This window comes from Pecten maximus, chromosome 6 (genome assembly GCF_902652985.1).
Source record: "Pecten maximus chromosome 6, xPecMax1.1, whole genome shotgun sequence".
Lineage (NCBI taxonomy): Eukaryota > Metazoa > Mollusca > Bivalvia > Pectinida > Pectinidae > Pecten > Pecten maximus.
The window spans coordinates 12,269,831-12,394,248 of record NC_047020.1 but is presented as its reverse complement, the minus strand read 5'-3'; the positions used below and the strand labels follow the sequence as shown (position 1 = coordinate 12,394,248).

General features: G+C 36.1%; 5 protein-coding genes across 9 annotated transcripts; 3 read left to right on the top strand and 2 right to left on the bottom strand.

Annotated features, from left to right (window-relative positions):
• Positions 1–40,743: 40,743 nt before the first annotated feature.
• Positions 40,744–51,799, bottom strand: LOC117328994 (alpha-galactosidase A-like). Of its 2 annotated transcripts, none has more exons than XM_033886655.1 (8): positions 51,745–51,799; positions 49,868–50,080; positions 49,391–49,565; positions 48,738–48,912; positions 48,532–48,626; positions 47,362–47,523; positions 46,322–46,519; positions 40,744–45,452 (listed from the first exon to the last, which is right to left on the bottom strand). In XM_033886655.1, exons 2-8 carry the CDS (start codon positions 50,041–50,043, stop codon positions 45,195–45,197), a joined length of 1,239 nt encoding a protein of 412 aa, XP_033742546.1. In that variant the 5' UTR covers positions 50,044–50,080; positions 51,745–51,799; the 3' UTR covers positions 40,744–45,194. The 2 variants fall into 2 exon arrangements, with proteins under 2 accessions (XP_033742546.1, XP_033742545.1); XM_033886654.1 differs by having other exon boundaries at positions 51,720–51,783.
• Positions 51,800–71,272: 19,473 nt separating this feature from the next.
• LOC117328990 (alpha-N-acetylgalactosaminidase-like) lies at positions 71,273–91,478 on the top strand. Of its 2 annotated transcripts, none has more exons than XM_033886648.1 (8): positions 71,273–71,303; positions 80,133–80,300; positions 80,538–80,712; positions 81,428–81,599; positions 83,791–83,876; positions 84,383–84,547; positions 87,755–87,967; positions 88,593–91,478. In XM_033886648.1, the coding sequence occupies exons 2-8, from the start codon at positions 80,146–80,148 to the stop codon at positions 88,848–88,850; spliced, it is 1,224 nt and encodes a 407-aa protein (XP_033742539.1). In that variant the 5' UTR covers positions 71,273–71,303; positions 80,133–80,145; the 3' UTR covers positions 88,851–91,478. The 2 variants fall into 2 exon arrangements, with proteins under 2 accessions (XP_033742539.1, XP_033742540.1); XM_033886649.1 differs by lacking the exon at positions 71,273–71,303 and adding an exon at positions 71,886–71,935.
• Positions 91,479–91,634: 156 nt separating this feature from the next.
• On the bottom strand, positions 91,635–113,667 carry LOC117328989 (transmembrane protein 232-like). Of its 3 annotated transcripts, none has more exons than XM_033886644.1 (16): positions 113,577–113,667; positions 111,329–111,489; positions 110,952–111,066; positions 109,968–110,073; positions 109,409–109,566; positions 108,932–109,031; positions 108,247–108,419; positions 107,369–107,598; positions 105,214–105,362; positions 102,733–102,747; positions 100,113–100,555; positions 99,328–99,565; positions 96,222–96,403; positions 94,869–95,089; positions 94,504–94,597; positions 91,635–94,039 (listed from the first exon to the last, which is right to left on the bottom strand). In XM_033886644.1, exons 2-16 carry the CDS (start codon positions 111,463–111,465, stop codon positions 93,866–93,868), a joined length of 2,535 nt encoding a protein of 844 aa, XP_033742535.1. In that variant the 5' UTR covers positions 111,466–111,489; positions 113,577–113,667; the 3' UTR covers positions 91,635–93,865. The 3 variants fall into 3 exon arrangements, with proteins under 3 accessions (XP_033742535.1, XP_033742537.1, XP_033742538.1); XM_033886646.1 differs by having other exon boundaries at positions 113,568–113,661; XM_033886647.1 differs by lacking the exon at positions 102,733–102,747.
• LOC117328993 lies at positions 97,168–98,893 on the top strand. The gene is made up of 2 exons (XM_033886652.1): positions 97,168–97,805; positions 98,089–98,893. Exons 1-2 carry the CDS (start codon positions 97,715–97,717, stop codon positions 98,394–98,396), a joined length of 399 nt encoding a protein of 132 aa, XP_033742543.1. The 5' UTR covers positions 97,168–97,714; the 3' UTR covers positions 98,397–98,893.
• Positions 113,668–113,671: 4 nt separating the features above from the next.
• Positions 113,672–124,211, top strand: LOC117328992 (complex III assembly factor LYRM7-like). Its single transcript, XM_033886651.1, has 5 exons — positions 113,672–113,759; positions 114,222–114,294; positions 119,849–119,919; positions 120,551–120,632; positions 123,434–124,211. Exons 1-5 carry the CDS (start codon positions 113,736–113,738, stop codon positions 123,601–123,603), a joined length of 420 nt encoding a protein of 139 aa, XP_033742542.1. The 5' UTR covers positions 113,672–113,735; the 3' UTR covers positions 123,604–124,211.
• The last annotated feature ends 207 nt before the right edge of the window (positions 124,212–124,418 follow it).

The window sequence follows — 124,418 nt, the reverse complement described above, 5'->3', positions numbered from 1 at the left end:
AGTTTCACCAAGGTTGATATATTAGTTTTTCCAAGGTTGATATATTAGTTTCTCCAAGGTTGATATATTAGTTTCTCCAAGGTTGATATATTAGTTTCTCCAAGGTTGATATATTAGTTTTTCCAAGGTTGATATATTAGTTTCTCCAAGGTTGATATATTAGTTTTTCCAAGGTTGATATATTAGTTTTTCCAAGGTTGATATATTAGTTTCTCCAAGGTTTTATAAGGAAAAGATGCCGAGATTATGATTTTATCAAGGTTAATACATAAAGGAGGCCGAGGTCGTGGTTTCTCAAAGATTGATTAAGAAAGAAGGCCGAGGTCGTGGCCTCTCCAAAATTGATGAAGAAAAGAAGTCGAGATCATTGTTTCTCCAAGGTTAGCAAGGCATCTCAAGCGAAACTAATCCCCTCGCTATTCTACATTAAACAAATACGAAACAAAAAATGGTTAGAATTGTACAATCACCTTGTTTCTCAGAATGTTCACGTCTATACAGACAAATCTCTATTAGTTACCAATGACAGAATGTTCACGTCTATACAGACAAGTCTCTATTAGTTACCAATGACAGAATGTTCACGTCTATACAGACACATCTCTATTAGTTACCAATGACAGAATGATCACGTCTATACAGACAAGTCTCTATTAGTTACCAATGACAGAATGTTCACGTCTATACAGACAAATCTCTATTAGTTACCAATGACAGAATGTTCACGTCTATACAGACAAGTCTCTATTAGTTACCAATCACAGAATGTTCACGTCTATACAGACACATCTCTATTAGTTACCAATGACAGAATGTTCACGTATGTACAGACAAATCTCTATTAGTTACCAATGACAGAATGATCACGTCTATACAGACAAGTCTCTATTAGTTACCAATGACAGAATGTTCACGTCTATACAGACACATCTCTATTAGTTACCAATGACAGAATGTTCACGTCTATACAGACAAGTCTCTATTAGTTACCAATGACAGAATGTTCACGTCTATACAGACACGTCTCTATTAGTTACCAATGACAGAATGTTCACGTCTATACAGACAAATATCTATTAGTCAACAATGACAGAATGTTCACGTCTATACAAACAGATCTCTATTAGTTACCAATGACAGAATGTTCACGTCTATACAGACAAATATCTATTAGTCAACAATGACAGAATGTTCACGTCTATACAAACAGATCTCTATTAGTTACCAATGACAGAATGTTCACGTCTATACAGACAAGTCTCTATTAGTTACCAATGACAGAATGATCACGTCTATACAGACAAATCTCTATTAGTTACCAATGACAGAATGTTCACGTCTATACAGACAAGTCTCTATTAGTTACCAATGACAGAATGTTCACGTCTATACAGACAAATCTCTATTAGTTACCAATGACAGAATGTTCACGTCTATACAGACAAATCTCTATTAGTTACCAATGACAGAATGTTCACGTCTATACAGACAAGTCTCTATTAGTTACCAATGACAGAATGTTCACGTCTCTACAGACAAATCTCTATTATTTACCAATCACAGAATGTTCACGTCTATACAGACAAATCTCTATTAGTTACCAATGACAGAATGTTCACGTCTATACAGACAAATCTCTATTAGTTACCAATGACAGAATGTTCGCGTCTATACAGACAAGTCTCTATTAGTCAACAATGACAGAATGTTCACGTCTATACAGACAAGTCTCTATTAGTTACCAATGACAGAATGTTCACGTCTATACAGACAAATCTCTATTAGTTACCAATCACAGAATGTTCACGTCTATACAGACAAATCTCTATTAGTTACCAATGACAGAATGTTCACGTCTATACAGACAAATCTCTATTAGTTACCAATGACAGAATGTTCACGGCTATACAGACAAGTCTCTATTAGTTACCAATGACAGAATGTTCACGTCTATACAGACAAGTCTCTATTAGTTACCAATGACAGAATGTTCACGTCTATACAGACAAGTCCCTATTAGTTACCAATGACAGAATGTTCACGTCTATACAGACAAGTCCCTATTAGTTACCAATGACAGAATGTTCACGTCTATACAAACAGATCTCTATTAGTTACCAATGACAGAATGTTCACGTCTATACAGACAAATATCTATTAGTCAACAATGACAGAATGTTCACGTCTATACAAACAGATCTCTATTAGTTACCAATGACAGAATGTTCACGTCTATACAGACAAGTCTCTATTAGTTACCAATGACAGAATGATCACGTCTATACAGACAAATCTCTATTAGTTACCAATGACAGAATGTTCACGTCTATACAGACAAGTCTCTATTAGTTACCAATGACAGAATGTTCACGTCTATACAGACAAATCTCTATTAGTTACCAATGACAGAATGTTCACGTCTATACAGACAAATCTCTATTAGTTACCAATGACAGAATGTTCACGTCTATACAGACAAGTCTCTATTAGTTACCAATGACAGAATGTTCACGTCTCTACAGACAAATCTCTATTATTTACCAATCACAGAATGTTCACGTCTATACAGACAAATCTCTATTAGTTACCAATGACAGAATGTTCACGTCTATACAGACAAATCTCTATTAGTTACCAATGACAGAATGTTCGCGTCTATACAGACAAGTCTCTATTAGTCAACAATGACAGAATGTTCACGTCTATACAGACAAGTCTCTATTAGTTACCAATGACAGAATGTTCACGTCTATACAGACAAATCTCTATTAGTTACCAATCACAGAATGTTCACGTCTATACAGACAAATCTCTATTAGTTACCAATGACAGAATGTTCACGTCTATACAGACAAATCTCTATTAGTTACCAATGACAGAATGTTCACGGCTATACAGACAAGTATCTATTAGTTACCAATGACAGAATGTTCACGTCTATACAGACAAGTCCCTATTAGTTACCAATGACAGAATGTTCACGTCTATACAGACAAGTCCCTATTAGTTACCAATGACAGAATGTTCACGTCTATACAGACAAATCTCTATTAGTCAACAATGACAGAATGTTCACGTCTATACAGACAAATCTCTATTAGTCAACAATGACAGAATGTTCACGTCTATACAGACAAGTCTCTATTAGTTACCGATGACAGAATGTTCACATCTATACAGACAAATCTCTATTAGTTACCAATGACAGAATGTTCACGTCTATACAGACAAATCTCTATTAGTTACCAATGACAGAATGTTCACGTCTATACAGACAAGTCTCTATTAGTTACCAATGACAGAATGTTCACGTCTATACAGACAAATCTCTATTAGTTACCAATGATAGAAAGTTTATGGCTTTTAGAGATGTCTCCTTTAGTAACAAACCACGAATATTCAAAGATTTTCTTTATACTTTGTCATATTTTTGCCGATAGTTTTGTATAATTTCTCCATTGTAAAAACTGATCTGGACGGGGCTGTGAGAATGTGATAAATAACAACTCCAACACAACATATTGACTGATTTCTGTTTGTTCATATAAACTGCAATGCTGTCAGTCTTAGGCTTAAGCTTTAAAAGCAGAAAACAAAACCCAAACTCTGAAAAGAGGTTAGAGACTGATGTAAATCTTCAATGCAGTATAATCTGTATTACCATATAGTCATATCCTAGAACTAGAATGTGTGGTGTAGCTCGGTGATCACGCGCCATGTTTATGTCGGGCCAGACAATGTCGTATAAATCAAACTGCTGTAAGAATGTCATCTCCAAGACATCCGAACAAACCCAAGACGTCCGCATTACAGCTGGCGGAGTAATTGTCATTCCGGGGAAAATCACGTTATTATGGAAATATATACAGACACAAAATAACGGATCATTCCGCATCTGTCAGCGTTGTCTTGTTTATAAACCAATTCAACCAGGAGGCAGTTAAGAGCCAAGGTATCCTATTGTTGCGTCAGTGTTTTGTAGGCGTATAGTGTTGTAACCCATTGGGGATTGACCTTTGTTGATGTAGCTATATGAGCAATTAAATCTTAGTTTATACTTTAATGTGCAATAAACGTGGTGAATATTAACTCTTAAGATATATACGTGGCGTTCATATAAAAATAAATTGGGTTGATATCGTTTTATGTCGGGCAAGGTAATTGCGTGTTTGTAGCTGCGTCCAGCATTTCTTTCATCACTTTTTCCTGGCGGCGATCCCAAAGCAGAATTACAGTAGATCTTTTTTTCCAGTGAAATAGTAATCTAATGATATGTCATATATACATTAACTTTAGGTCCGTGTCATTTCATTTGAAACTCTCACGTGCATTTAAGATATGTCTGTAGCGATTTTCACGCCATCATTCCTGAAAAAAATTTACAAAAAAATGTCTTTACGTTTATACATCAAAGTTCTCCAATTTACATACAAGGATTTTAGTAGGCCTACGTATAACCTCTCAAAGAGATAACTAAACTTGCCAGCACACATTAAGGCAGTATCCATGACAAACGGGAAACATTTCCTCTATATCACCAAGGCGTTTTCTGAGAGCTGTACGAGATAACCTGCACGCAACACAGAACAATACTCTATTGGGCTAACAATGTGTAATGGCCGTGTAGTCGGTGTCATATGGACGTTTGGCACCGGCCATTAACTCGTCAGCAGCGCCGTCTATCTGAGAAGGGTAAAAGCACCTGTGACTGGCTTCAGTGTCTGGGGAACAATGGTCGTGTCTGGTATTGGTAAGTGTTACACTTTCCTGGTAACATACAGACAGACCAACTGACGTGATTTATCGGCATTTAGAACATAGACACAGTCAACCTGCGTTAACGTCAAAAAGGTAGGCTTTTACGCCTCGACTCTCCTGAAATGGTGTGTTAAATTCTTGGAACTTCCCCAACCCCAGACTGTCCTCTCCTTAAAACCGATTATGGCTTTTTAGAGTCCTTCGTATTATATGAAATACCAGGTGTTATAGATAATGATGACCGTTTTGAGAAGATAAATGAATAGAACATCTACTGAGGCATTGTGGAACATATCAACTCAGAAAATACTATCTACAGACTAACACATGGAGCTGTGTAAGTGCTCTGCAGATGATACATAATATGTTTATCAACGCAGATACATTTTCGCCCCGAAAAGGCGAAAATTAACAAACCTGAATTTTCGTCTTTTCGGGGCGAAAATTAAGTTTTTATAAATATCGTCTTTTCGGGACGAAGATTAAGCTTTGTTAATTTTCGTCATTTCGGGACGAAAAGACGAACATTAAGGTTTGTTAATGAAATGGCACAAATCAGCCACCGTAGACGTGCGACGCTCTCAAGCTGTTATCTTGAGGAAGCTTTCACAAATTGATATAGTTTTCATTCATTGATATAACACACCCATTGATTCAGAGTGCACCCAAAGACTCAATGAAAGACCTTTCACCCGATGATACAGTTCACCCATTGATACAGTTCACCAATTGATACAGTTCAACCATTGATACAGTTCACCCATTGACACAGTTCACCCATTGATAAAGTTCAACCATTGATACAGTTCACCCATTGATACAGTTCACTCATTGATACAGTTCACCCATTGATACAGTTCACCCATTGATACAGTACACCCATTGATACAGTTCACCCATTGATACAGTTAACCCATTGATACAGTTCACCATTGATACAGTTCACCATTGATACAGTTCACCAATTGATACAGTTCACCCATTGATACAGTACATCCATTGATACAGTTCACCAATTGATACAGTTCACCCATTGATACAGTACATCCATTGATACAGTACATCCATTGATACAGTTCATCCATTGATACAGTTCAACCATTGATACAGTTTACCATTGATACAGTTCACCCGATTATACAGTTCACCAATTGATACAGTTCAACCATTGATACAGTTCACCCATTGACACAGTTCACCCATTGATAAAGTTCAACCATTGATACAGTTCACCCATTGATACAGTTCACTCATTGATACAGTTCAACCATTGATACAGTTCACCCATTGATACAGTACACCGATTGATACAGTTCACCCATTGATACAGTTAACCCATTGATACAGTTCACCAATTGATACAGTTCACTCATTGATACAGTTCACCCATTCATACAGTTCAGTTCACCCATTCATACAGTTCATTTATTGATACAGTTCAGTTCACCCATTGATACAGTTCACTCATTGATACACCATTGATACAGTTCACCCATTGATACAGTTCACCCATTGATACAGTTCACCCGTTGATACAGTTCACTCATCGATACAGTTCACTCATTGATACAGTTCACCCATTGATACCGTTCACCCATTGATACAGTTCACCCATTGATACAGTTCACCCATTGATACAGTTCACCCATTGATAAAGTTCAACCATTGATACAGTTCACCCATTGACACAGTTCACCCATTGATAAAGTTCAACCATTGATACAGTTCACCCATTGATACAGTTCACTCATTGATACAGTTCACCCAGTGATACAGTTAACCCATTGATACAGTTCACCAATTGATATAGTTCACTCATTGATACAGTTCACCCATTGATACAGTTCACCCATTGATAAAGTTCAACCATTGATACAATTCACCCATTGATACCGTTCACCCATTGATACAGTTCACCCATTGATACAGTTCACCCCTTGATACAGTTCACCCGTTGATACAGTTCACTCATCGATTCAGTTCACTCATTGATACAGTTCACCCATTGATACAGTTCACCCGTTGATACAGTTCACCCATTGATACAGTTCAGTTCACCCATTGATACAGTTCACTTATTGACACAGTTCACCCATTGATACAGTTCACTTATTGATACAGTTCACCCATTGATACAGTTCACCCATTGATACAGTTCACACATTGACACAGTTCACCCATTGATACAGTTCACTCATTGATACACCATTGATACAGTTCACCCATTGATACAGTTCACCGATTGATACAGTTCACCCATTAATACAGTTCACCCATTGATACAGTTCACCCATTGATACAGTTCACCTATTGATACAGTTCACCCATTGAGACAGTACACCCATTCATCCAGCTCATCCAGTGATACAACGTACCATAGATGCAGAACTTTATTGCGTTAACACTTTCCCTCCAGCAATAAGTTACACACATCAGCTGTTTATTTCCTGTTAATGTTGCTAACGAAATATACGATCGGAAACGTGTCCAATGCCTGTCTAGTATGTAGAGTTATAGAATGTTAATGGGTCCCATTTACCATGGTATAGGGAGTGACGTTATATCCGCTAACGTATACACAGACACTCCCGAAAAGTCCAAGTCAGCAAAAACGATCTACAGAGACACGAAACCCGGATATTTTATAACCGTCAAACTGCTTAAGAAGTCAGTTCCACAATATAAACTAAGACTGTTAAGTTTTACTAAATAAAGAAACATTTCAGAATGTCAGTGTTTATGGTGTGATGTATCCATTTTTTCACTGATATATGACTTGTCCATCGAGAGCTTACTCAAAAAGAGTTTGAAATGAAATGTCCACTTAATTCCAAATCAATACGAACAATATACATACTCAATATTAAAATTTCTACACAACGAGTGATGTTAAGGGGATAACGTCAGTAATTAGTCAGTCAACACTTACTACAGAGCCTGTTTCTAGGTCAGTAATTAGTCAGTCAACACTTACTACAGAGCCTGTTTCTAGGTCAGTAATTAGCCAGTCAACACTTACTACAGAGCCTGTTTCTAGGTCAGTAATTAGTCAGTCAACACTTACTAAAGAACCTGTTTCTAGGTCAGTAATTAGTCGGTCAACACTTACTACAGAGCCTGTTTCTAGGTCAGTAATTAGCCAGTCAACACTTACTACAGAGCCTGTTTCTAGGTCAGTAATTAGTCGGTCAACACTTACTACAGAGCCTGTTTCTAGGTCAGTAATTAGTCAGTCAACACTTACTACAGAGCCTGTTTCTAGGTCAGTAATTAGTCAGTCAAAACTTACTACAGAGCCTGTTTCTAGGTCAGTAATTAGTCGGTCAACACTTACTACAGAGCCTGTTTCTAGGTCAGTAATTAGTCGGTCAACACTTACTACAGAGCCTGTTTCTAGGTCAGTAATTAGCCAGTCAACACTTACTACAGAGCGCAAAACTAAATTTGAACAGATTAACTTGGTAATTAATATGCACATCCACAAGACTTACCGTATGACACAGAAACTTTGATTAGCGCAACCATTATTATATTTTAGCAGAAAGCTTTAAGCGCGAAAATAATATTGCTACCAAAACCATTTCTTTTACAGTATCACAATTTGATCAAGAGGGAGCAGTGAACGTTCGAAACATAAAGGAATCAACATAAATGGATACCTGATACAATTACAACTGTGGTCCGGGAACAAATAAACAGAACAAATAATGGACAAGGTATGCGCTTTACTTAATGCTACGTTAACTTTATCTTTATTTACAACAATTGCGAAACAAGTTACATCAACTTATATTAATCACGATTGTTGGCCCGAATGGAAGCGCGCGAGGGGTCTTACTGTGGGAGGAAACCGGTGTTTATGAGAAAACCCATGTGGTCGGGCATGTGACCGTATATTTTTTCACGTCCAATCGGGGAATCAAACCCCAGCCGCCTAGGTGAAAGGCAAGTGTGTTACCACTGTGCCACCCGACCAACTAAAGTGGGAACTTAAAGTTCCTTCCACAATCTATGTGTCTTCTGAAATCGTCGGTTATAAATATGACAAACACGTCAACCAATATAAAAGGGATGCTGACTTAAAAATGATTAAGTTTGTCTGGTTAGTTGTACTCTGTTGTTAGATTGTGTTTATCTTTGTACTTTTCTACAACACAGTTGGAAATTTAACGTGCTGGATGGTCGTTAATAGCCCGGTTCTCATATAGCGAATGTGGGGTAAACTGGATTTGACCTGTAGTTAGATCGTGGGAGTGGTCTATAACATTGACCTGTAGTTAGATCGTGGGAGTGGTCTATGACGTTGATCTGTAGTTAGATTGTGGGAGTGGTCGATGACGTTTACCTGTAGTTAGATTGTGGGAGTGGTCGATGACGTTGACCTGTAGTTAGATTGTGGGAGTGGTCTATGACGTTGACCTGTAGTTAGATTGAGGGAGTGGTCGATGACGTTGACCTGTAGTTAGATTGTGGGAGTGGTCGATGACGTTGACCTGTAGTTAGATTGTGGGAGTGGTATATGACGTTTACCTGTTGTTAGATTGTGGGAGTGGTCGATGACCTTGACCTGTAGTTAGATTGTGGGAGTGGTCTATGACGTTGACCTGTAGTTAGATCGTGGGAGTGGTCGATGACCTTGATGTAGTTAGATCGTGGGAGTGGTCGATGACCTTGACCTGTAGTTAGATCGTGGGAGTGGTCGATGACCTTGACCTGTAGTTAGATCGTGGGAGTGGTCGACGACGTTGACCTGTAGTTAGATTGTGGGAGTGGTCGATGACGTTTACCTGTAGTTAGATTGTGGGAGTGGTCTATGACGTTGACCTGTAGTTAGATTGTGGGAGTGGTCGACGACGTTGACCTGTTGTTAGATTGTGGGAGTTGTCGATGACGTTGACCTGTAGTTAGATTGTGGGAGTGGTCGATGACCTTGACCTGTAGTTAGATTGTGGGAGTGGTCTATGACGTTGACATGCAGTTAGATTGTGGGAGTGGTCTATGACGTTGACCTGTTGTTAGATTGTGGGAGTTGTCGATGACGTTCACCTGTAGTTAGATTGTGGGAGTGGTCGATGACCTTGACCTGTAGTTAGATTGTGGGAGTGGTCGACGACGTTGACCTGTAGTTAGATTGTGGGAGTGGTCGATGACGTTGATCTGTAGTTAGATTGTGGGAGTGGTCGATGACGTTGACCTGTAGTTAGATCGTGGGAGTGGTCGATGACATTGACCTGTAGTTAGATCGTGGGAGTGGTCTATGACCTTGACCTGTAGTTAGATTGTGGGAGTGGTCGATGACATTGACCTGTAGTTAGATCGTGGGAGTGGTCGATGACGTTGACCTGTAGTTAGATGGTGGGAGTGGTCGATGACGTTGACCTGTAGTTAGATCGTGGGAGTGGTCGATGACGTTGACCTGTAGTTATATCGTGGGAGTGGTCGATGACGTTGACCTGTAGTTTTTTCGTGGGAGTGGTCGATGACGTTGACCTGTAGTTATATCGTGGGAGTGGTCGATGACGTTGACCTGTAGTTATATCGTGGGAGTGGTCGATGACGTTGACCTGTAGTTTTTTCGTGGGAGTGGTCGATGACGTTGACCTGTAGTTATATCGTGGGAGTGGTCGATGACGTTGACCTGTTGTTAGATTGTGGGAGTGGTCGATGACGTTGACCTGTAGTTAGATTGTGGGAGTGGTCGATGACGTTGACCTGTAGTTAGATCGTGGGAGTGGTCGATGACGTTGACCTGTAGTTAGATTGTGGGAGTGGTCGATGACGTTTACCTGTAGTTAGATTGTGGGAGTGGTCTGTGACATTGATCTGTAGTTAGATCGTGGGAGTGGTCGATGACGTTTTGAGAGTGGTCTATGACGTTGATCTGTAGTTAGATTGTGGGAGTGGTCGATGACATTGACCTGTAGTTAGATTGTGGGAGTGGTCGATGACGTTGACCTGTAGTTAGATCGTGGGAGTGGCCGATGACGTTGACCTGTAGTTAGATTGTGGGAGTGGTCGATGACGTTGACCTGTAGTTAGATTGTGGGAGTGGTCGATGACGTTGATCTGTAGTTAGATTGTGGGAGTGGTCTATGACGTTGACCTGTAGTTAGATCGTGGGAGTGGTCGATGACGTTGACCTGTAGTTAGATTGTGGGAGTGGTCGATGACGTTGATCTGTAGTTAGATTGTGGGAGTGGTCGATGACGTTGACCTGTAGTTAGATTATGGGAGTGGTCTATGACGTTGACCTGTAGTTAGATCGTGGGAGTGGTCTATGGCGTTGACCTGTAGTTAGATTGTGAGAGTGGTCGATGACGTTGACCTGTAGTTAGATTGTGGGAGTGGTCGATGACGTTGACCTGTAGTTAGATTGTGAGAGTGGTGGATGACGTTGACCTGTAGTTAGATTGTGGGAGTGGTCTATGACGTTGACCTGTAGTTAGATCGTGGGAGTGGTCGATGACGTTGACCTGTAGTTATATCGTGGGAGTGGTCGATGACGTTGACCTGTAGTTATATGGTGGGAGTGGTCGATGACGTTGACCTGTAGTTAGATTGTGGGAGTGGTCGATGACGTTGACCTGTAGTTAGATTATGGGAGTTGTCGATGACGTTGACCTGTAGTTAGATTGTGGGAGTGGTCGATGACGTTGACCTGTAGTTAGATTATGGGAGTTGTCGATGACGTTGACCTGTAGTTAGTTCGTGGGAGTGGTCGATGACGTTTACCTGTAGTTAGTTCGTGGGAGTGGTCGATGACGTTGACACGTAGTTAGATTGTGGGAGTGGTCGATGACGTTGACCTGTAGTTAGATCGTGGGAGTGGTCGATGACGTTGACACGTAGTTACATTGTGGGAGTGGTCGACGACGTTCACCTGTAGTTAGATTGTGGGAGTGGTCGATGACGTTCACCTGTAGTTAGATTGTGGGAGTGGTCGATGACGTTGACCTGTAGTTAGATTGTGGGAGTGGTCGATGACGTTTACCTGCAGTTAGATTGTGGGAGTGGTCGATGACGTTCACCTGTAGTTAGATTGTGGGAGTGGTCGATGACGTTGACCTGTAGTTAGATCGTGGGAGTGGTCGATGACGTTGACCTGTAGTTAGATCGTGGGAGTGGTCGATGACGTTGACACGTAGTTACATTGTGGGAGTGGTCGACGACGTTCACCTGTAGTTAGATTGTGGGAGTGGTCGATGACGTTCACCTGTAGTTAGATTGTGGGAGTGGTCGATGACGTCGACCTGTAGTTAGATTGTGGGAGTGGTCGATGACGTTGATCTGTTGTTAGATTGTGGGAGTGGTCGTAGACGTTTACCTGTAGTTAGATTGTGGGAGTGGTCTATGACGTTGACCTGTAGTTAGATTGTGGGAGTGGTCGATGACGTCGACCTGTAGTTAGATTGTGGGAGTGGTCGATGACGTGGATCTGTTGTTAGATTGTGGGAGTGGTCGTAGACGTTTACCTGTAGTTAGATCGTGGGAGTGGTCGATGACGTTGACACGTAGTTACATTGTGGGAGTGGTCGACGACGTTCACCTGTAGTTAGATTGTGGGAGTGGTCGATGACGTTCACCTGTAGTTAGATTGTGGGAGTGGTCGATGACGTCGACCTGTAGTTAGATTGTGGGAGTGGTCGATGACCTTGACCTGTAGTTAGATCGTGGGAGTGGTCTATGACGTTGACCTGTAGTTAGATTGTGGGAGTGGCCGATGACGTTGACCTGTAGTTAGATTGTGGGAGTGGTCGATGACGTTGACCTGTAGTTAGATTGAGGGAGTGGCCGATGACGTTGACCTGTAGTTAGATTGAGGGAGTGGTCGATGACGTTGACCTGTAGTTAGATTGTGGGAGTGGTCGATGACGTTGACCTGTAGTTAGATTATGGGAGTTGTCGATGACGTTGACCTGTAGTTAGATTGTGGGAGTTGTCGATGACGTTGACCTGTAGTTAGATTGTGGGAGTGGTCGATGACGTTGACCTGTAGTTAGATTATGTGAGTGGTCTATGACATTGATCTGTAGTTAGATTGTGGGAGTGGTCGATGACGTTGACCTGTAGTTAGATTGTGGGAGTGGTCGACGACGTTGACCTGTAGTTAGATTGTGGGAGTGGTCGATGACGTTGATCTGTAGTTAGATTGTGGGAGTGGTCGATGACGTTGACCTGTAGTTAGATCGTGGGAGTGGTCGATGACATTGACCTGTAGTTAGATCGTGGGAGTGGTCTATGACCTTGACCTGTAGTTAGATTGTGGGAGTGGTCGATGACATTGACCTGTAGTTAGATCGTGGGAGTGGTCGATGACGTTGACCTGTAGTTAGATGGTGGGAGTGGTCGATGACGTTGACCTGTAGTTAGATCGTGGGAGTGGTCGATGACGTTGACCTGTAGTTATATCGTGGGAGTGGTCGATGACGTTGACCTGTAGTTTTTTCGTGGGAGTGGTCGATGACGTTGACCTGTAGTTATATCGTGGGAGTGGTCGATGACGTTGACCTGTAGTTATATCGTGGGAGTGGTCGATGACGTTGACCTGTAGTTTTTTCGTGGGAGTGGTCGATGACGTTGACCTGTAGTTATATCGTGGGAGTGGTCGATGACGTTGACCTGTTGTTAGATTGTGGGAGTGGTCGATGACGTTGACCTGTAGTTAGATTGTGGGAGTGGTCGATGACGTTGACCTGTAGTTAGTTCGTGGGAGTGGTCGATGACGTTGACCTGTAGTTAGATTGTGGGAGTGGTCGATGACGTTTACCTGTAGTTAGATTGTGGGAGTGGTCTGTGACATTGATCTGTAGTTAGATCGTGGGAGTGGTCGATGACGTTTTGAGAGTGGTCTATGACGTTGATCTGTAGTTAGATTGTGGGAGTGGTCGATGACATTGACCTGTAGTTAGATTGTGGGAGTGGTCGATGACGTTGACCTGTAGTTAGATCGTGGGAGTGGCCGATGACGTTGACCTGTAGTTAGATTGTGGGAGTGGTCGATGACGTTGACCTGTAGTTAGATTGTGGGAGTGGTCGATGACGTTGACCTGTAGTTAGATTGTGGGAGTGGTCTATGACGTTGACCTGTAGTTAGATCGTGGGAGTGGTCGATGACGTTGACCTGTAGTTAGATTGTGGGAGTGGTCGATGACGTTGATCTGTAGTTAGATTGTGGGAGTGGTCGATGACGTTGACCTGTAGTTAGATTATGGGAGTGGTCTATGACGTTGACCTGTAGTTAGATCGTGGGAGTGGTCTATGGCGTTGACCTGTAGTTAGATTGTGAGAGTGGTCGATGACGTTGACCTGTAGTTAGATTGTGGGAGTGGTCGATGACGTTGACCTGTAGTTAGATTGTGAGAGTGGTGGATGACGTTGACCTGTAGTTAGATTGTGGGAGTGGTCTATGACGTTGACCTGTAGTTAGATCGTGGGAGTGGTCGATGACGTTGACCTGTAGTTATATCGTGGGAGTGGTCGATGACGTTGACCTGTAGTTATATGGTGGGAGTGGTCGATGACGTTGACCTGTAGTTAGATTGTGGGAGTGGTCTATGACGTTGACCTGTAGTTAGATTATGGGAGTTGTCGATGACGTTGACCTGTAGTTAGATTGTGGGAGTGGTCGATGACGTTGACCTGTAGTTAGATTATGGGAGTTGTCGATGACGTTGACCTGTAGTTAGTTCGTGGGAGTGGTCGATGACGTTTACCTGTAGTTAGTTCGTGGGAGTGGTCGATGACGTTGACACGTAGTTAGATTGTGGGAGTGGTCGATGACGTTGACCTGTAGTTAGATCGTGGGAGTGGTCGATGACGTTGACACGTAGTTACATTGTGGGAGTGGTCGACGACGTTCACCTGTAGTTAGATTGTGGGAGTGGTCGATGACGTTCACCTGTAGTTAGATTGTGGGAGTGGTCGATGACGTTGACCTGTAGTTAGATTGTGGGAGTGGTCGATGACGTTTACCTGTAGTTAGATTGTGGGAGTGGTCGATGACGTTCACCTGTAGTTAGATTGTGGGAGTGGTCGATGACGTTGACCTGTAGTTAGATCGTGGGAGTGGTCGATGACGTTGACCTGTAGTTAGATCGTGGGAGTGGTCGATGACGTTGACACGTAGTTACATTGTGGGAGTGGTCGACGACGTTCACCTGTAGTTAGATTGTGGGAGTGGTCGATGACGTTCACCTGTAGTTAGATTGTGGGAGTGGTCGATGACGTCGACCTGTAGTTAGATTGTGGGAGTGGTCGATGACGTTGATCTGTTGTTAGATTGTGGGAGTGGTCGTAGACGTTTACCTGTAGTTAGATTGTGGGAGTGGTCTATGACGTTGACCTGTAGTTAGATTGTGGGAGTGGTCGATGACGTCGACCTGTAGTTAGATTGTGGGAGTGGTCGATGACGTTGATCTGTTGTTAGATTGTGGGAGTGGTCGTAGACGTTTACCTGTAGTTAGATCGTGGGAGTGGTCGATGACGTTGACACGTAGTTACATTGTGGGAGTGGTCGACGACGTTCACCTGTAGTTAGATTGTGGGAGTGGTCGATGACGTTCACCTGTAGTTAGATTGTGGGAGTGGTCGATGACGTCGACCTGTAGTTAGATTGTGGGAGTGGTCGATGACCTTGACCTGTAGTTAGATCGTGGGAGTGGTCTATGACGTTGACCTGTAGTTAGATTGTGGGAGTGGCCGATGACGTTGACCTGTAGTTAGATTGTGGGAGTGGTCGATGACGTTGACCTGTAGTTAGATTGAGGGAGTGGCCGATGACGTTGACCTGTAGTTAGATTGAGGGAGTGGTCGATGACGTTGACCTGTAGTTAGATTGTGGGAGTGGTCGATGACGTTGACCTGTAGTTAGATTATGGGAGTTGTCGATGACGTTGACCTGTAGTTAGATTGTGGGAGTTGTCGATGACGTTGACCTGTAGTTAGATTGTGGGAGTGGTCGATGACGTTGACCTGTAGTTAGATTATGTGAGTGGTCTATGACATTGATCTGTAGTTAGATTGTGGGAGTGGTCGATGACGTTGACCTGTAGTTAGATTGTGGGAGTGGTCGATGACGTTTACCTGTAGTTAGATTGTGGGAGTGGTCGATGACGTTCACCTGTAGTTAGATTGTGGGAGTGGTCGATGACGTTGACCTGTAGTTAGATCGTGGGAGTGGTCGATGACGTTGACCTGTAGTTAGATCGTGGGAGTGGTCGATGACGTTGACACGTAGTTACATTGTGGGAGTGGTCGACGACGTTCACCTGTAGTTAGATTGTGGGAGTGGTCGATGACGTTCACCTGTAGTTAGATTGTGGGAGTGGTCGATGACGTCGACCTGTAGTTAGATTGTGGGAGTGGTCGATGACGTTGATCTGTTGTTAGATTGTGGGAGTGGTCGTAGACGTTTACCTGTAGTTAGATTGTGGGAGTGGTCTATGACGTTGACCTGTAGTTAGATTGTGGGAGTGGTCGATGACGTCGACCTGTAGTTAGATTGTGGGAGTGGTCGATGACGTTGATCTGTTGTTAGATTGTGGGAGTGGTCGTAGACGTTGACCTGTAGTTAGATCGTGGGAGTGGTCGATGACGTTGACACGTAGTTACATTGTGGGAGTGGTCGACGACGTTCACCTGTAGTTAGATTGTGGGAGTGGTCGATGACGTTCACCTGTAGTTAGATTGTGGGAGTGGTCGATGACGTCGACCTGTAGTTAGATTGTGGGAGTGGTCGATGACCTTGACCTGTAGTTAGATCGTGGGAGTGGTCTATGACGTTGACCTGTAGTTAGATTGTGGGAGTGGCCGATGACGTTGACCTGTAGTTAGATTGTGGGAGTGGTCGATGACGTTGACCTGTAGTTAGATTGAGGGAGTGGTCGATGACGTTGACCTGTAGTTAGATTGAGGGAGTGGTCGATGACGTTGACCTGTAGTTAGATTGTGGGAGTGGTCGATGACGTTGACCTGTAGTTAGATTATGGGAGTTGTCGATGACGTTGACCTGTAGTTAGATTGTGGGAGTTGTCGATGACGTTGACCTGTAGTTAGATTGTGGGAGTGGTCGATGACGTTGACCTGTAGTTAGATTATGTGAGTGGTCTATGACATTGATCTGTAGTTAGATTGTGGGAGTGGTCGATGACGTTGACCTGTAGTTAGATCGTGGGAGTGGTCTATGGCGTTGACCTGTACTTAGATTGTGGGAGTGGTCTATGACATTGACCTGTAGTTAGATTGTGGGAGTGGTCTATGACGTTGACCTGTAGTTAGATTGTGGGAGTGGTTGATGACGTTGACCTGTAGTTAGATTGTGGGAGTGGTCTATAACATTGACCTGTAGTTAGATTGTGGGAGTGGTCGATGACGTTTACCTGTAGTTAGATCGTGGGAGTGGTCGATGACGTTTACCTGTAGTTAGATCGTGGGAGTGGTCGATGACGTATAATATACTTACCTTTCCGGAACACTTCTGTTTTTGTCCTCGTTCTTCCACATTTCCGTCTGTATGTTGTCCATATCTTGCCCTCCATTTCTCGATTTTTAGTTAAGACCAGGATAAAACGCATCAACAGCTTGGCACACATTTAAAATTACTCCTTCTTTCGATTAGAGAACCGTCTTCTATCACGGAAAGATGCACGAAAAACACATGTTTATTAGCAAATAAAAGCACACAAAGGAGAGCTTGATGGACTCTTCCTATCGTCTCTTCATTACAACATGTTATCTTTTTACTATTCATTGAGGTGTCGCTACGATACACATCCGAACTTTTAAGTATTCAGCATTTTACTTTTTAAAACGAGAGATTCTACCTTTCTATTCTGAAGTTGAGTTTGTTCTATAGTGGAGTTGTTTTTCTTTGTATTTGAGAGAAGAATGACAGACGTCGCGTGCAATTGTTTTCAGAATCCATTTAGTTTACACGAAGGGCATTGTTGACGTGCATTTTGAATTTTAATCTTCGAAACACATCAGCACTGAGGAATATTGAAATGTTCCTTATTTATCAAACATTATTTCACCATCACCTTCACCAGACGCGTTTATGCCCAACTGGATGTAAATATGGTGTGTAGCGACAACCATCTACTCACACTGTGCGTAGTAATTATATTGCTATGTCATGGTTGATATTAGTTTTGTAAACTACAGTTTGATACATCAACACGCAATACTTCAATTACAACTCACTTTGATACATTGTCAATGAAATACCTTTCAGCAATAAACTCTGAAAATTATACTTTTCTTTTGTGTAAGGATTGAAAAAGTTCGACTTCTTTAAAATAGCAATTATCTATACAAAGTGTTTCGTTTAATCTCCCCCCCATGATGTACGGAAGACCGGAAGAGTATTACAATACATCACCTAAACACGCAACAAAGGACACTAGTGCTGCTGCATTCAACTGACAAAAGATTCATGGTTTCCTGATTTCAAATATATTTTCATTTTTTCTATCCTTTGTCGTTACTTTTATACGTTAGACGCTGATGAAGCCATACGTTCAAACAGCAAGATATACGTTAAAATGCTGTCGATATGAAGTGTTTACTACGGAACAAATGTTTAATGAACGAATATTCTCCTAGCAAATCTTTCTTTTGCTCATAGTTTTATCGCAAAGTTTTCTAAAAGTTCATAACGAGATCAAGTTCAAGTGATATTGGAATCAAAGGATGATAAACAAGGACCGGAGTAGTGACAGTGGAACCAAAGGATTATAAACAAGGACCGGAATAGTGACAGTGGAACCAAAGGATGATAAACAAGGACCGGAGTAGTGACAGTGGAACCAAAGGATGATAAACAAGGACCGGAGTAGTGACAGTGGAACCAAAGGATGATACACAAGGACTGGGGTAGTGACAGTGGAACCAAAGGATTATAAACAAGGATTGGAGTAGTGACAGTGGAACCAAAGGATTATAAACAAGGACTGGAGTAGTGACAGTGGAACCAAAGGATTATAAACAAGGACCGGAGTAGTGACAGTGGAACCAAAGGATGATAAACAAGGACTGGAGTAGTGACATTGGAACCAAAGGGTGATAAACAAGGGTCGGAGTAATGACAGTGGAACCAAAGGATGATAAACAAGGATCGGAGTAATGACAGTGGAACCAAAGGATGATAAACAAGGACCGGAGTAGTGACAGTGGAACCAAAGGATGATAAACAAGGACCGGAGTAGTGACAGTGGAACCAAAGGATTATAAACAAGGACCGGAGTAGTGACAGTGGAACCAAAGGATGATAAACAATGACCGGAGTAGTGACAGTGGAACCAAAGGATTATAAACAAGGACCGGAGTAGTGACAGTGGAACCAAAGGATTATAAACAAGGACTGGAGTAGTGACAGTGGAACCAAAGGATGATAAACAAGGACCGGAGTAGTGACAGTGGAACCAAAGGATGATAAACAATGACCGGAGTAGTGACAGTGGAACCAAAGGAGTATAAACAAGGACTGGGGTAGTGACAGTGGAACCAAAGGATGATAAACAAGGACCGGAGTAGTGACAGTTGAGCCAAAGAATTATAAGCAAGGACCGGAGTAGTGACAGTGGAACCAAAGGAGTATAAACAAGGACCGGAGTAGTGACAGTTGAGCCAAAGAATTATAAACAAGGACCGGAGTAGTGACAGTGGAACCAAAGGAGTATAAACAAGGACCGGAGTAGTGACAGTTGAGCCAAAGGATTATAAACAAGGACCGGAGTAGTGACAGTTGAGCCAAAGGATTATAAAGAAGGACCGGAGTAGTGACAGTGGAACCAAAGGATTATAAACAAGGACCGGAGTAGTGACAGTGGAACCAAAGGATTATAAACAAGGACCGGAGTAGTGACAGTTGAGCCAAAGGATTATAAACAAGGACCGGAGTAGTGACAGTTGAGCCAAAGGATTATAAACAAGGACCGGAGTAGTGACAGTGGAACCAAAGATTGATAAACAAGGACTGGAGTAGTGACAGTGGAACCAAAGGTTGACAAACAAGGACCGGAGTAGTGACAGTGGAACCAAAGGATTATCAACAAGGACCGGAGTAGTGGCAGTGGAACCAAAGGATGATAAACAAGGACTGGAGTAGTGACAGTGGAACCAAAGGATGATAAACAAGGACCGGAGTAGTGACAGTGGAACCAAAGGATTATAAACAAGGACTGGAGTATTGACAGTGGAGCCAAAGGATGATACACAAGGACTGGAGTAGTGACAGTGGAACCAAAGGATTATAAACAATGACCGGAGTAGTGACAGTGGCACCAAAGGATTATAAACAAGGACCGGAGTAGTGACAGTGGAACCAAAGGATGATAAACAATGACTGGAGTAGTGACAGTGGAACCAAAGGATGATAAACAAGGACTGGAGTAGTGACAGGGGAGCCAAAGGATTATAAACAAGGACCGGAGTAGTGGCAGTGGAACCAACGGATTATAAACAAGGACCAGGGTAGTGACAGTGGAACCAAAGGATGATAAACAAGGACCGGAGTAGTGGCAGTGGAACCAAAGGATTAAAAACAAGGACCGGAGTAGTGACAGTGGAACCAAAGGATTATAAACAAGGACCGGAGTAGTGACAGTGGAACCAAAGGATTATAAACAAGGACTGGAGTAGTGACAGTGGAACCAAAGGATGATAAACAAGGACCGGAGTAGTGACAGTGGAGCCAAAGGATTATAAACAAGAACCGGAGTAGTGACAGTGGAAACAAAAGATTATAAACAAGGAAGGGAGTAGTGACAGTGGAACCAAAGGATGATAAACAAGGACCGGAGTAGTGACAGTGAAACCAAAGGATTATAAACAAGGACTGGAGTAGTGACAGTGGAACCAAAGGATGATAAACAAGGACTGGAGTAGTGACAGTGGAACCAAAGGATTATAAACAAGGACCGGAGTAGTGACAGTGGAACCAAAGGATGATAAACAAGGACCGGAGTAGTGACATTGGAACCAAAGGAGTATAAACAAGGACCGGAGTAGTGACAGTGGAACCAAAGGATGATAAACAAGGACCGGAGTAGTGACAGTGGAACCAAAGGATTATAAACAAGGACCGGAGTAGTGACAGTGGAACCAAAGGATGATAAACAAGGACTGGAGTAGTGACAGTGGAACCAAAGGATGATAAACAAGGACTGGAGTAGTGACAGTGGAACCAAAGGATGATAAACAAGGACTGGAGTAGTGACAGTGGAACCAAAGGATTAAAAACATAGACTGGAGTAGTGACAGTGGAACCAAAGAATTATAAACAAGGACTGGAGTAAAAGTGGAACAAAAGGATTATAAACAAGGACCGGAGTAGTGACAGTGGAACCAAAGGATTATAAACAAGGACCGGAGTAGTGACAGTGGAACCAAAGGATGATAAACAAGGACCGGAGTAGTGACAGTGGAACCAAAGGATGATAAACAAGGACTGGAGTAGTGACAGTGAAACCAAAGGATTATAAACAAGGACTGGAGTAGTGACAGTGTAACCAAAGGATGATAAACAAGGACCGGAGTAGTGACAGTGGAACCAAAGGATTATAAACAAGGACCGGAGTAGTGACAGTGGAACCAAAGGATTATAAACAAGGACCGGAGTAGTGACAGTGAAACCAAAGGATGATAAACATGGACCGGAGTAGTGACAGTGGAACCAAAGGATTATAAACAAGGACCGGAGTAGTGACAGTGGAACCAAAGGATGATAAACAAGGACTGGAGTGACAGTGGAACCAAAGGATTATAAACAAGGACCGGAGTAGTGACAGTGGAACCAAAGGATGATAAACAAGGACCGGAGTAGTGACAGTGGAACCAAAGGATTATAAACAAGGACCGGAGTAGTGACAGTGGAACCAAAGGATTATAAACAAGGACCGGAGTAGTGACAGTGGAACCAAAGGATGATAAACAAGGACCGGAGTAGTGACAGTGGAACCAAAGGATGATAAACAAGGGCTGGAGTGACAGTGGAACCAAAGGATTATAAACAAGGACCGGAGTAGTGACAGTGGAACCAAAGGATTATAAACAAGGACCGGAGTAGTGACAGTGGAACCAAAGGATTATAAACAAGGACTGGAGTAGTGACAGTGGAACCAAAGGATGATAAACAAGGACCGGAGTAGTGACAGTGGAACCAAAGGATGATAAACAAGGACCGGAGTAGTGACAGTGGAACCAAAGGATGATAAACAAGGACCGGAGTAGTGACAGTGGAACCAAAGGATGATAAACAAGGACCGGAGTAGTGACAGTGGAACCAAAGGATGATAAACAAGGACCGGAGTAGTGACAGTGGAGCCAAAGGATGATAAACAAGGATCGGAGTAGTGACAGTGGAACCAAAGGATGATAAACAAGGACTGGAGTAGTGACAGTGGAACCAAAGGATGATAAACAAGGACCGGAGTAGTGACATTGGAACCAAAGGATGATAAACAAGGACCGGAGTAGTGACAGTGGAACCAAAGGATTATAAACAAGGACTGGGGTAGTGACAGTGGAACCAAAGGAGTATAAACAAGGATCGGAGTAGTGAAAGTGGAACCAAAGGATTATAAACAAGGACCGGAGTAGTGACATTGGAACCAAAGGATTATAAACAAGGACCAGGGTAGTGACAGTGGAACCAAAGGATGATAAAAAAGGACTGGAGTAGGTACAGTGGAACCAAAGGATGATAAACAAGGACCGGAGTAGTGACAGTGGAACCAAAGGATTATAAACATGGACCGGAGTAGTGACAGTGGAACCAAAGGATTATAAACAAGGACCGGAGTAGTGACAGTGGAACCAAAGGATTATAAACAAGGACCGGAGTAGTGACAGTGGAACCAAAGGATTATAAACCAGGACCGGAGTAGTGACAGTGGAACCAAAGGATGATAAACAAGGACTGGAGTAGTGACAGTGGAACCAAAGGAGTATAAACAAGGATCGGAGTAGTGACAGTGGAACCAAAGGATGATAAACAAGGATCGGAGTAGTGACAGTGGAACCAAAGGATGATAAACAAGGACCGGAGTAGTGACAGTGGAACAAAAGGATTATAAACATGGACCGGAGTAGTGACAGTGGAACCAAAGGATGATAAACAAGGACAGGAGTAGTGACAGTGGAACCAAAGGATGATAAACAAGGACCGGAGTAGCGACAGTGGAACCAAAGGATTATAAACAAGGACTGGAGTAGTGACAGTGGAACCAAAGGATGATAAACAAGGACCGGAGTAGTGACAGTGGAACCAAAGGATGATAAACAAGGACCGGAGTAGTGACAGTGGAACCAAAGGATTATAAACAAGGACTGGGGTAGTGACAGTGGAACCAAAGGAGTATAAACAAGGATCGGAGTAGTGAAAGTGGAACCAAAGGATTATAAACAAGGACCGGAGTAGTGACATTGGAACCAAAGGATTATAAACAAGGACCAGGGTAGTGACAGTGGAACCAAAGGATGATAAAAAAGGACTGGAGTAGGTACAGTGGAACCAATGGATGATAAACAAGGACCGGAGTAGTGACAGTGGAACCAAAGGATTATAAACATGGACCGGAGTAGTGACAGTGGAACCAAAGGATTATAAACAAGGACCCGAGTAGTGACAGTGGAACCAAAGGATTATAAACAAGGACCGGAGTAGTGACAGTGGAACCAAAGGATTATAAACAAGGACCGGAGTAGTGACAGTGGAACCAAAGGATGATAAACAAGGACCGGAGTAGTAACATTGGAACGAAAGGATGATAAACACGGACCGGAGTAGTGACATTGGACAATGAATGCATAGATACGGAAATGTCAATGATCCCTCTAGGTTGCTTTCCTTGTGTTCTTTAGTTTGTCAGTTCCTCTCCTTCTTGGTTGTTGTTTCTGTGGTTACTTTGGTGTCTCGTTAGTTCCTTAAATTCTTATTTTGGTCGATTTGATGTGATTATTTCCTTCCTATTCCACCATATATCTTCTTTGCCAGTCTGTTTCTTTCGTATATTATATAAATCTGTATTCATCAAATTTAATGATGCCTTTGTTGCGAATATGAATATAAACATTACTCGCCATTTAGATTATGGAGAACATATTAAATTCCGACAAGATGACACATGCCTAACGTTTTCTATAATCATCTATTTTATCTTTCGCTATCTTAGCTGTCATTATACATACCAACACAAAACGTATAATCCCGATATTTCACAAACATTGAAGCTAAATAAAATGTGATATAGTGTGGGTTTATGGAGAACCCTATAATAACGGTATTCTGTACGGGACCATGGTGTTAATATTAACGCCTTTCACAATGTATCCAGCCTGATACATTAACGTCGGGAACCAGACACTATTTATCGTGGAGGAGGTATATTTTGATTATATGGGTAAACGCAAGAAAAATCTGACGACACAAAACAAACTTTCTAACAAGGAACAAATACATCCGATAATTGATTTACAGTACTACTTCAACTTTAATGATATATTTAGTCTGTTTAACCTAACATAAATGAAGAAGAGATGTAACCAGTATCAGAAGTGTCGAAGAAATCACGTTCCCTGTTTCTGTTTTACAAAGAGCAAAACCACGAATGTACGCACGCTAACATATACTGCATCATAGAATACAAAAGGGGTCACATGGCGAATATAATACACTTGATCAATGGTTTCTACTGTAGGTACATGTTCAATATCAGACGTTGTTATGGGGTATTTGCTAACACTTTGTGGAGAGTAGATATTTTAATACCTTCCTGTTGGGAAATTTCATGTTCTGATGTCCACCTTTTCGTCAGTTGGTATGTATAAAATTCTAAACATCGTCATCTGATCAGATTTTTTTTTAATGGCATCATATATTCACGTAAACAACCACTTGTTTTGAAAGTTTCATTTAGAAAAGAAAAACAAAAGATAAACAATAACAATGGAAAGGTGTAAAATAACAATGGTAAGGTATAAAACAACAATGGTAAGGTGTACAATAACAATGGTAAGGTATACAATAACAATGGTAAGGTATACAATAACAATGGTAAGGTGTACAATAACAATGGTAAGGTGTACAATAACAATGGTAAGGTGTACAATAACAATGGTAAGGTGTACAATAACAATGGTAAGGTATACAATAACAATGGTAAGGTGTACAATAACAATGGTAAGGTATACAATAACAATGGTAAGGTATACAATAACAATGGTAAGGTAAACAATAACAATGGTAAGGTATACAATAACAATGGTAAGGTATACAATAACAATGGTAAGGTGTACAATAACAATGGTAAGGTATACAATAACAATGGTAAGGTGTACAATAACAATGGTAAGGTGTACAATAACAATGGTAAGGTATACAATAACAATGGTAAGGTACACAGTAACAATGGTAAGGTATACAATAACAATGGTAAGGTATACAATAACAATGGTAAGGTATACAATAACAATGGTAAGGTGTACAATAACAATGGTAAGGTGTACAATAACAATGGTAAGGTATACAATAACAATGGTAAGGTGTACAATAACAATGGTAAGGTACACAATAACAATGGTAAGGTGTACAATGGTAAGGTGTACAATAACAATGGTAAGGTATACAATAACAATGGTAAGGTATACAATAACAATGGTAAGGTATACAATAACAATGGTAAGGTATACAATAACAATGGTAAGGTATACAATAACAATGGTAAGGTATACAATAACAATGGTAAGGTGTACAATAACAATGGTAAGGTGTACAATAACAATGGTAAGGTGTACAATAACAATGGTAAGGTATACAATAACAATGGTAAGGTGTACAATAACAATGGTAAGGTGTACAATAACAATGGTAAAGTGTACAATAACAATGATAAGGTGTACAATAACAATGGTTAGGTGTACAATAACAATGGTAAGGTATACAATAACAATGGTAAGGTGTACAATAACAATGGTAAGGTATACAATAACAATGGTAAGGTATACAATAACAATGGTAAGGTATACAATAACAATGGTAAGGTATACAATAACAATGGTAAGGTGTACAATAACAATGGTAAGGTATACAATAACAATGGTAAGGTATACAATGGTAAGGTATACACAATAACAATGGTAAGGTATACAATAACAATGGTAAGGTGTACAATGGTAAGGTATACACAATAACAATGGTAAGGTATACAATAACAATGGTAAGGTGTACAATAACAATGGTAAGGTACACAATAACAATGGTAAGGTATACAATAACAATGGTAAGGTATACAATAACAATGGTAAGGTATAAAACAACAATGGTAAGGTATAAAACAACAATGGTAAGGTGTACAATAACAATGGTAAGGTATACAATAACAATGGTAAGGTATACAATAACAATGGTAAGGTATACAATAACAATGGTAAGGTGTACAATAACAATGGTAAGGTGTACAATAACAATGGTAAGATATACAATAACAATGGTAAGGTGTACAATAACAATGGTAAGGTGTACAATAACAATGGTAAGGTGTACAATAACAATGGTAAGGTATACAATAACAATGGTAAGGTATACAATAACAATGGTAAGGTACACAATAACAATGGTAAGGTACACAATAACAATGGTAAGGTATACAATAACAATGGTAAGGTACACAACAACAATGGTAAGGTACACAACAACAATGGTAAGGTACAAAATAACAATGGTAAGGTATACAATAACAATGGTAAGGTGTACAATAACAATGGTAAGGTATACAATAACAATGGTAAGGTACACAACAACAATGGTAAGGTACAAAATAACAATGGTAAGGTATACAATAACAATGGTAAGGTACACAATAACAATGGTAAGGTATACAATAACAATGGTAAGGTATACAATAACAATGGTAAAGTATACAATAACAATGGTAAGGTACACAATAACAATGGTAAGGTATACAATAACAATGGTAAGGTATACAATAACAATGGTAAAGTATACAATGACAATGGTAAGGTATACAATAAAAAATGGTAAGGTGTACAATAACAATGGTAAGGTGTACAATAACAATGGTAAGGTATACAATAACAATGGTAAGGTGTACAATAACAATGGTAAGGTGTACAATAACAATGGTAAGGTATACAATAACAATGGTAAGGTATACAATAACAATGTAAGGTATACAATAACAATGGTAAGGTATACAATAACAATGGTAAGGTGTACAATAACAATGGTAAGGTATACAATAACAATGGTAAGGTATACAATAACAATGGTGTACAATAACAATGGTAAGGTATACAATAACAATGGTAAGGTATACAATAACAATGGTAAGGTATACAATAACAATGGTAAGGTATACAATAACAATGGTAAGGTATACAATAACAATGGTAAGGTATACAATAACAATGGTAAGGTATACAATAACAATGGTAAGGTGTACAATAACAATGGTAAGGTGTACAATAACAATGGTAAGGTATACAATAACAATGGTAAGGTATACAATAACAATGGTAAGGTATACAATAACAATGGTAAGGTATACAATAACAATGGTAAGGTATACAATAACAATGGTAAGGTATACAATAACAATGGTAAGGTATACAATAACAATGGTAAGGTATACAATAACAATGGTAAGGTATACAATAACAATGGTAAGGTGTACAATAACAATGGTAAGGTGTACAATAACAATGGTAAGGTGTACAATAACAATGGTAAGGTGTACAATAACAATGGTAAGGTGTACAATAACAATGGTGTACAATAACAATGGTAAGGTATACAATAACAATGGTAAGGTATACAATAACAATGGTAAGGTATACAATAACAATGGTAAGGTACACAATAACAATGGTAAGGTATACAATAACAATGGTGTACAATAACAATGGTAAGGTGTACAATAACAATGGTAAGGTATACAATAACAATGGTGTACAATAACAATTGTAAGGTATACAATAACAATGGTGTACAATAACAATGGTAAGGTATACAATAACAATGGTAAGGTATACAATAACAATGGTAAGGTATACAATAACAATGGTAAGGTGTACAATAACAATGGTAAGGTATACAATAACAATGGTAAGGTATACAATAACAATGTAAGGTATACAATAACAATGGTAAGGTATACAATAACAATGGTAAGGTGTACAATAACAATGGTAAGGTATACAATAACAATGGTAAGGTATACAATAACAATGGTGTACAATAACAATGGTAAGGTATACAATAACAATGGTAAGGTATACAATAACAATGGTAAGGTGTACAATAACAATGGTAAGGTGTACAATAACAATGGTAAGGTGTACAATAACAATGGTAAGGTGTACAATAACAATGGTGTACAATAACAATTGTAAGGTATACAATAACAATGGTGTACAATAACAATGGTAAGGTATACAATAACAATGGTAAGGTGTACAATAACAATGGTAAGGTGTACAATAACAATGGTAAGGTGTACAATAACAATTGTAAGGTGTACAATAACAATGGTAAGGTATACAATAACAATGGTAAAGTGTATAATAACAATGGTAAGGTGTACAATAACAATGGTAAGGTATACAATAACAATGGTAAGGTGCACAATAACAATGGTAAGGTGTACAATAACAATGGTAAGGTATACAATAACAATGGTAAGGTACACAATAACAATGGTAAGGTATACAATAACAATGGTAAGGTGTACAATAACAATGGTAAGGTGTACAATAACAATGGTAAGGTGTACAATAACAATGGTAAGGTATACAATAACAATGGTAAGGTGTACAATAACAATGGTAAGGTGTACAATAACAATGCTAAGGTATACAATAACAATGATAATTTTACAATAGTAATGGTATGGTATATAATATGATAACGAGATATATCATTAACAAACATGATCACTGCTATTTATTGCAGGAATATTTGACACGCCAATGCGGTACTATTTATATCCATTACAAAATTCCCCGACGCCACAGAGTCGTCTTTGTTGATTTTTTTTTTTACAAATATATCATACAATGAAGACGGTCTTCATATTTACGATAAAACTGCCAAATGATTAATATATTATGAATTCCAACATCTTATTTCTGTAATAAATAGCCATGTATCCACGACAATTAGTTATTCCTCTGTATGATGGGGTACATTGTATATAACATATCGTACACTGTTTACACAACGACGCCAAACATCCTTGTGCATTACCGACCTAACTAGAATTTGACAGAGAAATATGGAATCAGAAACCGGTACGCAAAGCAGAAATAAATCTTGTATTGAAGTTTGTGGAAGAAGATATGTATTTGTGATATTAGGAGCGGGTGATTGATTGACAAGTTCGGAACAGTGCCAGGAGTCCGACAGCCTAAACAAACAATGCAGACTTGGGAGGGACACGATACCATACAATAAAGATATTGGGTGCGTATATCAAATGTATGTATCAATTGTTTTTATTTACGAGGGGATTTTACGTCAGATTTTCTGTGATAGCTAGAGCGGAGTTTTCTGATGATCATTGGGTTCGGTGACCACTGGTCACGCTATGGTGTATATCATACCTAGTGTGTTTACCGGGTACTCAGTGGCTACTTGTCTGTATCCGTAAAGGACAATGTGGCCAACAGATGATAGATTTACTCCATGCTCTGGTCCACAGCAATATATTCCGTTTAGAAAGAGTTGCCTTTTGATGATACCCACAATGATGCAAACAACATACCACTCAAATAGTGATGTATGCTCCAGATATCTAGGACATTCTACCATTTACATTTTGCTGTTCAAAGGCACATAAATTGACAGGCAAAAGTTGACCTAAATTTCCAATATCTTTAAACACAATAGATCTTGACAATACGCTTCAAACACCATTGAAATGATCAAGTCATGGCGTACCGCTCTGTAATAGTTTGCCAATGCCTCATGATTTGATATTGTATTTAAAACAGAAACATTTTTTATAAAAATCACCATAGGAACAACATCGCTCTTAATGTATAGACCCCATACAAAGGAAAAGTCTTCCATTATAAGCATACCAATGGGTATACACTTTGTCCTTCTCTTGACCTATTGTTCCATATGCTATGTATATTCTATTTCTTTATAGTGACATTCCTGCTTTCTTCGTCCACCTCAAGTAAGCGTTCTGTAAACCACGATTTTCGCGATATATTGTAAGCCAGATGGAGAAGCGTATATCATGTATCATGTATCAATGTATATCATTGTTCTCTGTGATAGGAGGTATATCATTGTTCTCTGTGATAGGAGGTAAATCATTGTTCTCTGTGATAGGAGGTATGTCATTTTTCTCTGTTATAGGAGGTATATCATTGTTCTCTGTTATAGGAGGTATATCATTTGTCTCTGTGATAGGAGGTATATCATTGTTCTCAGTGATATGAGGTATATCATTGTTCTCTGTTATAGGAGGTATATCATTGTTCTCTGTTATAGGAGGTATATCATTGTTCTCTGTTATAGGAGGTATATCATTGTTCTCTGTTATAGGAGGTATATCATTGTTCCCTGTTATAGGAGGTATATCATTTGTCTCTGTGATAGGAGGTATATCATTGTTCTCTGTTATAGGAGGTATATCATTGTTCTCTGTGATAGGAGGTATATCATTGTTCTCTGTTATAGGAGGTATATCATTGTTCTCTGTGATAGGAGGTATATCATTTTTCTATGTGATAGGAGGTATATCATTGTTCTCAGTGATAGGCGGTATGTCATTGTTCTCTGTGATAGGAGGTATATCACTTTCCTCTGTAGTAAGTTCGACGAGTTGTCTTATTCTCCTTAAGTATTTTTCAGGAGTCCCCAGGTTTTATGAGCCACATTTTTACTGAGTTGGTAGTTAGGATCACACATGTAAATTTTAACGCATGTATTTCAATTGTTCACATATCGGTTACGTTTCTATATTAATCTCCAGCAACCAACGAATCACATTTGAAACAAGATCTTTGTATTTGACCTGATTAATATACAGATTCAAATAATCTTTTTTTTTTTGTGTATATCGACTTGTACATAGTGTTATATACGGTCTCTGTCGAGCATACTTCTTTGGCTCAGAAGGTAGTGTCGTGGCTTATCACGCTGGAGACCAGGGTTCGATTCCTGTCGGCGCACTTTGCAGGAATGTGGTTTCTCTTGTTCTTTCACAGAATCATTTCATTTAAAGATAATGATGTAGACTAGGTGTTTGAAGTCATATTTAAGTGACGAGAAGGATATCTTATGAGGATCCTCTCAGATAATGAATATACACAGCATTCTTATTGATTTTATCTGGTATATATGTAATTGGATTTGGGCTACATAAGCTAGCAGGTCAAGGTAACGAAACTTCATCGTGACGAATTTTAAAAGATGACCCTGAAAGTTTCCTTCATTCGTGGCCATCGCCAACCTACCAGAGTCACAGTACTTGTACCTATTGCCAAGACGCAAAACACACACAAATACAACAATATATAGTATATAGTATATAATATAACTTTGGCAAAAAAGTCTATACAAATGTGTTTTTCTTCAAAACTATATGGGGATATAATGCATGGAACGGAAAAAATAAAGATAAATATCGAAATGTGAACGAATCCATAATTCTAACTCGACAAAAAGTCATTTACATGCGTCCAGGCGTATTTCTTTGGGTTAATCCTTCCGTTACAACAATGCAATCATAGCAATCCTGATATTGGGAATGGGATTTTAAAGTACAATGACTTGTTATCTATTGGTTTGTAAAATCCTTTAGCCCGGAAGTGGAGACAGTGGTAATTGTGTCAAAACTCTGGAGATCAAAATGGTGTGTGTTAAAAGTCCTTACGCCATGGAAAACCGTTATAGATTGGAAGTTAAATCTTTTTAAAAATATGTAAAGATGATAGACGATAAAAGGACCAGTGAACGTTAACAGTCTTACATGTCACAGTTCGTACAATCCCGACCAATGATTCCCAAACGTGAAAGAGAAAACACAGCTAGAAATAAAATGAAAACAAGCAAACTGGATATTGGTAAAGCAATACATATACACCATCGGCTCCCTCTAGCAAAAACACTATAATGATTTATAAAGAGTGTGCTCTTTGGTGTTAATTTGAGAAAAATGAAAAGTCACACAATTAACTTGTAATTGATTTTAATGTAATAATACAAGAAATTATGTTAGTATTATGACAGAGGAATTGCATAAAATGAAAGCAGGATTTTCTAAAATATATATAGTAACTGTGACCTTAACCTTACAACACTGAAACTCAAACTTGTTCAAGATATTATGGTCCTTTACAAATGTCTGAAGTTTGATCAAAATCTCTCAAAGAATTAAGCTGCTAGAGCGCTGATAAAGGTTTTCTAAAAATAGAAACGATGACCTTGACCCAACAACGCTGTGTCATTTTTTTCATAGATATTAGGGTCCTTTATAATTGCATGAAATTTTATCAAGATCTCTTAAGGAATGAATCCTTCGCATTTCTAGTCTAGTAGTAACTAAAACCTTTAGTAACTAGAAAGTGATCCTATTTGTTTCTTAAATTAGCATGGAAGAAGGACTTCATTACAGCTTTAAAATTGAGTAGTTTCATTTTTGGCGTTATCAGTTTATTGAAGTTGTAAAGCATACCAGTTTATTGAAGTTACAAGGTATAATTCCAGTTGGAACCTGAAGTCGTGAATCTTTCATTATCATATTTCCAAAGTTAGTTGCAACAGCAAACGGAATCAATAGAGTTTACCTTTATACGGTAATTAAATAGAAGTTACACCTCGAAAGGTTGTTGTGTATGGTATTTATAGAGGTTACACATCGATAGGTTGTTGTGTATGGTATTTATAGAGGTTACACATCGATAGGTTGTTGTGTATGGTATTTATAGAGGTTACACATCGATAGGTTGTTGTGTATGGTATTTATAGAGGTTACACATCGATAGGTTGTTGTGTATGGTATTTATAGAGGTTACACATCGATAGGTTGTTGTGTATGGTGTTTATAGAGGTTACACATCGATATGTTGTTGTGTATGGTATTTATAGAGGTAACACATCGATAGGTTGTTGTGTATGGTATTTATAGAGGTTACACATCGATAGGTTGTTGTGTATGGTATTTATAGAGGTGACACATCGATAGGTTGTTGTGTATGGTATTCATAGAGGGTACACATCGATACGTTGTTGTGTATGGTATTTATAGAGGTTACACATCGATACGTTGTTGTGTATGGTATTTATAGAGGTTACACATCGATACGTTGTTGTGTATGGTATTTATAGAGGTCACACATCGATAGGTTGTTGTGTATGGTATTTATAGAGGTTACACATCGATAGGTTGTTGTGTATGGTATTTATAGAGGTTACACATCGATAGGTTGTTGTGTATGGTATTTATAGAGGTTACACACCGATAGGTTGTTGTGTATGGTATTTATAGAGGTTATGCATCGATAGGTTGTTGTGTATGGTATTTATAGAGGTTATACATCGATAGGTTGTTGTGTATAGAGGTTACACATCGATAGGTTGTTGTGTATGGTATTTATAGAGGTTATACATCGATAGGTTGTTGTGTATAGAGGTTACACATCGATAGGTTGTTGTGTATGGTATTTATAGAGGTTACACATCGATACGTTGTTGTGTATGGTATTTATAGAGGTTACACATCGATAGGTTGTTGTGTATGGTATTTATAGAGGTTACACATCGATAGGTTGTTGTGTATGGTATTTATAGAGGTTACACACCGATAGGTTGTTGTGTATAGAGGTTACACATCGATAGGTTGTTGTGTATGGTATTTATAGAGGTTACACATCGATAGGTTGTTGTGTATGGTATTTATAGAGGTTACACATCGATAGGTTGTTGTGTATGGTATTTATAGAGGTTACACATCGATAGGTTGTTGTGTATGGTATTTATAGAGGTTACACATCGATATGTTGTTGTGTATGGTATTTATAGAGGTTACACATCGATAGGTTGTTGTGTATGGTATTTATAGAGGTTACACATCGATAGGTTGTTGTGTATGGTATTTATAGAGGTTATACATCGATAGGTTGTTGTGTATAGAGGTTACACATCGATAGGTTGTTGTGTATGGTATTTATAGAGGTTACACATCGATACGTTGTTGTGTATGGTATTTATAGAGGTTACACATCGATAGGTTGTTGTGTATGGTATTTATAGAGGTTACACATCGATAGGTTGTTGTGTATGGTATTTATAGAGGTTACACATCGATAGGTTGTTGTGTATGGTATTTATAGAGGTTACACACCGATAGGTTGTTGTGTATGGTATTTATAGAGGTTACACATCGATAGGTTGTTGTGTATGGTATTTATAGAGGTTATGCATCGATAGGTTGTTGTGTATGGTATTTATAGAGGTTACACATCGATAGGTTGTTGTGTATGGTATTTATAGAGGTTACACATCGATAGGTTGTTGTGTATGGTATTTATAGAGGTTATACATCGATAGGTTGTTGTGTATAGAGGTTACACATCGATAGGTTGTTGTGTATGGTATTTATAGAGGTTACACATCGATAGGTTGTTTTGTATGGTATTTATAGAGGTTACACATCGATAGGTTGTTGTGTATGGTATTTATAGAGGTTACACATCGATAGGTTGTTGTGTATGGTATTTATAGAGGTTACACATCGATAGGTTGTTGTGTATGGTATTTATAGAGGTTATACATCGATAGGTTGTTGTGTATAGAGGTTACACATCGATAGGTTGTTGTGTATGGTATTTATAGAGGTTACACATCGATACGTTGTTTTGTATGGTATTTATAGAGGTTACACATCGATAGGTTGTTGTGTATGGTATTTATAGAGGTTACACATCGATAGGTTGTTGTGTATGGTATTTATAGAGGTTACACATCGATAGGTTGTTGTGTATGGTATTTATAGAGGTCACACATCGATAGGTTGTTGTGTATGGTATTTATAGAGGTTACACATCGATAGGTTGTTGTATATGGTATTTATAGAGGTTACACATCGATAGGTTGTTGTATATGGTATTTATAGAGGTTACACATCGATAGGTTGTTGTGTATGGTATTTATAGAGGTTACACATCGATAGGTTGTTGTGTATGGTATTTCTTTCACTCGAGTTACAAAAGTTACAAAACACGAGTTTCGTGTTTTGTTTTTTGTTTTTTTGTTTTTTGTAACTTTGGAAAAATAGCTAACGAGTGTGCTTTAAACTAAATGATATTCAACAGTTTAAACTTGTAATGATTGCTGTATTTCATGCCTCGGGATTTGAATAGTAACACCCACCTATTGTGGTAGAAATTAACTTACGTCTTGATTTATTTCCTGATTTTCAATAAAGTTTTATATAGCTGTATACGAATGACTGTCATTATGAACTGAAAATCCGGGCTTCATGGTAAAATATGGAATACACAAACCGATATGTATCAAGGATACCTTCGCCTAACGACCTTATTTATTTTACAGTATCATCTTTCAAAATAAACCAACCGATATTGTCATGGCAACATAAACAGAGAGAAAATGTTGATTCATATGATTTATTGGATTTTATTTAATGCCAGAAAATAATTTTGATTTGTGTGCTGGGGAATTGGATAATATGTTATACGCTAAGACATCAGCCGAGAATAATGGGCTTGGTTAATTTCTAATAACACTGCGCGGTGTAATATTTTGTATTAGAATGACATTAATTATGGATAAGATCTGGCACACTTCGCCATCGAATATCTATAAATGAGCACACGAAATGACGTAAATTAAACTGACGGACACCTAACTGATAACAGTTAGCTCCAGATACCGCTAGATCAGCAATGTGTATCAATATATTCCTGACATTGCAGTACCGTAAATCTCAAGCTGTTGAGAATTTTGGAATTTGGTTTCATAAAGGAATTGGAGAAGATTTAAACTGACAATAGTATATAAATATAAATACAAAATATATTTCCAAATCTGTCCCCGGCTTCATGAACGTTCCCCGGGAATGATGATAGAACGTGAAATACGAATACATACACTCATCTGACATTGAAAACTCGTGTCCTTTTCTTCTCGTGTAGAAAGTAACAAATTTATCGTCAGTAAGGTGTCTGTTTCCGACTCCACTCCAAGTAGCAAAGGTTAAGCTGTTTTGCAGTAAATACCGCTGGGATGTTTTTACTATATAGCTAATATTGTACAATCCACGGGGTTTCTCTGCCAAGCAGAGAGTACACATAGATTTATGGTCTTATAAAGTAATATCTGTCAGATGTATTACTTTCATGTGAACTTCCTAGTAAGGTCTGCGTTCAATTTGTTTAATTACCAACTACGAGTAAAACATTTTATGTCAAAATAATTGGAGAGATTCTACACTCCTAACACCACAGGAGGCAGGTTTATTGCTTGTTTCGAGGAAATCCCTAGTATTCTCTACATTACTTTTGACAGACCTTGCATGGTGGTTTTAGTTGAGTGACAATAATTTATGAAAATTGATGAGCATGCATTTGTTTTGTCATCATTGGCATGCTTCTTGGCAAATACACAAGATCGATTGGCAGTCAAAAAGATCAGATTCCGATAAGATATGTAGATCTACTCTACTTGTTTCAGAGAGGTACGTGTAGCACATTGCTGTTAGCCCTCACGAATGAAAATATCACAGTATCGATTCTACATTTGTATCAAGTCCAATTCCTAAAACTAAAATATCATTGTTGTTTCAATTATTGTTGCAAATTGGGTTCTCAAAGTAATAGCAAATCTATCTGAAATGTGATCTGATCATGCAGACCAAAATGATGGTTAAACACCAAATCGCACGGGCTGGGAGAACGGGCGATTCTAGTTAATTCCGACTTGATCGGACTGTAGTGGTCATGTCTACAAAACCAAGGCACAGTAAGTGAGGAAACTTTGCGAAAGGATACCAAAGATGACAAACCGGTGATGGATTTGCCGTAGCACCTAGGATATTAAATAACATATAAAAACTGCATTATACAGCCGTCTCGTTCATTTTATGGACATCGGTAATGGGGGGATCCAAAAGGAAAGTTACGGGCCCCAATATACGCCTATACTAATGTAGAAATTTCAAACGAGGGTGCACTGACTACTTTGATTAAAAATCAGATAGACCCATCCTATTCCAGTCGGAAAAGATTCTGTTACTGAATGTTTTCCACGAAGATTTTAGCCTGATCTGTTTCGTGTAAAGTTACTTGTTTTGTTCCCTCGTGTCGGTATACATTCTCATTGTGTACATGTACATAGTCCACTATGTTAAACATTATCTAGGTCTAGTTAAAACAATATTTTATTCTATATAAACAATATTTTATTCTAGTTTAAACAATATCTTATTCTAGTTTAAACACTATTTTATTCTAGTTTAAACAATATTTTATTCTAGTTTAAACAATATTTTATTCTAGTTTAAACAATATTTTATTCTAGTTTAAACAATATTTTATTCTAGTTTAAACAATATTTCAGTCTATATTAAACAATACCTCATTCCAATACATTACATATTGGAACAAGCTATAAGCTTATATGAAGTCTTCGCCTATGCTTCTGTCATATCTTTCCGGAGACGTCTATATTCCACCTGGCACGTCCTTAAAATGACCCTGGCTGTTAATAGGACGTTAAAAAAAACCAAAAAAAACGTCTATATTCCAGAGTTGTTAGACCTAGTTCACATTTCCCGGTAGGAGTGATCCTGGAGGATTACCTTCTTGATGGCTCTCAATCCTTTGTACATTTTCAGCAATCGTAATATTCTTCGTCGAAGGTGGCCAGACCGTCTAGCAGTCTTCACTGGTGGTTTGAGTGGAGTTCTATGTTGTATTAGCTATTTGATGGAGTGTGTCCTATTTTCCTGTGTTTTGGCCTTTCTCCTTGTCCAGTTGACCAGCTATCTGTCCAGTATTTGATGATGTGTCTTTGTAGATTATCACTGTCAGATAGTATATTGATATCCTATAGTATAGTTTATATCATATGAAAACATTTTCACGACACAATCAATTATTTTTGGAATATAATTGTTGTGTATCAGAAATATGATTAATCTAAGGACACTTCCTTGTGTTACACCATTGTTGACTGTGAATCTCTGATGCCGAGCCGTTGATAACAACCTGTTTACACAGATTTTGCATATCCATCTTTTGTCATCGTTCTAGTGACTAGTCAAGTATGAATATTGAGTATACATCAAACGAGTTTATGGTTCAGGCCGCCAAAATCAAGGACAAGGTCATCATTATTTGTAGAAAAACTTTGCCAGCGCACTCCACCGACTATATTTTAACCAGATTTCAGTTAAAACTTCATACATTGGTCAAGTATGAGTATACCCCGAACGAGTTCATGTTTCAGGGGGTCAAGGACAAGGTCATCGTTGCTTTTTCTAAAAAAATCTTTGTCAGCGCACTAACTAGCGAATTAATTTTAAACCGATTCCAATCAACATACCTCGAAATATTTCGTGTTTCAGTATGTCAAGGTCAAGGACGCCGTTGATATTGATAGAAAATCTTTGTCATCACTCTCGCATCTTCATTTTTAACCAGATTTCAATCAAACTTTCAACTTCAACATACATTGATCAAGTATGAGTATACCTGGAACAAGTTTATGTTTCAATGTACCAAGGTCAATGACACCGTTGAGCTACTAGCGAATTTTAAAACGGATTTTGATCATACTTCATATACTTGTCAAGTATGACAATAACTCCTGCGAGTTGGCATCGGGGCTTATTGATTACAGGATAATTCAGTAGGTACACGCGAGGGGGTTTGTATAGTTTGTGGTGCCCTGTTCAGTTCAAGATATTTCCAGTAGTGTCATAGACTTCAAGTTAATACAAACGTAGTCTGTGTGACACTTTGCCGATGGCGCTGCTGAAATCTAGGTAAATTATGTCTGTGTTACAAGTCTCTATATTCCGTCCAGTTTTCCATCATCTCCAGCTGTGTACCATAATATCTACATGCTCTAAAGCCGTATTGCTCTAGGGTGAATAAATTGCGTTTCATGTGTTCCATGATTTTGTCCCGAATATTTTATAAAATTTAGGATGGTACAGCAGAGAGGCTAATTGGACGATAGTTTTAGATGGGGGCAGACATTTGCATTTACCGTTCTCTTGGAAGCCGTCCTTCCTGACAGACATTTGGAATGGGATTGTGAAAGGCTTGGCTGTATTTGTCTGTTTCCTTGTTAAACTGTAGATGAATTCCAACTGGACCTGATGATGTATTGCCTTTCCATTTTCAAACTAGTTCTTCTGCGATGTCAATATCTCTAAGTTGAATGTAAACATTCATAGCTGGTAGGACAGGAAATGTGTTGTCAACCTAGACGAGCACACTGGCAAAGTCCTAATCTGTGTAAGTGTACTGTCCGCCAGTTACTCTAGTCAGATTTGCTCTTTGCTTTAGATCAGACGTAATTCCAGAAGCGCTATAGATTTGTTTTGATATTTTCAGCCATAGATTTAGCCTTTTGAACAGGATCTTAGTGATTTAGTGAGATGTTTAGTTGTTTCTAGTGTTGCTTGTTGTTATTGTCGTTGTTACTTGTAGTATAGTGTAAACAGTTTTGATAACGGCGAGGTTGAATGACAGTCTGGAACAATAAAAAGGGGTCCATATATGCAAGGCGGGTCTGGATTTTATCTTTAACCAGTAATATGACAGATTGCAATACTGAATATGATTTCGTTGATTTTCTGGAAAATTTTATGTCATTTCTGTGGTCATAGATCCCCTGGTTTGACGTGGGTCGATCAGCAGTAATCATACAGAGTCGGCCTGTACAGTGTTCTATGACAAGTCACCATACACTTTGGTCTTTACGGAAATATCCACAATCACATGTAGGCTAAGAAACGCACGTCAGGTGTTGGTGCCAGTTTTGATAATTTCTTAGTCTATTCCTAGAATCGTTAATGGTTTAACTGTCGCCATGTTCACTTTATCAGAAGACATTTCACAGTGTAAAGAAAATGTCTCTACTCCCTACTCAAATATCATGACAGGGCGAATTTTAAACAAGACGAAATATACTGTATATTGTTGTGGATTTCGATGTTTCCTTACGGTTTTGTCATAGTAATTTACTGGTTGATTCAAATTTACTTAACCCAGAAACCAATCTTATGATATGTTGGAGATAATTGCTTTTTGAACCTTGTTGTATATTGGAAGTTAGAGAATTGGTTTTAGAATCTTGTGGTATGTTGGAAGTTAGAGAATTGGTTTTGGAATCTTGTGGTATGTTGAAAGGTGGAGAATTATATTTCAAATCCTGTTTGATGTTGAAAGGTGGAGAAATATTTTTCGAATATTGTTTTATGTTGAAAGGTGGAGAATTACTGTTTTGAATCTTGCGGTATGTTGGAAGGTGGAGAATTACTGTTTTTAATCTTGCGGTATGTTGGAAGGTGGAGAATTACTGTTTTGAATCTTGCGGTATGTTGGAAGGTGAAGAATTACTTTTTTGAATCTTGCGGTATGTTGGAAGGTAGGGATTTTTTAAAAAGAATATTGTTGTATGTAGCAATGTAGAGAATTGGTTTTAGAATTTTGTGGTATGTTGTCGGGGGTTGGAAGGTAGAGAATTGGTTTTAGAATCTTGTGGTATGTTGTCGGGGGTTGGAAGGTACAGCATGCGGTGGATGGTGCATAACGACTAAGGAAACATGATGGCTATAGGTCTGCCTGACCTAATAACATTGCTTCATGAATCCTGGTAATTTCTTTAGTAAAAGTGATATTGATTGTATTTTCTCCCAGTAAATCTGCATGAACAGCAAATTACTGGCCGACATTACTGATGTAAAACAAACGCATTACTGTATTTCCTCAAAATTAATATTTATACTGAAAAAACAAATTATCACAGTAAGACATTGCATAGAATAGTCTTTCACCTGAGAGAGTAATGATTTAATTATCTATTGATTAAACATCAATGAGTATTATCATACAATCATAATAAAGACCAATCTGACAAACACTCGCCTGGAGTAGGTGATACTACCAATTATAGAGGTCTACATTAATCATCTAATTATTATGGTTTTAAGTTGCATTTATAATAAGTTAAAAATTTCTTTTTGTTTTATGTGATTTTAAAATGTAAAATAAAATCATAGAGAACGGTTATAATAATATAAAATTAATCCGAGAGAAAATGAAAGGTAAACATGAGCTGAATGTGAAATAAGTATCATCATTGATATACTCCTTTGGAGTTTACTAGTTTACATACATGGCTGTAGGGGATGTGAAAATTATTAACTTCAAAAACTGTGAATGAAGTCAATGAGTGTATTCAGATACAAATCATAAGTAGAATAATTTCAATATTTCTCAAGAGTTTTGACGTTAAGGAAATAATGAAAGGCATATTATCATAATCAATAAAATGTAAAACTTGTTGATGACCTTTTAAACAATTTGACATGATATTCTCCTTTAAAGTTTGTGACTGTCAAATCTTAACATGTTTCAAAATTTCTACATGACATTGTGAAGACATGCAACATTGAAATTTGTGTTAACAAGTGCTACGGAAATGAGCCATTGAAATCTAAGACATGTTTTCGCGATTCATTATGGAATGTGTGAATGGGTACCAGTAATTACATCATTCTGTACGTAACCGTTGGTTACACAGGCTAATTACTCAGGCTATGGAATTATCAAACAAAGACATATGTTATATAGAAAACATCACTTCCGTTACATCTATTAGAGTGAATGTTTAAATGTTGTAGAATATAACCATATCAGTAGATGTAGCTAATCATCCAATATCCTTTTTGTCATCATTCGCGACACATAGAAAAAAAAACCTCACTCAGTCAAAAACAGGTTTCGCTGAATCATGACTAAACATTATAACTATTATGTATGTGGTCCAACTGCCTAGAAAATTAACATCTTATTTGATCCAATAACCACAGGTAACTTATTTCTTAAGAATCTAGATATAAATAATTAACTTAAAATGACTTATCAAAGCAAGCATGGTGATAAAACTTTATAAATATATTGTATAGAAAATAACTGCAACTAGGGTATATATCCCAGCCTTGGTTGATAAATATTATCTAAATACCTCCTAAAATACACGGATATCCCAGCAGATAAATATATATCTAAATACCACCCAAAATACACGGATATCCCTGCAGATAAATATATATCTAAATACCACCCAAAATACACGGATATCCCAGCAGATAAATATATATCTAAATACCACCCAAAATACACGGATATCCCAGCAGATAAATATATATCTAAATACCTCCCAAAATACACGGATATCTCAGCAGATAAATATATATCTAAATACCTCCCAAAATACATGGATATCCCAGCAGATAAATATATATCTAAATACCACCCAAAATACACGGATATCCCAGCAGATAAATATATATCTAAATACCTCCCAAAATACATGGATATCCCAGCAGATATATATATATCTAAATACCTCCCAAAATACATGGATATCCCAGCAGATAAATATATATCTAAATACCACCCAAAATACATGGATATCCCAGCAGATAAATATATATCTAAATACCACCCAAAATACACGGATATCCCAGCAGATAAATATATATCTAAATACCTCCCAAAATACACGGATATCCCAGCAGATAAATATATATCTAAATACCTCCCAAAATACACGGATATCCCAGCAGATAAATATATATCTAAATACCACCCAAAATACACAGATATCCCAGCAGATAAATATATATCTAAATACCTCCCAAAATACATGGATATCCCAGCAGATAAATATATACATGAATCAACAAACACCAAGTTATCAGTACAGATTGCTTTGTACTAACAAAATACACCACTATCTTTGCCTCACATCAACACAATAGGGTAACGATGAGAATGACTGAGCCAAGTCCTCCACAAATCTTACAGAAAATTAAGACTGTTAAAGTGTTCAAATGCTGCTTAGTAAATATAGGAAGTGCCATGTCAGCAGTTCCCCATTTTAGTATTTTTAATTTCAAAACTACTGAAATAAAATTAGAAATCCTCCAAATAAAACTCAAACAGTGTATAAATAAAAACTATCACACGATTGCAACATGCATAAATATGTAAGGTATATGTAAACTGGCATTCTGATAAAAAATAGCATTCTAAATTCGATAATCTAATGATTCTAAGGCCAAATAATCATCTATAAAAAAGAACTAGACATACCCTCTGTAGAGTCTATATCAAACCCCAAAATATACTAATTAAACTTGTAACAGTCAAAAACAAACTACATGTATTACATGTATTACCAAATATTAATGATAAAAAGTTCTTAATAGGCGACTTTCAGAATGTCTGTGCCTTTGAGAAAATATACCATTTTCTACAAATGATAGCATTGAAATGACTCTAAATTAAAACAACTCTTAGCTACTGACTAGGGAACACCAAACAAAAATTTACTTTAAACCTTCCATGCCCTGTGTATTAAAAGAAGCCTATCAATTATGAATAATTCTGAAGTTTTCATTTCTACAGGTTTTTAAAACTAAGAATAAAATTCAATAACAACACAAAAATTAATGTAGATATGTAAGGAATCATGACTCTACAATGTTGTAATATATCTCACCTCTTCATTCCTTCAACACTTCCAAGTCTACCTTAATTACAAAGTAAATAAAGGTACAAATTTCGCCTGGCCTTATATATTACAAATTATTTCCCCTGGTCCCCGTTATCCATTCATTTTTCACATATCATACAACCATTCTACACAGTTCACCAATGAAAAATATATAACAGACATAATGATCGTATGATCAAATAGAGCCCTGGTAAATGCAAATCAAGCATTTCCTATAATGTCTTAAAATAACATTGGTTACTGGCGGCCTGGAATGTTATCATGTTTCAAACTTACAAGGTCGAAAATGACATTAGGATTTATGACAGCAGTAAGATCACTCAGACGTCAGTCAATAATTTAGATATATTACAATGTTCAGAGCTCACAAAGTTTAGATACATTGCAATGTTCAGAGCTCACAAAGTTTAGATACATTACAATGTTCAGAGCTCACAAAGTTTAGATACATTACAACATTCAGAGCTCACAAAGTTAAGATACATTACAATGTTCAGAGCTCACAAAGATCACCAAGGTGAAAGAGTACAGGGTATTAACAAAAATTCCCAACCCAACTATATTATACAATATCATAACTCATACAAACGGAACATGGTGTTTTGGAAATTTGTGCCAAGATCTTGTGGATGGTGGCATTACAAACTAAGAAACAGTTTGTGAAGTATATATGCCTCCCTACCATGGCCTCGATGAAAATAAAGCTTGTCACAATCCTGTCTGTAGATTTAGGTATAAAGCAAGTTGTATCTAAAATGTATCAAAATTAAGGTTTAATTCTTACCACAATCAAGGGTCAAATGTTGACAAACTGGAGATCTCCAGTTTGAGGACTTTCCTCAAACTGGAGATTGCGCACGGCAATATTTTTTCATAAACATATTGCATTCATCAATAAAAAAAAAACACAAATTAATTTATCAACAGTATTCAATTTGATAACAAGTAAATGCAGCTGTGTTATTATAACTTGTACTGAATAGTATATGAAACTACTGAACAGTAAATGAAAGTAGGATTAAAATCTCAGGAGTCAATGACTCTCAGTTGTAAAATCCTTAGAGTCAAATAAAAATCCTGAGATGAATTGTTTTCAAATGTATTCTGATATATATATACATCAATTTTGAATTAAATAAAATGTAGCATATTCAAAAACATTAGTTCAATTGAATTTACCTTCCAATAATTCCATATATTGAATCAATAATAATATTTTTTTAATAATCTAAATATAGAAATTGAAAGCTCTTCTTTTTAAATCAAATCCATGTTTTATAAGTTTCATTGAAAAAAAAAGAAAATTAAGTATCTTTCTTTTTTTAGTTATGTTATTTCCCAGAAAACAATTGTCTAAAATCAGGAGAGAGAAAAAAATATCCTGAAAAAAATGTCCATTTCCGGATTCCAGGTCCATTTTTAGAATATTCATCACAACAATTGTGACAATTCAACTTCAAAATATCAAAGTAAGACTCATAAGAGTATTACTGCAAAAAATTAGCATCTGAAAACAAAAACTGATCGAGATATAGATCTTAATGCAAAGTCTAGCCAAAGTGTGTTGGATGGACGAGAGGAATGTCAGAGGCATACAAGTGATCACTACTGAGTCTGTCCAGTATTAAGAGGGTTCTGCAATGACCATGTAAATACTGGTAGGGTTGATAATGAACTTGATGGACTGGGAGAACATGTAAGGTCCATCGTGTTTATTTGTAAACACATTGGTCATGTTATACTTTGGAACCTGTGGTAGTCCTAGCTCAGCCGGTGATAGATGGAATACACGAGGGGCACCTTGGTTGTCTGTGTTAATTATGGCTACTGCTAACGAACCAGGTTTTGATAGAGGCTTGCTCCATACTTCGGCTTTATTAATCTGTGAAAAAAAAATTATACATATAAAGTGAAATCAGATTGTACTTTTTATCTACCTACAATACCTCAGACAGGTTTAAGATGTGTCAATAACATAATGATAGATTCCATAGAAATATGATTTAGATCAGCATGTATTAAAAAAAGGTTGGCTTTTCTTCCTTACATGAAATTGTTATTTAATTTACAACAACTCCTGTTGGAGAAACCAGAGAATCACACCTATGTGGTCAGGCAGGTAAACAATTGTAAAATTTCTTTATTCTAAAACAATCGTGAAATAAGTTTAATATACCAACTTATGTTAATCGCTTTTGTTTGCTCGGATTGAAGTGTGCAAGGGATGTTACTGTGGGCGGTTACTGTGGGCGGTTACTGCGGGAGGTTACTGTGGGAGGTTACTGTGGGCGGTTACTGCGGGAGGAAATTGGAATACCTGGGGAAACCCTGCATAGTCGCACAGGTGACCCCATACATTTTAATGTCCAATGAGGGATTTAAATCTAGGCAGCCTAGGTGAAAGGCAAATGTGTTACCACCATGCCACCCAATCACCTAGACAGATGACTCCATATATTGAACCTTTTCATTTTAATACTGAATTCATAGGCGCATGGGCCTTACTAAGTCACTTACAAATTCAAGACATTGATTGAAATCATAAAATTAAAAAAAAAAAATGATATAGTAATATGATGGAATTCCTTGTTGTATGGTCCAATGACCATTTAAGACCACTCCACAAAAAAATTACAATGGCTAAGAACAGCCTCCTTCGTGAAACATCTAATTTTTCTTCATTATCTTTCAACATAACACTAACCACGTAGATAATGACATTGTAAAAATATCCTTTTAAACAACACATACCTTCCAGAGCCTTAAGCCCTGTTTCCCCAGAGGGTCCTGGTTGATAGCCAGTAAGTTTTTGTTCAGGAGAAGAGCCTTGGACTCGGGTTGGACATCACGTAGATCCAGGGACATGAACAGTGGTGAAGCCATCATAGCCCACATCCCCATTTGGACCATTTCCTGGTTGGGGCTCAGACCAAAGCCTCCGATTATCAACTACAACATTGAAGTGCTACTTACATATGTATATCTAAAGGCTTGGGAAAGATGATATATATATTAGACGTGCATTAATCTGGAAATCTAAAAATCATTACTTCCAAAATATGAAATGTGATAGTACAGAAAACTCCAACCTCTGTACAACTTTTCCAGTAACAGTATTATCCAACCTTACTAACATATTAATACAACATATAAACATTGTTAACAAATAGTTTCAGATGTTGTCTTGTTCTCCTTTTTTATACATCAAAAACTTCTCATATCCTACTTATCTAGTTTTCAATTGAAGCCCTATTTTTTTCAAAATGACATTTCTCACTAAATACATCAAAGAACTTCTCATTCTACTTATCTAGTTTTCAATTGAAGCAGAATGACAGTTCCTAACTTTTTTTCAAAATGACATTTCATAATAAAAGAACTACCACATTCAGCAGGGATGTACTAATAAAATTTTGATTTCATAATTATATGCAGAGACATATATACATATATATGTCTCTGTTATATGTAAGAAATATAGAGGTGGGCTTATTAACAGGTATTATTTTTGGATAAATACAGTATGTATATCTATAGTATTCAACAGAAAAATAAGTTATACATACATGTATGCAAAAGGGTTCAATGAAGTACATTTGTTTTACCATATTTATCTGCAAATAATCTCCTGCCTTTTCTTCCTTTTGGCAGTTCTAATCATGATCTTAAAATAATAATCTAAAAGTGGTTTTCAAATAAGCTTTTTTACTAAATTATTACACTAGCGTAGGAGACTTAAATGCTAATCTGGAGGACATTTTGTTGTGATGGGTTATGGGCAGTGAGTGTACCTCGTCAGGGTCGTTCCAGGATCCTGGTCCAGCAAAGGCTGATAAATTGTACTGATTTGATCCGTAATAGTCTATAATGCTGTACAGAGAGTCCCAGGAGTCCTCGATATCATCGAAGTTCCTCCACTGGTTACAGGTCTTCTTAAATGCAGTATAATCCGACTGAAATAGTGAATAAGAAACATTATTATATAGACTTTTAGGGGACTAAACTCATAACCTTCATCAGTTGAAAGTTAAGACTCAGGAAGTAAGTTTATAGAGACAGATATTCAAAAGTAAAATTGAAATAAGGGAGTGCCGTTGTCATTTTCCAACACCCACAATCTCATAAGTCCAACTGAAATAGTGATCCATCTCAACAAGGAAATGAGAAGTCCCGAGGTGATTACAAAGCAGTCAAACAGACAAGCAGGTCATTCTAATGTGAAATATTACAGTAAGATATCGAATCACCACAAGGAATATTTGAGTCATCGAACTGTAAAATTCAACGTAGAAAACAATTCAAGGGGAATAACTCCCAGGAAAACCTCAATAAAATAACACAATGTCGATAAAATTCAATGAGAAAGGAAAGAGTAATACAGACATTAAAGGTAGTCAATTTTCAGACAAAACCAAACTAAAAATAAATGTACTAATTTGAAAATTGTCTATATCCATAACTAAATTCCACATTATCCTGGGTTCTGAAAAATGAATAATTACACACACAGGGGAACAACTTCAATTGCTAATGAGAGTCACATTTTTTCTACCAAATCCCTTCATGCAGTGTGAAAGAGTGTTCTTATATAAACAACATGACCAAACGGAAGAAAGTAATTCAACATATTACTCCATTTATCAAAAAATGAAAAATATCTCTGGGAAAAGAGTTAAATCGTTGGAATGACATCAAAGAAGAGCCTGAAAAGCTTTACATGTTCTCTTCCTACTAAATACTGAACATGGTACAGATGGGCCCCAGTCAAATGTGTACACAGCACCTAGTCACGGACTTCCTGTACCCAGACTTTCAACTTATCTAAACAATAGTTAATGAAAAATGATTTTCAAAAAAAAATTAATTAAATATTTGATCTTTGCAATTAGAGAGCATTCATATGCTTTCATTTACTCTTTGTTTTTTTTGTTCAGGATCATAGTAAACATCTATTTATTTACCAAAGCTGCAATTTTCTGTACATATGCTGGCCAAGAGCAGAGATAGAGAATTGGACGGCCTGTGTGGTTGAGGAATTCACCCATGGCTTCATATCCTAAAACATAACAGTTATATAAACTCAAAATTAAGATGAATTTTTAAACAATATATGTTGATAAAGTATCAGGTTAAACGATAAAATACTTTTATTTATAAATAGACACACCAGTTTTCATGTCATTGACATCAGCATTACAGCCGTCCAGCTTGAGGAGGTCGACACCCCAGTCAGCGAAGGTCTGAGCATCTTGTCCCAGGTAGAACTCACTCCCAGGATACCCCTGACAAGTCTCCTTTCCAAAGTCCTCATAGATCCCCAACTTCAGACCCTTACTGTGAATCTAAAAAAAAAAGAATCCTTAAGCTTATTGCTATTTTATGAGGTTAAAATGTTTTTGGATAATCCTCATCTTGGCGTATTTACATTCTTGGACAGTAGGATAGTATGTCAAGGGGTGCAAATGAATTGTATGTTAAGAGTTATCAGGGAACATACAGAGATTACAATAAAGTAAACATATCTTACTGTATAGGTACAGCCAAGTAGCAACTCGCTGTTAGTTTGGTTCATATGTCATTAAACCGTTTAAGTTAATCAAAATTTCCAAAAGCAATTCAGCAATGCTAATGACAGCTGTTATTTATCTATATTCGCAACATTTGGATTTCCAAAAAATAGGACTTAGTTATTAAAACCAAATACATATAAAACTATGGATAAATCACTTAAAAGAATTCAATCGACCCCAAACAGCCATCAGTAACAATGGTTTATATCTAAACTGATTCTGATAGCCAACATTTTGTCATCAGACATACATAGTCAGCCAAAGCCTTGATGCCACTGGGAAACCTGATAGGGTCAGCCACCAGCGCCCCCTTGTTGTCTCTCTCCTTAGCCATCCAGCAATCATCGATGGACAGGTACACATAACCAGCATCACGGTAACCCTCGGAAACCATCTTGTCCGCCTGACTCTTAATAAGGTCCTCTCTACAAAGTCAATTACACACATGTAATATGTTAAACCCTGTCTGTAGCAGCCATTCCACACAGCCAAGAAACAAGGTCTAACTTATGTTAGAGATACATTAAATGGAATTTGCTTACATTAAGATCTCAAACAAGTGGCCATTCATAGACAATTATTTTGTTATATAAAGATGATGAGGGCACATTTAATTGTATGCAGTACCTATAGCTTTTATCACTTTATCATGCTAAGAAACTTCACAAGATAATTTCTTATGAATTTAATCTTGTTTGCCTACAGGTAAACCAGAATATGTAATTACGTCAAGCAATCGTTCGGTTGTTCAGTGCAATTAGTGATGCATCTGAATCTCTCCCAGTGCATCCAGCCCATAGGTGGGGTCAGGGCAAGGCCGTTGTCCAGGGACAACACTTGGTTATGCCCTACTTGGTACAGGATGGCAAGTGATAGCTGGAGAAAGGCACAAGAAAGCTTCATTGTCACCAATGCCTCTTTGTTGTAATTGTCCAAATTTCTGAAACATCAATCATTATTATATTAATTATGATACAAGTACAGTACAGTATCTATTTTGTAGATATCCCTAATAAAAAATGTGATACATTCATATATATAGATACCTCTATAAATTCAGTTTATATATTCAAGTAAGATTTTTCTTTCCTGTACAGATTTGCTGCCACTGGTCACTACAAGTGTAAGCATAATTAGTAGCCGAGTAGCTTCCATGGAGCTAAAGAATCTGGGTTGTGGTTTTCTCACAAGTGAAGACTTTGTGAATCAAGAAACGCAGAAGCGAAAAGGTGAAGAGAATAATTTAATTGTCACTTTACTACCTCGGAGAGTGGGAGTTTCCCTTTAGTCTAGTATGGGATTCATATATGTCTGCTTATATATAGAGAGCCAGAGGTCGCTAACTTGAGGCCCAGTGCAGGCAGGGTATTTTTTCTACATGTTAAATCTGTATTTAAAACACAGTGTAAATGTAGCGCGACGTAAAAGGTCATATATCTTAGCTGTGACTAGTAGGAATTTCCCTTTAGCCTAGTGGTAGGATGTGGAGAGTATAAGGTCACCTAACTAGCTCAGACTAGCGGGAATCTCCCTTTAGCCTAGTGGTAGGATGTGGAGAGTATAAGGTCACCTAACTAGCTCAGACTAGCGGGAATCTCCCTTTAGCCTAGTGGTAGGATGTTTGCCTTGAGAGCAAAAGGTCGTTAGTTCACAGCCTGGCACAGGCAGGGTATTTTTCATTACTCCTTCCTAATACAAAAGTTTGTTCCTTTGTTTGCCAAGTTTATCGCGGCATGAATAGTGTTATAATTGTATCCATAAATAATTATCTCCCCTTCCATTTTTAATTAACTTAGCAGGCCTATAAAAAGACTAGCATTAACATATCATAAGAGGGCTCAATGTCATATTCATAATCGCAAACATAATGCAATTGTATGTAGGCTAATTAAACATAGAAAAACACAGATGATTAGTCTACATCATAAACAACAAGTACATTTGTATGAGGTGAATAGGTCGTGAGTCAACATGCAAGCAGTCGTCAAGATCAAGATGGGAGGCTGAGGGTCAGGTCTAGTCTTGTACTTAAAAATAGCCAGAAATACATAAATACAGGTACAGTGCTGTATTTCTGGCGATTTTTTTTATGTAAGATCAAGACTAAACATGCGCCCATAGTTACAGCACAGGTCTTATATATTCTTAGTCTTATATTAAAAAATAGACAGAAATACCTACATTGTATATATAAAGACTTGGTCTAAATATATAGGTAATTTTAAGACTTGGTCTTAATATATAGCTATTTCTGGCTTACTCCTATACGTATATGAGGTCTTATTCCACCTGATTACATTGGTGGATATTGTTACATGACAGCCTGTCAAAAGTTTCCTGTCGTGTAAACCTCTAATATTATTGGAGTATTTCTGGCTATGTTTTAATGTAAGACTATAGACATGCCCTGTGGTTACAGGAGGCGTCACTGCCAGTCCATTGCTTTCCAGCAGGAAAATTATTTCTATTCAGTAGCCATTACAAAGAACATCAACATAATATGGTAAAAATGAACCCTACATATAACCGTACTAAATGATGTAAAAATTAAAAAGATAGTTAGCCAGCTAGTAGCGTACCCCAATGTTACAATGACGTGTTTACCTCACGCCGCAGCTCAGCTATTTTTATAACAAGTCATGTGCGTTCTGAAGTCATGTGATAAAATTGCAAATTACAAAAATAGCGGAAAGTATATTTATACAAATTAAACATACATACTATGAATTCGACGATAGCTAACACCCGGGACAATAGTATTTGTACCAGAGACAATACTTTTAATGCATTTGAAGAAATTAAGTCAAAAACAACGTGCGATTTCTGTGGTGCATTTCTTGAAAATCTTATCTGTTTCAGTATCAATTTTGTAATTTGTATCGACTTGGATATTGTAAACTTCCGGCAGAGGGTTGCCCCAGTCCGATGCCAGGAAATGACATACGCCTAATGGACTAAAGTGTTATCGACTCCAAATCTACATTTATCGACTGTAGTTGCCTGATTTCTATGTTATGATTAAAACCCACTGTTATGGGTTTTTTTTGGTTTTTTAATTAGTTTTCTTCCTATATCAAACTACGAAATCATATATTAGAAATGGAATGTTTAGTAAAATATTTCTGAAAAATGATTAAACATTAATTTTAACAATATCACGCGACTGTGGAAAGCATATATATATCGAAAGATCAAATGGCGTCTGCTCTTCAATTGAAAATGGCTTTGGACGTAAAAGTGTTTGCTTTTTACATGGAAATAAATGGTTATTACAATTATATCGAAATCAATACGAATTGCCAGTATTTTATCTTTAAAAAATTGAAGGATTTCGGCACAAAATGTAAGTATAGGGACGTCCAATAACTGAATGGCATCGATAAAAATATTCACCAATCCTTACTTGTTCATATGTAGTTATAAGATGCATGTCATCTGCGAGCAAAATATTAGAACTTTCTAGAGTTACTTTAAATTAAAAGAATATGTAAGGGATGTCCATCAGGTTGATGACACCGATTACATGATAGTATACATAGGCGAGGATGTCCATTAGGTGGATGACACTAAAAACAAAGAAATTATAGGGGATGTCCATTAGGTGGATGAAACTAAAAACAAAGAAATTATAGGGGATGTCCATTAGGTGGATGAAACCAAATACAAAGAATATATAGGGGATGTCCATTAGGTAGATGTAACCAAATACAAAGAATATATAGGAGATGTCCATTAGGTGGATGTCACCAAATACAAAGAATATATAGGAGATGGCCATTAGGTGGATGTAACAAAATACAAAGATTATATAGGAGATGGCCATAAGGTGGATGTAACCAAATACAAAGATTATATAGGGGATGTCCATTAGGTGGATGTAACCAAATACAAAGAATATATAGGAGATGTCCATTAGGTGGATGTCACCAAATACAAAGAATATATAGGAGATGGCCATTAGGTGGATGTAACAAAATACAAAGATTATATAGGAGATGGCCATAAGGTGGATGTAACCAAATACAAAGAATATATAGGAGATGTCCATTAGGTGTATGTAACCAAGTACAAAGAATATATAGTGGATGTCCATTAGATGGATGTCACCAAATACAAAGAATATATAGGGGATGTCCATTAGGTGGATGTAACCTAATACAAAAAATATATAGTGGATGTCCATTAGGTGGATGTCATCAAATACAAAGAATATATAGGAGATGTCCATTAGGTGGATGTCATCAAATACAAAGAATATATAGGGGATGTCCATTAGGTGGATGTAACCAAATACAAAGAGTATATAGGAGATGGCCATTAGGAGGATGTAACCAAATACAATGAATATATAGGAGATGGCCATTAGGTGGATGTCACCAAATACAAAGATTATATAGGAGATGTCCATTAGGTGGATGTAACCAAATACAAAGAATATATAGGAGATGTCCATTAGGTGGATGTAACCAAATACAAAGAATATATAGGAGATGGCCATTAGGAGGATGTAACCAAATACAAAGATTATATAGGAGATGTCCATTAGGTGGATGTCATCAAATACAAAGATTATATAGGAGATGTCCATTAGGTGGATGTAACCAAATACAAAGAATATATAGGAGATGTCCATTAGGTGGATGTCACCAAATACAAAGAGTATATAGGAGATGGCCATTAGGTGGATGTAACCAAATACAAAGAATATATAGGGGATGTCCATTAGGTGGATGTAACCAAATACAAAGATTATATAGGAGATGGCCATTAGGTGGATGTAACCAAATACAAAAAATATATAGGGGATGTCCATTAGGTGGATGTAACCAAATACAAAGATTATATAGGAGATGGCCATTAGGTGTATGTAACCAAATACAAAGAATATATAGTGGATGTCCATTAGATGGATATCACCAAATACAAAGAATATATAGGGGATGTCCATTAGGTGGATGTAACCTAATACAAAGAATATATAGGGGATGTCCATTAGGTGGATGTCATCAAATACAAAGAATATATAGGGGATGTCCATTAGGTGGATGTAACCAAATACAAAGATTATATAGGAGATGGCCATTAGGTGGATGTAACCAAATACAAAGATTATATAGGAGATGTCCATTAGGTGGATGTAACCAAATACAAAGAATATATAGGGGATGTCCATTAGGTGGATGTCACCAAATACAGAGAATATATAGGAGATGTCCATTAGGTGGATGTCACCAAATACAAAGAATATATAGGAGATGTCCATTAGGTGGATGTCACCAAATACAAAGAATATATAGGGGATGTCCATTAGGTGGATGTAACCAAATACAAAGAATAGATAGGGGATGTCCATTAGGTGGATGTAACCAAATACAAGGAATATATAGGGGATGTCCATTAGGTGGATGTCACCAAATACAAAGAATATATAGGAGATGTCCATTAGGTGGATGTCACCAAATACAAAGAATATATAGGGGATGTCCATTAGGTGGATGTAACCAAATACAAAGATTATATAGGAGATGGCCATTAGGTGGATGTAACAAAATACAAAGATTATATAGGATATGGCCATTAGGTGGATGTAACCAAATACAAGGAAAATATAGGGGATGTCCATTAGGTGGATGTAATCAAATACAAATAATATATAGTGGATTTCCATTAGGTGGATGTAACCAAATACAAGGAATATATAGGGGATGTCCATTAGGTGGATGTCACCAAATACAAAGAATATATAGGAGATGTCCATTAGGTGTATGTAACCAAATACAAAGAATATATAGGGGATGTCCATTAGATGGATGTCACCAAATACAAAGAATATATAGGAGATGTCCATTAGGTGGATGTTACCAAATACAAAGAGTATATAGGAGATGTCCATTAGGTGGATGTCACCAAATACAAAGAGTATATAGGAGATGTCCATTAGGTGGATGTCACCAAATACAAAGAATATATAGGGGATGTCCATTAGGTGGATGTCACCAAATACAAAGATTATATAGGAGATGTCCATTAGGTGGATGTAACCAAATACAAAGAATATATAGGAGATGTCCATTAGGTGGATGTCACCAAATACAAAGAGTATATAGGAGATGGCCATTAGGTGGATGTAACCAAATACAAAGAATATATAGGAGATGGCCATTAGGTGGATATCACCAAATACAAAGATTATATAGGAGATGTCCATTAGGTGGATGTCACCAAATACAAAGATTATATAGGAGATGTCCATTAGGTGGATGTCACCAAATACAAAGAATATATAGAAGATTTCCATTAGGTGGATGTCACCAAATACAAAGAATATATAGGAGATGTCCATTAGGTGGATGTCACCAAGTACAAAGAATATAAAGCAGTTGTCCATTAGGTGGATGTCACCAAATACATAAATTGTTTTCTTTGTTTTTTTTGCATAGAAATGATTTTATAGGATACATGGTTACTTGATAGTCATTTACAATGACGATGTATGTTCGGGCATTTTCCGTTATATTTTTTCTATATTGAAATTGCATTAAATTTTCATCACCCTGATCTCGGCGAAGGGACGCGTTAGTGAACTTTGCAAGATAAATAGATGGGTGAGTGTACACATGTATATACCTACGAAGCATTAAAAATTCCTGATATGAGTATCATGTTCTTTTGAATAGCGTAGATCATCCCTTTTCATGACATACATCATTCATAATTTAGGTATTCCAGATTTGTTTAAAAGCGAGACGAACTACTCTTTCTTTTGGAAATTTGTTATCTGTTTTTTAAACACATTGTATACAATACACAACATTCAAAACACATTTCACTAACATATCTTTGACATATCCTCATAGACTTTCATTGTAAAATGTGGGTATTTTGACCAATATTAGCATTTTATAAAGTAAATAAATATATTGATCTCAAATAAAGATATCTGTCACTGACTTCATTGGTAATCTCCATCTTCCTTTGTATCATTACAAGTAGGTACATGTATTTATATTTTCAGTATTAAAGTAAATATCTTTCTAAACACTTCCTCTATATAACATATCATCATTTTCACTCTGTTTGAAAATGTCAATATACCCAGGTTTTGGTCTTGATATAGTTTACCACGTTTACGAAAAACATTCTCGTTGAAGTACAACGTGGGTGCCGACAGGGGGACCCCATCTCGTCCTACATTTTTCTCCTTTGTGCTGTAATTCTATCAATAATTTTAAGAAATAATAATAGCATTAAAGGTATGTCGATAAGGGAAAAAGGCATATTGCTATCACAATTTGCAGACACTACCGTTATTTTAGATGGAACCAAAAATCTCTAGATGAAACTCTTAACAACCTTACATATTTTGCGAGCATTTCGGGACTTAAAATGAATTTCTCCAAGCCCCAGGTTATTGGGATTGGCAGTAAAAAATACAGTGAAGATACTTACTTTACTGACTTTAATCTAAATTGGGGTTGCACTAGGTTTACTTTATTAGGCCTTGAATATGACGTTGACCTTCATAGAATTACAAAAAATAAACTTTGACAAGAAACTAGCTAAGCTAAAGTCTTTAATATCTGCATGGAAAAGAAGAATACTTACACCAATTGGAAAAATAACAGTAATCAAAACTTTAATAATATCTCAGTTCAATCACTTGTTTCTTGCTCGGCCTAATCCTGACGATTTATATGTTAAAAAATAAATAATATACTTTTTTTTAACTATTTATGGAACGACAAACCTGATCAAATAAAAAGAGACATAATTATTAAGAAGTACATAGAGGGAGGACTCAAAATGATACACTTGAAACACTACATAATTGCCTTAAATATAACTTGGATTAGAAGAATTTATAATAAATTAGGAAATTGGGGCATTGTAATGGAAACTTATTTTAATAAAGACATGCTTTCAAATGTAGGATCAGAAAAAATAATACAATTGTCAAATAACTGCCGTAACACTTTTTGGAAGGAAATGCTAGAAGCCTGGTATAAAATCATTAATGCAAGCAACACTTATAAAACTAATATTTCAGAAAATCCTTTGTGGTGCAATAGTGAAATAAAGATTAATAAAAAAAGTCACATTTTACAAATCATGGTATGATAAAGGTGTTCAATGTATACTCAGTATAATAATATTATCAAAAATGATAAATCCGTTTGCAGTTTTGATGAAGTTAAGGACAAGTATAATATCCAAACCAACTTTTGGAACTATCAAGGTTTGAAAAACTCTATTCAGGAATTTATTAGAAAAAATCAACAAACATCTAATCACGAACCAATTATTGTATTACCAGCAGTACCCCTAAACCTTAAACATATTTTAATAAACAAACAAGAGGCCCATGGGGCCTGTATCGCTCACCTGGTTGGATTTGACCAAATGTCAAAATAATGTTCATGTTCAATTCCTTTTGTTTGTTAACCTCAAACTATGCTATTTATGGTTATAGCGTGGGGATCCCAACTGCTTTAAAGAAATAATGAAGTCCAGACTCTCTGAGTTTACAACATGCATTTATAACTTTATGACTAGTAGTGATTTAAAGGAATTACCTCTATTTCCCATATGGGGCCCCGCCCCTTTTGCCCCTCGGGGGTCAGAGTCACCATTTATGCAAAATCTGTTCCCCTTCCCCCAAGAATGTTTCTTACCAAATTGGGTTCAAATCCATTCATAGCTTTATGACTAGTAGTGATTTTAAAGGAATTACCTCTATTTCCCCATTAGGCCCCGCCCCTTTGGCCCCTTGGGGGTCAGAGTCACCATTTATGCAAAATCTGTTCCCCTTCCCCAAAGGATGTTTCTTATTAAATTGGGTTCAAATCCATTCATAACTTTATGACTAGTAGCGATTTGAAGGAATTACCTCTATTTCCCCATTAAGCCCCGCCCCTTTGGCCCCTTGGGGGTCAGAGTCACCATTTATGCAAAATCTGTTCCCTTTTCCCAAAGGATGTTTCTTACTAAATTGTGTTAAAAACCATTCATAACTTTATGACTAGTAGCGATTTAAAGGAATTACCTCTATTTCCCTTATGGGGCCATGCCCCCCTTTGGCCCCTCAGGGATCAGTGTCACCATTTATGCAAAATCTGTTCCCCTTCCCGCTATGATGTTTTTGACCAAATTCGGTTCAAATCCTTTCATAACTTTATGACTAGTTGCGATTTAAAGATATTACCTCTGTTTCCCCATTAGGCCCCGCCCCTTTGGTCCTTTGGGGGTCAGAGTAACCATTTATGCAAAATCTGTTCCCCTTCACATAAAAATGTTTCTGACCAAATTGGGTTCAAATCCATTCATACCTTTATGACTAGTAGCGATTTGAAGGAATTACCTCTATTTCCCCATTAGGCCCCGCCCCTTTGGCCCCTTAGGGGTCAGAGTCACCATTTATGCAAAATCTGTTCCCCTTCCCCAAAGGATGTTTCTTACTAAATTGGGTTCAAATCCATTCATAACTTTATGACTAGTAGCGATTTAAAGGAATTACCTCTATTTCCCATTTGGGCCCCGCCCCTTTGGCCCCTTGGGGGTCAAAGTCACCATTTATGCAAAATCTGTTCCCCTTCCCCCAAGAATGTTTCTGACTAAATTGGGTTAAAATCCATTGATAAATTTATGACTAGTAGCGATTTGAAGGAATTACCTCTATTTCCCCTAATGGGCCCGCCCCTTTGGCCCCTTGGGGGTCAGAGTAACCATTTATGCAAAATCCGTTCCCCTTCCCCAAAGGATGTTTCTGACCAAATTGGGTTCAAATCCATTCATAACTTTATGACTAGTAGCGATTTGAAGGAATTACCTCTATTTCCCATATGGGGCCCCGCCCCTTTGGCCCCTTGGGGGTCAGAGTCACTATTTATGCAAAATCTGTTCCCCTTCCCCAAAGGATGTTTCTGACCAAATTGGGTTCAAATCCATTCATAACTTTATGACTAGTAGCGATTTAAAGGAATTGCCTCAATTTCCCTTATTGGGCCCCGCCCCCCAGGCCCCTTGGGGGTCAGAGTCACCATTTATGCAAAATCTAATCCCCTTTTGCCAAGGATGTTTCTGACCAAATTTGGTCAAAATCCAATAAGAACTTTTTGACTAGTAGCGATTTGAAGCAAATGTTGACGGACGGACGACGGACGACGGACGCTGCACCATGGCATAAGCTCACCGGACCTTCGGTCCAGGTGAGCTAAAAAGGTGCACACGAAAGAAATATACATCTCCCCTTTCAAAACAACCACTAGTTCGAAACTTCATTGGCTTCAGTATAGAATAAATCACAGAACACTCACTACAAAGTCTTTTCTTTTTAAAATTGGTAAGTCGAATAACAATTTATGTTCCTTCTCTAAAATTCATCCTGAAATAATAACACACATATTATGCGAATGTGACCATGTATCCAATCTTATTGAAAGATTTAGAATAAACATTATCAGTAAGAATCTAGGTTAGAAAATTTAATAAACAATAATTCATTTTTGGCAAATTTATCTATAAGCAACAAAAGATTAATTTAGACAATCCTATAATTCTAATAATAAAACACTTCATATACAAAAACAAATGCCTGGAAATAGATCTAAATCTTGACAATCTGAAAAATCACATTAAATTTGAGTTAAGAGCACATAAAATTCTCTTTTCAACTATGGACTATGAAAATAAAGAACATCATATTACTCAAATAAACGATTGGTTGCAAATTTAAGCTTGGTTCTAACACATCAATATTTCTAGATCTTTCAGAGTGCAACAAACCATATAAGAAGTCAGTAGAGTGAGCAACTTATAAACAAATAACTGTAACCGAAATACTAATTCACTGATATTTGTTAGACCAGTCTACAATGTCCTTATCCATATGTCCGTGTCTTTATGTGTATACAGAAATCCATTTTGTTTTTGTTATTTGCTCATTTTGTCTTTGTTGTTGTTCCCCCTCTCCCCTCCCTCCAAATCGCCACCCTTATTCCAGTCTATTACATTCTTTGCTATTCTATAATGTTTCAATCAAAGATAAAGTCAGTATACTTTAATAATAAATCTAACTACCTCATTCAGTTAATCTAATACATTTTGTATATCATAATATATTTTTTATACCACCAGGGAGAATGTTATGTTGTTGTAAAGTATATATTGTATGTAATGCTTCCCCATATGTATATATGTATGTTTTTGTATGTCTTGGAAAAAAAAATTAAAATGAATAAAAAAAATTGAAAAAAGAAATTGAAAAAAACCCAAAACATTCTCGTTTCGTTAAATTAATAAGCACATCTGTTTGCCAAAAATATCTACTGTACTTCTCAAGAAGGTTCCACAATCCTTCCACATGTACACATTCACCAAAAATGTGTATGATAGTTTCCTGTCTGTTTACAAAAAGTATAGAGGGAATTATCAAGTATACTAATTTTTGTAAATAAGCTGTTGGTTGCCAATATCATATGTGTAATTCTATATTGGAACCACATAAGGGTCACATCTTTTGTTGTGTAAAATAATATTTTTGTAATCTTTTAAAATCTACGACATCGTTATTGAGTACATCTGACCATTCATGAATATATTTGGTTATAAAAGTGATATTTGAAATAAAAGCACCATGGATATATCTACATTTAGTAGATCATGAAATAATGTGCATGACGGTTGAAAATAATAGACTTGACAAAAATGTCAGTATTAAACCATAGTGGATACAACTGTTACTTCTTTGACCCATGCCTTTATTTAAGATATTAAGATTGAGAGATAACTGGATAATAATTCTTTAAATAAGTCCTTAAAATACTATACAAGCAATTGCTGCTACTTGAATATTAATCTTTCCTCTGTCATTGATTTGTTTGCATGATCTTATATATTCAAATATGCAACCGCACCATGAAATAAAGCTTTGACTTCAAATGAAAAAGACAACCATACACATTGAGAGATATTCCGTATCCGTGTATGCTATAAAGGTGGATGTTTCTGAATGCACTCATTAGTATGCCTATTTGATGTGATAAAGAATGATGTGTGATATATCACTTTGAAGTCATGGTATTTACTTTTATGTGGCATATAAGATGACATAAGGTTGCACCTTTTAAATCTAGAATTAGATACAATATGCCGAAAAAATGAAAACCCGGTATATTTGCAAGGCGGATATCGTCGAGTTTTCTTTTGTTTATGCTGTTGCTCCTACATGAAGTTTATTCGACTTTGAGTTCGGATTATAATTTTGTTGATGCTTCGTTACTCACGGATTTATATGCATATAAATATTAGTAACACCACTAAAATTGTGGTGGATGCAACACTAATTCATCTGATTCGTCTTTCTTTGCTATTTTTGGAGCTGACATATCGAATATGTGAAAACAATTTAGGAAAAAATATATATTTCTAACAGTATGTTACGAAAGGCGTATGCGCAGGTGTTCTCCACCAGTGTTTACTGTCAGCAGATACGCACGAACCAAATTGTTCACTAAATAGGGGAAAGGCAAACAATTGATATTAGAGCAAAGCAAGAACTGGGTTTTTTTTTTTTTTTTTTTCACTATTATTATCATGTGATTGAGGATGATGCCCCAGTTCCCACTTTGAGATACATATTATCATGTATATAATTGAATTCAATGTATATTCATTATTTTAAACTTGAATGAAGTAATATATGCATCCTGATGTTATCATGCAACTTTGTTTGTTGTTCTACTGAGACTTTTGTGTAGAAATTACTATGTAATGTTTGGAAAGTATTCATCTACCAAAATATTGAAAAATTGCAGATTTATTGTTACTTATTCTTTTGTATCGATATTTGTTGTGTCTCGTACTACCAAAAAAAGAAGAAAAAAAACCCAGATAATGCCGAAGCCTCAACAAAATAATATTCCGGACTCATACTCTATCAGAATAGGGGCAAAATATGAACAAATGAAATATTAACATAGATATCTTTGAAAAAATACAAGGCCATGTGTTTCGGAAGAGTAAGCGTTTTTGTCTCTTGTACGACACATGCCAGGTAAATGTCATAGCCTCAAAGTGAGAACTGAGGCATCATTTCATTTTCATTTCAACAAATTTTATTGACATATATGTACAGGTGTTATTTACAAGGTCAATTGGATTGAATAACAGGCAGGGCCTAAATAAATTCTCTCCATATTATAGGTGGACAAATAGTGAAAAAGTAGAAAATTTAATTCAGATAATTGAAATGGAATTACATATACTTACACTTAACAAACAGCAAATTTACACATATTGAGAGGGATATAACTCGTATACATATATCTAATTAATTTTGGACATACACATACAGATACACATACAGACACACATACAAACAAAACATACATTTGTATTTATAAGGTATGGCAGATTAAAATAGCACATATCAACATAATTATATGTATGTAATAGTAGCATAGTTATTAAGTAGACAGTTTGGTAGATAGACCAAATGTCCGTATGCAAAATTTTGCATAAGTCATATCTACCAAGCTGTGTTTTTTTAGAGTAAAAATATCACTACATCATACATGTACCTGTAATCATAAAAGAAATAGGGAAATACTGCATGAATGATACATTGAAATGTACATAGAGGAAAATTAAAATAATATGAAGTGATGGCAGGTTAAATTTTATTCAAGTGAAAATACATGTACATTCACAGCAGTGTTCAACTGAATTCAGACTCTAACAGGGGTTATAATAGTTTAATTACTAGTCTGTCCATTTAATATGTATAACATAATCAATTTCTAAATATATTTGATATAATGGCATCATGTAATTTTATATTTTGTATAAGTTGAAACAATTTGATTTACCTATATAATAATGAATCTGGTGTAGCATCAGTTTATTTGTATTTCCATCACAGCTCGAGCATCCATTTACTAGGGTTTCCATAGAAGTATGATTATGGTTAGCAGCACAGTTATCAAGAAAGTTATAAAGATTATTACGCAGGTCATTGTATAGTGGGCATTCTTGAAAAAAATGGGATACTGTTTCTAAATGGTTTGTACATGTGCATTCTGGGCTGTCTTTTAGGTGGTCATTATGCAAATCAAAATTTAGGTCGCTACATATATTTCTTAATTGTGTATATTTGCTCGTCTATCGCCTTCATTTTTAAAAATTCTAACCGATTCCATTTCATGGATTTTGTTTTTTGTTTAAGTGTAGCTTGAAATTTTGAAGTGTATTCGATTCTAGTAGAGTTTTATCATTAGTATTAGCAGTGCGGCACATAGATGGGATGAAGCTTTCGAAGTAGTTATTTGTTCTGCATATAGGTGGATTAAAAAGTCTAGTTTGTCGAAGAGGATAAGGGTTGTCATCAGGATTGTTAATAAAGGGTGTTAATATGTCTTGTAAGTATTGCGGTTAATGGACATCTCCTATATAATCTTTGTATTTGGTTACATCCACCTAATGGCCATCTCCTATATAATCTTTGTATTTGGTTACATCCACCTAATGGCCATCTCCTATATAATCTTTGTATTTGGTTACATCCACCTAATGGACATCTCCTATATATTCTTTGTATTTGGTTACATCCACCTAATGGACATCTCCTATATACTCTTTGTATTTGGTGACATCCACCTAATGGACATCTCCTATATAATCTTTGTATTTGGTGATATCCACCTAATGGCCATCCCCTATATATTCTTTGTATTTGGTTACATCCACCTAATGGCCATCTCCTATATACTCTTTGTATTTGGTGACATCCACCTAATGGACATCTCCTATATATTATTTGTATTTGGTTACATCCACCTAATGGACATCTCCTATATAATCTTTGTATTTGGTTACATCCACCTAATGGACATCTCCTATATACTCTTTGTATTTGGTTACATCCTCCTAATGGCCATCTCCTATATATTCTTTGTATTTGGTTACATCCACCTAATGGACATCTCCTATATATTCTTTGTATTTGGTTACATCCACCTAATGGACATCTCCTATATAATCTTTGTATTTGGTGACATCCACATAATGGCCATCTCCTATATATTCTTTGTATTTGGTTACATCCTCCTAATGTCCATCTCCTATATACTCTTTGTATTTGGTTACATCCACCTAAGGGCCATCTCCAATATATTCTTTGTATTTGGTTACATCCACCTAATGGCTATCTCCTATATACTCTTTGTATTTGTTGACATCCACCTAATGAACATCTCCTATAGAATCTTTGTATTTGGTGATATCCACCTAATGGACATCTCCTATATATTCTTTGTATTTGGTGACATCCACCTAATGGACATCTCCTATATAATCTTTGTATTTGGTGACATCCACCTAATGGACATCTCCTATATATTCTCTGTATTTGGTTACATCCACCTAATGGACATCTCCTATATACTCTTTGTATTTGGTGACATCCACCTAATGGACATCTCCTATATAATCTTTGTATTTGGTGATATCCACCTAATGGCCATCTCCTATATATTCTTTGTATTTGGTTACATCCACCTAATGGCCATCTCCTATATACTCTTTGTATTTGGTGACATCCACCTAATGGACATCTCCTATATATTCTTTGTATTTGGTTACATCCACCTAATGGACATCTCCTATATAATCTTTGTATTTGGTGACATCCACCTAATGGACATCCCCTATATATTCTTTGTATTTGGTGACATCCACCTAATGGCCATCTCCTATATATTCTTTGTATTTGGTGACATCCACCTAATGGCCATCTCCTATATATTCTTTGTATTTGGTTACATCCTCCTAATGTCCATCTCCTATATACTCTTTGTATTTGGTGACATCCACCTAAGGGCCATCTCCAATATATTCTTTGTATTTGGTTACATCCACCTAATGGCTATCTCCTATATACTCTTTGTATTTGTTGACATCCACCTAATGAACATCTCCTATAGAATCTTTGTATTTGGTGATATCCACCTAATGGACATCTCCTATATATTCTTTGTATTTGGTGACATCCACCTAATGGACATCTCCTATATAATCTTTGTATTTGGTGATATCCACCTAATGGACATCTCCTATATAATCTTTGTATTTGATGACATCCACCTAATGGACATCTCCTATATAATCTTTGTATTTGGTTACATCCTCCTAATGGCCATCTCCTATATATTCTTTGTATTTGGTTACATCCACCTAATGGACATCTCCTATATATTCTTTGTATTTGGTTACATCCACCTAATGGACATCTCCTATATAATCTTTGTATTTGGTTACATCCACCTAATGGCCATCTCCTATATATTCTTTGTATTTGGTTACATCCTCCTAATGGCCATCTCCTATATACTCTTTGTATTTGGTTACATCCACCTAATGGCCATCTCATATATACTCTTTGTATTTGTTGACATCCACCTAATGGACATCTCCTATATAATCTTTGTATTTGGTGATATCCAACTAATGGCCATCTCCAATATAATCTTTGTATTTGGTGACATCCACCTAATGGACATCTCCTATATATTCTCTGTATTTGGTTACATCCACCTAATGGACATCTCCTATATACTCTTTGTATTTGGTGACATCCACCTAATGGACATCTCCTATATAATCTTTGTATTTGGTGATATCCACCTAATGGCCATCTCCTATATATTCTTTGTATTTGGTTACATCCACCTAATGGCCATCTCCTATATACTCTTTGTATTTGGTGACATCCACCTAATGGACATCTCCTATATATTCTTTGTATTTGGTTACATCCACCTAATGGACATCTCCTATATAATCTTTGTATTTGGTGACATCCACCTAATGGACATCCCCTATATATTCTTTGTATTTGGTGACATCCACCTAATGGACATCTCCTATATACTCTTTGTATTTGGTGACATCCACCTAATGGACATCCCCTATATATTCTTTGTATTTGGTTACATCCACCTAATGGCCATCTCCTATATACTCTTTGTATTTGGTGACATCCACCTAATGGACATCTCCTATATATTCTCTGTATTTGGTTACATCCACCTAATGGACATCTCCTATATATTCTTTGTATTTGGTTACATCCACCTAATGGACATCTCCTATATATTCTTTGTATTTGGTTACATCCACCTAATGGACATCTCCTATATAATCTTTGTATTTGGTGACATCCACCTAATGGCCATCTCCTATATATTCTTTGTATTTGGTTACATCCACCTAATGGACATCTCCTATATAATCTTTGTATTTGGTTACATCCACCTAATGGCCATCTCCTATATACTCTTTGTATTCGGTTACATCCTCCTAATGGCCATCTCCCATATATTCTTTGTATTTGGTGACATCCACCTAATGGACATCTCCTATATATTCTTTGTATTTGGTTACATCCACCTAATGGCCATCTCCTATATATTCTTTGTATTTGGTTACATCCACCTAATGGCCATCTCCTATATACTCTTTGTATTTGGTGACATCCACCTAATGGACATCTCCTATATATTCTTTGTATTTGGTTACATCCACCTAATGGACATCTCCTATATAATCTTTGTATTTGGTGACATCCACCTAATGGACATCCCCTATATATTCTTTGTATTTGGTGACATCCACCTAATGGACATCTCCTATACATTCTTTGTATTTGGTGACATCCACCTAATGGACATCCCCTATATATTCTTTGTATTTGGTTACATCCACCTAATGGCCATCTCCTATATACTCTTTGTATTTGGTGACATCCACCTAATGGACATCTCCTATATATTCTTTGTATTTGGTTACATCCACCTAATGGACATCTCCTATATAATCTTTGTATTTGATGACATCCACCTAATGGACATCTCCTATATAATCTTTGTATTTGGTTACATCCTCCTAATGGCCATCTCCTATATATTCTTTGTATTTGGTTACATCCACCTAATGGACATCTCCTATATAATCTTTGTATTTGGTGACATCCACCTAATGGCCATCTCCTATATATTCTTTGTATTTGGTTACATCCTCCTAATGGCCATCTCCTATATACTCTTTGTATTTGGTGACATCCACCTAATGGCCATCTCCAATATATTCTTTGTATTTGGTTACATCCACCTAATGGCCATCTCCTATATACTCTTTGTATTTGTTGACATCCACCTAATGAACATCTCCTATATAATCTTTGTATTTGGTTACATCCACCTAATGGACATCTCCTATATAATCTTTGTATTTGGTGACATCCACCTAATGGACATCTCCTATATAATCTTTGTATTTGGTGATATCCACCTAATGGCCATCTCCTATATATTCTTTGTATTTGGTTACATCCACCTAATGGCCATCTCCTATATACTCTTTGTATTTGGTGACATCCACCTAATGGACATCTCCTATATATTCTTTGTATTTGGTTACATCCACCTAATGGACATCTCCTATATAATCTTTGTATTTGGTGACATCCACCTAATGGACATCCCCTATATATTCTTTGTATTTGGTGACATCCACCTAATGGACATCTCCTATATACTCTTTGTATTTGGTGACATCCACCTAATGGACATCCCCTATATATTCTTTGTATTTGGTTACATCCACCTAATGGCCATCTCCTATATACTCTTTGTATTTGGTGACATCCACCTAATGGACATCTCCTATATATTCTTTGTATTTGGTTACATCCACCTAATGGACATCTCCTATATAATCTTTGTATTTGATGACATCCACCTAATGGACATCTCCTATATAATCTTTGTATTTGGTTACATCCTCCTAATGGCCATCTCCTATATATTCTTTGTATTTGGTTACATCCACCTAATGGACATCTCCTATATATTCTTTGTATTTGGTTACATCCACCTAATGGACATCTCCTATATAATCTTTGTATTTGGTGACATCCACCTAATGGCCATCTCCTATATATTCTTTGTATTTGGTTACATCCTCCTAATGGCCATCTCCTATATACTCTTTGTATTTGGTGACATCCACCTAATGGCCATCTCCAATATATTCTTTGTATTTGGTTACATCCACCTAATGGCCATCTCCTATATACTCTTTGTATTTGTTGACATCCACCTAATGAACATCTCCTATATAATCTTTGTATTTGGTTACATCCACCTAATGGACATCTCCTATATAATCTTTGTATTTGGTTACATCCACCTAATGGCCATCTCCTATATATTCTTTGTATTTGGTTACATCCTCCTAATGGCCATCTCCTATATACTCTTTGTATTTGGTTACATCCACCTAATGGCCATCTCCTATATACTCTTTGTATTTGTTGACATCCACCTAATGGACATCTCCTATATAATCTTTGTATTTGGTGATATCCAACTAATGGCCATCTCCAATATAATCTTTGTATTTGGTGACATCCACCTAATGGACATCTCCTATATATTCTCTGTATTTGGTTACATCCACCTAATGGACATCTCCTATATACTCTTTGTATTTGGTGACATCCACCTAATGGACATCCCCTATATATTCTTTGTATTTGGTGACATCCACCTAATGGACATCTCCTATATACTCTTTGTATTTGGTGACATCCACCTAATGGACATCCCCTATATATTCTTTGTATTTGGTTACATCCACCTAATGGACATCTCCTATATACTCATTGTATTTGGTGACATCCACCTAATGGACATCTCCTATATATTCTCTGTATTTGGTTACATCCACCTAATGGACATCTCCTATATATTCTTTGTATTTGGTTACATCCACCTAATGGACATCTCCTATATATTCTTTGTATTTGGTTACATCCACCTAATGGACATCTCCTATATAATCTTTGTATTTGGTGACATCCACCTAATGGCCATCTCCTATATATTCTTTGTATTTGGTTACATCCACCTAATGGACATCTCCTATATAATCTTTGTATTTGGTTACATCCACCTAATGGCCATCTCCTATATACTCTTTGTATTCGGTTACATCCTCCTAATGGCCATCTCCCATATATTCTTTGTATTTGGTGACATCCACCTAATGGACATCTCCTATATATTCTTTGTATTTGGTTACATCCACCTAATGGCCATCTCCTATATATTCTTTGTATTTGGTTACATCCACCTAATGGCCATCTCCTATATACTCTTTGTATTTGGTGACATCCACCTAATGGACATCTCCTATATATTCTTTGTATTTGGTTACATCCACCTAATGGACATCTCCTATATAATCTTTGTATTTGGTGACATCCACCTAATGGACATCCCCTATATATTCTTTGTATTTGGTGACATCCACCTAATGGACATCTCCTATACATTCTTTGTATTTGGTGACATCCACCTAATGGACATCCCCTATATATTCTTTGTATTTGGTTACATCCACCTAATGGCCATCTCCTATATACTCTTTGTATTTGGTGACATCCACCTAATGGACATCTCCTATATATTCTTTGTATTTGGTTACATCCACCTAATGGACATCTCCTATATAATCTTTGTATTTGGTTACATCCACCTAATGGACATCTCCTATATAATCTTTGTATTTGGTTACATCCTCCTAATGGCCATCTCCTATATATTCTTTGTATTTGGTTACATCCACCTAATGGACATCTCCTATATATTCTTTGTATTTGGTTACATCCACCTAATGGACATCTCCTATATAATCTTTGTATTTGGTGACATCCACCTAATGGCCATCTCCTATATATTCTTTGTATTTGGTTACATCCTCCTAATGGCCATCTCCTATATACTCTTTGTATTTGGTGACATCCACCTAATGGCCATCTCCAATATATTCTTTGTATTTGGTTACATCCACCTAATGGCCATCTCCTATATACTCTTTGTATTTGTTGACATCCACCTAATGAACATCTCCTATATAATCTTTGTATTTGGTTACATCCACCTAATGGACATCTCCTATATAATCTTTGTATTTGGTGACATCCACCTAATGGACATCTCCTATATAATCTTTGTATTTGGTGATATCCACCTAATGGCCATCTCCTATATATTCTTTGTATTTGGTTACATCCACCTAATGGCCATCTCCTATATACTCTTTGTATTTGGTGACATCCACCTAATGGACATCTCCTATATATTCTTTGTATTTGGTTACATCCACCTAATGGACATCTCCTATATAATCTTTGTATTTGGTGACATCCACCTAATGGACATCCCCTATATATTCTTTGTATTTGGTGACATCCACCTAATGGACATCTCCTATATACTCTTTGTATTTGGTGACATCCACCTAATGGACATCCCCTATATATTCTTTGTATTTGGTTACATCCACCTAATGGCCATCTCCTATATACTCTTTGTATTTGGTGACATCCACCTAATGGACATCTCCTATATATTCTTTGTATTTGGTTACATCCACCTAATGGACATCTCCTATATAATCTTTGTATTTGATGACATCCACCTAATGGACATCTCCTATATAATCTTTGTATTTGGTTACATCCTCCTAATGGCCATCTCCTATATATTCTTTGTATTTGGTTACATCCACCTAATGGACATCTCCTATATATTCTTTGTATTTGGTTACATCCACCTAATGGACATCTCCTATATAATCTTTGTATTTGGTGACATCCACCTAATGGCCATCTCCTATATATTCTTTGTATTTGGTTACATCCTCCTAATGGCCATCTCCTATATACTCTTTGTATTTGATGACATCCACCCAATGGCCATCTCCAATATATTCTTTGTATTTGGTTACATCCACCTAATGGCCATCTCCTATATACTCTTTGTATTTGTTGACATCCACCTAATGAACATCTCCTATATAATCTTTGTATTTGGTTACATCCACCTAATGGACATCTCCTATATAATCTTTGTATTTGGTTACATCCACCTAATGGCCATCTCATACAGGTATATGACTTGCGCAAGTCTAATAATACACTATATCAGGCCTATCTATCCGATAAGTGATACATGAAAATTATGAGTTGTTGTTTAAACCGATGTCCATTAGGTGTATTGGATTTTTAGCCATCCGCTGCAGTCGACACAAATTTCCCGAACTTGGTTTGTATGATTTTGTTGATTCATCAGACATCGTAATCTTCCGAGTATCACAAGTTCTATAGATTCTGAACACGTTACATTTGTGCTAACGTGCATACTCTTTTCAGTTATTTTGTCCGAGACCACTGTAACGGTCATACACAGGGGCACGTCAGGTATTTCTGGCTATTTTTAATGTAGAGTGGGGGTACGCAATTTCGCACACTTTCGGTATGTTTTTAAATACATTTCCATCAAATCAATTTCAAATCAAAAAAGAATACCTCACATTGTTAGATGTACAAATGCTTCGTAACATACAAGTGTGCAACCTGATATGCGCACACGTAACACTGCGCATGGGAGCTGTTGTTAACTTGTGTTTATTGCTGGGTTTGAAGTCGATCGGGAACGTAATTTCGCACACCCATCTAACTTCTTAAATTTTGTTAGTAAAAATAGTTTTCAACCATTTTGTAGACAAACAACCTCCTAAACTAAGATTAAGCCCAATGCCATGATTAAAAAATCTTCAAAAACAAAATAATGTAAAATTGGAAAGTGTCAATTTGCTGCCATATTTGCTTTAAATAATGACCGCTCCCTACAGAGGTAATGTAAACAAGGCGGCGAAAATGACGGGGTGTCAGCAGGTCAGCGCTGTTATTGGTTATACTTGGTGGATTTGTATTCAGTTTTGTTTATAATCTGATCAAATGATATTTTCCTTAAATATTTGCAAATTCACATGCCAATCAACAACTGGGATTATTTTAAATAAAATATTTAATCATCCGGTAACAATTTTATCGGAAGAGAGTTGTATCAGTTAAAATTTGTTTTCAAAACGAACTTAATCTGGAAAGATGTACTTAAAATGGGAAAAAGTTGACATTAGTCAACATATAAACAAAAAAACACAGTCCTCGACCACTTAGAGGAAAAACGCAAAAAATCGTCAGGTGTGCGAATTTACGTACTGTGCGAAATTATGTACCCTTGCTCTAAGACTAGACATGGTCCTGTGGTCTACGTATCATACACTGTCATACTGAAACTAGACCTACGGTAATTTATATATATAGGCCTACAATGTATATATTTTTTTATTTCAACTACCACACAAGACACTGAAAAACGGTCTCACTAGTTACCGACAAGAGCCGACAAGAGCCGACAAGAAACTAGATTTACCGACAAGAGCCGACAAGAAGTTAGAATTACCGACAAGAAGCCGACAAGAAAGAAAATGAGAGATAACATAGTTTTTATTTATTAAAACAATCTATGATTTGTTGATTTTTTTTATTTAGGAATATTTTGTGGTCTGAAATAATGGTTGTGACAGGTAATATTGAGCCGACAAGAAGAATAGATCTACCGACAAGAGGCTTGAATCACCGATGGTAATTTAATTATATGTACTGGAATATATTGAACAATTAACAATTTAATAATATGTATATATTTAAAAGAAAATTTATTAAGTGATATGATAATGGAATAACTTCAATGTTAATTTTGTATTGATTAGAAAACTACCCATGATATATTCCAAATTTCGTACTAATTTTAAAAAGGTAAATCACAATTTATTTTTATTTTATATAAGTTCGTGTAGATTGATTATTAGAAATTGTTGCAATGAATTAATTCTGACACCAACTACCAGATAATGAAAAATAGTAATTGGCGATGTGGGCGGGCCCATATTTAGAAATTATACTATCATACCTTCACCTATGAGCCACGTGCCGATTGACCTTAGGGGACACACGCGTCCACGGGTAACTTGTATACACAAATTTCTGCCAAGAGTAATAATGACCAGCGAAATCTTACACAATGACAACATACACTTAACTGGCTGGCTTCCTATGCAGTGAAAACACATAATACCAGCACCCGAACTGAATATCTTTGAAGAACCGCGACAAAATATTAGACATGACAAAATGTTTATATACATGTTTTTCGTCTGTATGTACAAGAAAGTTTAATACATGGTGCATTATACGGCCATGGGGACTTCGAGTTAAGTCCACCAGTAAGCAGCCTCCAATGTTCTAAATCACACTGCAAAGATTCCTAAGTCAACGGATGCTAGTCTCACAATCCCACAAACTCAATCTTTGGCACGTAAACCTGGGCAAAGAAAACGCACAATAAATGCAAAAACTCTATCGCTTAAAAAAATAAAACTTCAGTGAGTCTGGTGGGACCGTCAGTGGTGGAATATTTAACTGTTGAGACCAAAAACATTCACCAACAGAATATGTTTAACTTCGAATGCAAAACAAATACATGAAAACAAAAACAACTAAGAAATAAAGAATAATATATACATACTTTGTCTCTTATCGTCATCTTGTCGGTAATTCCAGCCTCTTGTCGGTAGATCTATTTTTCTTGTTGGCTCAATATTACCTGTTGCCAACATTGCATTAGACAACAAAACAATCCAAAATAAAAATATAAACAAATAAAACATTGTGATAATAAATAAATTAAAAAGCAACTATTTTGTATTTCATTTTCTTTCCTATCGGCTTCTTGTCGGTAATTCCAACCTCTTGTCGGTAAATCAGTTTTTCTTTTCGGCTCAATTACCTGTCGCCAACATTAGATTACATTAGACCACAAAACAATCCAAATAGATAATAAATAACTAATAAATAACCAAATCAAACATAGACTTGGTAAATAAAATGCGTTTTATATCTTTTATTTTCTTTCTTGTCGGTAATTCCATCCTCTTGTCGGTAGATCTATTTTTCTTGTCGGCTCAATTTTCCCTGTCACCACCATTGTATCAGACACCACAAAACAATCAAAAATAGAAAAGAAAGAGAGAGAGAGAAAAAAAAAAGCATATCAAACATTGTATTAATAAATAAATTAAAAAAGCAACTATTTTGTATTTCATTTTCTATCTTATCAGCTTCTTGTCGTTAATTCAAGCCTCTTGTCGGTAGATCTATTCTTCTTGTCGGCTCAATATTACCTGTCACAACCATTATTTCAGACCACAAAATATTCCTAAATAAAAAAATCAACAAATCTTACATTGTATTAGTAAATAAAAACTATTTTATCTCTCATTTTCTTTCTTGTCGGCTTCTTGTCGGTAATTCTAACTTCTTGTCGGCTCTTGTCGGTAAATCTAGTTTCTTGTCGGCTCTTGTCGGTAACTAGTGAGACCCCTGAAAAACCATGGTATGAAAACAATCATTTTTCCACGTATAGTACAATATCTGAGTGGAACAAGATCCCACCAGTTATCATATCCTCCTGTGTAACAGCTGAATCTTTTAAGACCTCCCTCCGGTCAGTATATATCCACCAAAATTAATTAATACCTATATACACATATTTTTTGGCTTTCTAGAAAACAACTGCATCTCTTTTTATGGAGGCGTTTACGCCTGCCATATTACAATCACCTACGAGTTGTGACGTCACAATCTCTCACTTTCATTTTCGTTATATTTCCTTTCACAGTTCATTTTGTAGTTTCTTTCGGTACATATATGATGTAGTTGAACTATATATACATTTATGAAAACTATCAAGACTACAAATAAAGTGCTATTACATGAAAAAAGGTATATTCAGTATAAATTTCTCTTCGGCGGAAGCCCGGAATTTGAGACCTCTGGTGGTAATTTCTGTAACTAGGGGTAATGATTCGCTTATAATTAGTTCCAAGTATGAGGCAGGTCATTGTAGTCCGTCATTCAAAGTAGATGTGCACAGAAATGTATTAACTATGCTGATAATGTTTTGAACATTTCAGGAATTATTTTGAATAAACAATAAGAATAATGTCTTGTAAATATCTACACCTGCATCGATTTTTGCAAATCTATATTGAAAATACTGTTTGAAGGGAGATAACTGCGAGATTCTGACGTTACCTTACAGAGGACACTTGTTTAACTACTAGAAATAAGGATGGCATAACAACCAAGCGCAAACAAATTCCTGATTTTCATAATACCCTCCAGGTTTTGGCTAACAACATTTCTTTTGTTTACAACTTGGTAGTTTGTTCACGAGATTTTATGAGATTTAGCGATCACGTGTTCCGTCTGTTTACGTGAGCACTCTGTCAAAATGGAAGCACGTGGACACGGGCTTCACACGAAGCATCAAAATGATGTTTGTCGCTAGAAAGTAATATCTATCAACATGAATTAAAGGCAAGTTGCTTACAAAGTTTAAATCTGTTTGTTGACTCACTGAAATAAGTGTTTGTTTATTTAGGACGAAACTGTTTACGATAAGTTGTTCAAGCCTGGCCAGACCACAAAATCACAATATCTACTGCGATTATAGTCCGAATTTTCTGACGATCTTGCTATATACTATATGCAAACTTTAATCAGCTTTTAGGCGATATCAACCCCAGAACCCTTCGGATTACTGCGATAACTGATCGAAGTCCCTGTGTTTCAAATCCATGAATTGGTAGACCTACGTGATGGCGTGATGGAATTCGATCGTTTATTTTTTAAAACTAAGAAAACTGGCACATATCTGTCTTGGTGGTCATTTGTGCTGTACTTTCCCCGACAGAGACAATATACAGAATCTGGATTTCTGTGATAAGGTTTACTGCAGTAGCTACTCGCGCTCGTAATATATATGAAAATGCTAAATTATTATTGAACCAGCTTGTCTTATTTATATATTATTCAGCTCACGATTCAACCTTTTCAAATGTTTTCATGTAATATATATATACATTTGTATGCACCAAGCTGTGAAATGTTTGTATTACATAGAATATTTAAACAATACAAAGTAATTGTAGATTAACAAAATGTATACCAATTGCATTTTAACCTATTAGTACAACTTTTTGTTGTTTTCATGTAATATAACTTTTTGTTGTTTTCATGTAAAATGATAAATACATGTATATCTATTGGCAATCGATATCAAATCCATATAATATAAGACTTTCTCAAATATCAATATTCCTCATAACTTTCAAAATAAATCTATATTTGCTATTGAAATTTAATTAAAAATGTTTGATTTTCATGTTGCGAACATATCCCTTAAAATAATCATCAATCTCCTTATTGGTCTCCAGAAAGTGTGAAAATAAATGAAACTTGTTTGTCAATAATTCTATTTATTATGAATTCATGTATAACCATTTAGGTTTTTTCCAATGTTGACCTTTAAAACTATATATATATACAAGCAACAATCTGTGGGATGTCAAATATGGAAGGCTATAGCTGTTTCAGGATAAATTGCCAAAAATGCTTATAAGTACTGTTTCTTATCACTGATAACATATATTGGGTTTTCGACTATTATGTGTTATTGCTACTTAAGTGTGAATTTTTTCGGCTTAAGTGATAATGTATTTCTTTGTACTTATGTGCAACAGACATCGCGAGAGTTTAATTCTCGTACATATAATATTGACTCCTACAAAAAGAAGTTGAGTGATCATGAGTGGTTGACCTACGAGAGGCATTTTATCAAATCTCATATTGACCATACTGATTGCTCATGATCATATTTCATCCGGCCTAGTAAACTCTAGAAAAAACATCTTAATTTATGAAAGTAGCTAACTCATTTAATGTATGTGTAAAAATTAAGTATATATATATATCGTACAAAACCTCAAACTTCTAATATGGTAGATATGAAACATACATTTAGGCTGACTGCCTGATAATATAATACAATTTGTACAGAGTTTACAATCCTTTGACATTCAGCTCATAATATACACCATTATAATTTGATCTGTCGTCATGCGTCGGTCTTCTTCTTAAGACCAAGATATCGCAGAATGGTGTACAAAAGGTTCTTAAGCTGTTTTATCAAAATTGTTAATTTCATGGCCCCCTATGTGTCGCATTCTCCCTGGGGAGAGGATACATTTTACTATAGTTTATATAGGAAACTCATCACACATATTTTAGCATAATTTGTTTCATTTTCATTGGAAATTGGTTAGCACGTGGTTAGGGCAAACTTTTCTCAATGACATATTGTCAGAGAATGTCAAGGCCAACGACTTGTTATGGGTTCGAATGTCAAAAATAAAAATCTCAAATTGATTATTTTTTTCATTTCATATGAAAGAACATAGTCCACTGAAACAGAATGTGCATATTTTATTGTCATCAGATAAAAATAAGGCAGAAAGATATGGCACTTGGAAAGGAATCATAAAGCTATTTTCTCCAGCCAAAATTAAAAAATAATCCAAAATTGCAGAATAAAGGTTTCTGCTCTTTTATCTATATACACATGAAGGCTTGATGTTTGGCGCATCGATAACGTATGGCTGGCTACAAATGTTATACTTATATTTGACCTTGACCTTCATTCAAGGTCACAGGGGTCAAATGATGAAAAAAAATCAAAGTTCTTTCAAAATTATTAATTTGGGTCACATTTTAAAGAATCGGCCCTTTTAAAGGTGTGTGCAATGTATCAATGTCAAATAATCAAAATGACGCAGATATGGCACTTTTAAAAAGAAATTCCTACCAAAATGAAAAAATGACCCAAAACTGCACATACACATGAAGGCTGGATATTTGGCAAACAGATACATGTAACATGTGTGACTGGCTACAAATATTGAGTTTATCTCTCTGACCATGACCTTCATTCACATTTTAAAGAACCGGCTCTTATGAAGGTGTGTGCGAAGTTTCAAGGCCAAATTATTAAAAATGATGCAGACATTTCCTTTAAAGAATGTTTTCTTGCCAAAATTAAAAATTATCCATAAATTGCAATTCAATTGTTGGCTCAAAAGGGGTGTCCAGCAAGATTATTGAGTTGGGATCTGAATGGTTTCACAGATAAAACAAGAGGCCCAGAGGGCCTGTATCACTTACCTGGTTTTATGAGATATGAAACAAGAATGATGCTTAAGTTAATTTGTCGCTGGTATTTCTATGTCAATATATCATAAGCATTTTATATGGGTACATGTACATTGGTTTATTGTTATTCTAAAAATGTCAATTTAGCGAAATTGACCTATTTTGGTCCCATCCTTCAGCCCCCGGGAGGTTAACCCCAACATTCGTACAATTTTGAATACCCACCCCATAACCATGCTACGATGCAAATGTAGGTTTTATACCAAATTGTGCAATTAATCCATGAAATGAAATTGACTTTGGGTACAACCCCATAGGGATTGCTACCACACCAATGTGAGTTATATCCATAACTTAGTTTCAGAGAAACCAATTGACCCCTTTTGACCCTGCCCCCCAGGGGTCAACCCCACCATTTTTACAATTTTGAATCCCTACCCAAAATGATGCTACCAGTCAAGTATGAGCTATATCGATTGCTTAGTTTCAGAGAAGAAGTTATTTATGTCAATTAAGCCAAATTGACCAAGAGATGAACACAATCCTGATGTAAAAATAGGCCCAGGGTTCTTTCCCCACCCCAAGGGACTTATACAATCATATTGAATTGATATCAAATATGAAAGTTTTCTTCAATATTTTGCATGTAAAACGCTGTATATTTATATACAGTACCTATAGCTACTAGGCTATTATCTACATCTTGGTGGTAAATTAAAAAGCAACAAATCACAAATCACAGTTTATTGTTAATATTGACATTGGATCTATTAAAATAGATGGAATTGATATCTAATTTTAAAATAATTGTCCTTAACAAATGAGGTCTTTGTTGAAAAAAAAGTGTAATAACTTTTAAAAGCCGTCAATCTAATTTTGATATTATTCTAAGATCAAAATAGAAAGGAATAAACAATTTTGTTTACAAGATATTGAAAGACATTGCACACTTTCAACAAAAAAAGTAGCAGACACTCCCTGTATTTTCAATACATATCGTGTATTGTTATAACTTATCGAAATGCATATCATATTGTTTCGACATTTCTAATACCCAGGCCTATAAAATATAAGTTTGTTTTAAACACATAAATGCAAATTTTGAACTACTTAAATATAAAAGATGGTTTAAAGTATGAATGTTAATGACATGTACCTAAGTAGAAGTTGATTTGAAAAAATTTAAAATGTTTGACTTCTTAAGTAAAGGTTTGATTGAAATAAGAAATGTTTAACTACTTTTAGAAGTAGGTTTGAAACTTTAAGATGGTTAAAACCATTATGTATATCGGAACAGTCTAAACCATTACATTCATCAGGACTGTGAAAACCATTATGTCCGGTTGGTTTGACACACTTAAGTGGAAATGTTTAGTCATGTTGATATCAGTTTAATTTGTATTCTTGCTTTATTTCAAATATCTCCTTTTACATCTGACTAACGCCTCCTACAGTACTTTCAGTACTTTGATTCTTTCTCTCGTGACATTATCTTCAACTTGTTGAAGTTGGTCATTATCATTTAGAAATAGAAGTTTGACGAATGTGGCGTGGCGGCCAACTATACAATAAACAAGTTAATTAAGTTATTACAATTTGGGACTGTGGATGATGTGATAAATAAACAAAATCAAATTAAATGTACATGTAGCCCGAGTTTCCTTTGGGTCTATGCAGGCCAAAATAAATGTATCCTTTATCCTTGGCTAATTATATACAATGAGTACATGTACTCTTGAAGCTAGCTTATATTACTGTAAGCTACATATAATTACATCATCATCATCTAAAGATGGATATTTCATTAAAAAATGAAATATTTTAGGAAAATTAATACAACAAAAAATATTAATGAATTTATATATTATTGGTATATAATTACATATATTGAAAATTCAAATTTCAAATTTTAATAGTACATGTATAGAACAAATTAAAACACATTGGAATGATTCAAATTGATTGTTTCTGATTTTAGGTTTGAGGTTATCATGGATTTCCAAACTCTGTTTTTTCTGATGTTCCTGATTCCTGTTGTCAGTTGCTTAGACAATGGTTTGGCATTGACTCCTCCCATGGGCTGGATGCAGTGGGAAAGATTTAGATGTAATTTGGACTGTAAGAATGACCCAGAGAACTGCATCAGGTAAATTCACCAGGGATAATCATTTTTTGATAACCTGGAACTGATGTAGAGCAAGTAAAATGGGAAAAAAACCTAAATGAAGATACCTTTCAATAAACTGTATGTGCAGAAGTAATTAACGTTTTATTTTCTACTTATTTTTTATGGAATCAGTTTTAGTGTTTTGAATTAGCTGAGATATGAATACAGGTATAATAGCTCTACTTATAATTTGATATCAAATGGTTAACATTTCAGTGAAAAATTGATTATGGATATGGCAAACAGAATGGAAAAGGATGGCTATAAAGAGGCTGGCTATACCTATATCTCACTTGATGACTGTTGGATGAGTATGGAGCGTGACTCTCAGGGAATCTTACAACCTGATAAGGATCGGTTCCCACATGGAATTAAATACCTGGCTGATTATGTATGTTACATGCTCATTCAAATCAATGTGTGTTTGTTAATTCATTCTTTATCATTAACTGTTGAACTGAACATATTACTACAATGTAATATATAATCGACTTCACAACAAGATGGAGTTATATGGAAACCTGGCAAAAACAAAAAACTTTGAGCTCAGCTATATATGATCAGATGAAATGAAAAGCTATTTTTCAAACATACTCTCTTTTCCTAACATTTTATTTAATGTTTCATATCTAAACCTATTGTCTGTAAGAAAAGTTGTCAAGAAATAGTAAGGGAAATAAACATAAACTATAATGTTACATATGGTTCACATATCTGTGTTTTTACACCAGCTACCTGTAGCAAAATTATAGGTGATTGTATTGTTATACTTTAGTGACCATTGTAAAATGTACATTATGATAATAACTAACAGTAATTACAGAATTAAATATATTTTATCAACCATTAGAGAATTCCCCAAATTACTCTTTGGTCATTATTTGGTAGAGTTCATGTATAGTGCATGTACCGAAAAAAGAGCTAAATCACAGTATTTAATTTCAACCAATCAAAACCCAGCAAACAGCAATGTTATTGTATAATCGACAACAAATACTGGTACAGCTGTAGAGTTTATATTCAATTTTATTCTTACAATGTGTTTGATGTTCTTTGGAATCTTAATGTGATGTCTTCACTAAATTAAACCCCATTTGTCTCAATAGGTCCATTCTAAAGGTTTGAAGCTGGGGATCTATTTGGACATGGGTTTGAAAACTTGTAAGGGGTATCCAGGTAGTAAGTTCTACATCCAGAGGGATGTTCTCAGTCTCAATGAGTGGGGAATCGACATGCTTAAGATGGACTGTTGTGGTGGTGGATCTGATATGGTGACAGGTAGGTACTGCTTACTAGTCAAAGTTTTTGTTAGGATTGTGCTTAGACACACAAGATATTAGTACCTTAAAACAAACAAGAGTCTATGTTAGGATTGTGCTTAGACACACAAGATATCAGTACCTTAAAACAAACAAGAGTCTATGTTAGGATTGTGCTTAGACACACAAGATATTAGTACCTTAAAACAAACAAGAGTCTATGTTAGGATTATGCTTAGACACACAAGATATTAGTACCTTAAAACAAACAAGAGTCTATGTTAGGATTATGCTTAGACACACAAGATATCAGTACCTTAAAACAAACAAGAGTCTATGTTAGGATTGTGCTTAGACACACAAGATATTAGTACCTTAAAACAAACAAGAGTCTATGTTAGGATTATGCTTAGACACACAAGATATTAGTACCTTAAAACAAACAAGAGTCTATGTTAGGATTGTGCTTAGACACACAAGATATTGGTACCTTAAAACAAACAAGAGTCTATGTTAGGATTGTGCTTAGACACACAAGATATTGGTACCTTAAAACAAACAAGAGTCTATGTTAGGATTGTGCTTAGACACACAAGATATTAGTACCTTAAAACAAACAAGACCCTGACAAGCTTAGATGAATTAAGCTGTGTCATCCTATAAGGACTGTAGGTAATGCTAAGAGCCTGAAGTTTTTGATGCCAAGGAGATTACAGAGAAAACTAAAAAAAATAGGTTTAAAAAAATGTCAGTCTAAATATTGAAATGCAATAGCCCATGATACAATAGATATTAGATAAGATGTTATACTTATTTTAGATCAGAGATTATACTTATTTTAGATCAGAGGTTATACTTATTTTAGATCAGATGTTATACTTATTTTAGATCAGATGTTATACTTATTTTAGATCAGAGGTTATACTTATTTTAGATCAGAGATTATACTTATTTTAGATAAGATCTTATATTTATTTTAGATCAGAGGTTATACTTATTTTAGATCAGATCTTATACTTATTTTAGATCAGAGATTATACTTATTTTAGATCAGAGATTATACTTATTTTAGATCAGAGATTATACTTATTTTAGATCAGATCTTATACTTATTTTAGATCAGATCTTATAGTTATTTTAGATCAGATGTTATACTTATTTTAGATCAGATGTTATACTTATTTTAGATAAGATCTTATATTTATTTTAGATCAGAGGTTATACTTATTTTAGATCAGAGGTTATACTTATTTTAGATCAGAGGTTATACTTATTTTAGATCAGATCTTATACTTATTTTAGATCAGATCTTATACTTATTTTAGATCAGAGGTTATACTTATTTTAGATCAGATCTTATACTTATTTTAGATCAGATCTTATACTTATTTTAGATCAGATCTTATACGTATTTTAGATCAGAGGTTATACTTATTTTAGATAAGAGGTTATACTTATTTTAGATCAGAGATTATACTTATTTTAGATCTGAGGATATACTTACTTTAGATCAGAGGTTATACTTACTTTAGATCAGAGGTTATACTTATTTTAGATCAGATCTTATACTTATTTTAGATCAGAGGTTATACTTATTTTAGATCAGAGGTTATACTTATTTTAGATCAGAGGTTATACTTAATTTAGATCAGATCTTATACTTATTTTAGATCAGATTTTATACTTATTTTAGATCAGAGGTTATACTTATTTTAGTTCAGAGATTATACTTATTTTAGATCAGATTTTATACTTATTTTAGATCAGATTTTATACTTATTTTAGATCAGAGATTATACTTATTTTAGATAAGAGATTATACCAATCTAATATTCACTGTTTAGTACCTACTTCTGAGACAAGAATGCAATTAAGACGAGGTAAACACCATACAATTTGACCACAATTAATGGTACATATTGAAAAACAAAATGTAGTAGTAAATCTACAAATCACTATGTCTGAACTGTTTTTTGTACTTTCAATTATTACCAAAATTCCTCATATTCCCTGCATAAGTTTACACATAGTTATGGAATCACCTATCCGAACATCTACATAACTAACAAATTATTGTCCCCAAAAGTGGTTTGGGTAGGCTCTTTATTTAGTAAGTGTCCAGGGAGCTCAAATGACAGGTGAGAATAAATGGTGTGTACCTTGATAATAATGAGATGATTAAACTTATACAGCACCTGTTGATTTTCCAGGATATGAAGTGATGGGATTTTTCCTAAACCAAACTGGCAGACATATCGCATTCTCTTGTAGCTATCCGGCTTGTATTGGAAATCTGGTATGTATCAACTGATGTTAAAATGTCTTTTTAATAGTTAAATGGTTACTTAAATTAACAGTTCTTTCTTATTCTATTCTATTGTGTACCAAGAACGTCATTTTGATTTATATGAAAATTAATTCAATAAGCTGTACACTCAGTCAATATGGAATTGATTGCTAATTACATCAATAAAACTTTATTGAAACTAAACTATTAAACAAATGTCAAATGGAAAAATAAGTGTTGAACTGGAAAATGGGAAATGCAATCTACCTAATTAAAAGTAGGAATGGTCAATTTAACATTGCTGTATAATAATACTATCATCAGTATTATTTGGGATCCGGGGTATGTTCATTGTAAATTGGAAGGACAAGAATACACAGAAAGAGATGTATAAATCCAAAATAAGTTAAGAAGTGGAGAAAGAAATACATGTATACTTTCTGTTTATATTTATAAGACAGAATATTTTGATGTTTGTTTGTTATCATACAACTCAGTGTTTCATTATTGTCCAGTTTTCTGATTATGCGGGAGTGGCTCAATTGTGTAACTCCTGGAGGAATGCCATTGATATTACCGACAGCTGGGATCGAGTTTATAAAGTGGTACAGTTCTACAGTTTAAACTTTTACAACTTCTCCGGGTTTGCTGGCCCTGGACACTGGAATGACCCTGATGAGGTATCTATGTAATATACTTTCATTGATGTATATGTATCTAGTGTAATATCATTATATATGTATTAAGTGTAATATCATTATATATGTATTTAGTGTAATATCATTATAAATGTATTTAGTGTAATATCATTATATATGCATTTAGTGTAATATCATTATATATGTATTTAGTGTAATATCATTATATATGTATTTAGTGTAATATCATTATATATGTATTTAGTGTAATATCATTATATATGCATTTAGTGTAATATCATTATATATGTATTTAGTGTAATATCATTATATATGTATGTAGTGTAATATTATATATGCATTTAGTGTAATATTATATATGTATTTAGTGTAATATTATATATGTATTTAGTGTAATATTATATATGCATTTAGTGTAATATTATATATGTATTTAGTGTAATATTATATATGTATTTAGTGTAATATTATATATGCATTTAGTGTAATATTATAAATGTATTTAGTGTAATATCATTATATATGTATTTAGTGTAATATCATTATATATGTATTTAGTGTAATATCATTATATATGTATTTAGTGTAATATCATTATATATGTATTTAGTGTAATATCATTATATATGTATTTAGTGTAATATAGTGTAATATCATTATATATGTATTTAGTGTAATATCATTATATATGTATTTAGTGTAATATCATTATACATGTATTAAGTGTAATATCATTATTAGCCCACCATCATCAGATGGTGGGCTATTCAAATCGCCCTGCGTCCGTGGTCCGTCGTCCGTCCGTCCCTCCGTCCCTCCGTCCCTCCGTCCCTCCGTCCGTAAACAATTCTTGTTATCGCTATTTCTCAGAAAGAACTGAAGGGATCTTTCTCAAATTTCATATGTAGGTTCCCCTTGGTGCCTAGTTATGCATATTGCGTTTTGAGACCAATCTGAAAATAACATGGCCGACAGGCAGCCATCTTGGATTTTGACAATTGAAGTTTGTTATCGCTATTTCTGAGAAAGTACTGAAGGGATCTTTCTCAAATTTCATATGAAGGTTCCCCTTGGTGCCTAGTTATGCATATTGCATTTTGAGACCAATCGGATAACAACATGGCCGACAGGCAGCCATCTTGGATTTTGACAATTGAAGTTTGTTATCACTATTTCTGAGAAAGTACTGAAGTGATCTTTCTCAAATTTCATATGTAAGTTTCCCTTGGTGCCTAGTTATGCATGTTGCATTTTGAGACCAATCTGAAAATAACATGGCCGACAGGCAGCCATCTTGGATTTTGACAATTGAAGTTTGTTATCGCTATTTCTGAGAAAGTACTGAAGGGATCTTTCTCAAATTTCGAATTGAGGTTCCCCTTGGTGCCTCGTTATGCTTATTGCATTTTGAGATCAATTGGAAAACAATATGGCCGACAGACCGCCATCTTGGATTTTGACAATTGAAGTTTGTTATCTCTATTTCTCAAAGTACTGAATGGATCTTTCTCAAATTTCATAAGTAGGTTCCCCTTGGTCCCTTGTATTGCATTTTTGGACCAGTCTGTCCTGAAAACAACCTGGCAAACAAACAGCCATTATCGTTAAATCTCAAATTTCTTATATAGCTAGGATTCCCTTGTTTGAAAAGTACTGGAGGGATGTCTCAATTTGCACAGATTAGTAATTAATATTTAAAATGAAGGGAAAAGTAGAGAAAAGATCAATCTGACATGGAACCTATGAAGATCATTCAATGGTGGGCGCCAAGATCCCTCTGGGATCTCTTGTATATGTATTTAGTGTAATATCATTATATATGTATTTAGTGTAATATCATTATATATGTATTTAGTGTAATATAGTTTAATATCATTATATATGTATTTAGTGTAATATAGTTTAATATCATTATATATGTATTTAGTGTAATATAGTTTAATATCATTATATATGTATTTAGTGTAATATCATTATATATGTATTTAGTGTAATATCATTATATATGTATTTAGTGTAATATCATTATATATGTATTTAGTGTAATATCATTATATATGTATTTAGTGTAATATCATATCACTGGTGTATATATGAATTCGGTGAAATATTATTACATCACAAATGTATATGTATTAAGTGTAATACTAATGTATTATTGGTGTATATGTATTAAGTGTAATACTAATGTATTATTGGTGTATATATGTATTAAGTGTAATACTAATGTATTATTGGTGTATATATGTATTAAGTGTAATATTAATGTATTATTGGTGTATATGTATTAAGTGTAATACTAATGTATTATTGGTGTATATGTATGACGTGTAATACTATTGTATTATTGGTGTATATGTATTAAGTGTAATACTAATGTATTATTGGTATATATGTATTAGTGTAATACTAATGTATTATTGGTGTATATATGTATTAAGTGTAATACTATTGTATTATTGGTGTATATATATTAAGTGTAATACTAATGTATTATTGGTGTATATATGTATTAAGTGTAATACTAATGTATTATTGGTATATATGTATTAAGTGTAATACTAATGTATTATTGGTGTATATATGTATTAAGTGTAATATTATTGTATTATTGGTGTATATGTATTAAGTGTAATACTAATGTATTATTGGTGTATATATATGACGTGTAATACTATTGTATTATTGGTGTATATGTATTAAGTGTAATACTAATGTATTATTGGTGTATATATGTATTAAGTGTAATATTATTGTATTATTGGTGTATATATATATTAAGTGTAATACTAATGTATTATTGGTGTACAGTATATATGTATGACGTGTAATACTATTGTATTATTGGTGTATATGTATTAAGTGTAATACTAATGTATTATTGGTGTATATATGTATGACATGTAATACTAATGTATTATTGGTGTATATATGTATTAGTGTAATACTAATGTATTATTGGTGTATATATGTATTAGTGTAATACTAATGTATTATTGGTGTATATATGTATTAAGTGTAATACTATTGTATTATTGGTGTATATATATTAAGTGTAATACTAATGTATTATTGGTGTATATATGTATTAAGTGTAATACTATTGTATTATTGGTGTATATATATTAAGTGTAATACTAATGTATTATTGGTGTATATATGTATTAAGTGTAATACTATTGTATTATTGGTGTATATATATTAAGTGTATTACTTTTGTACTGATAGTTGATTGTTGGAGACTACAGTCTAAGCGATGGCCAGGAAAGGTCACAGTTCGGTATGTGGGCCATGTTTGCTTCGCCGTTGTTCATGTCTGTGGACCTGAGGGATATAAAAACATCATCACGGAACCTCCTACTTAACAAGCGTGTCATTGCCATCAATCAGGACCCGCTAGGTGTACAGGCACAGATTGTGTGGCAGCATCCGTGGACTGATGTAATTATTTTTACTAGAAAACTTTTATACCACTGTTAGAAATTCTGGAAACTCACCCTCATCTGATCTACTATTTAATGTTACATTATCTTTACAGTGATAATAGAAAATAACAGACATTTATTTTTTGAACTTATGAATTACATATAAAACTTATGAGACTTTCGTATGAAATACATGTATATATACCAGCTGTTTCAATGTTTAGTATGATATACATGTATATATACCTGCTGTTTCAATGTTTAGTATGATATACATGTATATATACCAGCTGTTTCAATGTTTAGTATGATATACATGTTTATATACCTGCTGTTTCAATGTTTAGTATGATATACATGTATATATACCAGCTGTTTCAATGTTTAGTATGATATACATGTATATATACCAGCTGTTTCAATGTTTAGTATGATATACATGTATATATACCTGCTGTTTCAATGTTTAGTATGATATACATGTATATATACCTGCTGTTTCAATGTTTAGTATGATATACATGTATATATACCTGCTGTTTCAATGTTTAAAAAAAAGTTTTACGGAATACATGTAACTTTGAAAATATTTTGAAAGTTCATCATCATAACTTTCCACAAATTTCATTATTTGTTTTCAGCAAGGAATGGTTTCAGGCTGGGTCAAACCTCTCATGAAGAAAGGAAGCTATGCTATTGCTATCCTAAATGGATCTTCTTACGGAATGCCTGCTCCGATCAACATCACACTGGAAGATTTTGGTCTGACCAGTGAAGGTGGTTACAACCTTACAGAGACATTTGAAGGGAGATTCCTTGGTCCTTACAAACTTAAAGAACCAATCCTACTAAAGATACATGCTCATGATACTTTTCTTGCTACCGTTGTTCCACTATGATGAAAGTGTGCATTTTGACCAGCTCATCATACCATGTACTGATTTTATTGTATACACACGATCTTTCTGTATCCAAGACAATCAGTTTTAGAAGGGATGCCTTTAAGCTATGATTCTAATGATAATTTGTTTATGTAAAAAATCAAAATGGCAGTGGTAGTAATTCATCACTGACAATAACCTGGTTTGATGAAGTTAATATAGCTGTTCCTTTGAATGCTTACAATGTAGATTGCTTTAGTGGCAGAAGTCAGTTCTAAATCTGTGTTACAAACTTTGAGTGTTGTTTGTAAGCTGTGCCTCTGTGTTAGCATCCAAGTATATACCATTGTCGTATTTATTCTGTTGAAAGCCCAGGGGGCTCAACACAAACACAAAGTAGACTTTGGACATGTGTAAGCAGTAACTGCAATAGACTAATTACCTGGCATGCACTTATTGCTGGAAAAAATGCAACGTATATACATGTAGTTACATGTCATGATGTGATGATCTGCCTGCTTGTAGTGTAGTTACCATAAATAATCTAGTCAGATTTACGTGATCCGGTTTTCTGTTGGTACTTAGTAATTGCAAACATTATTATTATAATTGTCAATGATCTCTTGCAGTTTTGATATGTTGTCATGATGTGACATTTTTATTCGGATATCGATGCATGATCTGATCATCACAGCTTCCGTTGTTATACATATTGATGAGTCACTGTGGTTGTAAACTCTATGAACATCTAAGCCAGCTTTGCAGTTCTGATATGGAAATATTTTGCCATGAGAAATTGATGCTTTTGAGAAAAGATTAACAAACAATTTGCTGCTTTATATAATTTTATACAAAGTGATATATGTAATTTGGAACAGTTATAAAGCAGTAGGGTAGATCTGATTTTAGTGTTAAAGTGTATAATGAGATTATGATTTACAGCTCTTTTCTTACATATAGTTTAATTTCAATATGTTATTCATAGAACACTATACATTTTGTATTCTATGTTGAAGGATTTTCTGTTTAGGATTTTCTGTTTATAGATGAGTATTCTTTTTATTAGCTTTCAACATGGGTTTTTCCAATGAGATTTTTCAATCAAAGGTATTTCTAAGCCATAGTAGATACATTATACATGTATAAAGATTACAAAGGAGAGCTTATTCTTTAAAGGAATTGAAGTAGCTTTTTTCCTCAAAATTATCCTCAAAATTACCACAGCATTTATTTTACCAGTATGGAAGAAGTGGTATTGTACATCTCTATAATCCAAACGAGGAAATGACATTCTGCATATTTAATATGTAAGAATGACCATTCCTTCCCAGTTCTCTTCTCTGTTTGTTACATCACAGGCATCTGATTCTGGTCAGTATTTAAAGAAAAAGATATTAATATATCAACAAAGTGTAACACTGAAAAGTCGGAAGTGGGAGGGAGGGGGGCACCTTAAATTTAAGTTCAGTCAGACTAGAATATCAAAAGGACACAACTTTAGTAACATACCTTGGTTTATAATCTTAAAATATCAAAGAATGTTATAGCCAACAGTGCATCGACTGTGGAAGTAGGCTATCTATTTTAGAGTTGAGTGCAATATGATTGGTCGACAGCTCTGCAAACAATACTAACTATAATTGGCAGCCAATCAATAACCTACGTCCGTTTCACAGTCAATACATCTTCTGATTACACCTTGTTGAAATACTAAACAGATACAGATGCCGGTGGTTATCTACTGTAATGTAGCTTTTTAAAAGCCTTCGGTGTTGGACTGTTTATTGTGATGTTTTTCTAGGAGATAAAACATAATTTGTATTGTCAGGAACAATTTTATCTTAAATGGAAATAATGACACTTTTAATTAATGTATAATTAATATATATATATATGTGTGTGTGTATAATGCATAATCATGTTTATATCAAGGTGCTTTTGTTTTTATAAATGTTCATATTTTACTACATTATTCAGTTTAATTTGTTACAAGTATTTCAAAAATGTACAGTCTCTGGTTATTAAAAGACAATTATCAAAAAAAAAAAAAAACATTAAATATTTAGATAAAGGGTTCCATTTTATTCTTACCTTTTCCTTTAAATTTGTTTCAATGATAACAGACTATTTTTTTCTGGAATAGAGTTACTTCCCCTGTGGTGGTATTTGTTTCGCTCGACAGTGAAATCAAAGCAAAGACTGGCAGTGCACTTTTCCCCAAATGTGATTTGTGTATGTAAAATGTATTGTAATATGTAATTATTGTAGTATAGTTCTTTACAATAGGGCTTAAACAAATATTCCATAGCTGTAACAGTACCTTCACAGTTGATGGCACCATTATCATTCCTGAAATCTGAGATCATGAATTCTAGTACATTGTACCACATTGTTATTTTTTCAAAGATCTATTTATACCATATATGTTGTATAAATGTCTTCACAGTGAACCATGAATCTATCGGTTTGTAAATTAAGTTTACATAATACATGTGATTTTTATTGTTTATAGAGGCACTCAAGACTTTTGCTGAGATTTACATATTCCACGTTATCATGTCACAGTGAGGATTTCACTGTTTTAAGGGTTGACCTTGGTATGTTGTCCTTCAGTGAAACTAATTAAAATTCTCAGGAACTTTAAAATGTTTTTGTTTATAAATATTGAATTATTAAAGACAACTACCGTATACAAGTCAGAAAATGCTGTACAGGTTAATAAAGATGACAGATTTTATTTTTACTGCAAATAATGGCCAGAAATTTTCTAGTAAAACTAGAAATAAAGAGCAACAATTTTGATTAAAACAATTAAATTTTATTTGCTGTTATAGCACATACAACCTGTCGTATATAAAGCGAGTAAACTCTAGCATAGTTTAACAAAGTACATCACAACTCTTGGACGGATTATCTTATATTACAGGTTTCATGAACTAAAATCATTCAAAATATAACAATTTATTTGCTTGTACAGCAGTAAAAAATGATAAAATTGAACTTCTTATACATAGGAAATGTATCACAGAATTTGGTCCAATATGTACAGTATATTTTACTTATATAGAATACTCAATACTGTAAATATTTATATAACACAATTCAGAACTGTGGTCCTATAGCTTTTTACCCATATTAACAAAAGAAAAACATAACAAGGACATAATTTCATATTAAATACATGTACAAACTTACAGGCATGTAAGTCTACAACCCTAACATACATGTAATTTAAAAGTAAATAATTATATAGAAAACATTTGTTTACTCTTTGACACCAATCTTTTTACTAGGTGTAATGCTTAAACACCTTGATGAGGCATTGGATACAAGCGTTGGTTTGATAACAACGTTTGATATATTAACTGCAAGAGTTGCCATATGCAGCGAGCATAGATGCTTTCTCCTTACTTTAGTATACTGGTAGTAATTCACTCCACAGAATATTTCTGATAAAGACTATAAGCATTTCTAAGCCTAGTTATTTTATAATTTACTTTAATTTTGTTTAAAAATAAGTCCAAGCCACGATTTCATTGGAATCTACATTATATGATTACACAAGATAATAACTTGCCGATGAGATTTGTAATTTAACTGAAAATATTGTATATATTTATAGACACACATTAAATTTTTAAATGTTGAGTTGAAGATACAGCTCTCTGAATAACTGAAGCAATTAGGGCTATTCCAGAATTATCTGTGTGAGGGGCACTTGTATTAAAATTTGATGGGTGGTGGGGGTAAATCCCACTATACTAAATATGTTTTAATATCCGATGGATGGTGGCATCTCTGAAAAAATATCTCATACCCCTCCCATTTGGATAGTTCTGGGACAGCCCTTACATATATTCTACATTCCTTTTATACAGACAGCATCTTTTTGACAAAATGCAATTGATATTAAATGATTCAATATCTGCATAATTGCTGTAATGCTTTTGTTTTCAAATATGACAAAAATGTATCATAGACATTCACCAATTTACTGGGAATGTGAGGATAACATGTAGTGCTATCTGATATCTTAGGTTTGGCATTACTTAGTGTTTGTACATGTTTTAATGGGTAATTCATTTCAAAACGGAATTACATTTGATACTTATATAAAGTTACCCAAGATGTTTATGGTATAATAATAATATGTCATTACCTTGGTATTTCAAAACTAAATTAAACTGACCAAACCAAAGTTAATTATCTTTTTGCAGTAATTAAGACATTTCTAAAACAGTTCACTTCTCATGCAGAACCATTATAAATATCAATTATCAAATATGTATCTTCAGTTGAGGATTGAGAAGTTGCATTCCTTTTCAAAGAAGTCTTTACTGAATCATAGGGTAAGATCATCCTTGAAATCCAAGCACAGTTCTTTTCATTGACTAAGGATGGGGTATTTTTTGCCTTATTGTTGAAGAAAATTAGTGTACTCAAATTTTCAGGAGTAAATTGCAAATTTGGGGTATTTGGCTTAAATATTATATAATTTCATTTGCAAATGGGGCCCATGATCAGCCCCAAAAAGGCCCCAGAAAATACCTTCCAAGGGGTTAAATGTTCTTTATAGTGCAGAGAGACTGAACACAACTCCTGAAATTTTAAGGATTGAGAAAGGCATAAATATATATTAGCCTAACAGTGACATGACTCACTGGAGAAGTGGCACAGGTTGCCACTAAAGTCCAATTCAGTACCTAATATAAGCAGCAGCTACATTAATGTACAGAGACTATGTATGTGAACAGATATCTTCTAATGTATTACAAAATGATTGCAACCTTAAGGATGAAATTAGCCAGTCCTTCTCACTCTCTCCAAACAGGTCCATTCGATCTGGTCTGTACCCACAGCAGCACTAGTGTGTTACCAGTGGTTTAGATGGCCAGAGAGATACACACTGCTTACATTAACGTGTCGTCTACAGCACTAAGGTCTATTTCTGGTGATGTATACAGGAAGACACACCTCACATCAATAGTTATACTTTCTGTTATCCATATTTCCAGACCACCATGGTGTACCCTCTACATGTCTGGAGAGCTGACCAGTACTGGACTACGTTTGTTGTTTGCTAGTTTCTGTGCACGTGTGTCTGCTACATATCGCTGCCTTTCCTCCTCGGCCCTGTTGTTTGCCGCCAGGTTTTGTTGTCTCTGTCTCTCCTCCTCTTCCATCTCTATCTGCAGCTCCTTACGCCACTGCAAAAATAGATCTCAAAATGGTAACTGTAAATCTAAATGTCAAAACACCAACCCCAGCTACTTATACTGCTGAAAAATAGATAACAATATTGTAGTCGTAATTCTAAACACAGCAACACCAATATCCCCAGATACTATAATTGTATATCATACAATTTTATACATACAAACATTTGGAGTATTATTATTAATACAATCAGTTCCATTATAACATTATTTCTACAGATCTAGAGTTTTCGTGAAATAACAAGTGGCACAAGCTTCTTTGGTAACACTGTATGTCTTTAAACCTCGAAAATAACATCAAGATATCAAGATCAAAAATGCCCTTACATAATTGTCAAGGTAATAACTGAAAATATTACAGAATAAATCGTCCTTCAGCACATTACATAAATGCAAATATTTGTCTGTTGAAATGAATCTCGTATTTTATTTAAAACCTTAATCAATCAACAAACCTGATCTTCAACAATCCTTCTCAAATCAAAGCTAGTTCTCTTTTTGAAGTCCACTGGAGGTTCATATAGGGCAGTAGCAAGCATAATCTCCTCTCTAGCAACATAACAAAAACATATTGTGACAAAAATTTACGTAAAAAATAAACTTTCTTTTAATTACAATTAAGTTTGAGCAACTCTGGAAAAAAAGAAAGATTCTCTTTTGAGAATTTGTTTCACCTGTAAAAATTCAAATATTCAACGAATGCGGTTAATTTTTTTTTAGAAATTTGCATATAATTCTAATATGAAATAATTTCAATTGGAAATGGAATAGCCTGTGAGCCCCAAACAGCTCACCTGTAGCACCCAGACATGAAACTTACTTGAGAGATGTCCGATTAGGAACTGTCTTTCTGGGGGAGATGTCCTCTTTGAGTTTGAAGGGAGGGGATGTTGTCTTTGGTTTGGGGACAAAGTGGTCAACAGGAGGAGGTAGTGGAGGCAGATAAATGTTGGACAGTCCAGCCGCCATCTTGGATCCTATCATCACTGGCTGGGTTTGTGTTGCAAACTTTTCAAAGAGTTGCTCTATGTCTGTATGAACCTAGAAGGAAGAAGTATCAAAGTTTAAATCAGAAGTGATACCCAGTAAGTAATGGAAGGTCAACAGGACCAGATCAATGTCAAACAATGTGAGACTGTCAACCATCTTGATTTTATCATGATAGTTGTGAACTGGTTCTTTATGGGGTGCCTCGGTAGCCATTATCGCTAATGTGCTGACAGTTGTCAGTGCAGTCATGCGTGAGCTTCAGACCACTCTCCCCTAGAACGTGGGTTCGAGCTGCGCTGGTGGCAGGGATGATGTCTGTTGGGTTTGTTGCTTCCCCATCATCATGTTGGTTTTCCACTGTGGGTTTTCCTCCAACATCAAAAACAACTGTTGTTCCATAAGCAGCGCTATAATGAAAGCTCTACATAGCTTATATTGATTGTTACCCAACCACAATAAATAAAGGTTATTCTTATAACAAGAACTGAAGGACCCTATTTATAACACTGGCTTTCGGTAGGGTGACTGTGTCAAAGCTCAATCTGAGAGATCAACATTTTTTGATTATCAACAAAAAGTGTTTTAAAATATTGTGGGTCTTACAATCTTAAACTTTTTATTTTTTTTTCTCTCTTGGGGAAAGGCAGCTGAACCCATAGAACTCCCTCCTATATATTGTCAACCAGAAACAGCAATTAAACATATATTATTTAGCTGTTCCATTTAAATAAAAGTTTAATAAAGTGAGAATGAATATATTTCATCACAATATATACGATACAAATTATCTGGCAATAAGCCTATGTCCAGTTAAACCCACCAACAAGTTCAATGTACTGTTACACTAGTTCAAATGAAAATGCAGATATTAGCAGGGATTCCATTGCCCTTCAACAAGCCCACCCCTTATGTACATAGTCACATGTTGGCCTCGGGCTTATTACAATACACTTGAACTAAATACCAGGCCAACTTTTAGAGCCTCAATATGCTGAACTAATTACCTGGCCAACTTTTAGAGCCTCAATACACCTGGACTAATTACCTGGCCAACTTAGACCTGGACTAATTACCTGGCCAACTTTTAGAGCCTCAATACACCTGGACTAATTACCTGGCCAACTTAGACCTGGACTAATTACCAGGCCAACTTTTAGAGCCTCAATACACTTTAACTATTTACCTGGCCAACTTTTAGAGCCTCAAGTACGCGGTCATCCTTCTCATGAGAGTGTGCCTTCAGCAGGATGTTCCATGCTGCAGTTTTCATCCCCTCCTTGTTCTTGTCTTGCCCAAGACAACGAACAATCTTCACCAGAGATTGTATGGCTCCATATCGGATTCTCCAACTCCAGTCATTGGGACCTTCAACGACACAGGATATTACATTAACTTTATTAACAAACAGATAACTGGTCAACTCTGTCATGAAAACACATGACATTGTTGTGACGTCATAAATAAATTATGTCACATGTGGTCTTGCTACGAAAAGAATTAGACTGCAGTGTTTTTTACATATATGTGTATATTGTTATAAAATAAGATAATATTGAATGACAAATAAAATACCACCTTTTTTTTTTACAAAAATCACACCGAATCTATAAATTTGAATCGGTTAACACTTCAAGCAAGGATATGCTAATTTAAAATCTATTGCATCCAAGGTACAGTCCTGACAATATGATAAAATCTTTTATTGTTAACATAATGACAAAAAATAAGATTTTAATTAGATTCCATCTTTAGGAGTAAAATCATTCATATTGTTTTCACATAATATACACTACTTATAATATATAACAATACAGCAACATTGAAAAATTCAATTTTTTATATCATAATAAATTAAATAATAATAATATATAATATATAAATAATAATATAAATAATTAAAAAGACATTTTTTTACAATACAAGAGTAATGTGATTTATATTTCCATTTTATGTATTTTTCTTCTCATTAAGAACACATTGATAATAAATTCCCCCCAATCCTTTTTCTAAACTTCATTAAATACTTTCTAGTAATGTTTTGTAAAAGTGATATGAAATATTACAATTAGCTATAATCTATTTTAAGGGGCATCTATATAGATGACCCTTAATCTATGAAGCATATTTTATCTAAAACTAGATACATTTTGTAATTTAATTCTTCTAAATGTTGATATCATAATTGATAAGATACTACATAATAATTTCTTGAGAAAAATTAAAATTGGCATTTTGAGGAATTAAAAACAGATAATCATGAGGGTGTGAAATAATCAAACATTAATTAAACAAAGGACAGGTATCAGATTCACAGGTAGTTAATCACTCGTTAGACAAACACCTGTGACTAGTAAGGCTTCACTAATCACTCTACTTGACCACTGCCTTTTGATCTATCTGTATTTTAACAACACCTTGTACCACTACAAAGGGGTTAAGTGATAATGGGTATAGGTGGCTTCCTCTTTGTGCTCTATACAAGGTAATTATAATTAAGTAGGCCCTTTGATCATCTCCCCCTACTGTCCTCAGAAAGTGAGGTATGGAGAACTCGGAGTCGCTCGAAGCTACTCAAATTAAAATTCGAACATGATAAAAGCAGGTGAATTTTCTGGAAACTAACCAAATCAGATTTGCTATCGTAATCTAAACAACACTTGAGACTAATCATTGATCATGGACCACAAGGAGATTGCTGGCCTGGCCCTAGAACTACAGTCACTGTTGATTGCCCATGATAAGGCATTCACACAGGTCCAACTTATAGGTATGTACTAATTACCAGACTGATATTGTGGTATCATGGAAATCATATGGTAAATGATGTTGTCAATATCTAATGAACATCAAACATTTTTCTATTATGAAATACAGTAATGTGTACATCATTTTATATTGACAGGAGTATTCCCCTCATTTATGGAAAGTAGTATTTATTGTGTTTAAATAATATCATCATTATATTATCTTCATCCAAGAATAACATAAACTATGAAATTGTGAATGAATTCAAAAATTATGATTAACATGATTTTGTCATTTTTTTCCAGATAACAAGCTCAGTGACCTGACTGCTAAGTTATTTTCTGCCCATGTTGAGGGACACCAGGGCCTCAGACTACACCTACTCAACAGGAAGTCTGTCATTGAGGGAGTGCGACATGCCTTTCATCAGTACCGTGTCGCTAAGTGGAACCAGATTCGTCTGTTATCTAGTCTGATCCTGGAGACCTTCGTAGTAGATGATTCCACATTTCCCCTCCCTCCACATCCAGACTACACACATCAGCAGACCGAGGAAGATGACCTGGCAACTACCCTTACTATTGGTTATTCTGTGTGTTCTAGGACCCTGTGATTTCATAGATAATTGATTCTTGTGGCAGTGATTGAGGTGGATGAATCATCAATCGTGTTGCTGATTTTACATCATTGAGGCCAGAGAAGGACAGAATAGAATTGGCTATGCACTTTAGTTCTTGGTAGCTATATGCACCATTGTCTCTAATGTATACTTAGACTAGTGCTTTAGTACATTGTTGTTACGGAAACACTTGTGTCAAATACTCTGTAATAGTCACTCTTGAAACTGTTATTAAACCTATCAAAATTTATATTATTGGTCTTGTTTTGTTTTTTTCCACAAAGAATGTTGTCAAATGACAATATCAAATATCAGTACCAGATTATTTTTCCTATGTGTATGATACATTGATGGTTCAACATTGACAAATCACATTGGCTTAACAGTGTTGCTGACAATTCACAATTTAATCTAATTTAAGACATTGACTAAAAAGTAGGTGTAAATAACTTTCAAAACAAGGACTTAAGTCATAAATTGAGAAAGTATAATTAATGATTCAGAACTAAAGAACCATGATTGACGGTTTGACATTGACCAGACAAATTCCCTTAACCAGACAAATTCCCTTAACCAGACAAATTCCCTTAACCAGACATATTCCCTTACCAGACAAATTCCCTTAACCAGACATATTCCCTTAACCAGACATATTCCCTTAGCCAGACAAATTCTCTTAACCAGACATATTCTCTTAATAAACACATTATTTTCACAAGACAAATTCTCTTATCCAGTCTTATCTGCATAAGAAAATGATGTGGAACAAGCCATCATTATTTCTGGAACTCTCTTCTGTAGACAGGTTAAATGTTATGGTCCCAGAAATGTCCAGTTTAGACAAAATGCATTGTACCTGAATGGAATACTATCTAGGAAATGCAAATACACAACATCATCAACGCATCTCAGAAGAAACACTTACCACCATCCCTGACTTCGTTGGTTGCATGAAAGAATGCAAGGTCAAGCAGACCAGTACTTTTCAGTGGTATGTTGCGGACATGATGTCGTACTGGGGTGCTCACATCCTTGTTGTTCCCGATCAGAGCCAGTTTCTGGATGTTGGCATTAGCTCCGTACAGACAGATGTCAGCGAGAATGTCTGTGTAGGTGATGGCTACCTCCCAGTGCCAGCCATTCAGACCTGGGATATCAGTCATCTGGGTAAAGGGAACAATTTATCTACTTACTTATCCAGCAAAAACTTAGGGGTCCAAAACAGAGACTTTAACTCACAGTATGGGGTGGGCAAGACATACATTGATACAACGAAGGGGAAAGACTCATTACAGGACAATGAAGGAATTGGTTTTTTTTTGTCATTTCTTACAGAACTGCACAATACAAACATGGGTGGACCTTCACCAGACATGGACTTTAAAGACTTTATAAGGCAGCACGAATCACACTATTTCAAAACACTATGTCGTTAAATATATATCCAGTTAATTTAGACTTGTTTTTATTTGGAAATGAATATCTGTCCATATACATAAATAAAGAAGTTTTCAGACACGTGCATATTTTCATCAAATCCAGCAACAGGTTTTAAGTAAAAGGTATTGATTGTATATTATGATTTGTATGCCTTGTTAAATGTCATCATGTAAATATCAATATATGAACTGCATTAGAGGAAAAGGCGTTGATAAGTTGGAAAAACTTGTGCCTAATCCTCTGCTCAATTTTGGGGCAATAAATACGTACTGGCAGGTTAGTGTAGGTAGGTACAGAACTAGCCTGTGAGTCACGCCCACTAGCATCTGAACCCAGCTCTACTCGGAACCCAGTCTGATCACTCTGCTTTGACTGCCTTGTGTGCGGGTCTATAAAATGGTCGGACTCTCTTGAATATTTCTTTTCCTTCTTCTTTCCTTTACCATTACTATCAGCAAACGACACTTCTCTCTGTGGACCCTTCACAGGAGAAGTAGCTGTATTCTCCTTTAAGGCCGATTTAAGCTTGTTGTCAAATCTCTCCAGGTTTTCTCTGCTTAGTTTAGCTTCCCTCTGATCGGGAGTTAGTTTGTTTGTCAATCTTGAGTCTCGGTCCTCATCACTACGCTCATAGATATCACTGAGTGTTGGTTTAGAACTGAGGTAGCTATCATCGCCGTGGTGAGATCCGTCGCTCGATACACTGTACACATCTGTAGGTACAAACAAGTTTTATATTAGGACAATAAATTCCAAAATGTGATATCAAGTTTTAGTTTTATATTCATATAAAAGGCAAGTTAGTGAGAATTGAGAGAACAAAATGTATCAATATCAAACGAAATTAGGATAAGTTTAACAGCTGATCAATAATAGTAAATAAACTTAGGATACTCAAATGACCTGACAACAATATCTATATGAAACATTAAGATGTCACATATTTAATGTGTTACAGTAGCAATAATTCCAAAAGCATGCCATTGTTAAATCTTCAAATTTTCTCAATCTCAACCTGGTACAAATGTACTCTAATCTGGTTCCATTTATTGGATATATTCATAATCCAAATTAAAGGAAAAAAATATTCAAAATGAAATCATTTGGATATTAGCATTGCATGTATATTAAAGTTTAGATAATTGTCACTAAATTATAGCTGATAAGACATGTTTCTTTCATTGAGATTAAAACCAATATACTGTAATATGCTTATAAAATTATTAACAATGTTAACTACCAATTTACTGACTCTTGTTAACTATATACTGATGTTAATGAATGTATTATTAGAATTTAATCTTCTATATAATTTATATACCATTAGATTTAAATTTACATGAAATAACACTCAAATCTGGTGAGTTTGAACGTGAAAATTTACCATTAACACCTATACAATGAAATACATACCCACTATATAGTACAGGACAATAGGAGATTATTTACAGGAATAGTTGACACAACAGAGAATGTGAGGTATGATACAAACACCTGATTACACTGTCGATAACTTGTTACTATACAAATTATACTATTTCTAGCTACTAACAGTACGTAGTTGTAGTTAGTATGCTTTTCCAACCTGTGTAGTAGTATACCTTTAAAGGGTTTCCATGAAGCTAAATACAGACACAGAGGATCTTATTAACATATACCCAGTACATGACAATCATGTATCAAACACAGAAAAATCCAATTAAGATATACATGTATATACTGGAACACATATACAATATATGTACAACTATTTGCAAACATATATATAATTCTAGTCACTTACATTTCATTTGATTATATGATATAACCATGCAAGCATAAAATACATATATCCCATTGAAATTATGGGTTTTTTTGGGGCCATTACACAAAACTCTGTGTTAAATGACCTGTTACCATGGCAACCAACTTTTCTGCTAAAAAACCGATAATAATACAAAACAAAACTCAAAACAAAAACTGCTTGCACATCTACCCATGGTCCCTGACATCCATGTGAATAATTATTGAAATTTATTCACAGGTTTAGGTGGAAATTGTCCAGCAAATATTTTTTCAAGTATAGACAGACAAACTGATTCCATATCATATTAAAGGTGCAATCAACTAGGAAGACAAAAGCCAAGTTACACAATGAGACCTGTGATATCTATTGTTCTAATGATACAACAATAAATGTGAATGCTTATATACAGTGTGTATATATATAGATACTACAGGTTGTGTGCAAAATGATATAAAATAACCAGGAAAATGACCAACACATCACGCATGCAAACCCATAACAACAATAAAAACATGCAAAGTATTGGTAATGAAAGTGAAATGTGGGCAGGATTTCAGATCTGCTTTGGGGACACAGTTAAAAGGTCTTCATCAACCAGTGAATCAAATTATAGATTTTTTCTGTAGTGTAATCCAGCATCAGTTGCAACTGGAGTTAGTAAAATATATATTATGCAAAACAATTCATCTAATAGATTCCTGTTTTTAGAATGATAGAATATTTATATTTTCCCAAATGCAAGAGGAAGAACTATCAGTAAACTCTCCCACAAGAATTTATTTGTGTCTTCTATAAAAAATTGAGAATCAATATTTTATTAATGAAATAAAAAAGTTAAAATAAGATAATGGAAAAACTTCAATTATTCTAACTCAAAACTTTATATGAATAAACACACGACAGATTTTCTAATGAGTCCATATTCAATTTAATAATATAGTACTGAACATGCATATGAAGATTCAGACACAATACCAGAACAGAAAGGGTTACTAGTATTGTCCGCATTTCTTTCAAATGTCTCCCAAAAACAGATATGTAATAACAGTGTATACTACAGTAGTGCTGTGAAGAAGTCACAAGGTTTAGATTTAATGTTCGTACCATCCTTGTCCTCAGCTGATAAACAAAACATTACACAGTGTTCATCTCATAGTACAACTTACAAAATTCCGCATTTGAAGCAATGTTGATGTACAAGTTTATTAATGAAAGCAATGACTTTCAAGCGATTATTTAATATGGTTATAAGCAGATGGCATTTTAATTTTAATAACTAAGCAATGATGCAGTATGAATCAGTCTTGAAACATGCACATCGACAATAGTCAAAGTACACTGACGATAGTCATAGAGCACACTGACGATAGTCACAATACACTGACGTTAGTCATAGAGCACATTGACGATAGTCACAATACACTGACGATAGTCATAGAGTACACTGACGATAGTCATAGAGTACACTGACGATAGTCACAATACACTGACGATAGTCATAGAGCACACTGACGATAGTCACAATACACTGACGATAGTCACAGGGTACACTGACGATAGTCACAGGGCACAATGAAGATAGTCATAGAGCACACTGACGATAGTCATAGAGCACACTGACGACAGTCACAGGGTACACTGACGATAGTCATAGAGCACACTGACGATAGTCATAGAGCACACTGACGATAGTCATAGAGCACACTGACGATAGTCACAGGCTACACTGACGATAGTCACATGGTACACTGATGATAGTCACAGGGTTCACTGAAGTTAGTCACAGGCTACACTGACGATAGTCACAGTGTACACTACGTTAGTCACAGTGAACACTGACGTTAGTCACAGGGTTCACTGACGTTAGTCACAGTGTTCACTGACGATAGTCACAGGGTACACTACGTTAGTCACAGTGAACACTGACGTTAGTCACAGGGTTCACTGACGTTAGTCACAGTGTTCACTGACGATAGTCATAGAGTACACTGACAATAGTCACTATACACTGACGTTAGTCATAGAGCACACTGACTATAGTCACAGTGTACACTGACGTTAGTCACAGGTCACACTGACGTTAGTCACAGTGAACACTGACGTTAGTCACAGTGTACACTGACGATAGTCACAGGGTACACTGACGTTAGTCACAATACACTGACGTTAGTCACAGGGTACATTGACGTTAGTCACAGTGAACACTGACGTTAGTCACAGGGTTCAGTGACGTTAGTCACAGGGTACACTGACGATAGTTACAGGGTTCACTGACGATAGTCACAATACACTGACGATAGTCACATGATACACTGTCGATGGTCACATAATACACTGATGATAGTCATAGGGTACACTGTCGATGGTCACATGATACACTGATGATAGTCACAGGGTACACTGAAGATAGTCACATGACACACTGACGATAGTCACATGATACACTGATGATAGTCACAGTGTACACTGAAGATAGTCACATGACACACTGACGATAATCACATGATACACTGATGATAGTCACAGGCTACATTGACGATAGTCACAGTGTACACTGACGATAGTCACAGGGTACACTGATGTTAGTCACAGTGAACACTGACGTTAGTCACAGGGTACACTGACGATAGTCACAGGGTTCACTGACGATAGTCATAGAGTACACTGACAATAGTCACAGTACATGACGATAGTCACAATACACTGACGTTAGTCATAGAGCACACTGACTATAGTCACAGGGTACACTGATGATAGTCACAGGCTACACTGACGTTAGTCACAGGCTACACTGACGTTAGTCACAGTGAACACTGACGATAGTCACAGGGTTCACTGACATATAGTCACAGGGTACACTGACGATAGTCACAGGGTTCACTGACGATAGTCACAATACACTGACGATAGTCACAGGGTACACTGACGTTAGTCACAGGGTACACTGACGTTAGTCACAATACACTGACGATAGTCACATGATACACTGTCGATGGTCACATAATACACTGACGATAGTCACATGATACACTGTCGATGGTCACATGATACACTGATGATAGTCACAGGATACACTGAAGATAGTCACATGACACACTGACGATAGTCACATGATACACTGAAGATAGTCATATGGTACACTGAAGATAGTCACATGACACACTGACGATAGTCACATGACACACTGACGATAGTCACATGATACACTGATGATAGTCACAGGGTACACTGACGATAGTCACATGATACACTGATGATAGTCACATGATACACTGATGATAGTCACAGTGTACACTGTCGATGGTCACATGATACACTGATGATAGTCACAGTGTACACCGACTTTAGCCACTTTGTACACTGATGATAACCATAGTTTTCTGTTAATGCAGTATTGTCTTATTTTCCTCATCGAAAATTACACTCAAAATGTCACAACTTGATGCCGTTAAAATAAAACAGCTGTCAACCATTTAATGGCTTTCATGTTATATAGCATTATTCTGATATCCATTAATTGTTTTTATTTTGTATACCACAAATGCTCTCGGAGATATAATTAGTTACTGAGAATAAGTAAGCTACCTGATCCATCGGTGCCGGAGCTGTCGGGCGGAGTACCCCCTCTGATTTTTGGCTTGTTACCACGAGCGAGGCTGTGCAGGGTTTGCATGGCTGCTATATCAGTCTTTGCCGCCTCAGCCAATATTTTCAGAGCTATCATTGTGTCTATCCTGGAAGATAAAATCACAATCAACAAATAAATCATTTAAGAATTTCATTCAACATTGAATAAATGTTTATGAATTTGTTCTCAGGAGGTCTGATGTAACCAATAAATAGCGTCAAATCTGATGTGGCTAGGTACCAAAATATAATCCACAACCAAACCTTACAACTTGCATATCTAGATTTAGTAATATGGAATTCATATATATTTGTGTCAGCTATATCACGGTTAACATTACATTTGAGTTTTTTTTTGCATAATATCAATGCCAACAAATTTGTGTTATAAAAGTGTCCACTGTAGACAGGTTTGTGCGATGTAAGTGTCCACTGTAGACAGGTTTGTGTTATATAAGTATCCACTGTAGACAGGTTTGTGCTATGTAAGTGTCCACTGTAGACAGGTTTGTGCTATGTAAGTTTCCACTGTAGACAGGTTTGTGCTATGTAAGTGTCCACTGAGAACAGTTTTATACCGTAGAAACATCAAATTAAGTTCAGGTTTTGTTTTACCGTATGATATTAACAAGAGGCCCATGGGGCCTGTATCGCTCACCTGGTTGGATTAGACCAAATGTCAAAATAGTGTTCATGTTCAATTCGTTTTATTTGTCAATCTCAAACAATGCTATATAGGGCTATAGTGTGGGGATCCCAACTGCTTTAAAAAAATAACCAAGTCCAGACTCTCTAAAGGGTCTTCATAACTTTATGACTAGTAGCGATTTAAAGGCATTACCTCTATTTCCCCTATTAGGCCCCGCCCCTTTGGCCCCTTGGAGGTCAGAGTCACCATTTATACAAAATCTGTTTCCTTTACCCAAAGGATGTTTCTGACTAAATTGGGTTCAGATCCATTCATAACTTCATGACAAGTAGCGATTTAAAAGAATTACATCTATTTCCCCTATTGGGCCCCGCCCCTTTGGCCCCTCAGGGGTCAGGAGTCACCATTTATGCAAAATCCTGTTCCCGTCCTCAAAGGATGTTTCTGACTAAATTGGGTTCAGATCCATTCATAGACTAAATGACAAGTAGCGATTTAAAGGAATTACATATCTATTTCCCTTATGGGTGGCCCGCCCCTTTGGTCCCTTGGGGGTCGAACGTACCACATTTATGCAAAATCTGTTTCCTACCCAAAGGATGTTTCTGACTAAAGTGGTTCAGATCAGTCATAACTTCATGACAAGTAGCGATTTAAAAGAATTACATCTATTTCCCCTATTGGGCCCCGCCCCTTTGGCCCCTCAGGGGTCAGGAGTCACCATTAATGCAAAATCTGTTCCCCTTCCTCAAAGGATGTTTCTGACTAAATTGGGTTCAGATCCATTCATAACTAAATGACAAGTAGCGATTTAAAGGAATTACATCTATTTCCCTTATGGGGCCCGCCCCTTTGGCCCCTTGGGGGTCAGAGTCACATTTATGCAAAATCTGTTTCCCTTACCCAAAGATGTTTCTGACTAAATTGGGTTCAGATCCATTCATAACTTCATGACAAGTAGCGATTTAAAAGAATTACATCTATTTCCCCTATTGGGCCCCGCCCCTTTGGCCCCTCAGGGGTCAGGAGTCACCATTAATGCAAAATCTGTTCCCCTTCCCCAAAGGATGTTTCTGACTAAATTGGGTTCAGATCCATTCATAACTTAATGACAAGTAGCGATTTAAAGGAATTACATCTATTTCCCTTATGGGGCCCGCCCCTTTGGCCCCTTGGGGGTCAGAGTCACCATTTATGCAAAATCTGATCCTCTTCCGCCAAGAATGTTTCTGACCAAATTTGGTCAAAATCCAATAAGAACTTTTTGACAAGTAGCGATTTGAAGCAAATGTTGACAGACGACGGGTGCCACGCCATGACATAAGCTCACCGGACCTTTGGTCCAGGTGAGCTAAAAATGGGCATGTGTTCATTTGCATCCTTTAATGCACATTTTTAAATACATAATTATCTAGCATTTGTGTGTAATGAAGGTGAATAAATTATCATTATACAAGCACTAACCAGTTTTCATTAGAAAGCCCCATGCCACAGTGAGCGAGGGCTCTGAGTGCCTCCCCCATTCCTCCCCCTAAGTGATTGGTACAACGCCACACATCCAAAGCGTGCCACAGAGTGGGGCTCAGGTCATGGACACTACTACTGATGGCCCCACTGTGGGCAGAAAAGCTGGTGTTGTCTCTCGTTGTATCACCTTTGGTACTGTCCACATACGACTGATCCCGACTCAGAGGCTGCAAGTATGATAGAATGCAGTCAGATCACTTTGTTTTTGTATATTTTATATGTAAGAAAAAGATCCTGCAAGAAAACTTTCTATCAGCATAATGGTACATTGATTACACCTAGTAATACATAAATGAACGCAAATGTGGTAAAAGTAAATCTTAAATCTATCAACTGCTACAATTGCCATTTACATAAGAAGCATTCTGAGAGTGTTGCTAAAGCAATACATGTCCCCTATCGGCCCCCGCTAAAAAATAGTACAAGTGATCTTGACCTTGACTGAAAAACCCTGAAACTCAATCTTGCTCTGTAGCTGCTCATACTAAAGTTACATACCAATTTTCATTAACTTTTCATTTCCTTGAAGCATGGCTGAGAAAAGTGTGAAAAACTGAGTGGACTGACTGACAGAGGGACGGACGAACTGACGGATGGATAGATAGGGAGGAAATCTATAGTCCCCTTGATTTCATCGGTAAGGAGAGTATTAAGATGGATACTAGAGAAAAGTTTCCATGTAGTTACTTATGGAATAGCTTCCAGATTATGTGACTCTTAAAAACACTCAAATCATCTTTCTTTCAGACATTAATTTACAATTATGGTAATAGACATAATGTCAGGATCCCTGAAAGAAAGTGAACGAAGCATACCCGACTTGGTCTACTGAGTGGGGTTCGAGGTTTAGAGAAGATATCACCCTCCTTGATCTCTCCTGGCTCCATTTGGGCATCTGCCATAATGATCTTCCCAACAGTGATGATGAATCTCAAGCACAGTAGTGCATTAGGGTAGGGATTGTAGGCTTCCTGACACTCTCCTAAACCTACAACATAGAAAACTTGTATTAGGGTAGGGATTGTAGGCTTCCTGACACTCTCCTAAACCTACAACATAGAAAACTTGTATTAGGGTAGGGATTGTAGGCTTCCTGACACTCTCCTAAACCTACAACATAGAAAACTTGTATTAGGGTAGGGATTGTAGGCTTCCTGACACTCTCCTAAACCTACAACATAGAAAACTTGTATTAGGGTAGGGATTGTAGGCTTCCTGACACTCTCCTAAACCTACAACATAGAAAACTTGTAATAGGGTAGGGATTGTAGGCTTTCTGAAGCTCTCCGACAAATTGATGAATTAGAAAGAAAACTGAATCAGGAATACATTTTCATTGGTTATTGGGTCTTTTAATTTTTTTTTTTTATTATTGGCTCTGAAACCCCATCAGCAAAATCCTTAACACACATTCAAAAGTACAATCTACTTATTAAATATGGACATTTAACATTGTCATCAAGCGACTTTTACAATTAAATAGAAGGCCAGGTAACATACCATCCAGGTAAGTGAACAGTCGACTTTTGAATTCATTCTGTCCCTGAAGTTGACCAGCCATATGATGATAGAACAGCCTTGTAAAAGTCAGTTCACCCATCTGGAAATAAAAAAAAACCCAGTCACTCTCTGATTGTCACAGACAATACTCTATTGAGGAAATATACAATCTAACAATATGGTATACCATAATCTGGTCATCAAGGCTTATTTATGTATTTATTCCTAGATATATGTACCATTAATTTAGTGTATAAAAAAGACTACCAAAACAATCATTTCACCTGCGGTTCTTTTACATACATCATGACAGAAAATCTGCATCTTTCAATGCAGTGAATTTAAAATACGGTTCTGACTGGTCAATACCAACAGTTTTGATACCGGTGTGTGTCATAGCTGTGAAAGATATTAGATGTATCAATACAAGGAAATAGTCCCCACATATGAATTATATTTAAAACGTTACAATATCACCTTGAGGAGTTTGATCTCTCCGGTCCTGAGGTAGGGTTGATGTACCGAATCTGTCCTCAGCCAATACAACATAGTCTCAGCCAGGAAAAACAGAGCCGGGATATGGTACTTCTCCAGGGGGGACTGGTCAAGGGAGATAATCAATACATCCAAACACTCTGTTGGAAGAACAAACATAAGAGCGTAATATCATTAAACGAATCAATTCACACATTTAAAAAAGTAACAAATATTTATTGAAACAAAATCCAATAAATCTACTGTCGCAGTGCTATATTTTGGAACATTACACAGAACTCTTAAGTTTTAGGATCAATTAATATGGAAATAGAACAATGTTTTAGTTTACTTACCGTGTACACATATCAAGAAAATTTTACTTAAGTTGACTTCATTTTATTTCGAAATACATATGTGCATACTTCTGCATATAGAAGGTAAATAAATAGATACCAACAATCTTAGGACAGTGTTGAAAAATACCAAATATCAGTTGTCATTCCCACTGATTTTACATTATAAAGAAGAATAGATCTCTATACAATGTACATATACTCACCATCCTGAATTTTGCCTTTACACTGTGCGAGCTGAGCTAGCTCTGTCCATGCCATTGGAAGATTTACATGTTGGCCAGTCCCTTTATCTCGAAGCCCTGCTCTCCTCTGTGGAAAACATGTACCATTGTTAAATGTACAAGCACCACTTCAAATGAGTAATAAGGTAGGTGCATTGTGTCATATAGTAATACAAAACTGCATCATAAACATTTTATCTCTCTAGAATATAAGTAGTTGTAATATGGAAATCCCTAAGGTTATCAAAATTGGCCTTTAAGGAATGTTAAAATGTAATAATATAGCAGAGGAGGTGTGTAATATAATCAAATATTGCAAAGTTTGCCGACAACAGATACACATACACTGTTTTTCACAAAATTGCATATAATGGTACCCAGTGTATAGAAATATAAATGTATATCTGATAACCAGTAACACAAACATATAAAACAAGAGGCCCAATGGGCCTGTATCACTCAACTGCTTGTAGAGCAAGTTAATCTAGGTCATCGATGCAGATACTAAGCTGATGACCACTTTATTCAAATACCAGTGTAGACTGTAGATAAGGTTAAGTCATGTACATTGTAAACAAATTTTGTAGTCCTTCTTTCCAGCATACTATTGGCCCAATATCAGATCTCTGAGTCTCTTGGCTATAGAGAAATCATTGTTTAAAGATTTTAGCACATTTGACCAATGTGACCTTGAATGTAGTGGAATTCTCCGACAGTGTTTGGTGTTACTAAGATTTTGGTTTGGCGTAAACACAATAAAATAAGGCATGACATAACACCTACCTTACATATATGGATAAATGAGATATTTATTTAGCCCAAAACAAAGACCCTCACTAAACGCTGGTTCTGGACATTGAAATTAAACTATTCATAAGAAATTAGGAATGTGGTGTTTTATAGCATTGCATGTCATTTAGTAAAAAGGGTGTGATACAAATGGTGTCAATTTTAAGAATGACTGACCTTTGACCTTTCCAGCATCTTCTGTGCAGTTGTTTCTAACTGCTGTTTTTCTTCAATTCCTTTAACTTCATTGTATTGTTTGACAAATTCCTCAGACACTTCCAAAGGATTTCGGCTAATTGAAAAAATAAAAATTAATATCAAGTAATTTTAAACAAATGTATTTTACCAATATTTTTTGTTTTATGTTAAAAAGACAATTTCTAAATCTGTTGCAACTCTGTAAAAGAACTTTTCAAATAGCCAAATTGTCCTCATATTGTGAACGTCTGATATGATATCAACATGTTACATAATAACTTTCTTTATAGCAATACCTCTTACATATCAATAAACTTTAGCAAAACTGGAAGGATTAAGACTTATGAAAAACAAACCTTGTCTGAACAACAACTTTCTGGCTCTGGATACTCTGCAGATATGTTTGTTTGAGGAGTCTTTCCTGAAGCTCAAGACGTTGGCTATGGGAGATGATCCCAAACTTGTGGGCGATTGGAATTTTTGTAATTGGCATGGTTTTAGATCCTGTGTTATCTTACTGGAAAAGAATAAAAACTATTTATTGGCAGATTTTTAAGATCTTCATTTTCTGTCAATGCCTATCGACAGAAAATGCAGATCTTAAAATTGGTCTCAGGACTTCATCTGACTGGTTTGAGAAGGGGCCTTTTAGGCTTTTGTCTCATTTTGGGAAGAAAATGGGGGAAAAGATTTTTTCCATGAGTAAACGTCAAATTTGGACAGATGGATATTCTAATCATCAGTGTTGAATGAGTACCTACACATTTATGTAACAGAATTTATGTAAAAACTTTAAAGATTTCAATAAATGAGCTAGCAGCATCTAAAATGTTTTATGTGTATTTGTAATAAAGAGAGAGCTCTCATGGTCTATGCAAAGGTTTACCTGTTGCCTTACTCCCATTGTATTGAACAGGTAACATATATGCAACACAAAATGACAATCAATAGGCATAGTAGGCCATAATTTATATAATACAGTACAGTACAGAAATCATACAAAAATAAGTTTTGAGAGATGAACGATCACACCATTCAAAGTTTATCAGGTTGGGGAAAAACCACAAACTTGGGTGTAATACGCAAACTTGCCTATGATATGCCAATTCAGGTATAGCTCTGTTATTGAAATAGCCAAAATCACTTCAAACTTAACTTTTTAGAATTGTTAGCCCATGTTGCATTTATTTAGTCATGAAACATCATACAAATGCAAAAATGAAAATTATCTGCACGTTGGAATGCACAAAGAATTGTACTCCAACAATGTTAGAGGATTACACGGCGAGAAACTTATGACGATTGCCATGTAACCTCTAACTTCCAAAGGCAGATTTACACAGCGCAGAATGCCAAATTTTCTAAGTTAGGATTTTGATTATATTAAACACCTAAATTACATTGAAATAATTAACAATGTCATGTTATTACCCCTTTTTCAATAATCCTTCATTAAATCCACAAAAATAGCAATCAAAGAGACACATCACTATCATTTACATTTCCAGGCATCATTCTGGTAAAACGCTGATTGAAGGGATCCGGTAAATACTAAAATAGAATATAAAGCAAAAACAAATGAAAAGCTATTTTCTTCGAACTTTGTATTTGTTCAGCTTGGTACACATTACTCCAACAATGTTAGAGGATTACACGACGAGAAAGAGACCTTCAGCTAGCTGGAGTAGGTACACGCATTCTGTATCTTTAACAAGCAATGCTGCCATGTTCGAAATAGCTAGGTACATTGAAGTGGTGGAATGATGCAGGAAAGTATTATGAATTTGGTGTGAATTAGAGATCAGACTGTTTAAATGGGATATGTAATGCACAAACTGTAAGTACAAATTGTTGTCATCAAGTTTAAAGAACTTTGTAACTACTGATATTATTGTATCTTTCTTTCCGCCCTGAAATCAGGGCAGAATTTGCGCAGCCAGTGTCAAATAGGGTTCAGTTGCTGAAGGTCTATTAATTGGCATCAGAACCAAAAAAATACCCAGAAACCTTTAACTAGCTTAAGTACAAGAACTGATGCAATACTTCGGTAAAGACAATAGTAACATTAAGTTTTTAAGTAGACAACGCATTACAGTAAACATCTTTTAGCAAAATATCATTTACCATGTCGTTGATTAATGCACCATTAAATAATAATATGTTGCAAAGTTAACTGTTTAAGCGATTTTGGCTATTATTAGTAACAAACCCGTACAGTAACTGGCGTTTAATACGCGAGTTTGTGTATTATACGCAAGTCGGTGGTTTTCCTACAACCTAATGATAGTATATCTATTGGTTAAAAAAAACTCCAATTGACAAGCACGTTTTCAAACGATAACAAAGCTAGAGATGTCAATCAGATGACTGCAAATTCCGTGAAAGTCATGCAAGTGAATAACATCGCGATACATGATTCAGACAAGCAATATTCAGCTGATGTTTGCAGGTGCACGTAAACGGTGAAAATCGAGAATACAGGGACTAGCTTACTCTCTGTGAGCAGATAACTAGAATTCATTGTTTTCTTTGTCATATATTATATCATACAACATAAAATGTCATTGTAGAAATGAATTGTTCAGGCATATTTACAGTTTTCACCTCTAAGGCTTTTGTGGCATAAGTGATGTTCGTAACTCTACCATCTTCGAAGCCTCCACCGCCATGTTGTTTGTTTCCTTGGATTTTCTCAATTGCGCATGCGTCTGAACCCGGAAGTAAATCTGTCTTTCTAAACTCGGATCCAAAACACGTGTGGAGATGTCTGTTGCAACAAGATACAGGGTATGTTTCTTACATACATTTTTGAAAAATGTATTCAAGCGATTTACCATTTTGCATTTAATGAAGTTCGATGTCTCTCAATACCATTACATATATACGTTATATGTGAGGATATTAGTATCAATATATGAGAACGCCAGTTCCAAGGTCAGAACATATATAGCAGCAATAATCAGCGGATAATATGTTACAGTACAGTACTTCACTGTCTTCAGGAAATCACAAAATCATTGTCTCAAATCAATAATACCTATAAATGTGAATGTGTTAAGTGATATTACTGATTTGAATGAATCATATCACTTTATGTGAATTGTTGATAGCAATACATTTTTGTAATTAGAAATGATTGAGTAATTTCTATAATTTGTGAGATCATTTTGATTGAGTTATTCCATTGATTTTCACTATATTATTTTACTCAGCTTTTTAAATGCAGTTATTTCATATATGTGATTTCAGGTTTTGACATGTTTCCGAAAACTACATAAAACAAAGTATGCAGTGTTTCAGGATGATGATTTTGCAATAAAAGGTATGTAGTAAAATGTTACCAGTGAGTACCAGCCCATTGTTTTGTTGTTGTTGTTTTTTTTTTCAATCTTTATCTTTAACAGTCATTTGCAAATATATATTGTATATCATTTTTCTACATGTTTTGTAGAAATGATATCTAAGATATGATAATGATATCTATATCATAGATGTGTCCTGGGACAAAATTGTTTTACTCCAATTGCCCTACGTTATTCGTGCCACATGTACTATATCCCCTATGATGGTCAGTGATTTACCTACCAGTTACTGTGAGCAGTCTTCACTAAAACAAAACCACTACCGGTAGATATTCATAACTGTTTACTGTTCTGGAATTGTAGTAATCTGTGTACATTACTTATCGACTAGTTAGTCCTGGTACTTGTGTATTGAGCACATGTATGTGTGCGCCTCGTTTTGGCATTATAATAAACATGGCTGAACTGTAAACCGACTTTGGCTCTTTGGGCACAAAACACAACATGGTGTCAGAACTACGGGATGAATTTGAGCGATAGACAGCCTAACAGCGTGAGTAAGACACCGGAAGGAGTGTTTACCACAAATGAACTGTAGGTACTCGAGTTTCGTCAATTTATACCCTGAAACGAATCACGCTAGTTCGGTCAGCGTTCCACACAGAATTCCCGCCGTTGGAACACGTGGGAGAAGCATGGAGCACATAAGACCTCCACCCGAGATGGATTTCTCGTCAAATGACAGCAATCTCGCGGAAAGATGGCGAAGATGGGAGCAATCCATGAGACTATATCTTAAAGTAGCTATGGCAGGTAGGGATGAGAAGGACATATGCGCATGTTTCCTGTATTTAATCGGACAGGACGGTAGAGAAATTTTCAATACCATGAACTTTGATGAGACAGAAACCGATAAAATCGATCCGATTTTTAAGAAATTCAAAGATTATTGTGCCCCACGAGAGAACATAACTGTATGGAGACATAGATTTTACACCAGAATGCAGGGTAAAACAGAATCCATTGATCAATATGTGACAGAGTTAAAAATCATAGCAAAGAACTGTCGGTTTGGAACTTTAGAAGATGATATGCTACGCGACAGGGTAGTGTGTGGAGTCGCATCGGACAAGATAAAAGAGAGACTGCTCCGTGACAACGACCTAACACTAGAAAAATCTTTGTCGATTTGTCGAGCTAATGAAGAATCACAAATGAGAATGAAAACCATTCAGGATTCTGGTGAAGAGGTATGTGCTGCTGCTGTAACAAAAAAACATGACAGGCAGAAACAAACACGCCCAAAGGCAAACAGAACACCTGTAAGGAAAGGTCCAGTGAATAACAGTGAAGTGACGAACACAAACGCATGTGGTAAATGTGGAACTAAACATCCCAAGGGTCAGTGTCCAGCATATGGGAGAAAGTGTTTAAAGTGTCACAAGGCCAATCACTTTCAGAAGATGTGTAGGTCAAGAGGAACATTTAACCAAGGTCAAATTCACTCTGTTTCTGAAGACATGCCTGAAATGGACAACCTTTTCATCGGCGCAGTACACTCAACAGAAATAAAGCAAGATGAAATGCTGGTGGATCTTCCATTGCTGCATACCAATGTCAAGTTCAAGGTCGACACTGGGTCACAGGCTAATGTCATACCATTAGATATCGTCAAGAATGTGAAACCTGATATCACACTCAGGAAAACCAAAACAACCCTTACCAGTTACACAGGGGATAAGTTGCCAGTAGTTGGAAAGTGTACCTTACCAACCAAGGAAAGTCTGTTAGATTTCTATGTAACCAACACAAATCAAGTCCCTCTGTTAGGATTTAAGTCCTCACAGGAGTTAGGATTGATTAAGGTAGTTCTCAGCACAGAATTAGATAAGACTGTGAGTAGTGAAGAACATTTTGAGAAGTACCCTGAGGTAGTCACAGGTTTAGGCTGTCTCAAAGAGGCTTATCACATTCGTCTTGACGAATCGGTGTCACCTGTAATTAACCCCCCGCGCAAAGTTCCTGCAGCGCTACGAGATAAACTGCGCACAACACTTGAAGAGATGGAACGCGAGGCAGTAATCAGAAAGGTCGATGAACCAACGGATTGGGTGAACTCAATCGTCGTAGTCGAGAAACCCAAAACTGGAAAACTTCGAATATGTTTGGATCCTAGAAACCTCAATAACGCGATAAAAAGAGAGCATTACCACCTTCCGACCATTGAGGAGATCACTACAAGGATCACTGGGGCCAAAATATTCAGCAAGTTGGATGCTAATCATGGATATTGGCAAATTCCTCTCGATGAGTCAAGCCAGAAACTGACAACATTTTCGACACCTTTTGGAAGATACTGTTACCTACGAATGCCATTCGGAATAAAGAGTGCGCAAGAGGTATTTCAGAAACGTATCGCGCAGCAATTTGAGGACTTACCAGGTGTTGAAACAGATATTGACGACATTTTGGTATGGGGTAAAGATGACGCGGAACATGATGCGCGACTAGACTCTGTGTTAAAGCGATGTCGTGAAATAGGTCTGACATTGAATCGCGAGAAGTGTGTTCTCAAAGCGAAAGAGGTGGACTACATTGGACACAGACTATCAGACACAGGTGTACGCCCGGATCCAGAAAAGGTTGTGGCAATCACAAAGATGCCAGCTCCCACTGACAAGAAAGGTGTGGAGAGACTATTAGGAACCATTAACTATCTGGCAAAGTTCATACCAAACATGTCAGAGGTGACTAGACCTATTCGAGCATTGATGAAGAAGGACATTGAGTTTGAATGGTCACGAGAACAGGAGGAAGCATTCAACACAATTAAGAACATTTTATCCAGTGAACCTGTACTCACTTTCTATGACAGAGAGAAACCAGTGACAGTCAGTGTTGATGCCTCGAAATCAGGCTTAGGTGGCGTGGTCATGCACGATCGGAAACCTATCGCATACGCGTCTAGAGCGTTGACAGAACCCGAGACAAGATATGCTCAAATAGAAAAGGAGCTACTTGCTGTGTTGTTTGGTTTGGAACGTTTCCATCAGTACACCTATGGCACACAGGTGATCGTTGAATCAGATCACAAGCCTTTGGAAGCAATCATGAAGAAACCGTTAGCACAAGCGCCTCCAAGACTGCAACGTATATTGCTCAGGCTCCAGAGATACACATTCAATCTTGTTTATAAGCCTGGGAAAGAATTACTGATCGCAGACACCTTATCACGAGCCTATTTGCCTAAGACAACAGGACATAAGGATGGTTTTGACGAGGAGATTCAGTGTCATGTCCACATGTTAATGGACAACATTCCAGTAACGGATGAAAAACTGGAGAAGATCCGCATAGAAACCTCAAAGGATGAGAATCTCCAAGTTCTAAAAACGATAATTGAGACTGGGTGGCCCGATCATCGTTATGAGGCTCCCACCAGAATTCATGATTTCTGGCCTCACAAGAATGAACTAACTACAATGGATGGAATCATTTTCCGTAACAAATGCATAGTTGTACCTAAAATTCTCCAGACGGAAATGCTTGAGAAAATCCACATGGGACACATGGGAATCGAGAAGAGCAAACGGAGAGCGAGAGAACTACTGTTTTGGCCCGGAATGTCATCCCAAATAGCGGACAAGATTTCTAAGTGTAGTGTATGTATGGATCTCCAGTCAACAAATAGGAAGGAACCACTAATTCCCACACCGGTACCTCAATATCCCTGGAGTGTTGTGGGAACAGATCTGTTCACATGGAACAATACTGACTATATAGTGGTCACAGACTACTATTCCAGGTACTTTGAAATTGGTAAACTGGACAACACCACTAGTAAAAGTGTCGTCACACAGCTCAAGTCTATATTTGCCAGACATGGCATACCCTCTGAGGTGAGGAGCGACAACGGTCCCCAGTATAGTTCTGGAGAATTCAGAAGATTTGCCGAGACTTGGGGTTTCAGACACACTACATCCAGCCCTCACTATCCTCAGGGAAACGGTTTGGCTGAAAAAACAGTGCAAACAGTAAAAAGGCTATTAGAGAAAGCCAGGAAGGACAACAAGGATCCTTATCTGTGTTTGTTGGAGTATCGTAACACACCGACCGACACACCGTCGCCTGCGAAACTTCTGATGAGTAGGGAGTTGAGATCTGTCATTCCAGTTAGCAGTAAACGGTTACAGCCAGGAGTCATAGACCGCTCTACAGTATGTCACACAAGGGAGACAACTCAGTATAAGCAGAAGGATGTTCATGATCGTACGTCAAAGGAATTACCATCGTTGGCTCCACATGACATGGTACGTTTCCGTCACAATGACAAATGGCAACCTGGTGAGGTGGTAAAGAGTCAGTCACCTAGATCATATCAGGTGAGAACACCCACAGGTAAAGTGTTTCGACGAAATAGGAGACACATCAGAAAGTCAGCTGAGGTCGAATTCAAAATCAGTGAACCAGATGTCGCGGAATGCCCTATATCTGACAACTTTGAGATACCGGAACGTGAACCGGAAGTGGAACCACAAACAAGTAATAGTGGGAGTATAGAATCGTGTTTGAATCCTCCAAGTACTCCAATTCGCGTCTCTCAGTCTCATGGCAACACTCGAAGTGGTAGGACAATCCGTGCGCCAAAGAGGTTTGATGATTTCGACATGTCCAAGTGATCTGTTGTGTTACTGTGTTTCAGGGGCATAATAATCCCCTTTATTGTAAATTCCATGAAATGGAATTGTTCGCATTTGTGTTATAACTCATTTATTTTCTGAAGTGCCAATCTACTTATTCAGGATCAAGAAATCCGGATACGTGTAACCTGGTGCAAGTGACTTGGACAGTAATTTGTGTTTGTTGTTGATTACTCAGTTATATCTAGTCATTGGATAGTTCACTAGCCATAATTCTATATTATATACTGTTCAAATAAGTTTTCTTTCAGACCAAGAACTGTGCTCTAAAATATAATAACACTTTCATCAATTACCAACAAAGGTGAATTTTTTCAAGTAAATTTAATTATTTGCGAATCATAAAAATACATACATGTGTACATAATCCATTAGTTTGTTTACACAAACTCAAAAGAAAGGGAGTTGTAGTAATCTGTGTACATTACTTATCGACTAGTTAGTCCTGGTACTTGTGTATTGAGCACATGTATGTGTGCGCCTCGTTTTGGCATTATAATAAACATGGCTGAACTGTAAACCGACTTTGGCTCTTTGGGCACAAAACACAACAGGAATTACTGAAAGTGGAAGATTTTGTTTTCTAATCTGAAGCAATTTATTAAGCTCATTTATTATCATTCATCAAGGTTCAAGAATAAAGAAAACTACATGTCAATGCTGTTCTCCAAACCAACCAAATACACAATACAAATACACCTGAAAAGGAAATCACACCACAGGCCCTAGCTTCGTCTGTCAATACATCCAATATTTTATTATATTGACAGACGAGGCTAGGACCTGTGATCACAATAGGTAATAGAAATACTCTCATGTAAATGAGTAATCTGTGTGTATTGATTGTTTGTTACTGAACATTTTTATATTTCAGAGACACGAAAGAGAATTAATGAAGAATTCAAAAAGGGAAAAAATGAAACTGATCCTGAAAAAATTGAAGAGGTACAATATTTATTCACGATGCTAGAAAGCATTTATACTTTACATCATTAATAGGATAGCAGTCTGTGTGGACTTCAGGGTTTCAAAATTATGTTCAAAGCAACAAATCATTTGCTACAACTTCAAAATTGAATATGATTGTATATATTTGTTTACTGCTGCATCAGTTAAACAGTGACAAGAATAAGTTTATTGGATATTTTACTTTAAGAAAATTGGGACAGAATTATACAGTATATATCAACAGAAAATAAAGCAACAAAAGTTCAAACCATAGTACATGCCTATAAATCCACTGAAGAAACTTCAGTTCAGGATACAGGTACAGTATGACTGGTAGTATTAATGTCCAGAACTTTTTTTTCCATGTCATGCATCACTATATTCATGAAGATGTGAACTATTATATACAGTTGCCATCAGTAAGTGATAGAGCTATGCTCTTCTCCAACACTCTTTGTTTATTTTTGTTTTTGATGACTTATATATACCTTTTCAAGATAGTGACACTGGTAATAATATGATTATATGATCTTAGAGGTACCTTAATATATTAAGTGTGATGAATGTAAGCTATATCATTATACTATAGTTCTCAGGTTAACACTCTCTCTGGTAATCATCATTACAGCTGATTAAAGTTGCTGAGGATGTTGACTTGTTACTAAGAAAAACTGTCATACAAGCCAGGCTGGTCGGGGAGGACAGATACCGTAAGTCACGTTGATACTTGGTTGATACAAGTACACAGAGAGCCTTCAAAAATGTACTATATCGGTATATATCTCTACATTTAAACATTGTTACATATGGGTATTGATTATATGACTATTTAACATGCACATCTGAATCTGACCCTAGTCATAATCTTGACCACTAGCCCCTCACAACAACCTCAACTACTGACCTCTCACCCCAACCTTGACCCCTCACCACAATCTTGACTGCTGACCTCTCACCCCAATCTTGACCCCTCACCCCAATCTTGACCCCTCACCACAATCTTGACCCCTCACCCCAATCTTGACCCCTCACCCCAATCTTGACCCCTCACCACAATCTTGACCCCTCACCACAATCTTGACCCCTCACCACAATCTTGACTGCCGACCTCTCACCACAACCTTGACCACTAACCCCTCACTGTAATCTTGTCTGCTACCCAATAAACATATGTACAGGTTTATTTACATAGAAAACAGAGGTCACAAATATATCCACTCTCCTAATCACACTCTCTACTATACAACACCTATTCATATACCAATGTAACTACAGTGTCTTCACATGGCAGGGATGTCGTTCACATCAACCACCACATGTGACAAATTTGTGTCACAAAACAGTTTAAATATGCAGTATAACTCATAGTTCATAAATCGATCAGTGTTTATGATGAAACTGTGCATCCCACAAGTGGAACACAATTCCTGTCCTCTACTGGCGAGGATATAGTGAATACATAGTGGACAGCAACCACTTCTCGTTGGTAATGCTAAACGACCTTGGACTGTCTTCTCGGCAGTTGACCTTGACCTCTGGTTGGCCCTGATTCTGAAGACCCGTTGTCACTTGAAGTTGACCCATTCAAACATGTGACATTCATGTGTCTGTCATGTGAAGCTTTAACAAATTTTGAAAAATATAACCATCTTATCAAAATAACACACCTGTATTCAATTAAACAAGTTGTGTAGGAATGTCATGCATAATTGGCACACATTGATAACTAGATGGCTTCACCTACAATGGGGAAACAATAAATATGACAATAAATAACCATATAAAACAAAAAATTACTAAAGATAGCAAGACTACTCACCCAAGTCTGGGCTTCTTCCAATAGTATAATTACGTCACAAACATGCTAAACAGGTTACTATTTCACTGGTCACCGGGACAGTCACACATCTACTGTACTTGGGTACGCTCACATGACCAGTACAATACAAAAGACGATGGTAAACATACAGGCGACCATGACACTGACCTCTCATCATAACCTTGACTTATCACCCCCTCACCACAACCTTGACTTATCACCCCTCACCACAAACTTGACTGGTCATCCCTCACCACAAACTTGACTGGTCATCCCTCACCACAACCTTGACTTATCACCCCTCACCACAAACTTGACTTATCACCCCTCACCACAAACTTGACTGGTCATCCCTCACCACAACCTTGACTGGTCCCCCCTCACCACAACATTGACTGGTCCCCCCTCACCACAACCTTGACTGGTCACCCCTCACCACAACCTTGACTTATCACCCCTCACCACAACCTTGACTGGTCACCCCTCACCACAACCTTGACTGGTCCCCCCTCACCACAACCTTGACTGGTCCCCCCTCACCACAACCTTGACTGGTCCCCCCTCACCACAACCTTGACTTATCACCCCTCACCACAACCTTGACTGGTCACCCCTCACCACAACCTTGACTGGTCACCCCTCACCACAACCTTGACTGGTCACCCCTCATCACAACCTTTACTGGTCACCCCTCACCACAACCTTGACTTATCACTCCTCACCACAACCTTGACTTATCACCCCCTCACCACAACCTTGACTGGTCCCCCCTCATCACAACCTTGACTGGTCACCCCTCACCACAACCTTGACTGGTCACCCCTCACCACAACCTTGACTTATCACCCCTCACCACAACCTTGACTGGTCCCCCCTCACCACAACCTTTACTGGCCACCCCTCACCACAACCTTTACTGGACACCCCTCATCATAAACTTGACTGGTCACCCCTCATCATAAACTTAACTGGACACCCCTCACCACAACCTTGACTGGTCCCCCCTCACCACAACCTTGACTTATCACCCCTCACCACAACCTTGACTGGACACCCTTCACCACAGCCTTGACTGGTCACCCCTCATCACAGCCTTGACTGGTCCCCCCTCACCACAACCTTGACTGGTCACCCCTCACCACAATCTTGACTGGTCACCCCTCATCACAGCTGTGACTTATCAACCTCCACCACAACTGTGGCTGATCACCCCTCATCATAACCTTGACTGATCACCATAACCTTGACTAATTACCCCTCACCACAACCTTGACTGGTCCCCCTCACCACAACCTTGACTGGTCCCCCCTCACCACAACCTTGACATTTAAGAATCTTTTACAAAGTACATCCTCTAATCTCAGTAAGATATAACAGTATCTATATTGAGTTTTTTTTCAGAATTTTTGTGACAGTTAGAAGTTGCACAACCTCAACATACAAATAAATGATATATTGTACATATACATATTGTATTTCTCCCCCTTTACAATGAAACCTTAATGTGAACTCTCAAAGTGGTGACAGAATTTGAAATGTAAACAATGAAGGAATGCTAAAGGACCACTTTTCTTAATCTTTTGAGATGAAACCCTAATTCCTGGGAGGGCCAAGAAGAATGTTTTGACTTCCTGGTAATTGTATTCATGTTGTGTTTTTTTTAAACATTGCCATTTTTTCTTTTTTTTTCAGGATTGCGGATTACAAAAGACACACATCTTGAGGACAATTATCCTTTTGATCCAAATGCAGTTCTTCCTGAACCATTATCAAAAAGAAGAGGGAAGAAGGGTCAGAAGACTTGTGCAGAAGTTCAACAGGAACTTGATCAACAAGAACTTGATCAAAAACCACCATCTTGATACTGTGTCTGAATAACTTTTATCATGTGAAATAAATCTAAATTATGTGTTAAAAAGTAATGCAATTTGATATATATTTATTAATGACTGTTTTACAGAATATGTTGATGGTGTAAATTGCAAATAGAGGATTTTTTCAAGAGAGTTTGAATTGTGGAAAAATGTTTGGATATTGCGCTTGGACTGTACCAAATTCATTGTGCCATAGAAGTATGTAATTACTGCTGACGGCGACTCCATATCCACACAAAGATGTAAATATTATATCTGCGATTTGTGACGAGGTCAAAACATCCATTTATAAATGTACCTTGATCATCTTGTTTTGTTTGAAGATCAATTTCATTGTTTATCATTGAATTGTAAAATCAAGACATACACATTAGATCCGCTCACTTTCCATAAACAATCTCATCATACAATGTGTATTGTTTTATAAATTCTGCATTATTACCGACTAAATTCTTTGAAAACTAAAGAAATCAGCTGGAATTTCCTTGTTAATTGACAAATGTGTGAATATGTAAATCATAACCTGTATACAACACTTTGTACATCATTTCAACCTCATGTCATTAGTTTTCAAGAATAAAATTGTTGTCATTGTTGTTTGCTTACAGTCATTTTATCGTGTTACAAGATCTGTAAAGTGATGTAAATCATTACCAAAGTAACAGCTTTTTTACATCAAAATGCATGAAATATGGAAATGCATCACGAAGAACTTTACATACTATCAACATTTTTAATCAACGACCATAATACTGCATGTGGTGGATACTCAGGAAACACAACCGTCATGATTATGAAACCTA

Excerpts from the sequence above, each read along its gene's own strand:
- LOC117328990 (XM_033886648.1), top strand. The coding sequence starts at position 80,146 with ATGGATTTCCAAACTCTGTTTTTTCTGATGTTCCTGATTCCTGTTGTC. Across the intron at positions 81,600-83,790 it reads TGGATCTGATATGGTGACAG|GATATGAAGTGATGGGATTT; the intron begins GTAGGTACTGCT and ends TTGATTTTCCAG. Across the intron at positions 83,877-84,382 it reads CGGCTTGTATTGGAAATCTG|TTTTCTGATTATGCGGGAGT; the intron begins GTATGTATCAAC and ends ATTATTGTCCAG.
- LOC117328993 (XM_033886652.1), top strand. The coding sequence starts at position 97,715 with ATGGACCACAAGGAGATTGCTGGCCTGGCCCTAGAACTACAGTCACTG. Across the intron at positions 97,806-98,088 it reads CACACAGGTCCAACTTATAG|ATAACAAGCTCAGTGACCTG; the intron begins GTATGTACTAAT and ends ATTTTTTTCCAG.
- LOC117328994 (XM_033886655.1), bottom strand. The coding sequence starts at position 50,043 with ATGAAGCTTTCTTGTGCCTTTCTCCAGCTATCACTTGCCATCCTGTAC. Across the intron at positions 47,524-48,531 it reads TACAGAAAATTGCAGCTTTG|TCGGATTATACTGCATTTAA; the intron begins GTAAATAAATAG and ends TCACTATTTCAG. Across the intron at positions 45,453-46,321 it reads AGGGCTTAAGGCTCTGGAAG|ATTAATAAAGCCGAAGTATG; the intron begins GTATGTGTTGTT and ends TTTTTTTCACAG.
- LOC117328989 (XM_033886644.1), bottom strand. The coding sequence starts at position 111,465 with ATGCCAATTACAAAAATTCCAATCGCCCACAAGTTTGGGATCATCTCC. Across the intron at positions 111,067-111,328 it reads AAAGTTGTTGTTCAGACAAG|CCGAAATCCTTTGGAAGTGT; the intron begins GTTTGTTTTTCA and ends TTTTTCAATTAG. Across the intron at positions 105,363-107,368 it reads GGGCTTTCTAATGAAAACTG|GATAGACACAATGATAGCTC; the intron begins GTTAGTGCTTGT and ends TTTATCTTCCAG.
- LOC117328992 (XM_033886651.1), top strand. The coding sequence starts at position 113,736 with ATGTCTGTTGCAACAAGATACAGG. Across the intron at positions 114,295-119,848 it reads TGATGATTTTGCAATAAAAG|AGACACGAAAGAGAATTAAT; the intron begins GTATGTAGTAAA and ends TTTATATTTCAG. Across the intron at positions 119,920-120,550 it reads ATCCTGAAAAAATTGAAGAG|CTGATTAAAGTTGCTGAGGA; the intron begins GTACAATATTTA and ends TCATCATTACAG.